Below are 116,886 nucleotides of genomic sequence, written 5' to 3'. Positions count from 1 at the left end.
GCTAATATCCTTTACTTTTGTATTCATTCTGGAAAGTAATTAACCGATTAATTGTCAAATTGCATTATTTTACCAAGGCGTTTTCAGCCATGTCCCATAAATTGGGAAGGAATTGCCCAATTCATTAACAAATGAGAATTGCTCACAAAGTGGAACAAGTTAAGATGGCTATTATTACTGCAAACTACATTAAAGAATGAAGGCCAATAAGAAAGGCAAAATAAGACGAACGAGCCTATTGTCATAAGTCTCTTTGTGAGTGTCTAGATCCGGATTTGTCCATGGCGGCTTGGGTCAAGCACGCATCACGCTGTCTAGGGGTTTTTTTAGATTTTTCCTATATTTCTTATTTTTCATAATTTCAAGATGATGGCAAATCTCAAGAGGGAAAATTGTCCAAAAAATCTTAAACCTATTGTATAGTGGTCAATTCAATCCTAAACATTTCAATTGTGTCACTTTAGTCTTGAAATTTTTGATAATTTTCTAATTAAACATTTTGACGATTTTCCAATGTAATCCTTCTGGCTAATTTTAGCAGGAAATCGCCAACGTAGATAATTTTTTAATTTTTTAAAATTTTTCCATATTTTTTATTGATTTTATTTTCTTTTCTTTTCTTTATTTCTTCGCATGGCCAGCGGAGTCACCTGCAGCCCCTAGGCGAGGGCCGCGAGCAAGGGCTCAATGAGGGCCCGGGGGAGGGCAATGACACCCTCGGCTTGCCAAATCTAGCGAGGGCATCGCGGCCCTCGCCCGCCTCACTATGGCCGGCAAGGGCTTAGCGGTTCTCGCCCATTGGCCGGTAGCCCCACTGGCCTTGTGAAGAAAAAAAAAATCAATAAAAAAAATTTAAAAAAAATCGGAAAATTTTTAAAAATATTAAAAAATATCCACGTCAGTTTCTGCCATACCACATATGATGGTTAGCGCTAACTAGATTGCCACATCAAAGATTTTTAGCCAAAATTAAATTCTTTTACTTCAAGAAAATTTGATCGTGCAACGTCTATGGCGAGAGACAGTGTATTACATACTCCTTCACGCATGGGGGACATATCATAACTTTTTTTGGTAGTTCGCTTTCAAAGCCTTAACTTTTTCTTTATACACGTTTGACCCGTTCACATTCTTCGTTCTTATAATACTTGTATTTTTCCCCTTCTCTCTTTGTTCAAAGTCAATCAACATATATGATCTGTTACTATCATCCAATCAAAAATGAAAAACCCAGTCTAACCTATTCGAAGTCATAGAAACACACCCGTCCTGGTAAACATATTCTAACTATATTAATTCAGTCCTAAACTTTTTAAGTATGTCAATTTAGTCCTAACCTTTTGCGTGAAATTCCAGTATAGTCTTTCCAGTAAATTTTTGTTGAAAATCGCCGACGTAGCGATGTGCCATGTGGAACGGCAGTCATCGATTTCTGGTGAAAATTGACTGGAATGACTATATTGAAATTTCGTGCAAAGATTTATGACTAAATTGACATAATTGAAAATTTTAATTCAGTCTTGACATCCGTACAATGAGTTCAAGACTAATTAAGTAATTTTCCCCTTCTATGTCAAAAGGACTAATTGCTTATAGATGAGGATAAATTGACATGAGCCGATCAGTTAATCTTTCATGTATGTAGAATGCCGTAGTTACAAGATATTGGGAAGATGAAGATGTGTGATAGTATCATTTAAGGGGGGAACATCGCCGTTCTACGTGGAACACCGCCACGACAGCAGTTTTCGATGAAAATTGGCCAGAGGACTACATTGAATTTTCCCGCAAATATTTAGAACCAAATTGATAAAATTGGAAAGTATATAACCAAACTGACATACATACGATAAGTTAAGAATTGATTGAACAATTTCTCATAAATAGTATGCTTTTATGATGTTGTTACTCGCAGATAACAAATAGATTAGGACATGTGGACGAAATTTTATTTTCTATATATATATTCAAGAAATGGATAGATTGTACAACAAATGAGTACCCCAGGCATGGTGGCACATGATGCCACATATCCATCCCTAAGTCTCTTACGAAAGTGATATAGCAATAAATGGCGTTCAATATTCTGTGATTCATGGCCGTACGAATACCAAAAACCAACCCATCAATTCATAACATATTTCTTAACTGGTTTATAAAAAGGGTTAATATCACGAAAAACCTCAAACTGATATATTTGTGATTAATTTCCTTTAAACTAAATTTTTTACGACGAAAAATCCCAAACTGGACACCTATAACAAATTTACCTTAAACTAATTTTTTGACCATCAAAAACCTCAAACTGGTACATTTGTAATAAATTTACCCTCTGTTAAATTGGATTAATACTTTTCGACCAAAAAAAAATTAGATTAATACCACAAAAAATCACAAACTGGTAAACCTATGACAAACGGAGGGTAAAACCCCAAACCGGTACATCCGTTAACTGCCACGTGTTATCAAACTTAGAAATTTGAAGATAAAATTTAATGGAAACTAACGGAGGGTAAAATTGTCACAGGTGTACCAGTTTGAGGTTTTTGGAGGTCAAAAAATTAATTTGGGGTAAATTTGTCAGGTATACCAGTTTGGAAATTTTCGTGATATTAACCCTTATAAAAATTACACACACACATATATATAGCGTCGCTTTAAATTCTTTTTGTCGAAGTGTATGTTGCTGGACACGATCTTAATGTTACAAATCTTGATGGGTCTGAGTATTTTCAAATCTTCGAATATCTTATGATCACTTAAGCCCGGATTAGTTGGGTTAGGTAAGGGTTGGATTCGAGTCAAATCGGATATGAGTCGCTCAAAATATATCACATAAAAATGAGTCAATATGGGCTGAACCTGTTTACATCCGAGCGACCAATTAGTAGGATTTACTTAGACGCCCCTTGAATGCAAAGCTTTTTTAGACCAAGCTACAATGGCGGCCAAAGCTGGGAATCTCGTTAGGAGTCAATACCGTAGTGAGGACGGGTGTTTTGCACTAAATGCTTGAGAGGGAAACACTTGGTTTTTCCAACTTCAGGATAGAAATTCTCCAAAACCGGTTCCTCGCATCCTATGAATCTGAGTATCAAGACCGTAGCCTACAATACAGGACTAAGCGATTTCGGTATAAATACAGGACTGTGAGTCACGCGTATCATGTAACACCTCCTCTCGTTGAACTACACACAAATTTTGCCCAACGAGAGAGAGAGAGAGAGGGAAAAGGAAAGGAGAGATGAAGAAGCAGCTGAGTCCATCGGTAGCTTTCGCCTTGGTTTTGCTTCTGTTGCTGGGAATGTGGTTACGGCCAAATGAAGCAGGAAGGATGCTCGTTCAAGGCGAAGATGGAGGAAGAGGAGGAGGAGGAGTGGCACGGGCTAATTATCAGCCGAGCGGTCGTTTAGCTTTCCAAATCCTGCAAAGGGGTCCGGTCCGCGATCCCGGAAATCCGTGCCACTACTATCGAAGGGGTGGGGGTGGATGCAAGCCACCCAAATGAAAGAACGGAACGGAAGAGGTGAAGGGAGTGTAGTAGGAGTCATCCTTATGGAAGAGGGATTGATTGTATGTTAAGTGGTTCCTTGTGTTTCTAAGATTTAGGTACGAAATAAGTTAAATTGTAGCAACAACACAACCTGAAAAACAAGATATGATATATATGCAAAAGTTCCATTCCGAAAAAAGAATGAAATCAAAGTAGTTCTTGTAGGGAAAATTACCAAAACAACTCATAAACCTATCAGCAATCAGTGTCAATTCAGTCATAAACATTTTGCATTTGTACTAATTTAGTCCATCCGCCAATTTTAGCCGACCGGTGCCGACGTGGTCACCTACCGCCAACACTAACGTGGCAATTTTTAATATTATTCTTATTTTTTGAATTTTTTTATTAATTTTTTTCTTTTTTTTTTCTTTTTCCTTTCCTTTTCTTTTTCCCTTTCTTTTTTTTTTTTCCTTCCTTCATCTTCATCTTCAACCTCTGGCCTGTCGCCAGTTCGATGACCGGCCAAAGGCAGGGCCGACAAGGTCTACCGCGCCGGCCGCTAGCGACCCTCACCCGCCCTTGGCAGGGCTCGACCTCGCGAGTGACAATGAGGTCGATGCCAGTGGCTAGGCGAGGCTCGCTCCGCCCGTCCACCGGCGAGACCGACACTAGTGGCTAGGCGAGGGCAAGCCTCGCCAACGATCGGTGGGGCCGGCCTTGCCCATCACAGGTTGAAGATGAAGATGGAAAAAAAAAAGGAAAAAGAAAAGAAAAAATATAATATAATATTAAAAATTGCCACATCTACGTTGTTTGGCCTAAGTGTCCATATCAGTGTCATCGCCAAAATCTGGCTGGATGGACTGAATCGACACAAACGCAAAGGTTTAGGACTGAATTGGCACAATTATAATAGGTTTTGAACTATTTTTGGTAATTTTCCCGGTTCTTGCAAGTATATTAGAGTATTTGCAAAGAACTTGTTTCCCGTACTTTCTCTTGTCCTGCGTTGTTTGGAAAACTCCCTTTTATTATCTTTATTTATGGGTTTATTTTACTAGATTGCTAAAAATAAGGACGGCTTTGTGGTTGTAAACTCTATTTAAGTGGCACTCTAGCAAGTGCTCTTGTCATTACTCTATAATGGAATTATGCTACATGTCGATCAATAAATAAATAATTTGTAAATTATATTTTACACCAGCAATGTATTTAATATAGAAAAATATTTATAAGGAAAAAATTGTCCAAAAAGCCATACATCTATCGTACGGCGACCAATTTAGTGATAAACATTTTAATCGTGTCAATTTAGTCATAAAAATTTTGATAATTTGCCAATTTAGTCGTAAACCTTTTAACGATTTGCCAATTTAGTCCTTCTAGCCAATTTCGGTTGAAAATCGCTAATGTGATGGTCTAGTCAGCGCCGGCCATCCTACATGGCACAATCGACGCTGAAATGATTACTCGTGCTAGAATAGATGGCGTCGGTAAAGCTCTTTAGGCGTTCAACTATCCAAACTCTCCGATCCCGATATTCACTTGATGTACATTGCTTATAACGTTGATTAGCACAACTAATTAGAAGTTTGTCTCACCACCCATTTTCATTGTTTCCTTCGTAGAAAAGATTCTACGAACTGTGTGTGCCCCTTAGCATTCGGGGGGTTGCGCCTTAGCATTTGAACTAGGACAATGATTCAAATCGTGACACCTATTGACCAAAAGATCAGTGACACCGTCAATGCACATCAATGAGTTAGATTCTTCTTTGCTGCCCATCCGGGTCCATAGGCCTATTTTAATACTCAAATGAATTTTAATTGCCAATTTTATATTAATCGAAAATCGTGACTGAAAAAAGATTTTATCACATCTTTACATGAAGGGCGGTGCTATTTTCACATCCCTTTCGACTAAAAACGTACCTTTCTTGTGGTAATTGGCTAATGTATCCTTATAACATCCGATATGGTCAAACATTTATTGATGAGACTTTTTTTCTCTCGTCCCTAAATCTAAATTCTTCTATATAGCTTTCGCGATTCAAAAGATGAGACGACGAATAAAAATTAACAACCTTCTCTGGGGAAATTGACAAGAGGATGAAGCATAAGACGAAATCTTGTTGACAAATACATAAGCCTATTTATAAGCTTTATTAGATGACTATCTAAGATGTTATTTAAGATAACATATCAATCAAAGGGAGATGTACACGCAATCTCGAGAGATACAAAGAATCAATAGAAAAATCCAGGATTTATCACATCCCGTACAAAGTTTGAGGCTTTCTATGGAATTTTCCAATGTCTTAAACAAAAGGGTTTAGCATGTTTAATTTGAATGCAAAGCATGCTCCAGCTATCTCAAAATTCAGTACTGATGATATCATAATGCTGTGTAATCAGAGAACTCTTCCAAGAATACAGAACTATACAAGCAATTTGTTCCATATTATACTACAGCGCAATGAGGACTTGTGTGTATAGAAAGAAAACTTAAAACTTATGGAGGTTTTAAAGAATATCAGATCAGTGTCACTCCATTATTTACCACCACACATGAAGCCACCACAAATGGACAGAACTATGATCAGAATCAGAGCGACGATGATGCCGAAAACTATCAGCTTTACTTTCATGCTCTGCAGCCACATCTTCCTTCTCATTTGGGTCGCCTGCTGCCTGAAATCTTGCGCCTGAAAGTAGAAAATCCACATCAGTCGGACACCGAGATCCTTAATTCTATCATATCGAAAGACTCTAGTCTTTGTTCTAGCTCCAAATTCATCACCGATTTCCGGAACATAGAATCAAAAGTAGATCAGCAGCAAGAAATCCACTGAATTGCAAGACAGGTGGAGGGTGAATAAATTGTCAAGTGATGTGAGACAATATTTCAACAATACGGCAAAAGTAGGCTGTACTAGTAGCTCGACCGGTTCAGGAGACTGGAAGAAGACTACCATTGTGATATACTCGTGTTTGCAATCTAATCGTTGCCTCTAAACCATCACTCATGATGCAAGAGTCATTCAGTTTCTGAACACCAGATCCTGCTTCTTACATACAATAATTAGTTTGTTTACTAAGATAAGCCAACATTGCTCACATGTAGTAGACTGCTCACCTGAGATCGAAGATTCTCTGCCTTGTCGACCAGAAGCTCAACTTTCTCACCACGATCCAGAACCTACATGACAGAGCGACATAAGTCCGACATTACACGCCAATCTATCGTACTTCTAACTTAGCGATAAAGCATAACACAAGGTATGCTGACTCGCCTTTTCTATATACTCCATCATAACTCCTTTCACGTCTGATACCTGAGCTTTCACTTTGGCGAGTTTGCTGATCTCTTCCGGATGATCCACGCAGTACTGCATTTGCTCCTTCAGTTTGGGCCTGTGTCAAAGCTCCGCTCAGCATATTACGTGTTGGAGAGTAAATAAGTTGCATTCATGAAGAGAAGGCGATTTTTACCCGAATTCCCTGTTCAAGCTAAGCACCACTGCGGTCGCGGCTTTTCCTCCGCCATATCTGTTAGTAAACTCGTCCTTGATTCTCTCGAGAAAGGCCATTGGAATCTGACGACCGATGGACTCGACTGCCACCACGCAGTATGCTGCGGAATTGAGATGGTGAAGTCAGTATGTCAAAGGAAAACTGGGAACGAGACCACAAGCAGCTTTCGCACGTAGCTCGGAGCTATCGCAGCTAGACAGACATCAAATATACGAAATGACCATAGAACCGAAGAGACAACCAGCGACGAGAGAGAGAGCATACTGAAGCCGTTGTCGACGAGGTAGTTGAATGTGTGGCCGTCGCAGGTGTAAGTGAACTTGTTGCTCGTGGGAGGGAGGTTCTGGAGGCACTGCGAGGCGATGCCGGTGAAGTTCCCACCGAACTCGGCATACTCTACCAACACCGCAGTGCCACGAGCCACGAAGCTGTAGATCAGCGATCGGCAACCCATGTCTTATCGTCTCTCTCGAATTCGACGGAAACGGAGCGAGAGCTCGATAGTGCAGCGACAAAACTCCAACCTCTGCAACGAGAAGAGTAAGTGAGCGGGCTGATCACGCTTAGCGGGAAAGCTTGGTAGCGTGTTGCTGGTTCGGAGAGCTCGATAGTGCAGCGACAAAACTCCAACCTCTGCAACGAGAAGAGTGAGTGAGTGTGCTGATCACGCTTAGCGGGAAAGCTTGGTAGCGTGTTGCTGGTTCGGAGAGCACGATAGTGCAGCGACAAAACTCCAACCTCTGCAACGAGAAGAGTGAGTGAGCGTGCTGATCACGCTTAGCGGGAAAGCTTGGTGGCGTGTTGCTGGTTCGGATTGCAAATCATGACGACGACGTTGAAAAGTATGAGTACGTGCCCTCCATTTTGCAGAGAAATCACTGCCACTGCCACTGCCACTGCATCCATGCACTCCTCTTCTTCTTTTTTCCCCTCTCGGAAGAAGAAGACATGCAGTCCCTCAAGTTACACGGTTTCTTCAATGTGGTCATCAACTTCTTATCCAGTCTAAGTCCTTCAATTCACACATTTCTCTCGATCATGTCCGTCCCCGTTCGCTTCCGGTCGGTTCAAACCGATGTGCCAACAGCAGCGGTAGGAAAGTCCGGCGTGGGATATGTTGGCGCCACCCCGAAAAATCATTCTGTGTGATTAAATTGTAGCTACAATGACCCGAAATAAGTCGAGTAAACTTTCAATGACTTGTCATTCCACGGTGGCAATGTTTACTTTAGCAATAGATATTTGGCTAGGCACCAATCGACATACAAGCCGTCGACTTCAATTTGTTGAAATTGGAGACGGGCGGGACTTGATTGGAAAAACTATGCTGGTTCGATTGACTTGATTAGCGTGAATCATAAGTTCTAAAAACTACATCGGAGCAACAATACAAGTGGGTCGCGCATTTCGAATCCAAACATTTTGTGATTAGTGCGAGAATCATAAGTTCTAAAACTACATCGGAGCAACAATACAAGTGGGTCGCGCATTTCGAATCCAAACATTTCGTGAATAGCGCGAGAATCTTATAATAATAGTTAGAAAAAGTAGTCGTGCCAGTCACGTTAAACCCATCTTTCCTTGACAATGCAGAAGTATAAAAAGCAGCATGAAGTTAGATCAGTACCCTCAAGTGAAACTTCTAGGAAGCAATCCATGGAAAGAGACGTTTATGCTGCCACTTAACCACCCATTTTTCCTTAACAAACATCCTAGTACTTGCATAATCGGTTGCGTCCAAAATCAATGTTTGGGCCCGAAAACTCAAAGCGGGCCCAAATATGGGCTCGGAAATGGGCCATATCGGTTTCGGCCCACTTCGATTGAAAGCTTGATCTTGTCCGAAAGCTTAATTACAGCTTTTGTTTTCTACTTTGAAAGAGAGAGTATACAGGTAGTAATGGAGACACAAGCCCGAATAGACCCGAAACAGTGGATTTCAAGACCGACGATTCTCGACGCGACGTGTAATTTAACACGTTTGGGTGTGGTATAAACGGGTTCGTGACTGAAAGGGGCAGCCCATTTATGATCGGCGAAAAATCGCGCCTTATACAGGGTCAACCACTTAACCGATTCAAACACGAATCAATGCGTTTAATTTATGATGTAAACGTGTCATTTGTTTTAACACAACCGGACATCAAATATGTTTTGCCACGTCTATTTCATGTTTGGAGATTATTTAAACCTTAATAATTTATAGGAATGGCACTCACGTAAAAAAGAAGCAAAATAAAAGCATATTTAGGGAGACAAAATTCATAAAATATATATATGAAAAAAATAAGTCTTTAACATATCTTGATCTAATGTAAAGTGGGATTACTCATATTGCTAAAAGCGTGTTTAAGCATGTATGTTGAGCGCATTAACACAAATTATCGTGTATAAAACGTATTTGAAAATAGGTTGACCCATCGTGTCAAGTCAACTCCTAACATGACAGGTTCAATAATCGTATTAATAACGTCATGTCGTGTCGTGTGATTCACTTTCTTAAACTCGTTATATTTATACCGGCGCAATTCAATACATTCATTAAACGCGACATTTTCGAGATAATCGTATTCATATCGTACTTCTATTTCCACACGACACGAATTGTCAGCCCCAATTTTAGGGTCGGATGTAGGCCCCAAATTTCAGGGCCTTGAAAAGGCCACTTTAGATTGGGAAAAAAACATGGTTCATTGAGTTAGGGTTAATGCGCTCAACATGCTTAAACACACTTCTAGCAACACATGTTTTGTACGTGTCAACATCTATTTGAAAATAGGTTGACCCATCGTGTCAGGTCGACTCCTAATGGGACAGGTTCAATAATCATATTAATAACGTCATGTCGTGTCATGTGATTCACTTTCTTAGACGTGTTATATTCATACTGACGCAGTTCAATACATTTATTAAACGCGACATTTTCAAGGTAGTCGTATTCATATCGTACTTCTATTTCCACACGACACGAATTGTCAGCCTCAGTTTTAGGGTCGGATGTAGGCCCCCAATTTCAGGGCCTTGAAAAGGCCCCTTTAGATTGGGGAAAAAAAAAAAAAAGAACACCGTTCATTGAAATTCGGGCCCAAAACTTTCATTGAACTTTTATAGTTACGATGTTGAAAAAAAAAAAACATATTAAACCTAGGGCATCACATTTCGATAAATTAATAAGCACAATGTAACCAAAAAAAAAAAAAGATTTCAAAACTAGGGCTTTGCTTGATTGACGCTGACATGATTGGATTATTTTCGAATCCGGGTCAATTCCACGCCCTCGGCGACAAGGCCCCGACCGTGAATGGCGCCCGGAACGAAGTCAATTTGTTTGAATCTTAGGGGCAATTACGGCATACCATCCCAGTCAAAATGGATCTGGATTTGTGGGCATTGGAGCACCGTACGATCTCGATGAATTGATCTCGGCCGTCTGATCAGATCATGCGAAGAAACGGGCGGCCCTCAACTCATTTGCTTGACAAATTTAGTGTTTTTGTGTTTCGAGAAATTATCGAATACTTTAAAGTGTCGGTGGTGACTGGTGATGTATATGTCTATACTTACTTTTCCAAAATTTTAAAAAGTTGCTAAGTAATACGAAAATAAACACTTTTCTTTGTAATTAGTGAAAAATCAAAACTTAATTTTGGTAGGAAAAGTCACTAACAACTGGGTTCAAACCAGGTTTTTATGGTGGGTCTTTATCCAAAACGTATGGAATGGGTAATTGGGACTCGGCTTAAGCACGATTCTGGATTTAATTGATCGATTTTAGACGATTCCATCTGATCTCGAAAATAACAGATGAAAACCAATGTCGAGACATCTTGAGACTAAAGTTGTTTTGACCAAACAGTATGTTAGTAAGTTATTTGCAAAAAAAAAAAATATCTTAAAATTAAAAGCCTCGATAATAGTCATTTTTTCTTACGACGGTGTCGACATTAAGCGTAATTTATCGTGAAAAATTCAATATGGCTCTGAAAAATCAAAACCTTGTTAGGTAACCAAAATGTTAAAAGTGCCCCTTTATGCAATGTCAAGGGTCACCATTAGTTCCACTTCGGGAATATGAAAACTTATATTCCAATGCCATTTTCCAATCCTCTGAGTTTCGATTCGTGGTTTTTGGACACGCGTTAACACGATCCTTAAAAAATAAAACTACCGGATAAAGATTACACGGAGCCCATAAACTAATTGTCCAATGAAAAACGGACATCATATAACAACGCTTAGAAAAACCAAACGATGCGCGTGCCCTCCACCGCGATATGGATGACACCCAAGAAAGAAAGAAATCATCATCATCCTCCCATTCCATCGGCCACCCACGATCCTCTACCTTCATTTGTCCACGTGGGAGCCCCGCATTGGTCAGCAGTCGACGCCGATCCTCCCGGAATGATAACGACCAAGCCCCCCCCCGATGGAGTTTGAATTCCGATTTTGTTTGGTGGTGGGTGGAAAGAACCAAGCGATTCCCGCTTTTTGTATAGTCCAATGATGCCCCCACTATCAATCACCACCACCACCACGCACTTTTTTGCTTTTCACCTTTGCTTGTCCTCAACGTTCGGTAGCAAAAAGGAGAGGGACGGGGTTGGGGGAGAGAAATAATATCGAAACCCGAGGGCAAAAAAAATTCGAATGGCGATGTGATTTGGAATGACTATTATCGACACGTTATTTAGAGATATTAGTAAGCCCCGTGACGGTTTGCATGGAGGTGGTGTATGGAAATTCACAGAGAGATGGTCGAGCTGCATCGAATCGGTACATGAAGTTTTGCTAGCGCATATGTAAAAGAGAAATAAATCCGAAATGTTTGTCGTGATTTTATTGACCCGACAAGGTGTTTTTTTTTTTTAAGGGTATGCTTCTAATTGCATTTAATTATGATCGGATGGATTCGAAATGGGTCTAGGTCCGGTTAGTGGACCAATATAATATGGTTTTCTTTTTATCCAAAAGAAAGAAAAGGAAAATTTAGCTCGAAACTCAAATTATATCATCAGATCCAGTTTTCAATCCAAATTTAATCACGCTTCTTACCGACTAATCAACAGTTAATTGGAATGGTTTAAGTTTTGTTTTTTGTCAACTAAATCAAAGGAAATCGATAAATAGACGAAACTATCGATATTTCTACATTAATTTTTTTTCCATGTGTGTAAGTCAGTACGAATAATTTCTATCCCTGTAGTTAGAATGGCATGTACATAAAACTCACTGGTAAATTTTTCCTTGTACTCTTGTGTTTTATTGTTTAGATATTGAAAATGTTACTGTTTTCTCTTCAGCGATTGTTTTTCTTATACTTCTTAATGATGCAAAATGCTTTTATAGATCGTAAATAGATTCCGAATTAAATTTTTTGTATACATTAAAACCAATAAAATGCTTTTATCCAGTGATTCTTCATGACTTTTTGTATTCGCCGACTTAATTTGAATCGACCTACATTTCAATCATGACCGAACTAATTAATTTGCAAAAAATCTTGAACCAAACCAATTATGGTCCTTCAAATTATCAGTTCAATCCCACGAAAACGAAAAAAAAAAAAAAAAGTAACATCCATACCATCACATCATCGGAAGAGAAAGGGTGGGCAAAGAGGTACCGGATCAAAAGCTCTTTATTCTTTTTGGATTGTTGTCACATGAATAGTTTGGATGAGCTCGTGATAAGGTTACACGCGATTCTTTTATTATAAGGGCTGCGCATAATTGATACGAAAATGGGATGAAGTAGAGAGTGCGCCCGAGAAAAGGTTCGGATAGTCTCTTAGGACTTGAATTCTTATTCTTGGGTTAACACTTTAAGAATGCCATAGAGATTTCTAGTGGTGGCTCTTTTGGTACGAATTCTTATTCTTGGCTTAACACTTTAAGGGTATTTATAGATTAAGAAATGGTTAGACGAACGATGTCTTGCCACGCGACAAACCATACAAATTAAAAATCAAATGGGGCTTGTTGGGCCACGTATCAAGAAAACACGACCAGATTGACACAGAGACTTGGATTGACATTAAGTCCACTAGAAAAAAAGGTAGGGCATGTATCGAGTCGGATCTTTCGATCTTATCTCCAGCCCGCTAAGCGGAAACTCATAAGTAATCCCAAATGAATAGAGATAAGTCCGGATCCTACCACTAATCCGTAGTTAAACCCTGTGGAAGCCATGCACGGCCCTAGTCGCACGAGATATACCCGTAATAAGTCTTTAGGTATTAGCCCTTGATAGTGAATTCAAAAAAATAAAGTTCAATGAGTGATGATATGTTTGCTATCACGACAAAAAAAAACACGTTCGACTAATAATGTAAATTCCACACAAAAAAACTCCATCTCCCTCCAATCCCGATCGAAAGAAACTCCCTTTAACCAAACTTGACGGAGGTTTGAAATTGGTCGAATAGAGAAAAAACACGACGATCCTCGGAATTTCATCATAATATTTTCGGAAAGAAATCCTCTTTCTAAATTTGATTTGGGCACGCCGATATCACATCAAAAAAAAGTCATTGCAGTCCTTCACAAGTATTTTCTCCAAATTTAAAAAAAAAACTAATCATTTTTGGGAAAAAGAAAAATCAAATTATTTTTTTCCTTGAAATTAATAAAGAAAAATAAAATAAAATAATTAGATAAATACAAGCATATTGTCCACATGAACGCTTTGTCTCTCTCATTCCCATCTTCCACCCATCATCGTCGGTGAGCTTCAGCCAGTGCGCCCCGAGGAGAGAGAAAAGCCCGCACTGAAAACTTCCTCTCCACTCCTAGAGAGAGAGAGAGAGAGAGAGCAGCGGAGCTCGGCGGTCGTCCTTGTCCGTGCGCGCCGGCGGCGAAGAGAGAGGGAGAGTCCCAGATGCCCTGCGAATGGGGAAAGCTGACCAGCAAAACCTGCAGCGGCGGCCACAGGGGGGCGAGCGCGAGGCCCCGCCGCCGCCGCCGTTCTTCTGCTGCGCGCGGTGCTCGGCGGGGCTCCGCCGGGTGGCCGGCGAGCTCAGCCTCCGGTGCGTCTTCTTCTTGCTCCTGGGTCTCGCCGTTTTCCTCTCCGGCGTCTTCTGGGTCGTTCCCCTGAGCCGTGCGCGATCTGGTTTCGATGCGAAGGAAGCGGTTAAGCTCGGCGGTACGATTCTCGGACCTCAGTCGCTGCTCTTACATTCAGTGGACTGTCACTATTTTGGTGTGATTGCGTTCTTTTCCGGTCCGATTTTAGGAGCTGATGCCGTGCGGTTCGCTCTCTGCTGATGATTTTGGTTTCTAGGGTTCCATTGCTTTGTTCATCTAGGAGCCGGGGGGGTTTTCGGTTTCATGGTGCCTGGGGACATAATTAGGGTTTCAGCGTTTGCACTCGATGGGCATATGCTTGGTTTTGGGGTTTAGTGCATGCTAGCGGACTAGCAGTAAAGGTGTCTGATTTACGGGTCGCGTGTTCACCGATATGTAATGTTCTTCCCGGAGGTTGGGCGTTGCTGCTGTCCGCGCGAATCCGCAGGCGGAATTTAATACTGCGGTTCATTGACCATGTCATTTTCCATGAGGAAATGGTCGATATTGTTGATGAGCTTTGTGGGTAGAGTTTCTTCTGTAGTTTCAACTGATATCTTGAGATGAGTTTGATTCACTGAGGACCCAGACAAAAACCCAGGATAGGAAATCTTCGATTGGAATAGTCAAGAGCTGTGTCCTAAGGCAAAAAATGGCCGGGGATGTCATTTTTTGTGTTTTTGTTTTTGACAATTGATGCCACCGAGATTAAAAAATTGATGCGTGGTGAGTTTGGGTGAGAATGTGGAATGTGTTTGATGGAAAGAAAGTACTTCATGTGTTTGTGAAAAAGATAACTTTGGGATAAAATAGTTCACTATTAAAGCATAAAGGAATGTTCCACTTGCCAAAAAAAAGAACTTTAAGGTTCACCACTGACTAATTAGATAAAGAACAGAAGGACTTTAAGGTTCACCATCAACAAATTAGATAAAGAACCGAAGGAATCACACACTTGAGAGAATTCTCATATATTATCAATTCATGAATTTGCATCCATATAACTGAGAATTCACTAAACTAGGACACTGAACTAGGAAGCATTATACTAGGAAATCTTAATTTAATAAATATTAAACTAGGAAACCTACTTAATTTAGAACCGACCCCCGGGCCTTTAATTCAGCTAAAAGAGCCTTTATTTTTAAATTTCTAGAATTCCACTTGGACGCTTTCTTCTCATTGGACCCATTGGATCATGTTGTGGCCAAATCTCCCTTTACTTGCATAAACATCAAGTGGTCTTTACTAGAAATAGTCCCTGCATTAATAATATTGATGGATCTATAGCCACTGAGAGTAGTGCCATTTCTTGAGTTATCTTCGAGGTAGAAGAAAGTACAATGAAATGCCATTCCTGATCAGGGTAGCTTTAAGAAAAGTGTCAATAGATATATGGTTTTTTACATCGAATCGAGCTGTGCATTCACTGCCCTAGTTTGCTTTGATTGAGCAATTTTGCTTCCAGCCACTTTCCGTTGACATTGATATTTATTCATCAATGCCAAACTCATATAAATTAATGCGCTTAAAACACATAGGTTGTGTGCGGATCCACTTGACTTCAGACGACAGTTGAGAGAACACAGGTTATGTACATACCAAAGAAACAAAAGGATATTCTAGAATGTTGTTTTCAAACTAGGCAGTGTTCTCTTAAATTGAGGGATGTTTTTCAAGGATGAATTGTTATAATATCTCAGACTGTTGAGATGTTTGATTTGATTAGCACAGATGGAGGGATTCATGCGTTTTCAATGTGCGACGGTCCTTTGGTGGGCTCACATTTTTTAGACCGACTTCTCATAATTATGCGAAAACAAATAGCCATGTGTTCTATAGAGTTTGTCAATTGAGTCACACAGTTGAGGATTTGTATGGCCAGTGTGATCGATGCATTTTAAGTTTATGATAGCGCTCTGGTTGGTTGACATTGTATTTATTGGCTTTTTCATCACTTTCTTGAATCAAATAGCTAGTATGTCTTTTGAGAGGCGGGGCATTTAAGTCATATAAGTTTTTTTTTTTTAAGTCATATAAGTCGAGGAGTTCGATATTTGATGATTCAAGCTCAATTCTGGTAGTTCAGTGTTGTCCTTTGAACTCCTTTATTTATATTGGACAATAATAAAAATGGATGGCAAGAATGTTCACGTGTGGGGAAAGAAGAATATTTGACATGTGTATTGATGATACAATGGTTTTTCTCTCAAATGATATTCTATCAAGTAGTTGGAGCTAGTTAAACCCAAAATCTAGCAAATCCAAATGACTTTATTGCAGTATGTCCGAGCTTGACAGCATTCGTGTTCATAATCCCTACTTTGTTTAAATGCTCTACAACAAGGTGAAAGAAGATGCATCAACAGCACCTTCCTTTGGTTCGCCAAAATTGCAATTTTTAGAGGGATGCATTTCATGAAAAGTCACTTTTCTGGAAGACAAGAAAGTTGTTTTATCTGTACATACTAGTGTTATACCGAATAATAATGTGCTGTAAGTCAGAGAAAAGTTTGATTACAGACTGGTTGAGTCGGATAAGAGTATGAAGTATGCTATGCACATGAGAAAATAGAGTAAAAAGAGGGGCCATCTAATAAAAGGCTGATCTGTTGACTCTTGGACATACTATCCAAAGGAGTTTTTTTTTCGAGTATTGCGCACGATTTTTAGCTTGATAGGCACTAATAATAAAGCTCTTAACTTCATAGACCTTTTGTACTCTCTTCAGTTTTGGCTTATTCAACATAGATTAATGCTTTGTTTGGGAAATTGGGAAAAATGGAGGGAAAGAAAATTTGGGTGGACATATTTTAACAATTTTAAATTTTTTGAGTATGTTAAGGAGGGAAAATTTAAAATAGTGGGCATTTTCTTTGGATTTTCCTCCCCCATCATGCTTCCAACCATAGCATAAGTATGGAATTGTGTTGCAAGCCGAAACCTGTAAATACTCATGTTTGAATCTTTTTCTCCTAACTAATAATCATTGGGTCAGTTCCATACTAGATTTATAGAATGTGAATAGTAAAGGATTTGCTTTTACCTTCACTAGTAGGCAAGCCTTCCATCACCCTTGTCTCTGTTTCTATTGTGTCTGATTAGCGTGTTCCAAGAATATTTTACCTGGTCATAAATAACGAATCCAGCTGGTAAGGTGTCCTCTACATCGCTATGTAACAAGACAATTTATTCCCCCCTTTCTAGAATATAGTTTTCATTTGATTGATATGAGATAATGGCATGTTCATTTTTGCCCCTCTGGTCACGAGTCCTTTACATATTTTTAGAAGGTGTATTGGTGAATGACTGCATGCTTATCAGACACGTTTTGTGATGAGGTATCGATTGCTGCATTCGTTGATGTTGCAGCTCTTACCTGTCAAAAAGGTCAAATAGATTTCCTCTCCTGGCCTCTTTGTCCTGCTCACCTTTTCCATCAGTTTGTGTGATAGAGACCCAAATGGGCATATGCCATCCAAGTCAAGCTTTTCTGGTTGTGGTTTAAAACAACTTTTTGTGACTGAAAATTGAGCAGTGAGAAATGACATTGAAGGAACTAGTTTTACACCCAAGCCTGTGAGTGCCTTTGAACTGGAAAAATCAACCTACCTTTAAGCTCTTACAAATAATACTATTGAGTGGCCCACGCTTTCTTTTTGTTATCTGTTCTTTTGTTAATGACTCTTTCCTTTCTGAATACTCACTCAACTTTTGATATGTCTGTTTAACAGCCACAGTTCAGGTATCTTTTAGGCTGGAAAAGTCAGTTTCGGAGATTGTTATGTTCATTGGAAGGTTAGAATATGACATCTACAGTGAAATTGGTGTTCCAGATACAAAGGTAATTGACTGTTACACTGCATATTTGGTTTAATTATATATCAGAGATGAAATTAACGCAGAAGTGTTTTGAGCAGGTGGCAGTATTATCGGCGCACCAATCAGACTCGACTAACTATACTGATGTGGTGTTTGGCGTTCTGTCTGACCAGATGAATGTTCCAATTAATCAAGTGTCACTAAGTGTTCTGAGATCATATTTGATTGATCTCTTCCTCCGGCAATCTAATCTAACTGTTACAGCATCCCTTTTTGGGCAACCATCTGAGCTTCAGATTTTGAAGTTTCCTGGGGGAATTACTGTAAACCCATCTACTTCAATTTGGCAGATGCCCCAGATCCTATTTAATTTTACTCTCTACCAGTCTATATATGATATACAGGAGAATTTTCTTGAGTTCAAGGGACAGCTGAAATACGGGTTGCGTCTAAGGTCTTATGAGGTAAGCCAGTTGTCCAGATGAATTTTAAGAATTTAATGGACGGATCTGCACCATCTTAGTGTTTAGGAATTCATCTGAACAACCATTTTGAGCTCTATTGTGACTGAAAAGTTAAAATTTCACAAATAGCATAATGTTGGAAGGCTGTCGTTTTGCAAAAAGTAGTTTGAAATTGGATAGTGGAAGAATCCCCTTTCATTTGTTTTCTAGGTAAAGTTGTTTGATGAGCTACTTATCATATACCTGCTTCTGTACACTTCCTTATGTACATGAAGCATGTTCGTTCTTTGTTCAAAAATGTTAATTTTCAAAACACAAGGTACATGGCATCGAGTTTAGTGTCAAGATCTTCTTGATCTTCCAAAGCTTACAACAAGAGCTGCTAAACGAGATTCAAGATCAGCATTACAATGCTTGTACTTGCATTTTATGTTCCACCACGAGTAAAGTATCTAATATGTTTATACGAATTACTCCATACATAAGCTGTTCTTTGTAACTGAATTTTTCTACTCTGATACTCTTTCCCTTTTCTACTTTGCCGATGTGTTTCTCCAACAGAATGTATATGTGCAAGTTACGAATACGGAGGGTTCAACAGTTGCTCCCTTTGTCACAATTGAGGCTTCCGTTACTTCTGATTCTGGGAATCTGCTACCGCAAAGATTAAAGCAATTAGCTCAAATAATCTCAGGATCTCCTGAAAATCTTGGTCTTGATCATTCGGTTTTTGGCAATGTTAAGGGTGTCAGCTTATCATCTTATTTGAATGGTACCCTTCATTCTGGCCCTCCTACCCCTTCTCCAGCTCCATCGCCTGGCTTTGTGCCATCAGCTTCCCCATATAGCTCGCCTTCTTCATATTCCCCAGCTCCCTCACCTAACCTGCGTCCAGTACCACGTTGTCCTAATTGTGAGATATCTTTATATTTTGGCTACCTTTTTATCTCAAGTCCTCGAAAGATGGGTCCTATTTCAGGTCTCAAAGCAGATTGTACGTGTGGTGGGACCACAATCGCTCCGGCCGCCTCACCTTTTCATTCTAGTCCAGCTCAAACTCCAACCTCTCTACCTCCTGCACCTGCTGTGCATTCACCTTATATGTCTCCAACATCACACCATTCTCCATCTTTCTCGCCAGCACCAACGGTGTCCATTGCCTCCCCTCCAGTTGAGGATAAAGGACTCGGAGAAGGCCCTGTATCCCCTTCTCTTGCGCCACTTCAATCATGTAAGCTTCTTAGTTTTGAGATGACATTCTCTTTTTACCTTACTTGATAATTTCGTTTTTAATACATTGATTGTGAGGGATGGATTGTGAAATAATTTAAGTGAAAGATCATGGTGAAGAATGCAGTTGTTAAGTGTTTATTCTTTCTTAAGATTAGTTATGCTATGGTATATGCTTTCTTAATAAGCCATGGTAGGTAAGATTTGTTGATGCGTCCGGATGGAACGGGATTTAAAATTGGCACTCTCCTTTTTAAAGCATCATGACTCAATGCCGTTGGAAATTGAAAATTGTGATTCGTGATCATGAGCTTGAAATATATGTAATAATAGCACAACATCAATCATGTACTTTTACCCAAAAAAAACATCAATTATGTTTAAGTAGAGTGGTATTTTAGGGCATTCACTGTCAGAGGAGTGATGGATCGCCATGTGGAAACATTGGAGCATTGAGTTGATTGATTAGGATTGCACTAGAGTGATAATTCACATCTTGCCTTCCAAATGATTCACAATTTGATTGATCCAGCTTGTGTTCATAGTTCAATTCCATCTTCCGGGTGCAATCATTTTGAAGTAGATAGTTCTTATTCATCGTTGCTACACTGACTGAGGTCAACCATCTCCTGATTTCTATCGGCGAAAAAGGGCGGTTTATCTCCTGAAAGGTCTAATACATTAGGTTAATTTAAGTTCAGAGTAATTATTTTGAGATTCTGCCATCTGTTAGTATTATTCAGTCTTGATAAATGAAGTGAGGGTGGACGCCAGTGGATAGCTATGCTATGTTGCATTAATGAGTGCACTTATTGGCTGCAATTTGTTGTTCTATCCTCTAATTATCTTGATCAAGTTATTCGACTAATTCATAGTGAGAGACTTTAATTTTCATTGAATGTTCTTCACCCAATCGTAGGGGTTTGACTTTTGGCTTTCATGGTAGTTGCTGGTACTTGGTGCAATTTATTTGTCATTCCCGATCCGGAAGTCACCTTTTTTTCTTTCTTTCGGTATTATCTCACAACAATATTGATTTCTGTGTCCAATTGTAATTTGATTTCTCTGCAAACTTTTCTTTATGTTGAGCGTACAGTTGGTAAATACAGTGACAAAATCTTTTACATCTCGATGGATCTTCATATTATAATATGTTGTCTAGAGGTGCAGGGGGAAGAATTTTCATTCATTTTTTCTTTTGTTGTTTCAATTTGGTTTTTCCTTATGTCTTCACCTTTTAAAATTCAAGAGTTTTCTATCTTTGTATTGTGGCATGGTTCTGTCATTTTGAAGTTGAACTTCTCCTTCAATTACCATGGATTGTATAATGATGACATCCGATTAAGTTATCATCAGATGAGAATCATGAGATGCCATGTTCCATTCTGAAAATTAGCTACATCTAGTTTTTTTCTGTATTTATCATTGGATGTCTAGATTCCAAATGTTTCTTCAACTGGCTATCTCTACTGTCGGCCTTTCCATTTGTATTTGACACCACATGTGCTTTTGCAGCTTTTGCAGTGCGTCTGTCTCACATAGATATGTGGTTGCTGGTACTGTCTACATTTCTGATTAATCTGCTGGGCTGGTTGAGTTCATAAATCTGTTAAACATGTGTTCAGAGGAAGAGAGATGAGGACAATGTCAACATGCTAACGTCCAGTTTTGTTCTTCTTCGAGAAGCTGAAGAAGTGTCTTCTTTTCTTGGCAATCCAATCAAGGTAAATCGGTCAAAGCCAAACAAAGGTGGCGGGCCGCTCATCTATTCTCTGCTACGATGTAAACTTTATTCCCGAAGGGAAACACGACTCGAGGGTAATTTTGTGAATAGATGAGAAACATAGGTTGCAGGTTCCAAAGGGAACTTTAATCGTGTCAATGCAATTGTAAAAAATAACCCAAGGCTCCTTTTGAGCATCTGCAATGCGGGGCAGAAGCTATTGCCATAAAAGAAAAGGAATGGAATACTAATAGTGTTATTTAACACGAAAATGATAGTGGAAAGAATGCCATTGTTAAACTTATGCATCCTCTTGAATCTTGTCTGATTGATGATGTATGCTTGATCTCAAGTAGAAACTACTCTTTGCCAGAGTAAACTACTGATCCCTAAGCCTGGTTTGCCCTTCACTTTCCCTCGTCTTTTGTGGGACAACTCTCTCTTATCTCTTTCTCCACTTCGGCTTACTGTTCTTCCCCTTCTTGTCGCTTCCGACACATTTAATTTTTCCATTGGTCTTATGCATGTGAATCCAAAATAATGCGAATTTTAGTTCAATGCCATGATTTAAGATTAGGTAGTAATTGTGTTGGCATTAAGTTGATTGTAGTCATCTCGCTTCGAATTCGGATCTTTATGCTTAAGTTCGTACAGAAAATTGACGAGTCAAGTGGATGACGGCTTGAAACATGACTTTGGATTGCTTGATCATGAGCTCAACATCTCTTGCATGTATTTTGCGTGAGATCATCCCTTCTTGCTGCAAAATGATGCATGTCTGGAGGAATTCCCAGAGTCTGTCAAGCGTTTTGGCCAGGTCAATCGTACGATATCTTGATTCATCATTTTTCAGTTTAACATTGTTCAGTCGGGAAAAAAGGAAGTTTATTCGGTTGATACGCCGCAAAGTTCGCCAAGATAGCTAATCAGGTACATGAGTAACCGGCAGGACATTGTTGGTGTACATTGTTGAAAGAGTTGTAACCTTGGCTTGACATCTTTGATACCAAGTCGTCGAGGACGTCATTCTGCGCATTTTAGTAAGGATGGCTGTGAACACATGAATCTCCATTGCGAACTTCGTACATCAATGTCTCATCCTGATACTTTGTAATAATGTTGCAAGAGCAAAGGATAGCAATTGCTCATGCACAAAGTGATTGAAATTCAACACGATCTTGCCAAATCATTCAGGTGAAAGAATTTAGGCGAAAACATTTACTATTTTTAGCATTTCAATATTTTTATTTTACTCGCCTCTCTCACTAAGGTTTACATCTAAATGTTGCTCTCAAAAGAAAATGACTCATTTCATGAAAATACTAAATATTTTTCCAAAATGAAAGGAATATTCATAGCCCTCCCTAACTTTTGTCGACATATTAATTACACCCCTCAATGTCAAGACTTTGAATTTGGACTTGAGCTTGTCTTTTTAACTTCAGATCGAATCAAAGTGCCACTTTCCTTAAGAAAATATATATACTTCCACTTTTTTCTCGATCCCTTTGAGTTTTTATACATTGAATGAATGGTAACTTGGTGTTTAAGATTAGCCCAACATGCGAAAAGAAGTAAAGTGGTAGGTGGACGAGAATAGAGGAAAATCAATTTTCTTTTGTTTTGACCGCTCGAAAATGCTTTACAAGTACTCTTTCTTGTCTTCGACCTAGAATTGGACAACCATTATGTCGTGATGGTAGGGGCCGACTGTCATATCTGGTGAGGACTAGTCAAATGCTCAAAGAGTTATGCACATCTAATCTATGGTCATTGTAACTCGATTTCGTGCATAACTAGTAATTTAACTTTACGGACGCTAATTTGACTAAGAGTAACATGAAAGCGTTAACAAATTGTAATTAACTCGTAATACATTAAAATACCATAAATGGTCGTAAGCTACGGTACCTATGCTTTGTAATTTTCCCCAATAATTACAATTTCCCTCTAAGCCCTTGTAAATAGCAAGTCAGTGATCATCCTTTTCAAACGTAGTAATTAACCTCAAAGCCCTATTCGTTACTTTCCATGAAATATCGTAAACAACTTGATTTTAATGGTAAAATTGTATTTTCCCCTATTTGTAGCAACTCGACTCAATTATCATAACATTCATTTACAGTTCATCATTTTGAAAGCTTTATTCGAAAGTACATATCTTTCTTAAAATGCACAATGTTCCTTAATCAATAGTAATAATCAACAATCTCATATTGAACAAAATTTTTCTTAAATATAATGGTTGAAAGTTTAGGTGTAAACGTGTATTATCTTGAAAGTTTCGAGTTTTTGGTAAAACTTCTGAAAAGAGAAAAATAGCAAAAAAAGACAGAATAGCTGAGTGTGCAGCTTCCCCGTGTCCAGCTCAGAACGAAAAAGGTCCACAAAGGTCGTGCCTTTTTCCTCACTTCTCCACTGATTCCATACTTCCGCAACCCGACGGCGCTCGATCTTCTTCCCCCTTCCTCTCTCCGAACTCCAACCAGCCCCTCCGCGAAGCCACGAGGAAGGAGGGGCCGCCCATCATCGGTCAGTGTCGGTTCCTCTGATGTCTGGTCGTGTTCATGGTCATGGCCGTGGTCATGGGTCGGTTTCCCCGACCCCTGACGCTCCCTTTTCGCAGCGTTCTCTCTAGATTTCTGGTTGTGGGTCGGTTTCTTGATCCCGCGAGGAATCGCCCAGATGGGGGTTGTGGTTTCTTGCCCTCTGAGTTCGTGGTTCCAAGTTCGGTTGACTTGTGTTTGAGTTTGGTGGGCTGCAGTTGATGAATTCTGTGTTTGAATTTGAGGGTGTCCTCTGGGTATTCTCTTTTGATCGTGGGCATCTGCCCAATTGCCTTTTCGTGGGTTTGTCATTTGTGCGTCCGTTGTGGTTGTGGGTGGGTGCTGGGTATACTGATACTAGTACACACAAGGGCGATATATTATGTGATGCAGCAGAATGCAAGTAGGGCCGGCCGGCAATTTCTGATACGAATTAAGCCGTATATGCACGATTGAATGTAAACGCGACATAAAAAATATAGTGTTTAGAAAGATACAGCTCGACACAATTTGAAAACCCGATTGTGACACATGAGCACGAATTGCTATGCTATTGAATTATGCCATGGCGCTCGCCCTTAGTATACCCGGCATTACTTGTGTGGGACTGATATATAATAATACTGTATGCTAAGTGATGAGGCAGACTGCGAGTAGGCGTTAGGACAATCAATTGACTTCTTGATCCCAATGTGGACGACACTGTTGTTGTGCGACCGGCGAAAAATCACATTCTTGTGCCTTGCTGTCTTGCAGATTGTGCACCTTAGCCGCTTTGACTTGACCCCAATGGTTGCTGAGAAAGATGCTGCAGTTACCCGACCGGGGAAAAGTGAGGCTCTTGCTCCACGCCTTAGGTGATTCTTGGTCCTGCTACATTTCTTCTGTGGAACTCGGTCACTCCTTTGGATGGATCATTAGTAAGTTTGCCCTTCTGACTGAGTCGATCCGATCACCTTCCTTTTGAATTTTTCTCATAGGAACAAGAAAAGGACAAGCAAGAAGACGACGGAGGTTCCCAATATCACCGCTCAAGAATTGGTATGGCTGGCCCATTTGAACTGAACATAATATGCAATAGGGGTACCATGACAACGTTGCTTCTTGTGTAGGATCTTGATGAAAGATTGGACCGGCTGGAATCAGGTGTACGCGAATTGCGCAGGGTCCTGTTAACGATGTTAGACGAAGTAAGAAGCTTGAAAGCAGAAATATTACAATTGAGAACCGGAAGGGAAGTCCCAGGAGCTATCCTAGCACCAGAGCCAAGCCTAAGTGAATCTGCATCATCTTGCATAACCGCAGATCTTAGCACCAGAAGCTGTGCAGATTCGACCTGCCTCTAGTGATCTTGTGAATGCAAAATGGAATTCCTTGTGCTAAGCTGTGTTTGATTGAGGGCTCCTTTTCATGTTACAGCATGCTTTGTGATCTCTCGTTAGTCGAATAGAAAACAGGGGAAGCAATAACTTGTTGACCTTTTTAGTCAACTGATGTGCAGATGAAACTCATTTTTTTGGTCTTTGGCACAATGGACGTGTGCCGTGAATATTAAAATTGACTTCAGACAGAGGTGCACCTCAGGCATAACCCATTTTCTGTTCTTGTCAAGTATGCTTTTCCATGTTGATCCCGTGATTAAATCGAATTCATATATATGTGAACTTTTGTACATACATCTTGAGTTCGAGCTCGACTAGAGAAGACCAGAAGTTTCTGCACATCGAATCGAGTCGAGTCAAGTCTGGTCAAGCTCGAGATTATTACTATATACGAGTAACTTTTTGAGGTTTGCATCCATATAATTCCAATGTCATTTCACTTTTAAAAACCGTAATTTGGATATTGAGTTTTGTAATTTTATATCAACTCGCATCCTTACAACCTCACTTATTTACAAAAGTGGTAATTTGCCTTATTTAAACTGCCCGTTAAACAAAAAAACACTCGCGGACCCTAACGGATATTTGGCTCTCTTCTCTACCATCTCGCTCTTACCAGGCACCAGCTCGGTCACTGCCTCTCTGCGCAGTGCCCCGCCAGCCTTAACCTTCGTGAGCCTCGGACTTGGGGCCGGCGATAGTCACCGTCTCAGATGAGCTCTGTGCTCACCGAGCTCGCGGCTCACGAAGGTTTGAGATGGTCGAGCTCGCGACAAGCTATGAGTTTGAGAGAGAGAGAGAGAGAGTTTGTCATGTGTGACTGAGTGAATAAGATAGGAATGTAGAGTTTGGGGAGTAAAACATGTCTCTTCAATTCAGAGAGGATACAAATTTAAGACTTTGAAAATCGAGGATAATTATTTATATATGAGTGCAAACTTAAAAACGTTTTTTTTTTCCAAATTATAACCTAACACTTACCCTCGATTTTATTTGAAGGAACACAGACGGAGCGATGTATGATACGAACAATAATGCTCGGTAAAATAAAGAACGGCTTTCAACATCCGCTCGTCGTGCGAGTATGACAAACTCTAGGTGAGTGTTCGATACGACCTCGTCGCGTCATTTTGTAGACCGATTTAGCGAATTAATTTTGAATTTTTAGCTTTAGCATTTCTTGATATGATATTTGTAATATCTAGTTATTATCTACAAGGAGTGATGGTGATCCAAATGGCCCCTTGTCTCCTTGGCATTTGACCTACGGGTGGGGGCCCAATAGCTGCGCCCACCCAAATACGACGTCGTTTAAGCCCATTTAGCTGTCTTCTTCTCCGCTTTTAAGGTTTGGCAAGCGCCAGAATTAGGGTTTTCGCACTACCCAGCAGAAGCGGCGAGGCGCACCTCCATCTCCAGCTCCCGTCGCCGCCGCCGCCGCCGCCGCCGCCATGGTCCTCAAGTACGCCTCTCTCTCTCTCTCTCTCTAATTTCTCTATCTTGCGTGGTTAATCTGGTCGGTCTGCTTGCTCTGCGATCGCTGAATCGGTCTAATTTGGTGTCATTTCGGTGGAACATTGGGTTAGATAGATGTAATTTGACGGAATCAGCGGATTCTTCCTGTGGGTTTGGGTTCTGTTGATGCCTGGCGATGGAGGGTTTGTTTGTTTGATTGATTGAATGCTGAGTGTTCGTGGGGAACGCTGTGTTTCGGGGTTGGGGTCGTGCGTGCGTGTGCATATTGTGAAAGATTTTGCTTGCGTTTCGCGATCGTAGGAAGATTTCTGGAGCTGCCGAATCTGCAGATTAAATGTTTGAGGGCTCGACTTGGCTCTGCTATTTACATGAACTTGTGGATAAAAAAGTGAACTTTTTGATCTTTTAGGATTAGGAGGAGACTAGACATGGGGTTGGATCCTTTTGAGCCATAGATGGCGTGAAAAATTGCGGGCGGCGGTGAATGTTAGATGAAAGATACTGTCTGTCTATCTGCTACTATGCCATTTGTTGTTGACTCTGTTAGTCTTCTTAGATAATTCTCGCATGTTTCCTTTGTAATTTTGCTGGTGCTGATATTAGCTTGTTCAAAAGCGTATGATGTTCCGTTCGCGCGATGTTGGGTACTGGATGCTTTGGTATTCTTTTGCGTTTGTTCTGATCGCGAGAATTGATTGGTTTTCAAACGGCTTTTTCTTTGAAATAATAGGACTGAGCTTTGCCGCTTCAGCGGTGCCAAGATTTACCCTGGCAAGGGAATCAGATTTATCCGCTCGGATTCCCAGGTAAGACTTGTTGCATGGTGTCTTTGTGATGGATGGCCTCGTCGGTCATATGTTGTATGAATACTACTCGGCTTTTTGCATTTGAAGGTTTTCCTCTTTGCCAATTCGAAATGCAAGAGGTACTTCCACAACCGCTTGAAGCCTTCAAAGCTCACGTGGACGGCCATGTACCGGAAGCAGCACAAGAAGGTGAAGCATCAGCCAGCAGGCTTATGGGGTTATGAGGAAACAGCAGAATTTTGATATCTTTTCCCTTTTAATGATACTTGTAGGACATTGCTGCTGAGGCTGTGAAGAAGAAGCGCCGGGCCACCAAGAAGCCGTATTCCAGGTCCATAGTCGGTGCCACCTTGGAAGTTATTCAGAAGAAAAGAACTGAGAAGCCAGAAGTTCGAGATGCTGCACGTGAGGCTGCTCTGAGGTATATGACTTATAAGCTCTTCTCTCATCACCATTGAGTGTTTTTGTACTCCCTACTGACCGGTCTTTTCATATCGTTTCTCGTTGCAGGGAAATTAAGGAAAGGATCAAGAAGACGAAGGATGAGAAGAAGGCGAAGAAAGCTGAGACGACAGCCAAGTCCCAGAAGTCACAATCCAAGGGAAATATGCCCAAGGGTGCTGCACCTAAGGGCCCCAAGCTTGGAGGTGGGGGTGGAAAACGTTGAATTCTAGTTTAAACATCCCCATTACCGACCGTTTGTTTCCATTTCTGTCTCGATTGAGCAATATATTTTGGCAATCCTTTGCGGTATCTTCTGTCAAATCCGCTTAGTTTTTGTTTAGATGCAAGTTTTGACAGTGCTGTAACCCGAATATCAGTTCAGAGTTTGTGCTTCTGATTTGCTTATGCTGGTCCACTAAATAACTGGTGTTAGGATCTTCAATTTGAATTACTTGCCAGTTTCTGAAATGGGGTTTTTCCCGTCTGACTAGAGGTGTCAAAATGGACCCATTTTTTTGTCTCATATTTTGAAAGGAAAACACCACCAAAAACCCCAAACTTTCTTTACTCATATTTTGAAAACTGGGTCATATATGAGTTGTTCAAACTTTTAAGGGCCAGGCCTAATTGGCTTCAAAGACTTTAACAGTTCAATAAGAGTGGATTTTAATGTGGCCCGAGGGCGCCCTCCCCGGGCGAGGGCCGCCCGCACGCGCGAGGGCCCCCTGCGACCCCGAGGGCAAAAAGAAAAGCAAAAAAGACGAAAATAACTCATTTGTGACCCATTTAAATCAAAGAAGGTAGAAAGTTCTGAAAGTTCTCTATACAATTTGTTCAAACTTTTAAGGGCGAGGCTTAAATGGGTTTAATGTGTTTATGTATAACCGACTCATTTAAATTAAAGAAGGTTAGCGCTTTCAGAAAAGTTCTTCGTCGTCCTCCACCTAGGTTCACACTACGATAGCCGATGCCGCCATTGCGTCTTGCCTACCATCACGTCTCGCCCACCCTTGAGTTTGGCCCTCCGTCGCCTAAATCGTCGAGCCACGGCCGTGCCTTCTGTCAATAAAGACAGATGGGCTCCAAGTGATCATGAGGCCACGACTATAGTGACTGGCAATGTCAGATCTGGGCTTGCGACCTCAAATCCGACATCACGAAAGGGAGAGAGAGTGGGGACGCTCGACGACAAGGTTTGGAGGCTCGACAATGGCGTTGTGGGCTCGGACGGAGGTGACTGTATTGGCTTGAGTTAGACACGCGATGAAGTCGAGTACTCATCTTCCGTCACTGAGCACAGCAACTGATCGATGGTCAGACCCCCAATCAATATGAGTAACACCACCTTGATTCTTTCCTGTCCTTGTGCTTCTAGATCTACTCAGCTTCTCTGCACACTTTGCATTTCTTGATCTTCCTTCACTTCTTAGTCTCTGTATTGTGTTAAGAGAAAGAGCCTTGAAGTTGAATTATTGAGCATTAAAGAGGTAGCACGTCATTTGAAGACCCAATTTGTCTAAAGCCCTAATTCTCAGCCAAAAATAAACCAGCCACAAGCTGTTGTATTTTACCGAAATGGCCAAAATTACCCAAAAAATAAATATGTGGCCAAAGCGAGTTGGGTTGGGTATATATTGGGTCTTGTGGAGGTCAAATATGGCCCATATTCAACCCGACCACTGTGGTCGGCTGATGCTTGGAAGCGCACTGGTTCATGAGAGCAAGGGCATTGCTTGTCATTGAGCAAGATCCGTCATTCTTTGCCTTGTAAAAGTATCGAAAAATATCGATACACATTAAAAATTAGCAAGAGTAAAGCAAATATAGGAAAAAAAAATAAGTAGCTGTACGTATAAGCATTTGATCGATTTGGGTCGGACTATGATTGAGTTGTTTTACCAAGGTCCTTTCGTCCCGCCTGAACCCTTCTTTCATCCTTAAAACACCTTTGGGAGTATAATTAAGTCGGGTTGTTCTGATTCGGTGGTTAGCTCAACTCAATTCAAATATTCAATCTTAGAAATTGGACTTGAAATCGATTGAGCATTAAAGCGCTTGTAGGAACTCGACTCTAACAAAAAATTTGGATTTTCGAGCTCGAATCGACTATTCTCAATTCCAATCGAGTTATGAATAAACTTGCGAATGAGCAAAATATGCTTGAATATTTTCCCTTTGTATTATGTGTGTATGCTATGGAATTAAAAGGATTATCTTGTCCATTTATTATCACTATCGGAATTTTTTAATAAAACAGTTATATGCTCGATGCCGCTCGATTAGGCTCCCAAGTTTGTCAAGCTGGTCAAGATCTTCGATTGGCTCCAGCATAATTTAGACAAGTCGTTCTTGCGTAACGATCGAGTATTTGCATTTTGAGTCATTTTTCTTATCTAAATACGATGTTTCGTAGAATAAATTTGGATCGAGTTATGCGATTGAGTGGCATCGATCTTATGATAATTTGTTTGGCACAAATGAAGTTTATTTTGTAAAGTGCTTAGATTATTTAAAGCTCGAAATATCTACGAAATTATACACTCGAGAAAATAGAATTGCTAAATTCAAGAGCACCTCAAATAAAAAGAAGGGATATGCTTACTAAAAGTCGTAAAACTTGTCACGAAAATGCATTTAAGTCCTAAAACTTGCAAAAAGTGCAATCAAGTCTTAAAACTTGTCAAATTGGTTCAATTGAGTCCTAAAGTTAACATCGTCTAACTTACTAACGGAAAATATTGACGTTGCTTATTTAAATATTTTCACTCTTCTACGTGACAATGATGTGGCTAAATTATGAAATACAAGACTAAAATAACGTTGTTTTGACCCAAATTTGATTTTTAATACTTATTTTATTTAAAATAAATTTTAAAAATAAGCTAAACATTATATATATATATATTTATAAAAGGAGGAGGACAGGTGGGGAGAGCTGCAAGCCCTCACTGCCGCCGCCGCCCCACCATCACCAGGATGGGCTGGCGAGGGTGGGGACGGCAGGCGAGGGCCCTCGCCCAAACTTAGCCAAGGGCCACCACTAGCAAGGTTGGCTGCCAGTGGCAATCCTCACTCAATTTGGGGGAGGGCCCTTGCCTGCCGTCAGCGAGGGTTGTAGGCCCTTGGCCAGGGCCCTGCCGTCCCCCACCCTCGCCGGGCTCTGCCGACAATGGTGGGGCAACAGTGGCAAGGGCTTGTAGCCCTTCCCGTCTATCCTCCTCTTCCTCCTTTTAAATTTAATTTAAATAAAATTAGCACTAAAATATGAAAAAAGGCCATGTCATTGCCACATATGATAGAAAAAAGAAGAAGTTATGTCAGTATTTTCTATTAGCTATATTGGACGATGTTAGCTGTAGGAATCGATTGAACTAATTTGATAAATTTTAGAACTTAATTGCACTTTTTGCAAGTTTTAACACTCAATTGTAATTTCTTGACAAGTTTTAGGACTTCTAGTGAACATATCCCTAAAAAGAACGAAAATAAAAGGAAATTCACCGTATTTCAACTTTTACCTTCAATTGAAATTCTCTTTTTCAATCCACATTTTAGGTATATGGTCAATTCCAGCACTAGTTAATTTTGTGGAAAGAGCATGGATACACCTCCAAGTCAAGTGAACTTTTTGGGATTTACCAAAAGAAAGGGATTGATGCCAAAAGGGGTAGATTTCATTTTGATTATCTGGAAAATCTCATCATGCCAAATTGAGTAGTTTACCCTAATAGCTCTAACCTCATCAAAAGCCTTCCATCCAAATGACTCAAAGATCTTTTTCCATAATAATCCTTTTATATCTCAGTAAATTGAATTAAAAAAATTACATAAGAGCGATATGCTAATAAATCATTCTTTATATATACATAAAAGAATTTACCGACATAATTTAAGGAAATTAGTCAATTGACCAACAGATGGCTGAAGATCCGACCGGATTACGGATGATCAGAGTCAATGTTAAAGGAAATTGCTGTCGGTTACAAAATGTCACAACGGAGCTATAAAAAATTGGTAAGTCGGGGCAATTTGCAGCAGCGAGTGTCGAGACCCGGGGTAGAACGTATTTCGCCATGAAAGCCGATCCTTCTAATTCTTCTCTGTCTAGACAAATTCAATTTGCCCTAAAAACGGGAGGATGCAATATTTGATAAAAACGATGAAGCTCTCCCAACAAGACTTCATCAACCTCTAATCTCTCTTGTCTAAGGACCGGCCGGTAGATGGGTTTTAGCTAAAATTGCAAAGTCCAACTCGTTGACCGCCGACTCAGCCCCCCACGCGACTCGCCAACTCGCGCGCCCGACTCACCGCGTCGACTCACCCTTCTCCTCTTCCTTCCTTCGTTATCCGCAGCAGCAAATCCTTCAAAACCCCTCGCGACCCACAGACCCCCTCTCTCTCTCTCTCTACGGACCCATCTCCCTAGAGAGAGAAAGTCGCCACCTTGCGGCGAAACCCACCTCGGAACCGCCATGAATTGTGCTTGAGTGAGGAAGGAACGGGCGGAAGAAGGAGGGATTGATCGTCTTCTCTCGTTCTCTCTCTTGCCTAGTTTTTCAGCAGGAGGATCGAAGTGAGGGGGGAGGGGGGCTGGCAGAATGTCGCACCCGGTGTTCAGGACGGCGCAGATCATGCCGCTGAGCTCGCAGGCTCAAGTGACCACCACCACCCAGAAGCAGCCCTTGCCTTGCCCGTTCGTGAGGCCCGTATCGCCGGTTCCGAAGCTGGGCCCGCTGCTGCCCCCGGTTTGCGGGAAGGCGGTTCGGAGGGGGGGCGGCGTCGTCGCGGTCAGGTGCTCCTCGGCTTCGGCTTACGAGCCTGCGGCGGTCGACGGGAGCCGCGGACGGGAGTCTAGGGCTCTCCTGGAGCGGTGCTTCCAAGCGCCGAGCTCGTCCGGCTCGGGCGATTTCGGGCCGGTCATGAAGGGGGGGCAGTTTGGGGCGTTTGGCGCGGTGACTCTCGAGAAGGGGAAGCTCGACATGACGCAGAAGCAGTCCCAGTCTAGCCCTGAGGTCGGTCTTTTTCTATCTCGGTTACAATTTGCAATTTATGAGTTTCCTGTGGTGTGTTTCTCGCGGAATTTGTGGTCTTGTTGTTGCCGTCGTTGTGCGTTAGGAGACACAAAGGAAAAGTAGGAAATGAAAATGTTATCAGACGGTTGTGGAGTTCGGAGAATTGGAATTCATGAACAAAACAGTAGAGTTTCGGTCTTTCTGCAGAGGAGATTAAGGTTGTAGTGTGGGCAGTGTCTGGTTTGGTGGATGGCCTACTGCCTTTGCATTTGGAAGGGAAAGAAGGAAGAAAGACTGAATGAGATAACATGTGAAAAAAGGTTGCTCGTTACTAGGTTTCTTGACCTGGAACTTCATAACCGTTGGAGTTGATGTTCTCACTTCCGTCGTTCAGTCCCAATTAGACATCATGATGCCAAAATCGAGGGATGACCGTAAAGAGTATTCTATTTTATAAGACTGGAATTCAACTGGACCATCTGAAGAGGCTGTTGGTGGATCTTTTCCAAAGATTTTAGTTAGTTGAAGTACTGTGCTTTATGTTGCATAAAATTGGACAATTTGATTTAAAAGGTGCGATATATTCTGCTTTAACTTCATCTCAAACTCTTCTGAAGCTTGAGCGATAAAGAAAAACCTTATAGTGTCGATTGCTGAAGCATAAACCCCTCATTTCTATCCATTTACATTAAGAAGACATGCTCATTTCTTCTTTGTTAACGATGGACACGGACAAATTACATGACATGATGCAAGCAGTCGTTGGATATGGGATTCCACGGATTCTCAGACTAGACTATTCATTTCTTGGTCAAGTCGATGTTAATTGTCGGGGTTTGCACTTAGTACTCTAGAATAGTTTTTTTGGGCACTTGGTAAGGGCAGGCGGTGCATTGTGTGATGTTACATCATTCCGCAATTCACAACTTCAACTTCTGACGGGTGAATTGTTTTATTCACATCGATACCATAGATCAATACAAACTCTGAGTGCCCTTCACCTGTACTGAAGAAATTAATGTTGCTTTATCAACGTCTTGCTCTTGTAATTTGTTATGGTTCAGATTAACCTTTGAGTGGTATTCATTTTGTGGTTTAGATTAAATTTCTTGGTGAGTCATTTTATGGTTTAGATAAATCTTCCAGGGATCATTTTAGTAATTTGCTTCTTTCCAACACATGATCTGAAAGTCTCTCACCAAGCCCAAAGTTCGTGTCGCACCGTGCCTCAGGTCACATAATTTACTCCTAAATTGTAAAACATGTAGTTTAAATGTTAATGGTCCAGCTTCAATGTAAAAGTAAGTGATTCGCACTTTCTTCAATCTTGCAAAAAAGAACCTATTAGCCAGTGTTTTTCCTCTCTTCTGAAGATTATCCAAAGTAAGAGTACATCCTCAAGCAGCTTACCAAGTGAAAAAAAAACCTTCAATGGAATATGTTTCTAGATCCTAAGTACAGGGGATTACTTGTGTCAAGATTTTCTCGCAATTATTGACGGTGTCTGGCTCTTGGATAATTAGAAGCAAGGGGGCTGTTGGTAGTCCTTATAACTCAAGATTTATAGCCTGTTAAGGATAATAAATTTCTCTTGACTTGGCGTATTTGGTTACTTGACATGCCTGGCAACAGTGTAACAATGATTCTTGTTCTCTCTCTCTCTCTCTCTCTCTCTCACACACACACACACACACACACAGATTTTCTAATAGTTAGGTAGAAATTCACGACGTGGCACCAAGACGGTGCCAACCCATCTACAATGGGAGCTTGAAACCAAAAGAGCTCAAAGCCGAAATAATAAGGGGCTCATTTATGAGACAGGGAATCTACAATGTCAATCAAAATATTTACATCTTAGAGTAAAATCCCAATATACCAAAGGTGAAAAATTGTAAACCAATTTTGAATAATCTTGAACAAAAAACTCTTTATCCTTCAAAAGCTTTGTTGTTCTGCTTTTTCCAAGCCAACCAACCAAAAAATGGAAAGAGGAACTGTGGATATACATCGACTTATGGCAAGGGATAAGAATGCCTTGCTGCGTCCATAGTTCTTGCTCAATGGATCTTGCTATAACCCAAGAATGCCCCATAGAGGCATAACAGGTAGCTCAAAAAGTTCTCGTCCAAGGACAATGAAGAAGTGTGACACGGTAACTAATTTCAGCATGGAAGTTTTGAAAAAACTCATTAGCAAAAAACCTGTTATATCCTTGATCATGAGAAACATAATTGTCAACTAAAAACTAAAACTGAAATTCCACCGTAAAGTTGCTCTTTTGCATTATATTCCATATACGTTACAAATCCGTTCATTTAATGTTATTTGGTGTCATTGACCTAAGAGATATCTTTTGTAGTCTGTATCTTCTAATTTTATGTATGGATAGTTAAAGGATTAATTATGTAACAATCCAGATTTGGAAATAGAAAAATGTGAGGCTCGTGATGATTTTGAAATCTTCTATAGGTAATCTAGTTCTAGCATCCTTATGCAATAAAAAAATTAAGTTGGATGTTTTGATCGGACTCTTTTATGGATTTTTATCCATTGTCATATTTTGTGCTAGTAACAGTCAGTTCTTGAGTTCTATAAGATGATTAGGAAATTCTTTACGTTTATCTAACGAACTGAGAAATTACTCTAGCAATTTTGCACGGATAAAATCCTTGAAGAAATACAACTTTCTGATTTTCTTTGGCTTTTTATTTTTTCCCAGGTGTAGGATTGTAAGTTTGTTTATAATTCACAATTTGAGATAAAGTGCTGAATTTTTTTTACAGCTTGCAACGGGGGGAGGTGGTGGTGATATTGGAAAGAGGATCAGTCATGGGGGAGGTGACGGAGGTGATGACGATGGCGATGATGATGATTATTTTGATGACTTCGATGATGGCGATGAAGGTGATGAGGGAGGGCTATTTAGGAGAAGGATGTTTCTTGAAGAGGTTGCATTTATGCTGATACGCATTCTTATACTTTAGAAATGTCAATATATCTTATGCACTGGCCTGATCATTGTTTTCTTTCTCCCAGCTATTCGACCGCAAATTCATTAATGCAGTATTAAATGAATGGCAGAAGACGATGATGGATTTGCCTGCTGGCTTCCGGCAAGCGTGTGAAATGGTGTGGATTCTTCCTCTCTATCTATTATTAACTGTTTACATGTCCAGGAGAATACTGAAAATGGCCTGCAGGGTTTGGTCAGCTCCGCTCAAATGGTTAAGTTTCTGGCAATCAATGCTAGACCAACAACTGCCAGGTTTATATCGCGATCGCTACCGGAAGCTATGTCTAGGGCATTTATTGGCAGGTAAGAACTTCCTCATAATGTAGCTTGGTCAGAAACAGTCCCAGCTTTAGTTTTTAAATCTTTGGATGTACTGCTATGTCTATGAGCAGACAGCAATTTTGGGGATTGTGCAATTATGAATCTTAGATCAAGTAACCTTGTTGCTTCCGGAGGAGAGCAGGATTAAAGGAGGAATTTGTTCAAAGTTCTGGTTATCTTCATAATAGTGAAGCAAATTTTTAGTCAACGTTCTGAGTACCAGGTGTTAGTAGATGTTCTTTTCCCCGATTTGACAGTAAGGGGTGATGGGAAGCTGCTTAAACCATGGTAGGTATGATGCCTTCCTTCAATGGATCTTGTTACCAAGGTTGAAGAGCCAGATTCCCATGTACACTTGATATCCGATGAGTCTAGATTCATAATTTGGGATGATTTCCACTTCTTACTGAATTTCTCCCCACCTCTCAATTTCCTTGGGAAACTGCGCCATTTAGCTATTTCAGAAACGAAAGAGTTCCTTAAACCATTGCTGTTGATTAGCAAAATTTCTCAAAGACCATCACAGCCAGTTGCTATCGATAAACTTTCTTTTCTGTTTAAAGAAGAAAGTGGAAGATGCGTAGTTCGATTTTTGCACGTGCACTTGCTTGTGATTGCCAACAAACTTACTCTCCTGTCTGTTACATTTTTTAATAGGATGATTGCAGATCCTGCATTTTTATATAAGCTTCTCCTAGAGCAAGCTGCCACCATTGGTTTTGCTGTTTCATGGGAACTGAAGAGTCGTAAAGAGAGGTTTGTGCCTCTCTCTTTTGTTACGGGATACGCAGGAGTAATTGATGTGCTTCTTGGATATGCACAAATGACTTCTTTGTACTTGTTACAGGATAAAGCAGGAGTGGGATTTGGCGCTTACAAATGTTCTCACAGCATCTCTGTGCAATGCTCTTGTTGTTTGGTCACTTGCCCCTTGTCGTTCATACGGGGACACATTCCGGTTTGATCTACAAAATACATTGCAGAAGCTCCCCAACAATATATTTGAGAAGAGTTACCCAATGAGAGAGTTTGACCTGCAAAAGAGGTTCCATTCTTTCTGTTTCAGAGCTGCAGAGCTGTGTATGATTGGGTTGACTGCCGGGACAGTGCAAGGTTCTTTGTCCAATTTCCTAGCAAGTAAAAAGAAGGAAAGGTACGCATTTTTCTGAGGCAACTTTTTCCTGGTATGGTAATGCTGCTTTGAAAAGAACATAAATAACGGGAATAAGGTTCCATCTTACAATGGAAGAAAGTCCTATGATTTATTTGCTGACCTGAAAATAATTGACAGGTTATCGGTGACAATACCCACAGTGAGCACAAATGCACTTGGTTACGGTGCTTTCCTGGGCATATATGCAAACTTGAGTTATCAGCTTTTATGTGGATCTGATAGATTGTTGACAAACCATTTTGATGTTATTGGAGTGGCCCTGTTCTTTGGAACTGCTCTGAGGTGCTCTCTCTCTCTCTCTCTCTCTCTCTCTCTCTCTCTCTCTCTCTGTGTGTGTGTGTGGAGTTGCATTGTATTTTTGCCATATGCAAAAAACTTATACTAACTTTAAGAACATGGATCATTCCTTTCTCCTGGGGAATCAAGTCACTTGTTGGATATTGTGCTGTGTGATGCAAATTTATACTACCCAATCAATGTGTGTAGTTCCTTTTCACCTAATCAGGCTACTAGGTCTCTCTTTCTCTCTCTCTCCGCAATTTTGTGAGGATCCTCATCGGGCACTTCCTCGGCTAGTTATCAGCTATTTTGTGGTTGTGAATATGAATTCATAGAAAGCTGAAAGTGCTGCATGATTGTTTGATTGACTTTGAAAATGCCTTGGATCGTAACGTGGCTTTTGTCCTAAATTCATCTTTTATTTCGTGTAGGATTATGAATGGCAATGTAGGGCAGACATTGAGGCATGCCTGGCTTGGCATGGAGCCTGATCCACTGGCTCATTCAGATAGCCTCCTGAAGGCTTATAATAGACTGGAAGAAGTTGTACCTAAGTCCTCTCCCAAATGGTTAATATCGAAAAATGCCATTGTTTCTGGTCTTGGACTTTTTGGTAGCAAGGAAGGTAATGCAGATACTGTCAATGGGGAAGCACCGCCTCCAAAGGCAAGGAGGAAGAGAATAGTCAGGAAGAAGGTGTCAGCAAGTTGAGCGTAGCTTTGTCGTACCTGTGTCGTGCCTCCAATTTTGCCTTCTAATGGAGATATATGACCTTACATTCTTTGCTCAATTAACCTTGAAGACCGTGAATTACTGGGGTTGGTTGCCAGGTTGTCCGGAGCTGAAGTCGGAAGACATGAGATATGGCTAGAGAGATGGGTTTTGTCTTTTTTTTTCCTTTTCCTTTTTAGGTACATGGGTTCGGGGAGGGTTGAATTTGTTAAGCATCCTCTTTCCCCTTATTGATTTGTTTTTGACAGTGGGACAACTTCCTATATTTTTACTTGAAATTCTCGTTGTAATTTCTTTAGAATAAGAGGTGATACTCTTGACACCTGCAGTGGGGGGAATCATGCAGGTTTCATCTCCCTTCCTAACTGCACATTGAATTAACATCTTCACATAAATCTGCTGTTTGGCTACATCTAGATGGAGCTGGCAACCTGTGTGACCTTGTCTTGTACATGTTTAAATCATTTGAATTTCCGGTCATATCGCCATGTGCTGTTTCTTTATTCTGCTCGTCTTGGATTGTATAAGCAAAGCTACACAAAGATGCTATCGGCTTTATCCGGGAGCATCTGGACTTTGTTGTGTTGTCACCATTGGTTCTGATTATTGGGAAAAGTTGATTGGAGGGGATGGTAAACCAGGGCAACAAACTTGAGAATCTCAAAACAAGATGCTATAATATTCTGTGCCTAGAGAGGCCTGGGTTTTTGCCTTTGCACAGATTGCGTTGCAGGCGTTTTGGTGAGAATAGGAAAGATCAGAGCTCGTGCTGCGAAGTCATATTACTGGTTCTTTTGCCCTACTGGCAATGTTGTTTACGAGTGGAACACTCACAGCATAGAGACACTCGGAGGAGGTTTGTCTCCCTCAATGACATTTTGTGCATCCCATGGTCGTCTTGAGATCAAACCATGTAAAGAATGATCCAAGGACTGCTGTTTTGTCTTTGTGCAATGTATATATTGTACAAAGATGTCACCACATGATATGCCTCGATGATGGCCGGCCTGATTATTGAATGTAGGCAAAGAAGTACGACATCTATATAAATATATATAACTATGTCTGCTCCGAAAATTGCCTCTAAACTTTGACATTTAAGACTCTTGGATATTTAGAAATGCATCCTTTCACTGCACGAAAGTGGATTTGTTGCATTTTCCAAAGAAAAAGACTATCGCCTGAGCCAATATTTTTTACGCTTCGAATTAATTGCCCGCCGTAAATTTTCATTTATTTTCGACTTCGCACCTTTAGCTTCAAAGTTTAAAGTTGCAACTACCATTCTCTTTATTTACATGTCCCCCTTTGACTATGAGGGTAATCACATTGAACATTTGATTTTTTATTTTGCTATAACAGAAGGATGATTTTTTTTTATTTTGCTATAACAGAAGGATGAGAATCATCAATATACGAAGAGATTTCTATTTTACCTATGATTTTCGCAATATTTCCGCTTTCAACTCCCCGTAAATCCTATAATAAAAAGTCCGGAGTTATAATTATGAAATCATGCCTTATTTTTTGGCATAAGATATCATTCATTGCTATGTAGATTGTGATTTAAAAAGTCGTATTCTTTTCTTCTTTTTTTTGGCTTCTTATTGTACAATTTTGTGTTATATATTGGGCACAAATTTGGATTCAATTGCCCTCTCATCCTTTTGTTCAAGGCGGATGTTTAGTTTGCTTCAGTACGATGTAAGGTAAAATGTCATATATGTTGCCGCTATCAGTCACACTTTCTCTCTCGACTTTTATGATAACATGTGTAGGATCAAGTGATTCATCAAAGACTTGACATATAAAGGACAGGACCACTGAAAAATAAGATTTGATACAAGTTGAGAAATTAGTTAAATTTAAGCATTGGCACACTGATTGATGATGTTTGAGAAGGAGTTCTTCATTTATGGAATAATTATCTAATTGTTTGACCATTTTTTTGTTGTTTTACTTTTGTTTAAGAGTAATTTAACTTGGACCATGCATCGCGCGGGTTAGCATCTAGTCTCGTGTATAGCCATTGCCAAAAGTCATACCGCTACATGGAGTTCTTAAGTAATGGAAACTACATACGGGGTTACGGATAATAATATCGAGTCTGATTTTGTTTGGCATGAACCAGAATCAACTCACTCTCTTCTCTTCATGGATTTACATGAAAAGTTGTGGGAAGTAGAACAGTTTTGAAGGACAATATCATTGATCTACAATCTGTCTCTTCTTTTTCCTTTCCTTGCCTTCTAAGTAAAAGGCACAACTAACAATATTACATGCATTAAATTATGACAAGCATATATACGACACAAGAAAAGAAATCCTAAATCCTTTATTCATATGTAAATACTGTTAGGATTTGACACACAATCACAAATAAATAGAGAGTAAAAGTGAGAAAAGAAAATTGAAACACAAAATTTTTATCCTAGTTCACCCTTAAACTAGGGTTATGTCCAGCAAAGAATTCCACTATAATTAGCACCTCGTATCTCTCTATTACATTCCTTAATTACAAGAGAAAGAGAATATATAGTAGCTATTCATGAGTCCAAGCCCAAACTTCCAATAAAATACATGCTCAAAATATAAAAATCATCTGGTTTCGCGGAGCGCTACCTCCTACGACCCACTCCCACTCACTGGGGAACGGGGCCCTCATGCCTTTCTCTCGGAGAGGAGTATGACCTACACCCCAACAGATACATATATCTGAATTATAACATGAAAATTTCCAATTCAAAAGATGAGAGGTGAGTTCTATTCCGGAGTTTGGACGACATAAGAGCACTTTTTGCAAAATGGGATGTCCCTTGGTTATACAAGAAACAACACAACACACACACTACACATATATTATATAGTTTCAAAAGTGAAAAGGTATAGCGGTGGAATATATGTGAAAATCTGCCGATGATGTGTTAAGGGCAAGGTATCTTGTTGACCATTGAACTAAGCAAGGAACCCACTTTTCTGTGCTGTCTTAGCTTCTGTTCGTACATTCACTCTCCTCCGCACGCATTCTTCTTCTTCTTTTCCAGCGTTGGCTGGTCATATAATTAAACACACACACACACATACCTCCCATGCACGTCGAAGTGTAGCCCATCGGCGACAGAGGAAGGACCAAAGAGAAATGGCTTTTCACGTCTGTCTACTTCTCAAAGTCTTGCTCGTACTCGGCGTAGCCGCAACAGGTAAGATGTGGCAGTATGAATCTCTCTTGCATAAAAAGCCGATTAAGAAGAGATAGTCGGACAAAGATCCTTTACCTCTCTATGTGCTCTCGTTCAGTGCCTCGGTTATTCTCAACAATTTGATCCGGCGATGAGCTTCAGAACTAACTTTTCTCACATGGGTCGACGGTTGAGATACGATCGAGGCACCGAAGAAGAGTACTAATGGGAGTATATCTTCGTCCAAACTAGACAATATAAATCAACGGTATTTGCTTAGTTAGGACAACATGCTTGCTTTGCATGGGTTTTGAACCAATCTGTTAAGTTTAATTTCTTGGTGTGTTTAGCTGATAGTTATCATTCTTTTTGGGAGGCCAAGGATAAACGACATTGTTCGTCACTTTATTTTGCCATTAATCGCATGATTCTAGCAGACGAATTCCAGTTTTAGTGCTTGCCGTAGTTGCGAGTTCTTCACTGTTGGATCCTTATGTTGGCTTAGTTTCTTAGTACGTGAAGCATTAAATATTTTCTTTTCCTTCTCTTTTGGTTTTTTGTAACCAGAAGTAGCCTCTCAAGGGACCAGAAAATTTACTATAGCAAACAACTGCAAAGAGACTGTATGGCCCGGGCTAACAAATAGTGAAAGTTTTAACATCAGTGGCTTTGCATTGAAACCGGGCCAATCTGCTGTCTACACTGCATCGGCCACTTGGTCCGGGCGGATTTGGGGCCGAACTGGCTGCGATTTTGATAAGAACGGCAATGGCAAGTGCCAAACTGGTGGATGTGGCACTTCCTTGAACTGCACCGGGCCCGGGACACCGCCCGTTTCGATTGCCGAGTTCACCCTCGGAGAGCCGGATTATTATGACGTTAGCCTCGTGGACGGCTTCAATTTGCCCATAGTGATAAAAGCTCTAAATGCTAAGGAAAATTGCAGCAACGCAGGGTGCGACGGAGATTTGAGATCGAATTGCCCCTCGGACCTCACTGTTAAGTCCGATGGGAAGGTGATTGCTTGCAATAGCGCATGCGATATGTTCAACACGGATGAGTTATGTTGCAGGGGCGCGTTCGCAACCGCGCAGACTTGCCAGCCAAGTAACTATTCAAAGGCTTTCAAGTCATTCTGCCCGGATGCTTATAGCTACGCAAAAGACGACCCCACGAGCCTCAAAACATGCACCAGCCCAGAATACGCCTTGAGCTTCTGCTCGTCGAGGTAAATCTCGACCATTTATTCTCTTTTCGTTGCTTTGGATTTTATCAATGATGCCCCATCATCATTTACTTGTGAATATTGATGTAGAAAGGTAGTCGAGGCATGAAGAAATGCTAAGAAGCTGTAAGACTGCCATTTTCAGAGGCCTAACCTCACATCATCTGAAATAATTCAAGTCTACACCATAAGTTAGCGTAAACCTTTCAGAAAAATGAAATGCTTAACTCATGCAGATTCGAGTTCATTGTGAAATTACGATACCGTTTATCGATAATTGCTTAGCTTATCATAAGGGGTTGCATGTTATTATACTAACTCATAAGACGCGGGCATGTTGAATCCAGGAATGCAACGGTCTGCTCTTTTCATGACGGTTCATCGAAATGCAATGGATCAACTGATTTGAGGGCATCCTTCTACGGATGGTGGTTTCTGGTGATCGTGCTGCCCATGATCGTCGGCACCCATCAGTTTTTGGGGTTCATCATGTAAATCGACTTCTTGATTTTGTACATTGACATGATCGCGATGAGTTGCGACTATAATTTGATGGTGTTTCTGGTTTCCAAACAACTCGTGTGATTTTAAACGGTCCCGAACTTGATAACAAAAGAACTTTTGATGTTCGCACCGGGATACATAGTGATAGCTATTTGCATGAGGAAGTATATGAACATGTAAATGCAAGGAAAGAAGTTCATGTATATACTGTGATCATTTATTATTGAGTTATGGGTGGCTTTTATCTAACGAATTTTTATTAGTTCCGCTTCCGGGATTAAAAACATAACTCACACATTCATCGCTAAATCACTGAAATGAACAGTGAATGTATAAGTATTTTTTTTCACGATAACGGTAAACCTGATAGTAATCCTTATTTAAGAACTTTGGAAATGCGCTTTTAGCCACGAACATCCATTGTTCTTCCAATGTGGTCATTGCATTTGTAGTTTTTGCAATCGAAGCTTTGCAATTTCTGCAACTCTGGCAAAGAATTCATCCATTTTCAATTGATGCCGAATGAAAAATCTTGAAGGGGGGGAAAATTACTGAAAATTTGCTTCATCTTATCTTGGACAAGCGCTTCGCGCAAAAATCGATTCTCTATGTCTTTTTTACTGAAAGCATCGAAGGAAATGCCACCTTACATAGTAAAAGAGAGGTAAGCGCAAAGTCTAGCAATTAGTCGCGGGCAAATAAAAGTTATCCGAGAAGCATATAAGAAAGAAACCCAGAAAAAAGAAAAAACGAGATGCGTCGGTCTGCCATCGACATTAGAGCTCCTACGATATACGAATATCGTCATGTGATATTCATGAAGGCTTAGATTGATCGTTCGTCCTCCAGAAGAATGTCTACATCGGTAATTCGTTCGGCGGACAAAGCAATAAGAGCGTATAGATCACATAAATGAATCGCGCTTAGTCCGGAACAAAAGTTTATCGTGAAGCTCGTTAACAAAAGTTTGAACACGCCATTGCTGCTATTGAAGATTGAAAGACTTAACAACCTATACAGTAGATGAGTTGACGAGCTCCCTTGAGACGCAACAACAAAAGGATGAGCAGATTCTCAGCTCGAAACTCAGAGCAAGCTTTCCGGTCGAAGATGGTCGCCACCGACCGCGAAAATTCGAAAGATACTTGAAAAATGACGCAACCAATTCTAGACCAAGATATAATCCTGGAAGAAGAGGCCGTGGCCAGAACCGAGACACCGAGCTTGTGGCAGATGCAGAACAAGCCGCTTATGTTCGGAGAAGCAACGAGAATGATTGGACTCTCTATGCCGCATATGCAGAAAATATGGCCGTGACACCAATCTATTGCAGCTATGCAGAAGATGTAGAAATCCAAATTACTCCCAAAAGAGATTGCTACTACTAGACCTGTCAAAATGGGTAATGGACCCATTTTTTAACCCGTATATGATTGTCTGAGTTGTTGTATTAGTCAATTATATTCATTAAATGGGTTTATAATGGTAAAACCCAATATGATATGGATGTTAAATAGGTTTACAACTTACATAGACCAAATTCACCTTTACGACTCTATCTTCATTCTCTCTCACCTTCACTCGATCTTATGCTTGCTCGCTCCGCACTAGAGATCTCAGTTTGAGTATGAGTTTTCATAGATTGGGTTTAATATGGAAGTGTTTAGCAATATGGGTCGAAATGAGTATGAGTTGGATATGGGTTACTAGATATGCATTGCATGAAAACGGGTTAAATGGGTCAATTTGGGCAAGACCATTGATCCAATCCGACCCACGACGGTTCTAGCTACTGCACAAAAGTGTACCGAGAGAGAGTTCTCATTCGTACCCGCCTATACACAAAGTTCTGGTCCATCCAAGCTACCAACAAATGCAAGCCTTATGTAAGGCCAAACAAGAAATTACGTGAATCTGGTTGGCAGTGGATTAAGCCAACATGGTCTTGCCACATTCAGGTGGTCAAAATGAATATCTGCAACTGATAAACTGGCGCAGATACCTTGCTCTCCACCTCGTACAAATCTCCAAATCACAGCTAAAGAAGGTTGAGGAGTAGTATTCTGTGATTTCATAAGCAAAGTGCTCTTCAAATTGTGAATCTCTTTGGGTTCAGGAAAATATTTGCAACTTTTCGAGTAAAAATGAGAAATCACAAAAATTTCTAATTTCAACTTGGTTGAAAAATTTGAAATAAATTTGAGCGTGTTCTTTTCTAAGTTAAGTTGCATGCTTTCACTCTAGCTTCTTCCAAATGAGAATTTCCAAGCAATACTATTCCTTTGTTTCCAGTTTACAGTCTCAAATTGAAAATGGATTACTTAGCATTCGCTTGAAATTGTTTTCACTATGCATTAAACCTTATGTTTAACGTTGTCTTCTTTTGAAAGAGAGAATTTCCAACTCGAGAACTGAATGTCGCTTTTTTAAATCTCACCAATTGCAAGTAAATTGTTTTTAATCGAGACCACCTAGGCTAAAAGGCACAGACTAAACCGATTTGTGAGACTAGTAGGTATTTTATGGATCTCCAAGTAATCAGATCTCTCCGCTTGTGCCCCCAGATCTCTGTTGCATGCTACTTCCACAAGTATATCAGCACTTGATTATAATCATGATGATCTTGGCACTGCTAATTTTTAGGATCTTCCGTAAGTCAATTTTGCATTTGTACATCTTAACCTTGCTCAATTTTTCTTATTTTTGTTTCTGGTTTTAGAACTTCTCAAGCGTTTCAGACAGCGCCAACAATGGTACAGAACTTCGAGGCTCATTCCAGTGTTTACATTGTCCAAGTGATATCTCAAAGTGGGCACAAAGTGTATTAGCAAGTATTGCAAGGAAAAAAAATACAAAAATGCACGTATACATGATGAACTGAAGAACGCCGAGCAATATCGCGTAGTTTCTTATTTTTTGTAGAAGAGAGAAGAAAAGGTCCTAATTACCAGATACGTTCGAAAAATATTTTATGTACACGAATGAGGAAAGAAGTAGTAGGGAAAGTTCACCGCTTATAGCTGATTGCCGCCCCTCAAATTGCCTTGCGATCTTTCTTGTTTGTCAATCACCATTCCTCCGTTGGGCGACCCGGACACTTCATTTTGATAAGGCAAGACTACGACGGGTGCGGCTGGTACCATATCCCAACGTTCCTTTAGGAGACTCATGAACCTCCGAACCATTTCTTTCCGGAAGTCTAGCTCCCGTGTGAAAAGGTCGAACAGAAGAAAACTAAAAATATATTTGAACGAGACAAGGAGCATGATCGTCGCCGAAGATAACAGGACCAGGCCAACCTCTGTTGTTATCTGTAAAGAGGACATAATTATATAAGGGCTTTCCAGACACATACTTCGGGAAATGGTTCATGCATGTACACTCATGAGAGAGAGAGAGAGAGAGAGAGAGAGAGAGGATCGGTCAAACATCAAATATAGATATATCGAGAGACCAATGCCATATAGAGACCCAGAAAGGTAATAAGCAAAACATTACACAAAGCATCGGCACTTCCCAAGATCTCGATATAATCTTTTATTTATTTATTTATTTATTTATTTATATAGCTCAGTATGGCACAGCCCCATATGTCAATTAGGTAGAAGGTCAGAGCATTAGATAAGTCATTAGCTACACCTATACTATACTACTGCTACTGAAGAGTTGAAGACTAAATTATAACCAAGAAACCAGCACAATATCAAGCCGCAGAAAGAATGCGATCATACAAGACTTGAAAGTAATGACAACAGCATAGTTGTCAACTCATTGTGGCTTGAGACACAACCTTTATATAACAGCAAATGGGATAAAATCAGGCCGGTCAAGTGTTACCTTTGGGGACAGCACCAGTCATCTAAGTTGTGAATAGGATTGTATTAAGTCCTAACATTACTATCTTAGAATTAGATAACTAGTGATGGAAACCTGCGGGCATGCTGCAGATGGAAAAGCATAATTAAAAATTCAAGAAATAGTAATTTACAAGAATACATGTTGATAACAGATTTAGAATTATAAAATTCATATCTGCCATACAGGATTGAGCATATATATTAATGGGAGTTTAGTAGAAGTAATGTATGGTCATACTCAACTGTGGACTATCCGAGAGTTCATACATATGTGAATTTGGTGAAGATAAGAATTAAGCGAGCCATAAAGCTAGAGCTTCTCAAGTTAATTGCTCCAGGACTTTACAAAAAATATGACCTGGAAATTAGAAGTTGCGATAACTTTAGCATAATTTAGTTTGACACATCCCGAGTATTGGCTAAATTATAGTCACAACCCTGTGTTTATAGAAACTAGACCAACACCTCTTATCAGTGCGTAATTTGAAATAATAGAATTTTCTTTACTTTTCGTGTATGCCTTAATCCAATTAAGTGATGACATGAATGCAATGAGTCCTTGAACAAAAACCATAGCAACTCAGAGCATCATGCCCATAGGATAGAATGCTTGCCTGAAAGGAAATAGAACCTGACATGTGTCCTAGGCAAAAACCAAAGCAAAGCACCTGATAGTGGGTCGATTCTATTTCATTTTCGGCAAGCTTTCAAGCCTATTACATGATGCCACATGCTATTATGAGCTGTATGAGAGAATAGATTACATCACAATTTCAGTTTACTTGGATGAAAGACGAAACCAAAGTTAAGGAATATTCATTATTTTATTTTTTTGGTCTAATAAGAGGTTTCAGCTTAATTATAAAAATGCAAGGGTTTCGATCTAATTAAAACAAACTCAGACTGTGCCACAATAACTTTAATTTGAAATATGTAATTTGTACTAAATGATCAAGTAGACAATATGTCAATGGTACTAAATCCACAAACTTGAATAGATAAAACAAGATTCCATTTGTTTCATGGAAAATGAATGATTTTAAAAATATTTTTCTAAAAATGATCACTCGTTTCGATTGAAATAACTAATCAATGAAAAATATTTTCATTATTGACAACAATTTATGTCTAAATATTTTCGGGGACGATGAAAATATTTTTTGTTCATTCATTTTTGTAAGCAATACGAGAAATCATTTTTTGGAAAACGTTTTCCAAATCATTCATTTTCCGCGAAACAAACACACCCGAAGTTTAACTTTTCCCAAATAAATGCGTTGACAAGGACTTACTCTCTTCCAGCTTTAGAACTTCACTCCCCCTCTAGTAAGGTAGAAACTATAATACTAAATTGACCTAATAAATGATAGGAACTAATTGTTTTCATGTTTTCACTTTTTTTCAAGAAGGTGGAACTATGTACAGTAATATGCACTATAATGTGATAGGGAAATAATGGATCACATCACGTACTATATCAGAAGAAAAGTCACTAAATGGAATCACAAAAATTACCTGGCACAAGCGAGATTTACTTAAATGGCACAGACATGTACTATTACGATGAAGATGCAAGTGAGAAGGGCAAATGAAATGAGCAGAGTTCTTTGAATTTGAGGAAAGATCTTAAGTACCGTTAGAGAGGACATTGTACATGATAGAGTGCAAAGGAACAAAATGATCCATGTATCCAACTATCCTTGGAGATAAAAGGCTATTGGTAGCTGTTGTTGTTGGTTATCTTAGGAGCCGAAAAAAGGATGTTCAGGAATATGACGAAATGCTTCAAAGAAAGAACATCTATTAGTCAGTCATGTCAACGTACCTGAGGTTGACCAGCAAGCACAATTGTTCGTAATTTTAGAAGTAAAATATTGAGATTCTGCAGATAGTTCTCAACATCACGCATAGCATCTTTCACAGCTATGATTTTTTGAATGGTATTCGAAGGTGGCTGATCACGAATCGTAACTGATCCAAAAGATCTTCCAAGGCGGCCCTGCTCCTTTAGTCCTTTTAATGTCAGCATACCAGCTGCAAGAATAATTAGTGCCGATGGAAATACATATGACCATAAATTCCTGCAAAGCATCACATCATGTCGCTGATGAGTGCTAGAAGTTAAAGACTACTTGAAAAATCATCAAAGACAATGGCGTGCTAAAAGTAAAAGACTACTTGAAATATCATAAAACCAAGTGTCATCTTCTAATCTCCAAGGTACAGAAGGCAAATTTTAAACTTTCTGATTTTTTAGCATCACAATCTGCATGTCCTAGGTCATATAGGAAAAGTGCTCACAACAATTTTTTTGCCTTGCGAGTTGAAAGTGGGCACAAATGATTTAAGAATCAGTTCAAAGTACTAAATTCAGAGAAAGAACAATCTGTGAACATGAAATATATGAATCCCAACTTGTCAAATTATAGATTCAAACCATCTCATTGCATTGCATGTTTTGTTCTCTAAATCAAGTATCAACTTCCTAATAGTTGAAAGAAAACTTTGAAGGTTTCTCTCCACGACTAAGATTACAGGATGATGACAATGACAGCATGTCAAAAGCCTACCTGAATATCAAGGTATATGCACATGCAAGAAATGAGATGGTGACGTGAGGCTCCTCCCAGCGTCTGAGCCTTTCAAAATTTCTGATAGCGATTGTCAAAGGAAATATAATTTCCTGCAAAATGAAAAGTTTTTAAACCGAAATACAATAGTTTGACGATCTTCAAATACCACAATAAGAAGCATCAAGTTAACTTTTGTTGATCAAAAAAAGGAAATCTCACAATGACGGCACCAAGGGAGCAACAACCCCCAACACAAACCCCCCCCCCCCCCCCCCAAAAAAAAAACCACAACCAGCTTCACTAGATGCAAAAAAAAAGTACGAATTAACTAATTATAGTTGACCAAGAGACATGAGAAAGGAAAGGACAAAAGAAAATCCTACCTTGAAAAGGTCTATGTTATTAGGGATTCCCTTCAGCATTGCAGCATCTATTGTCGCTTGTGTTTTTTCAACCATCTTGCCTTTCTTTCTGCATGTAGTTGCTGCTTTTTCTACCACGCTTGCATCAGCCACAACAAGATTTTTACTTAATACAAGACCTTGTTTTATTAATGCATTCCTCCAAAAAGTGACGGAAGAGCTGGAAACCCAAGATGGAGATCTCATCCATTTTCTCAAGTATATGCTTCCATCTATGTCATAAATATGACCAGTATTTTCTGATATTACATCAGAAGGCGACGATTCTTGATCTGATGGAGAACCTGCTTCTGTATACCTTGTGACTAGCTGTCCACCCCAAATATTCAAAGCTAGAGCTTGGCAAACAACACTACCATAGGGTGAATTCTGTAAGTATGAAAACTGAACAAGTTTGAGGGGATTATCCAACAACCTACGCATAAATTGAAGAGCTTGAAGTCTAGCTATGCTATTAATGGCACTCATGATTGCTCGTTCCTTTCCTTTATGGGCTCCATACACATGAAAGATAGATTGATCACTTTCTTCAGGTCCATACTCACGGATGAACTTGTGCAAAGCTATTACTTCACATAGAAAGGCATGCCAGACATCTCTTCTCATCTCACCTCCCAAATCAACAAATTCCAAAACCCATGTCTTTGACCTGCATGCAGTTGCATAGAAATTTAGTACTACGTATACATCACTGTTTTGAGCTGAAAATACAGACACAGCAAAAGAACAATCTACGAGGATCAATGCAGATAAACCAATAGAACACATTCAAGCGTTGCAATGAAACCACTCCTGCTTTGACAATTTTTAGTGGCATTACACCGGCAATTCCTACACATAACATAAATGTACTCTCCATGTGCTGATGAAGTTATTTCCTACAATAGCTCCCACTTGCATGTGGATATCTTGTATAAGAAAAAAACACCATACCCTCATAATGTCAGTCAAGTTCTACTTGCCAACCTGTGTGCTTCAAAACTCACAGTTAACTTATCAGTGGTCGCGAGTCATTGTTGACTATCAGGGCTTATTTTAGAATCTACAGAAGCGAGGAACCATGAATTGTAAATTTCAGCTCTTAAAGGAGGCTTATAAGCTCCCTTTCCCGTTGCTTCTTGAAGATTTGACAGTCAAGACCTTTCAGATTTCATCCCTTATCATTTAGGGTTCAGCTATATGTTACGATTTAGGCAATCACCTATTATTTTTTAACACATAAAACATGAAAGTAATCAGTTACCGTATTCACATTGTGACCAAATTGGACAAAACAATACCTCTCCATGCCATTATGTGGTTGGTATTTCGCATAGCAACAATTCTGATTGAAAAAAAATAGAACAACAACATACAGTTTAGCTTTGAAATTTTTTTTAAAAGCAAAGATACTTCTGAAAACTATTCAGATTTTTAGAAGATTTTTGAGAGAGGTTCGAGGGTTTGTTTAGCTTTGACAATCTTGTTAAGAGAGTAGTTTAAAAATAGAGGTGGGTGATATGCAATGGTGGAAACAACACAGTTGACAAGTAGAATGTAGACTATACCACTAGTCAGTTGAGATTAATTTTCTCACTATTACAATGGAAGCTTTCACTATTTTGCAATAGATCTACAGTGGCAACATGATCAACAAGGGCTTGTGAGATGACCTCGCAACTTATCGCATCCTTAAATGCTCGACAGCAAGTCCAGAGGAGACATAAATCCCAGAGCAAAATGACCACTCGTGTGTAATTAATACTAATTCATTAATCTACACCATAAACTTGCCTTCTGTCTCATTAAAACAGCTTTCATTAATCTACACCCTGAGAGTGGTAGTTCTAGATTTACCTCAATTGGTCAAACTCAGGAAGCAAAACAAATGAGTATACTATAATAAATGCAATACATCATTCCAGAACAATCATCAGATAAACGCATGGGAAAATTTGTCTGAATATGATCAATAGCACCAAAAGTATGCATCAACAAGCATCCAATACTCAAAGATATAGTTCTATAACTACCCCCAAACCTTCTTTCCTAAGTGTACAGATAATTGGATCGAATATGTGCACTATTTTTGTACTTAACAATCGCGTTCTGCTAAACCAGACATGCTGATTCCTTCATTTCTCCGTCATAGTGAACTGTACTAGCAGATGTTAGCAGGTATAAGAAAAAATGCAACAGACTGCCTTTTCTGTCAACTTGGTCCATCTTCATCCATATACGTGAATTTCTCTGAACAGTCGATCTTCAACGACTATCCCATAAACAACTAAAGAACAGGTAAAATAGAAAAAATGCCGCTGAGACTGACAACAGAAGCTTACTCACTGAGGACCGCAAGAAATAGAGATAGCAGAGTCAAAAAGAAGAGATCCCAAAGGCCCAACTTTTGCTTTTTCCACACATGCTCCAGGTTTTGTAAGATCTAACCTTGCTGAATCTTTGCGTCCCATTACACCAACTGCCTACAGTACAGGGCCAATGAAGTGAAATGTTATAAGCAAGAATTTCTCGCACAAAATAAACATCAGAATTTGTGAAGCTATCGTACAATTCCCACTCTGTGGGACCAACAGCTTTGGCAAATATAATTGGGATAATTCATCATGTACTCCTTAGGGTCCTTTCTATGAGTCAAAAAGGTCCATGAACATTTAGAAGATCTGCTATTAGGTGGAAAGGACTTCTGACCCAGTTTCAAGCTGAAGTCCAGAGGAACAACAATTTGGCAAGGGAAATTACAAACTTCAAATCAATCTTTATATTCACTATCTTAAATTCTATTTCTGATGCCTTTATCATTTTTTTGATACATTATCACAACTTTTTTTAAATTGCCGACAATGCTTTCGCACATGCACATGGTGTATACAGCCCCTCTGTGATTCTCAACGTCTTTGTTGTATGTAAACTTTATGGGGTTTCCTTTCATTTCTCTGATTTTCCCCATTAATGAAAGTGGGCTAATTTTCAAAACTGTGAAAGCTGACTTTCATTACTTCATCTGCTTTAGTACCTTTAATATGCAAGTGAATCATAATACTTTGGGACATTAAGTGTAGGCCACCCGATTCACAATGTTCTTCGAAGGAAGGACAATAGTAAACCAAACAAACCAGAAACATTGCGTGACATTATGAACCATCACGAATACATGACACCCTATTATATTATTACCTCGAAATAGATTGCTTTATCTGTCAAGATAACACTTCCCGGCCATCCCATATTATTCTCCCATTTAAGCACAGGCCTTTTCCTGCTAGAGCCAATACATAAGACCTGCTCCAGAGAGATCTTTGTACATTCTCGAGCCTGATACAATTTTCGTCCTTCATGTACCCTACATGGCAACAGTACAAATTCCAATTATCATCTGCTAAGAGATAGTTGGGGCCATTGAAAAAACTAGCAACATGCATTTGCACACATGGGAGTCAATTTAACTGGAGGGAAAATGTCTCAAAATACAACTATATGTAATAAGTAGTAACATTCTTGTAAGAGAGTCAGAATAGCTCAACACCACCGAAGTTCTAAAATTTAGCAAGGTTTCTAAAACATTTTTTTCTTATTCAATATATTTCTTCACTCGTAAAAGAAATTATCACAGTTAGCTGCAAGCCTTTAACCTTAATGGGAAGGGCATCGCATGATGGAAGGTTAAAGATGCAAAACTAAATACCATGAGACAAATATATAAAAACCAAATAATTCATTACTTAATTTGAAAGAAACATTTACAACATCACAGCAAAACAGTACAATTTCCCGGTAACTTTAATCCTCATGATAGAAAATCTACAAAGCTGATCATATTCCTTTCTACAAGCATAATCTAAGATTAAATTCTAAGCAATGCTTACTTGAGAAGCTCGTCTACGTAAGTTAACCATGAGCTCAAGGAGATGCCATTATCATCAGCAAGTGCCTTATATAGATTATGCACTGTTGATGAATCAGCCACTCCATGGACAGCAGGAGCAATTCGGGTAAAAGCCTCTTCACCTACAAGCTTACCCTAAAAAAACAAGGCAAAGCAAGTTTTAGCTTTAAGCGAATCTTTAGTCTGAATTATTTGACCACCAATTCACACATCAGCAAAAGCAACTCCACTATTTCATGCCTTTAACAGTACGAAGAAGCATTATCAATAGAGTAGAATTCCACATACAATAAATGATTAAAAAGCAACACAACAACAGAAGAGGAAGCAAATTGTAGGATCTAATAAGACATTTGGGCTATGGTTATATGAGCAGATCTAAAGGTAGATCTAAAATGTCAACTTCCAATTAGCATTGCCTTCTTAACATGGATAAATAGAATTAAATATAATTTAAAAATTCATTGGGGATCTGGACTGGAGTTGTCTGTGCAAGGGCAGCTGTGAATTGTACACTTCATATGTCGGACATAACAATGTTTGAAATTAAGTTTTAAATACATGCATGAGCCTCATGAATTGAAAGCATCACCAAGGACATTTAAACTTCCATTTATTTGCCCATTACTAAGTTGTGAGGCCAAGTACCCCTCAAAGCACATAGGTCTTACTCCAGTTAGCAATTTAGGTTTTATTGGACCAACATTAAGGAAATAATCAAGTTCGTGCGATATAATGTGGTAGAGATGACACAATCTAGAGCCTCTGCACGGATTGACCTGCTTCATTGCAATTTGATTTAGTTTTTTTAAAAAGCCATTTCACAGAAGCTGCAATGCAAATTTGGTGAGTTTAGCCTAGAAACAACCAACCAAATTGAGATTATTACTCTTGACAACTTAATGTTACTCGTCCATGAAACCCTTTCGTCAGTAATTAGAGACAAAAATATAACTGCCCTCAAATAGAGTGAAGAAAACACTAAGTATTATGATGATTTAAAGGCGGAAGAACACTAAATGTCTTTTACAAAATTGTCAATAAGGTAGTAGGCAGGCCCCCAATTAATCAGACTTTTGAGCTTTAACATCATTTAACAAGAGAAACGTTTCCTCCTTCGAAGCCCTAAGTTTACATATCTTCGACATTTGCAAGTCGGGATGAAATAACGAGACTAAAGCCACATTAAATTACACTTTTTCAGGATTATGCTGAAAAGAACCTGAAAGGAAGCTCTCTCCACAGCATCCTGGTTGGTATCTCCACAGTAGGGATTCCCCCAGGCTAGCATCGTTATGAAAATTAGCTTCTGGAATGCAGGTTCCTGGAAACAAGTTATAAAAGCATCCAGATATCACATCATGCCAAAAGATAAGCTATCCATTTAGAGAAACACACTTTAAGGATCATTTCCCAGCCTAACAAATAACCTCGACGATGGAAATGAGAACAAGAATACACTAAGAGAGAGGTTCAGAAAATATATCTTTCCTATCTATGTCCCTGGAGAACATAAAACAGGTCCGTAGTAATTCCTATAGATATTACTCCAGCACCATAACCATCAAAAGCAGCATCTAAAACTATATCAACAGCCGGGTCAAAACCTTGCCCATGACCATGAAAGGGGAGGCTGATGTGAGAGATTTCAGATATATTAGCCTCGTGGATAGCCTACAATTGAAAAGGACGACCATGATATAACTAGCACAACAGAACTACAAGACCAACGAGTAGTGGCCCCATGCACTGTTCCGGACAGATTGGGGATTTGAAGATATACTTCTTGCCTTCTTTAGCGATGATGGTGGTCTTGGTGTTGCACATCATTGCATCAAACCCGTCTTGTAGAGTTGCTTAAAATAAGAAAAGCTTATGCTTTCACTTGATTTTAAAGAGGACACTTCAGAAATCATCAAACTTTGCAGTAGGAGGATGTCAATGAAATCTAAAAGTCCAATGGCCCATTAGCGACCCTTTAGAACCTTGACATTCTTCATGTTATTCTAAACTACAAATCTTATTAGAAGTGCAAAATATATCAGGCATCCTTGTAATTAATATCAAGCACAGAGCATTCCATGGTTATGGATAAAGAAAAAAATATAGTTTCCATAAACCCATGCTAAGCTTACAAACCTTAAGGCAAGGATGAAAATGGGAACCATCCCTTGACAAGAATCTGAAGCAGCAGTACTCCACCAAGTTCCTTGCATCATTATATACGGATTCAGGAACCAGGGCTTTGAATATCTTCTGCATTTTCAGACCAGTCAATCCATTCATCCTGCATATCTTAAATTCACAATGTCAAACACATTTCCTTCATTAGTCTGACAGATACAAAAGAAAAACAAAAATTCAAACAGATACAAAAAGGCAATTCAGTGAATCCCTTCACCCTGCATTAAAAGGCTATGTACATGCACCATGGATTAGTTAACACGCAAATGGAAAATGAAGCACGCCATGGATGATTAGAAAAGAGAAATAAGAAGCGAACAGCTTTTATTAACTATGGCGCCAAGCGCCTCACCCTAGCTTCCTCGAAGAACGACTAAACTCCGACCATCATCGATCGACGTGCTCACCTGCTGAATTGCTCTATGGCCAAAACAGCTTCCCAGGAGAGAACCCCACCCGGCATCCCACGGTCCACCGTCCGCTCGCCTTCGAAAATCTCCCCCATGTCGCGAGCGTCGGAGACATTTTCCGAATCGGGTTTCCTACTTTGACCGCTCTTCACCAGCGGCGAAGCCGCTTCCCTCAGAAAGTTCTGCGTCTTAGACAGCCACGACGTCACTTGCTCCTGCACCGCACCTGCCACAAGAGCAACAACACCAGATTCCACGGAACCTCACTAAGTCCACGCCGCAAACATAACCATCAGGTTATCGAACTATCGACAATCCGGCATTCGTAAAGTAGAGCTCGCTCATCAACCTCACCGAGAACAACTACGGACTTGAATCACAATGAACGAACGACCAGCCACAGGGAGAGAGCTCTCACCGGCGTCGATATCGCTCAGCTTCCACTTGTCGCCGAGAGACCGGCACACGAGCTTCAGCCGCTGGGCCCGCCGGGAGGAGGCGGCCGGAGAGCCGCCGCGGGAGAAGCGAGAGCCGCCGCGGTACGGCGGCGAGGGAGGAGGTCGCGGCGGAGGCGGCGTCGGTCTCGGCCGGGCGGCGAGGGAGAGCTTCGACTGCATCATCTTCTTCGGCGAATCGCGATTCGCTTTTTCATCGTCGGACGGCGCGTGAAGTGAGAGAGAGAGAGGAGAGAGAGACGTGCGGGAGACTTACCTTTTCTGGATTGTCGCCGAACGTGGGTGGCGTGCCTGTCCGGCGGAGGGGCAAAAAGGTCAAAGGCTAGTTATTGTGCTCGTGCTTTGCAAGGCCGAGGGCTCGGGCCCGGGCCCGGGCCCGGGCCGAGCATGATTCCAGGGTAGAATCGGGAACCAGGTTCCTGAGTGAAGCGGTTCGGTTTCAAGGTACGTAGAAAATTGGGGAAATTAGTTCCGGCGGGCAGGTGTTCCAACATGGAACAAGTCCATGTGTGTTTTTCTTGCTTTCATGTTTTCACGCAATTCTGTGATATTTCAAGGCATCTAATAATAAATGTGGAACGGCTTGACTTTTCATTGCCGATGACATCCATGACTGTGACTTTTACTTTGTTAACGTTTCACGTTCTCCGTGTGCCTAAATATGAATTGCGGTACGTGGGTTGTAACAATAGATGGTGGTCATTGGAGGTGATGGTTCATTACAATTGTTCGATTAAGAATGCGCATAGGACCTTGATAGACCTTGGAACGTGTGGATAGGTTTCATGTTTCAGATTATGCAGGGTAGGTTCCAAATACAAAAAATTTGAGATCCAGGCGACACTTAGATCGACTTTGGAATCTCTTACAATATAAAATATACATTTAAAAAGAAAAATTCCATCAAGAAGCTTAAACTTTGTCTAATGTCAATGTGACACTGATACTTACAAATTTCTTTTTCATGCCACCAATATTCCAAAATCGCCTTCCTTCGCAATTTTGTCTCGGATGACCATTAAAAATTAGATGTGGCCGCGTGGACAATAAAAGGCAAACAAAGCTACATGGATTGGGAAGATTCCATCAAGAAAATCTAAAAATTTTGTCCATCACGATTTCGATATTCAAAGTTTTCTTTTGGTGTCGCCGGTATCCCCGAACTTGTACCGGTGACTTCGAAAATACATTCTGTCACAGCTCCTTCCAAGATGGTCGTCGATAATCCGACGCGACGCGACAATGACAAGCGGACAAAGCTGGCGTGACTCCGACGTGGCTTTAGTTAAGTCAAAGCCGCCGTTGTCCTGTGGATTACGTCACTTCCAAGACTCTAAAAATTACTGATGATTGTTGAGTCAACATTGATTAATCTCTTGGCAAATTCAGCAGAACCGCTCTCCAAAGTCAAGGATTTCTGATAGGATGTTGTCAATCCTAAATTTTTTCAAGAGCAGATTCATAGACCCCCAGCGCTTCCTTATCAGCGATGACGATGTCATCATCGACTACACTGTATTTAGTAATGCGAACGCCTGGATACAACTGCACTTGGCCTGCGCAAATACCAAATCAATAAACCGTACCTTGTAAACAACCGTCGTTTTTTTTTTCATTTCTCTCTCGTCATTGATCGAGGGGTAAAATCGACATTCGAATAACTTAGCGAGGGCAAGGTTGGAAGAAGCAAGAATTTGTTAACCCGCTCAAGTCGCTTTTCTAAAATGCTCAGAAAGCCAAAACCTGTGGGTAGACATGGCCACGGGCCGATTTCGGCCCGGGACCGGCCCATTGACAGGGCCTGCGGTTCGGAACCGGAACCGGCGCGTGGCCTACAGGCCTGATTCCAAAAAAAAAACTGCAGATAAGTGGAGAAACTCTTTTTTTCCTCAAATTTGATTACAATGTACATTTTGATTACATTTTATATTGCATAATTCATTATTTCATAATTTGATAATTCATTATTTTTTTATTTCATAATTTATTTTTTGAAATTTTTACCGGCCGGTTCCGGTTCATACATGGCCACGAACCGGAACCGACCGGTTCTGAACCGTGGCCATGTCTATGTGGGGGGACTAGCCGAGCTTTGGGCTTTAAAAAGGCAGTTGTGGGTCCAAGGCGTTTCAAAAATGCTAAGCACAAACTATTCCGCGGAAAAGAACTTTGGAAAGCCAAATTTCTTTACAAAGTACTTCCATAACCAACCTAATCAGTGTCATTGGATTTTTTCTTTTCTTTCTATTTCGGCAAACGCCAGAGGAATCCAGTGCTACTCATTTTCGAGCGAGCAAAATATCGAGTATATTGTGAAATAAATCTTTCTTTCTCTCTCTCTTTTATTACTTTCAAAAAAGCAACGATGATCATCATTAACCCGTCCGGACCGCACGGACCCAAGGGCGAGCATGGAGTGAGGCGGGGGACAGGGATCCGGTGCCGTGCGAAGATTTGCCACGCCGTCGCCTTTGGTGGCTCGGCCAGTTACCCGATATTCCCGATTGAGTTCACCCCACTCGGCATTGCTAAAAAAAAGGCTAATAAAAGTTGATAATACAGAAAAATCGATGAATTTAAAAAAAAAAATTAAACTTAGGCAATTAAATAAAATGAGGATTGACAACCCATTACTGTTTGATAATTCAATCTAACAAAAGTTGATCAATCACTCTAATTTAAGTTTATGCAAATAAAAATTGGTAAGTTGCCACAAGAAATGCTAATTTACAAACAATAAAAAATAATTGGTAATTTCATAAACTCTTGATAAGTTACCAATAAGTTACCCGAAACAAAATTATTCGTTATTTGTTTTACCAACAGTTTTTTGACACTTTCAAACTCTTACTAAGATTTACCAACATGGAAAAAAAATATCCAAATTTTGTACACGGAAGAACCGCGTATTAGGGATATTTTAATATTTTATGATATTATCAAAATATGTTATCGAAAAAGCCCCCCTCTTTTTTTCCCTCTCACTCGACTAATAACAAAAATATATTAGTAAAACATAATTATTGAATTATAAATAATATTCTTGTACGGTGTATTATTATAATTAATCAACGACTAATTATATGATTTAGATGAATGGGAAACAAAACCAGAGATTCAAGTCCACCTCCTATGCAGAAAACAAACAGGGCCTGAAAGTTTCCTGTCACTCACCTTGCTGTGGTTATCAAGTTTCTCTCCTTTTGCTTTAATCAACAGGTAAGAAATTTCCTCTCTCCTACAGATAATTCCTCTCTCTGGAACAGAAGCCTTCCTCGCCGAGTTCGGACCAAGAGAGAGGCTGAATAGACCCGCCTGACAGTTCGAGATGAATCACCTCGCAATATACACAGTACACAATTCGAAATACTCGCAAGCAGATCGAAAATGTTCAAGAGGGAGACTCCGGAACGGAATGTCTCCATTTACTAAACCATGAATGTCACAAGCAACCAAGGAAACTCTCAAAATGGGCAACTTCCATATCGTACACCGGCCTTTGTAAGTGCTCTGCATGCGAGTCCCGATGTGCTATTCATCTGCACATGAAAGATTGTGAGAAGCTTCGGCACGCGCTTCTTCCAGTTTCATCATGAGGTCTCTCACAAACTCTGCATTTGTCCCGTGAGTCACCCGAAGTATGTCAACTGCTTTGGTCAGTGATTTGATAGCATTTATCGTGTCGCCAAGTAACCTGCCGCATGTTAAATAGCAAAGCTTGAAACTGAGGGAAAAGCTGGGTTCATTCCATAGAGGGTGGGGGGGGGCGAATTCTAAGGCCATTTTCATGCATGAAGCAACGTTAAAATGGCTGAGCAAGTCCTTTAAGAAGACTATGTATCATTACTTCCAAAAGAAACAACAGACTGATGAACAGTTACAAAATTCAAACGAGACAATTCCAATGAAGTCACGTTTTCAACTTCAGAAAAGAGCAGGAGAGGGCTTACAAAGAAGAAAATCTGATAAACCTTGTTATAGCTATTACAATTCTTGTGGTTGCAAGAACACAATGATTGTGTTAAGAGTGCCTAATTTATGGACAAAACAAGCTATGGTTATACGGTCATCCTGTAAAGCTGCTTTCCATGTCCTAAAAATCCTCTCTATTCCAGGTGATGCCTTGCTAGTATTGCTCTTTGAAATAACATCACTAAAACAAATAACAAATTCTTGACTGAGCACATCAATAGTTCTGCAACAGATCGCGCATTGCTTGGTCTCAAATCTATCATAAGTGCATGTAGCGTTATTTTATGACAGCAACTTGTCCAACAAAGTGAAGGTACTGCATGTACCTCATTGAAAAATCAATGGTTACATGAATCCAACAGCCTAGCGTTAAAAGACTAAATGTGGGGAAGGAAAAGGAAGGAGCATGGAAGACGGACAATCAAAATCCAGAAAAACATACAGACCATTCAAGTTTTCCGCTGGTATAGTATTGTAACCCAAGCAAAGGATGGCACCCTGGATAGACTCCTGCAGCCCAAAGTCAAAGAGAGGAGTTCAGAGGGAAAATACCAACGGAAAAGCAGATTGTTCAGCAGAACTTGTTTTAGCAAGGCTCATTAGTTATCATAGCACTCCACTCAATAAACTCAAAGATGAATGGTTTCGCTATTTCACATGCACTTATTTCTACCTTATATGTGAGCATCAATAGAGTATGACATGCAAACTTGATAAGATCCGTATCGTGTATGTATAATTTGTGTACCCTGAATTGCTCAAACAATTCTGCAAATTCCCATAAAATATCCATAAAAAAAAATGGCATACTTTCATAAACTGGAATTGTTAGCTTGCAGTACACCAGAGCTTCCTTCCAACCTTGCAGATCCATCAACATCTGCAGTTCACAAAAGCTTTAAACGTTAAGCAACTAACACAAGGACAAGTCAGATCACAATTTGGAACCACAAGAAGTTTGCAGACACATTCATTCCTCATTTAAAGGATAAGATAACGCCTAGCTACAATTCACAGAAGCGAGCACTCTACAGAGAAAACATAATAATAATGAGGAAAATCAACACAGTCTATCTGATGCATTATTCGTTGGCAGACAAATCTTGAGAAAAATGGAAAGTGGAATCATTCAAACGATGCCGTAGAAAAGACATTTCCCACTTCACGCAAATTAATTACCTCAAAATTTGACAAATCATGTGTTACTTCGTTTGCTGAAACTAGTTCTCCACTACACACTTCTATATATTGGCATATCTCATACTTTTAGGATCAAGAGAATTCATTTCTGGTAGCCGGACAACACTAAAACAAACTACCTTTCAAAAGTGAAAATGTGCAAGACAACAGAGTCGCAGATGCTTATAAAATTCTCTTAATGAGAGATAGAAGCTATAATAGGACTAAGGAGAAAAACAGACTACCTTCAATATCTTTTCTCGGGTTTGCAACAAGATGATTGAAAAAGGATGATATAGTTTCCCTTGAAGATTCTCAATCATCTTATAGACGGAAACAGCTTCTTCATGCATTATAAGAAGTCAAGTTTAAACCTTTCTATGACTTGTTCTGAAATGGGAAAATTGAGAAAAAATAAGTCGTCCTAAGTGAAATTTTACACCATTAAAATGCAGTGAGAGAAATTCAGGTAATACAGACATTACATAAACATGCTGCCAAAATTAGTTACAGCAATGGCTGTGACAAAAGGATACGGCTAGGGGACATAGACGATGACGTCCTCTCTGACATCAATTTAATTTCACTAGCAATGCCTCTTATCTCTTCTTTGTTCCTTACACGTCCACACAGTTGGCACACAAATCCTTGTTTCTCTGCATATGCAAGGAAAACCATGTGAAAAACTTCAGCTATTCAATGAAAGAGCTGAAGCTTGATCCACATACCAGAGTCACAGAGCAGCAAACCAGAGCATCTGTCATCTTCACATCTGTAGCCTTCCAAAATTGCACTTTCTTTGATATCATCAGGTTGCCCCTTAATGATGAATTTACCTTTGTTAACCCAAACAGTGAAAAAACTGCACATTCTCAAATGTCGAGAAAAGATACAACATGAGCAATAATAATGAAACTCTTAATGTAGAAAGTTACCAATTTGGCACAGCGAGGACATGCACAAGCAAAGTGGTATTGTTCTCTAAGAGACTTCAGTCTAGTCGTAGTGCTTCCAGCAGTTTCTATGTAGCTTATCAAGACCTTGCAGAAAAATTATTTCTGGTCAACATGACAGAATGCAGTATGTGCACGACACTGCTTGATGCACCAAAGTATTTCATACAGAGGTATAATCATCAAAACTTTTTTCTACACCATGAGATGTTGGAGTAATGGGAAAGGAAATACACAATAAAACAAACAGCCTCAAAATTCTGATTTGTTATAATCCTACAACAACCAGGTTGTGCACAGGCAATTTGACCACATTTATGTGAATTAGTGCTACATAACCCACGAGCAATAAAATGCTTATACCAATACACTCACCAGAACATTGTGGCTGGTTTTGCGTATAGGTTTAGGTTCAGGGTCTTAAAGTTACTATCGCTTAAAGTTCAGTGGTTGAAAGTTTCAGCACTCGTTTTTCAGCCTCATCCAGCAACCTTTAGTTAGGCAATGAAAATGAAAAGAAGGTAAGAGATATCACCGTTAATTAGCGTCAAATGTCTGGAAGGGTGGCTTCTTACTTATTAGATTGCTTATAATCTCTATCCAACCATTAGAGAAGCATGATCCATTAATAAGGATCTGCTGATCAAACTCAATAGTGAAATTCACACTGAAAATCTTTTGATCTGAGAAAACATTTGGAATTTGTTTTTTCCAACCTTAATTCTTCTTGAAGCTTATGATGGCGTCTAGCATTTGTTTCAGTTCCACTACATATTCCATATAATTCTGCTGGATTGTACTATCAAATCTTAGACTCATAAAATGTCCAAAGCAGAAAATTTTCTTTCATAGAAGGTCCAAGTCAAAATTCCACATTGACGTGCATTTGCATCTACAATACCATAAACCGTTAGAAACAGACGCGGAAAAACAAATACAGAACACAGGGATTTACGTGGTTCGATCACAAGGTGATCTACGTCCACGGGCGAGGCAAGACAAGTTTCCACTATAATCAAAGAGAGTACAGTTTTCAGAAGTCGAAAAACGACTTAACAAGACCTCACGGCTCACAAATCTCTCCGAAAACAAAATTCTCTCATATTCAATGAAAAACCCTAGCCGCGGTATAAATAGTGCTCCCAAAAAAATTTTCTTGCTCCAAGTTGGGCCTATCGGCCAAACCTTCCGCGTCACGAACTAAATCTCAATTTTTTCTCCACTTTCGGGTAGCACAAAAAATATGTCAGGTCGGGTGATAAACTACATAAAATTCAAGACATATTTAACATAAACCTTATTTCATGACTGATCAGAAGCAGTGATTTTTCCTGAATCAGATTTTTAATATATTCCTAAATTAGATAAGATATAGCTGAGTGCTAAGAATTCCCGATTAATCTATAAAAGATCACAGAATTCTGCAGCCTGACGGCTAAAATTCATGCAGCATAATATAGTTAAACATTTAATAATCAAGAGTTTGACAGACTGGAAGACGCATTAGCAACGGTAATCACCATATCGGAATACTGGAAACGAGTTTATCCGTGATTATTCCCGGATGTCATGTTAAAGTTCCGCTGAAAAACCACCAATTACCCTATCGTTAAGTAGGAATTTCAGCAGTGAACTGAAAAATGATAAGTCAGTCTACAGTTCAAGAGGGAAGCAGGTGAACCAAGAAAAGGAGCACTGACTACCTCAGAACCTTGCACTATTTGTTGTACAGCACGAACCACAGCCATCCTTCCCTCGAATAGCAATACTGCATTTGGCAAGCAGCTATACGAGCAAGTCAGCAGCAAAATATTGCAATGGCGGGCATAGAAGATGTCAGACAAATAGGGCAGCTACCTGTGATTGATTATAGAGATGACAGGATAAAGTCCAGTTCCTAGTGGTCTGAGCTCACTATCACAGATTGTATGTGCATTACATGAAAGCTGCATATTAGCTGGGTTTTTAGCACATCAGCAGGTAAACCAACTTCAAAACACTCGACCAAAAAAAAATTCAAAACTAAAAAGATATTTCCAGACGTCACTGGTTACAATTGCTTTGATGCACATTGCATGTATAGGCAGCATATAATCTTCATAAAGTAAAAGTTCCCGTCTGCTTCCAAATGTTATGACATATTGTCAAATGTACCAACACTACACCAGTTAATCTACATGCTATGTTACACATCAAGACACGAATCTTTATGTTTCCAAATTCCATGGTTTGCCCACCGCTTTAAGGGACAAAAATATAAGATACAGAAAGCTCTCTAGAAAGCAGCACTCCATGCAAAACTGGAGTACACTCTAGGCACTTGGGAGAGGGACAACTACTGTTTGAAAGAAATTTATATTTGCACTCGTAACAAATATCTATGCCTATGCAGCAAAGACAGCAGGCATGAAGTTTTTCAGAATGGACCTTGGAAAAGTTCTCTGCAACTTCTCTCATGTTGATCTCGGGCCACTGGAGTATTCTGTTTACAAGGTTAGCCATTTGTGCATAGAGCACCAGCTGCTTCTCATCAATTTCCGACATGTCTTATCAGAGAGGTTCAGGGAAAACAGTAAACTGGATAATCAATAACACGTCGTAATACCGAACTATGACCAATGACTACACCAAAGAAGCCTAAAAAGGATACGGGCCACCAAAGCATCCACCAGACTATAAATGTCCATTGCAGTAGTCGATATGATCTGCACAGGAGCAAACAAATTACTGATTAACGATGTGCTCGCCTGTATGGATGCCAGAAGTTATTCTGCATAATAACCAAATAAATTTGCAAGCATTCTCTCTCCATAGAAGAACGTCATAAGAACTGGAAACTCAAACAGTTTATACAAGAAAATACAGTTGATTTTGTTATGCTAGTCACAGTACTGCAAAGACTCCAATCTTACCAGGTCCAAAAAGTAAGAATCCATATTTTCTGTTTCTGTAAAGCAAGACAAACATCCATTGGAAGTAGAGATACATATGATAACTCACCTCTTTCCCACTAAATATATTACTGTCATCAATGGCAGTAACATCGACAGCAAACTATTGATGCTTGTCAAAGTACTGGAAAATTTCAAAATAACAGACAAACATGTGCATCTATGCTGACTATGTCAGCAAAAAAGGAAATCAAAATTATTTGAGTTCTAACTATCTAAAGATAAATGTTCAACTTAAGAAACTTCAAAATATCACATCTCACTCTAACCGTGAATAAATAATCTGCTCAGTAACAAATTGATAAAGTAAAGCGCAAAGGGTGATTATATTGCTCATATCCTCCTGATAATACCGTTCATTCTCTCCATAAAAAATACATGAGATCTGATTTGTTCTTTGCCAATAGTTGACTTCTCTAATTTTTCTAGTTAAAGTTTATAGCAAAGAAACTTGACTGGACTTCTGCCTAAGAGATGCATAAACTAGCCAAGGGCTAGTACAACAGAATACAAACAATCATTTTATTTACAAGGACAACCCAAAAAACTTCTTCCAGAAGCGATCTTCAAATGAAGGTCAAGATTGAGAATACAACTCAACAGCAAGACAGAAGTATAGCAAGTCAATAGCCAAGTCAATAGCCAAGTCAAAAGCTCGAGAAAATTAACAAATTCAATGGATGAAAAATAAAGTCTAATGAAATTTGAAACTACTGGGGAAGAACATAGGGGAAGAAAAACCTTCTCATCTTGCAGCTTTCTTCGTATGTAGAGCTTAATCATCAAACGTATGGACGGGGTAACAGATTTCCTCTTTTCCTTATCGAGCCTCACTAGAGCCATGCATTCGAGACGATGCACCTTCCACTCTGATTTCTGCACACATTAGTGAATAGTAACTCAACACAATCACCCACTACTCTTAACTCAAAATGAGGACTTGCAAAGCGATCACTGTCCACTTCACAGAAACTTCTCTCCGCGATTCTTTCTAGCTTCATAGATCAAACCATTCCTCACGAGCGAAGTACCGAATAGATTAATTTCACTATACTATCAGGTGATTGCCCGCCAAAAATTTCTATTTGAGCATAATGCTAATGAGAGACAATGTCAAGACAAGGCAACTTCACTGAAATTGCCAGCTCTGTGCTGCATACCTGACAAGAGCTCCCACAGTACCAAACCGCCTGACAAGCCGAACACCTCCTCAGGTCAGTCGAGGCGAAACAGCGATCACACCTCGGCTCCGCCGAGTTCGGCACGAAAACATACGGGTCTTGGCTGATAATCACTTCCCCTGCATCAAAACAACGATATTAACGTCGACAATACCAACGTTTGCTTGGTGAGCGAGAGATAGAGAGAGAGAGATAGAGGGAAAGAGGGACCTGGGCGGAAGTCTCTGGTGGCGAGGAGACAACGGCCCTTCTCCGGAAGAGAAGCGACCGCCAGGCACCGCTTGTGAAGGGCAGTCTTCAAATCCTCCATGGACCCGAGCTCGAGGATGGTCGGCGGAATTTGGCGGTAAATCAGCCAAAACCCAAAACGAACTGTCGGAAGCAACGTCACCCACTGGAGCTCAAAGCATCAGCCATTCCACGGAAACGTGAGAGAGCGAGAGAGAGAGACAGACGTTTCATGGGTTGCCTCGAAACTTCGACGAGCCTAGAAGGGGACCGTCGGAGAGAGGCGTGTCGCAGGGTGCCGGCCGTCTGAGGTTCTGGTGGGAATCGACCACTTCTCGAGTGATCTCCCCAGGCCTGGCCATTGGGCCAATGGGCCATGAAATGCTAAACAGTTCAAACGAAGCATCAAGTCCTTTCCACGCTCGACCGGGAAGAGCAGTAAGCAAAGCATAGTCCGACGACGTCTTTCACCTTCCCCTGGTCGAATCTCTCTGTCCTGCGCTCCTCCATGTCGAATCCGGGCGAATCCGAGAAGCAGGAGAAGAAGAAGAGGACGAACCCCATCGCTCTGTTCATGGCCTTCGGCACGAAAGGCGACGTCTTTCCCATCGCCGTAATGGCCTCGCCTCACCGTCGCGGCTCCATTGGTCTTTCTATTCGTTCTTGTAATTCTTGCGAAGTACTGAACCGTTTTTGATTTTTCTGTTTTTGGTCCATTGCAATCTCCAGGCGATCGCCGCTGCATTTGGTGGAGAAATGAAGGACTACGGAGTGTTTTTCGTCACCCATTCGGCGCACCAGGTACTTCTCATCGACACTGAAGATGAAGATGTGTAACCTGATCAAGAAGTTAATTCTTTTCTTCTTTTTTTAACTTTTGATATGTTATGGATGACTAATGGCCTATTATTTGGTGACGAGTTGTGATCATTTAGTTTTCTTTGTTAGGGATATGCTTATCAATTAGTTCTAGGCATGAATTTGTCAGACAGTTCAAGTTTCTTGCTGTTTCTTGCAGAGTTTGAGTGGCCATTTGGCCAAAAAGTGTGTGACGTATGTGCCAATTTCATCACCACCTGTTCTTGCTGTTCAGGAAGATAGTGGCCGTGCAGGTTTTGGTCACTTCACTTCATTTGGTTCCTATAGGGGACATTGTTTATGGTATTTTTTTTTTTAAAAAAGATACATATTTATACGCAGAGAGAAGATTCTATCCTTGATCACTTATCTGAAGTTCTACCATTCATTTATATAGGATCATCAGCGCCATCGTTTTCTTTACAGAAGAGGAACATTACCGACGCGCACAGACAAGAATGCTTATCCGCAGTTGAGAGTATCTTTGGACTCGAAGAAGTCATGGCCGGTGACTTTATTTTGATCAACTTCTTTGCTCTGGTACTTTTATTTCACATTGGAAGATGCATTTTTGCCTGCCCAAAAGCTGAACTGTTGCTGTTAATATGAACATGCTTTCATAAGTTTCAAACCAGCACTATACCATTAAAAAATACAACTTTATATCGAGTTGTGAAGATAACATCTCTTTATTGCAGCATAACATGATCCAATTGGAAAAGCAAAAAAAAAAGGAAGAAGGCTTGTCTCTTTCCTTGCTTTAAGCTTTTTGGTTATTAAAAAGAAATTACTGTAGTTAACTGGTGTTCTAGTCATTTATCATTGGTAAATTACAACATGAAAAGGATGTAGACCATCGGAAGTGCTTATGTACCTAAAACTGAAAGAATCACTTTCCCTGACAATATAGGAGGGATGGAACCTTGCAGAGCTTTTTCAGGTCCGTTGCATGGTTGCTGCTCCATATGTTGTTCCTTATAGGTAATAGTGAAAAATACAGTGATTATCCTCTATTTCTAACTTTTAGTCTCACTTTTATAGCTCATTGTTGGTTGTCTTTGCTGATGTTGCCATTTCCATATGATTTGTTCGAGTCAACCTCATGCTTAATCCTTTCCCACGTTAGAATTTCAAATCTCAACATAGCTACTTAAGCTATAAGGCTACGTTTGGTCGCCTGGATTTCTAGCAAGGATAGGATTGGATAGGATATGATATGAAATCCAAGGGATTTTTTATACCTATTTACTGTTTGGTTAATCGCGAAATAAAGCCAGATATTTTCACATATTACCATATCCATTATTTGCTATGAACGCCATATCGTTGTAAATGAATCTAAAAATTGCACAAAAGGAGATGATAAAAATCTCTCACGACACTATTACCTACTTCATTTTTATTTGCTTATTTTTTAATTATTTTTCCCTCTCTTTTTAATTATTTTGTTTTTCTTTTTTTTATAAATATAAATAAATTAGTAGTGATTTATATATATGAAATTTATATCACAAGATATAAAGAAATTTTGAATATATAAATAAAAATAAGAATAAATAAAAACGAAATTATTGTTATATTATTTTAATTTTATTAATTTAACAAGTTTGGAAAATTAATTTTATATTATGGATATCAAAATGTAATTGTGTAAAATTTATCATTCAACTTTGTGTAATAGTGTCATTTAACTTTTTATAATGCAGTTAATTGTGTGGAACTTTTTTGTTTTCCTTGAGATATTGCCTTTCCATTTCCATTCAAGGAAAATTTATTTTGCATCCTGGTCATCACTGTGAAGGGTTCATAAATTTATAGCTGTATCTTTCTTTCTTCATGTTGTCTCGCTTCACAGTACATATTACATCAACTTAGCTGGTATTGTCGTGCCGCACTTTTGCATCAAACAAATTGCGTATTTTCTGGATGTCTGCTCAGTGTTTGATATTGCAAATACGTGTTCAACTTTATTTGTTCTTCCCTGCATTTTGCTGTCCTTGATGAAAGGTGAGTAAACATCTGAATTTGACCATAGAGGCAGCTAAGGTTCAACTCAAAGTTATGGATCTACTCTTGAATGTTGCTGCTACCTGAACTTATGGCTAAATGATCAGTTCACTAGACCTGAAAAAAGTGGATGCTTTTCTTTGTGAGACATGAGTGTATAACTTGGATTTCCTCCATAAATACGATTGGTTTCAGCATACTGGGATTGTGGGAGATTTTATTGTAGGACAGGGACCTCTAATAGCATTTTCCATTGTTCTATAAGAATCAGCATGAGACTTTGAGCAATATAAATGTAATTGCTTCTGTTTTTCTCTTTATTTTTCACATCCCTTTTCAGAAGTATTTTGAAGTAGTTTTAATTCCTTATTTTACTGGTATCTATGCTAGGATGATCACGAAATATTCATTTGCTGATATATCATCTGTTGCATAGTGCTCCTGCATCATTTGAGCGTCACTTCAGGAAGGAAGTTCCATTGCTGTATAATTATCTCCAAGAAGCTCCTAGTAGCAAGGTATTTATTATCATGATAACTTATAAATTGATGTTACAAAATCTTAGTTCGAAAGTTTTTCTTTATATAAAATTTGATATTGGTTGTTACTGATGTGAGCGAAGGTTTTACAATATTTACCTACTTCCTATATTGATTTATCGCCCCTTACAAATTCATAGGTCTGCTGGAAAGATGTGATGCATTGGATGTGGCCACTTTTTGCTGAAAGTTGGGGCTATTGGAGAAGTGATGTCTTACATTTAAGTTCCATTCCTTTTACGGTCAGTGCTCTCAACACTTGTAAACTCTTTCACGCTTTTATTATTGGCTTATACATCTTTTATAGGTGAATAAACAATGCGTTTTGGCTGGGATGCTGTGTGAACCTCTTGGCAATATGATTTCTGTTCAACAGTGCAGGATCCAGTGACAAGTCTTCCGACGTGGCACGAGAGGGATCCATCTCCTCTACTCTTGTAAGTTTTCAGGCTTTTTTCATTTGAAAGCTATCTTATAGGTCCTTTAGTAATTAAACAGGAATGGATGTCTGGATCTGAATAAATATCTCTGTTTTGGCTGATTTTTTTTTTTTGGGGGGAAACTGCTTCTATACTTCATAGTCGTATACTTATCACAAGTTTTATGCTATCAAGATCATTGTATGCATCCAGGAATAGCGAGAGATCTACAGGTTTGAAACTGATTCTTGCCGATTGAGAGATTTTGAGAGTGAAACAACCTTTGTGCTGCATTATTATATTCGACAAGTGTGAAATATTATTAGCATGGCCACACATGTGCGCCCACACCCTCATGCGTATACGACCACATCTTTACCCAAACAACACCAGAGAGAGGGAGGGAGTTAGGCATCTACACTGTGAGTGACCTGTTGGTATAAAAAGAACCAGTAGTCTGAAAACTCCTTTTGTTGTGTAATTTCAGAAACTCTTCTGTGTGTTTTTATGTTTCTAATGATAATAGTGTATTCTTAATAATTCAGTCCGTCCTTTGATGGTACTTGGAAAGTTGAATACAGATCTTCTTTCAATCGCCAACTTCCCGTAAAACAATTTTTGTTGCTGCAGAGAAGGAATTATGGGACTGATTACATGGTCTGTCATCTGGATTTGCAGAACCATATAAACTTTGATGAATTGTTTCCCAATGAATTTCCCATAACGCGTAGGAGCTTCTCATTTAATTAGCCGCAAACAAGTTGTCCATTGTATAAGTTATTATGACATGGAGCTTAACTATATTATCGTCGATTTTTCTAATTCACAGCTTCTGGCCAATTTATCAAGTGCTATTGATGCAGTACTGTTTCTCTAATTGGACAATGTTTAAAACCCATTTATTATATTGTTTGACAGGTATGGGTTTAGCGAGGATATTGTTGAACGCCCTGGTATGATATATTCTGGGAGTCGCTCCTTACATGCTTCTAGTTCACACAAAAAAGATCAACTTTTATTCTTGGGCTGCCATTTGCCTGAAGGAATGCTTAGACATGCATGCCTTTAACCCTTCGTACAAATTCTCTGCTTAGAACTAGTTCTCAAGCGTTGGCTTTTCAATGATTAAGTGTATCTTTGGTTTTCATTGACTAAGGCTAATAGAAAACTCTGGTTCTTGGTTAAAAAATGATGAATCAACAATGCCATGCTCGGAAAGCTTTTACATGACCCTTCTTTCTGTGGTAGTCTGCATGAAAGTTATCCTTTGTTATTCAACTTGCACCTCATGGTTTGATTTCTCATCGGTACAAGTATATTTAACAGATTATTGGCCATCAAATGTTCAAGTTTGTGGATTCTGGTTTATCCCAATCGAGTGGCAGTTTTCCTGTCAACAGTGTCTTGAAGTTGCAGCACTTGATTTAGAAGTGCATTCAAGGACAGATTACTCAACATGTTCTGTTCATGTTCAATTGCATTCTTTCCTAAAGACCGATACTTCAATGCCACTTGTTTTTGTCGGCCTGAGTTCAATTGGGAGGCAAGTTCTTTTCAGCTTACTTTTGCCTCTTTCTGTGTACAAACGGCAAAAAATGAGCTGGCGCATTTAATAAAAAATGTAAAAGAAAGATGGGAGTAGTAACTGAATAAGCAAAGTGTATGCGGTGGTATTAGAAAATTCCTTGGCCAAGGAACTCTCTACTCTTGACGTCATACCAGCATTTGGTACAGTCTCACTTGCAATCATTGATTTTGTATGATATCTAAACCACTTTCAATAAATATCTGTTTCTTTCCAATAATTCGGTGTTGGTGCCAACTGACTGTTTTTACACACTCTGTTTTTCTGTCATTGTCAGTCTATGTCTCTAAATCTCTCTCTACCATGTGTGATTGTCTGCAGCATGGGCTTTATGCAGAACCCTCAAGCTTTTCTTGCTGTCCTGCAAATTGTTATCAGAATTACAAATTACAGGTTCATTCTTTTTACTGCTGGTCATGAACCCTTACAAGCAGCAGTGCTTACTGCTGCTGCAGAGGAATCATCAAGCTTTAGTAAAAGACAGTTCAATGAAGATGGAATAAGCCTATTCAATGGACGACTCTTCTGCTTTAGTGGGTCAGTAAATTTTTCCCTATTTTACTTGAGCGTCAGTGAGTGAGAATTTAGAAGAACTAAGAAGGAAAGAATTACGTAAAAACTTGATAAGGTGATATGAGTGTCTGATTAGAAAACTTCAGAGTCTGGCAATTGAAACGAAGCTATGAATTAGAGTGAAATTGTGAGTTTATCCTTATTATCCGGTTTTTTTTTGAAGTTTTGAAATTAAAATGTAATATCTGCTCAGTATCAATATAATTCACCTTCAGCTTTGCCTGGGTTGCCTGTTGAGCTGGTATTCTGTGCTATGTTGAATTGCTGGAGGCCATCTTAATTTAGTCTTCCCTTTTGATGAGTAAAAATTCATTAACTGGCAGCTGGGCACATACCGGGTGCCAATCCTTGCACAAACAGAGGGAAGGGGGAATCTAGGACATTGTATTAACAAAATTTCTTACATTTGGAGATCCATCTAGGGGGGAAATATGATTTTGGGACACTTCTAACTCTTTTATTTGTCATGCCTTTGATGCAACGGTCTTTCAGGCTAGGTCATTTCTATTCTGTACGAGTAGCAACAGAATGATGATCCACTTTTTAAGAGCTAAGGAACTTATATCTGATAAATAAATTACAACATTTTAGAGATACCAGAATCCCTATATACCATTTGTTTTTGGCAATTTAGCCTGAAGCTCTGAAAGAAAAATGAGAAGATAAAAAAGAATTGATTGGTTTCCTTGGCAATCATACCTGTTGTTCTGCATCTTATTCTTCCATGCATATTTGTGATGAGGGATAGAACCAGCTACCTTAATTGGTATATAATTATCATCTTTCCATGCATGTGTATAAATTTCCAATCTGAAAATTTGTTGGGCTTCTTGTTGTGTATCCTAGAAGCATTCCATACCTCTGGCTGTTCCCAAAATGTGTAGTTGCAGTTCACCATGGGGGAAGGTGAGGTGTTTCATCATTATCCACTAGTTCTGTAGTTACAATATCAACATTGCCACTCCCTTCACTCACTTGTGCTGCATTATTTTCTCTTAATGAATGGTAGTGGGTCAACCGCGGCAGCACTTAAAACTGGTATTCCCCAGGTTAGTTGCGTATTTAATGTCTTTCTAACTCATATTTGTTGTCTCGGAATCGCTTCATTGCATGATTGATTTATTTGTGGACCATACCTTTGAAATCACTTGAGGATCTCAAGAAATTAAGCATGTGCCCGTTTTATACGGTGGATCGTGTAAAAAGACATCGTTAAGACATCGTGGTAATTATAGGAGAAAGTGCCAACTGGAATTTTTTCTTTGATTTTATCTGCAATTAGGGGCAAAAATGGCTGCAAATATTCAGCTTAATACATAAAATGATGACATGGCCAGTTGTCAATTATTCTGTTTTGTTTGGGAAACACATTGGAGTTAATAACTTGCTTTCTATCATCACGAATGCAATTATGGTATTATCAACATGTAAAGGATGGGAGATTATCTTAATTTTTGCCTGCCCTATTTAAGTGCTGAATTAGCCCAATCTTGTCAGATCATGTGAAAAAATTGTAAGATGACCTGGACGAGGGTCAAGGACAAAAACCTCACAAGAAGTAAAAATTTGGGGATTACAACCTCAATTTGCTTAATTGGGAATCATGGATGTAATTTTCCACGATGTGAACATCAAATATACAAAGATCTACCACCCCCCCCCCCCCCCCCCCCCCCCCCCCCCCCCCCCCGGGGCCCCCCCCCCCCCCCCCCCCCCCCCCCCCCCCCCCCCCCCCGCGGGGGGGGGGCCCCCCCGGCCAAAAAAAAAAAATATACAAAGATCTATTGCACCATTGCTTGCCTGCAATAAAATTTGTCACCTTCTGTTCATTTTCTGGTATGTTGATTTGGATGTATGAAGAGCAATGCTTGTTTCCTTACCCTGGCTTCATGCACCTGTTTCATTCTGAGTGATTGTGCTCTCTCTTTCTCTTTCTCACAATATTAAGGTAATTTGTCCATTTCTCCTGGATCAATTCTACTGGGCTGAGAGGATGTTCTGGCTTGGGGTGGCTCCGGAACCACTTAAAAGGTGCCATTTGCTCCCGGAAAGTACTGATGGCATTTGCATTATGGAGGCCGTAGATGTGTTTACAGGCTCCATACACACTGCACTTTCTGCTACAGTCCAAGCACGTGCTTCAGAAATATCTTCACAAATTGCTCACCAGGTAATTGACTTTCATGCTTGGTTATCCTAGATGCATATATTTATCTACTAGTAGAATGTTCAGGATTCGCACACTGGCTGCTGATAATTTCACTGGCCTAGGTCCTGTCTTGGGTCAAATGGCCCTTTTGGGTGGCCGGCTGGTGGTGTTTAAAGTGGGATGTTAAGTTTTGCCACTTCAGCCTCATTTGATGTTGTATCAAAACTCGGTTACACAAATTGAGCAAATGAGAAGATTCGATTGCATAAAACAAAAATTCTGTGATGAAATTAAAAAACTGCAAGTTAGAGGACCAACATTCTTCCTGAGCCTTATTATATGTTCCTTTACCACACGGTTCAATAAAATATGATTTATAAAGTTTAATTGTCGTCAATTCTTAGGATGGAGTCTCGGAGGCTGTGAAGATTCTGGAAAGGGAGATATGTTGTTAAGGTGGAAGGCTCCTTAAACTGTACTTCATGTTGTTATAGGGGTTTTGGATATGCAGTGCACAGCGTATACACTGCAATGAAATGGATTGTATTCAAGACAGTAGATGCAGGGATGGAAACAACTGTGTTTGGATGTCTAGAATACTTTTACATGAGAAACATCGTTGCGGTGCAATTAAGAATTGCCTGCAGACAGAAGAAGACTCGAGCAAGAAATTCATTTAATGGCACTTCAACTGACCACAAGAATCAACCACACAAGTTTCCTTTTTGGCCAACAACCACACAATTGACCCAGAAGGGACAATGCAACCCTCCAAGCTCTACACGACAATGTTAGTTCTACAGCATGGAGAGGAAAGTGATGTTATGATGGAGCAATAAACCAAAATAACGCCATGAGAAATGATGAAACCAAGAAAGTATTCAAAAAGGAACGGCAAAGGAATCAAATTGGGGCCTGAAAACTCTATTATATCCATTGGCTGAGATAATAGTGGAATTATCGAATTTGCCTGGATAATCACGTAAGGCCTACAATGATAACTCGTTTGGCTGAAGTGCCATATTGTTTATTTACAAGCCGAATGCTCGTTTGATGCCTAGTTCAGGAAAAATGACACAAATTATACATAAATTTTGTCTTAATGTGCAATATCATTCCTAAATTTTTAATTTGTACAATGTGGTGCTGAACTATTGGTAAATAGTCAATTTAGTCACTATACTTTATGAAAAAATGTTCAATGCCGTCCTTCCATTAATTCAAGTGAACAAAATTTGCTAATGTTGATTCCAATCCATTAAGTTTGAATGGTGGACCAAAAAAAATTACACATGGATTGTTTACTAAAGATATTCATCTCAAATCAAGAAAATAAATTTTGTGTGGAATATAATCACAGAAGTACTAAAAATGAAATCTCCAACCACAAATCAAATAAAAATAAAAGGCTGATATCTTTTCTTCCTTCTCTCAGACGATGCTCTCAATGTATAATAATCAACGTCATCAAATAATGTTTGATTGGTTGTTTCAACAAACGAAAAGACTATATTGAACATTTACCTATAGTTCATGAATCATATTGAACATGTTAGAAGTTTAAGCACAACATTACACATTTGCCTAAATTTTAGAGATCGTATGTGTCATTTTCCCTCTAGATTAAAATGCTTGAACAAAGATTTGAGATACAGCAGTGAAGAATCGTCACACCGGCACTAGAAGATCGTGAAAGCACTATCATAGCATTAATTCAAGAGTTGCATGTTTGTGTCATCTGATCTAATCCAACAGTGGACATTCTTCCATTTAACTCTAGACGGTCCAAGGCTCTCGCGAATAGATTTCTGTTGCCACTGAAGTGTAGAAAGGCAGTAAATCACACATCAACAAAGTGGGGAAAAATCTCAAAGTCCATTACTAGTAAAAATTCAAGAAAAGAGCTCAACCTTCTCTTGCAGATGATAGATCAATTTGGCTTACACATTAAAAAAGAAAATGAAGATGGAAAGCAGATAAAAAAAATGCAGAGGACAATTAAATTCCAACTCAAAAAAATTGAGCTTTCCCTGAAAAATAAACCTACATTGTCTGATATTCTCGTGTTCTTCTTATCCCTCTTACTAGCTTCTATATATATACGGGTGGATAACTCAATGTTACCACTACTGTACAAGGCTTATGTGCTATTTGGTTTTACCCCCTCAATTTGCTTCTGGTATTACTCCACAAGAAAGAAGAATGATCTCGTCCACTAGTCAGGCATGATGCAACTGGATTCACAGGGGTGAGCCATAATGCACGATTCTTAGCATCTTCCATGAGGATCTTAGTCCAAGCATCTTATCGATCAGCTGTGCTCTGCAGAACCATTTTCAAGCAAAGAAAAATCATCTTCAACTACTTCTGCAACTGGGTTGTCTTCAGCCCAGACTGCAGCATCAAGGTACCCGAGCTCAAACAGCCGGTCAAGGATATCATCTTCTGCAGGTTCGAGCGCCCAGTTGAAAAGCTGATAAAATCCTATTGTCAGTTATCTTCGCCATGGATAATCAAAACTTACTGCAGGAACTAAGATTACCTCTCTAGGGCTCGCCCTATTTTCTGGATTGCAATCTGGGCTGATCCCAATCCCTTGCAAACCTAGTTGAGTGACCGGAAAGGCACACACTCTGACCTGTGGGGGGAAAAACAATGATGAGAACGACTCGTTCATGAGTCACTTCATAATCAATTTGAATGGTCTAGCTTGGAAAATCACGGAACATCTCATCCAACGGAAATAAACATCATATCCAAATACAGGCAAATGGTGCTCTGCCAAAGTACTGTGGAGAATATTGACTTTGCCACTTTCCTATACTGGCGAATGCAATTTGCAATACTAGTACTATGGCCAAAAACGCAATGATATCTGCCTTAAAAGATGCTTGAATGCGCTGCACAGGAAGTAATGATACTTTACCAGTAACCAAGTTCATGAAAACAAGAAGATATATCTACCGAACAGGTATACAGCATGCCTGAGAATTCATGTCAATCACATTTACCAGTCACCAATTAGGGAAATGGGCCAGGGTAGAAAAACACAAAATAGAATACTACACAGAAGAGGGTAAACAAGTCAAGGTAAACTCACCAACAGGGGGAAACTGCTAGAAGAAAGCATGAGAAAAATTAGGGAACTGCTGAAGCCATTCACAAAATTTCACGCTATAGCGCTATTGCTACTATTATATCCTCCTTTTCATACTACCAAACAACGAAAAGTTGTTCATCTCCTTAAGGATAAACATATAAATAGTCATCTTGACGGAAGTTAAGAGAAAAACTCAAGGCAAGCATCGACACTAAGCTAAAGGTTCCCAAAACTAATCATGACATTTCCACTCCCAAATGGCAGATATTAGAATCGACCTAAATGATCATAACCAAGTAATTAGTCCACCCTTCTCCCTAATAGGTCTCCATCACCTGACCATGTTTCATATGTGAGATGCTACGTTGTAGAAACATGTTACTTTGGATGCCAGGTAAACAGAGAAATGTTTACATGATTTTTCGGGAACAAATCAGCTCTTGCTCTTTTAGATGCTAAAGAATTATAATATCATAAGCACGTACAGTTCGAGCAGCAGATGTAGGTGGCATGAACAGCGTCAGACCCCCGTCAATGCACAGTCGATTACGAAATAATGTAGCTGGCCGCGGCGCGAGATATCTACACCAGAGTATATCTCTCCATAAGATGCATTGGAAAAGGCAATTTACCACAAAGAAAAGAAATTTAGCAACTATTCACCCTGGGATGAAGGAAGAAGTGACTACTGCATTGATAAGATCTTCTCTGGAGTCAAACTGATCCACCAGTAAACCCCTAGGCCTCCAAAGGATCTGGGTAACAGCAACTGCAACACCAAAATCTTACGAAGAAGCTCCAAATAGTACTTAAGTAAAAATTTAATGACTCAATTAAGATTCATTTTAAGTGGCGACTTTCATGAACTATCGTAGACATAGGCCACTAGTTAAGTTCCTCTAATGGCATACAGATGCTTAATGTTGACAAGAGTCCTTCCAATCTAGTCCTGTAACCTCTAACAGTACGATACAAACTTCTATCCATAGTAGTCTCAGCTACCAGAGAAAAGCATAACTGCTGCAACATACAACACATCTTCCAGTCACGAATACCACTTCACTAGCTTATAACAATAAGCTTCAGTTCAAGACTTCTCCTATGAAGAAGCAAAATATGCAACTGTTTCCTGCTATGAATTGCCAGTGATTACTAGAAATTTAATGCCCATCGAGACAAATCCTAATCTCAACCCAGACCCATAACTCCAAGTACCACAAGCCAAGAAGATTTGCCCATTGAGACATATCCTAATCTCAACCCGAAGCAGGATGGACAAAAAAGGGGAGAAAAGAGAGCAGTTTAAAACAAGACTACCTGCTTATAAAAGTTTGAAAACAAATAAGAGGAAATAGGGGACGGCCCATAACTCCAAGGATCATTTAGAGTTGGAATTAAGTTAGGATAGGCTCCGGCATAGTCATTTGTCAATTAAAGTATACTAATGCCGTAATGTCTTTGTCCACTACACAACAACATAAAAGTGCTAGATAGAGCATACAGGACAGCAGGCAGAGAGAGAAGAGACAATGAAAAATGGAATTCGCACTTACTGCGGACCCTTCCATTGGACCTGGTATGAGCATCTTCAGGAAGGAACTTATCAAGCACATCACGAAGAACAGCCTAAGCGCAAGGAGCACAAGAAATGCCAATGTTTAAGGCAAAAAGAGTCTTAAATTTCATATTAATGCAAATGAATGCCATTTCTGCAGGGCTAAAATGTCTTTGACGACAAAACAGAATCCTGCGGAAACAGTGGATAAACAAACACAGTATTTTTTAAGTCTGCACAAACTTTTTGACTACTCATTTAACAAGATAACTGAGTAAAAGTTATGCCTACAATTCTTGGGAAAGATGATATGGAGATTAATAATATAAAAGAAGTATCATGTGAACAAATACGGTCCATACCCCGAGCCGAAAAGCCGTTCCTCTTCTCCGACAATCCTCAGCTAGAACCTTAGTAGCCATCAAAGCTTCTTCCATGCTGGCTCCAGAAGCAATCACTGCACATACTATGGCACCAGCTGATGAACCAGCCAATGGTGTGGTTTCCTGAGACAGAATAGAAAATCTTTAACCTCATTTAAGACTAAGTTACTAAGCGGACAAGTCACATCACATATACATAGAGACCCGTGCAACGCATAGGGAAGCTACTAATTACAAACAATATATGAAATAAAGCCAGAGAAAGAAGTTAAACTTTAGCTGATTGAAATTTATAATCTTTTAACAATCCTCAATATTAGCAAACTACATGCTCCTCCTCGGTAATATAGAGTAAGGAACACACAATAAAGGACTTAAAAGTTAACAGTTGTCAACTCTACTAGTGCATACCAAAGATGTTACAACGAGATATGGAACGCAAAAGGATGATTTAACACGAATCACAAAACAAGATTCCCTAAAGTACCTCATTTTTCCATGAGGTGACATTAACAAAACCCTCGTACTTAATTAAGCAGTTTGGAGGCCAATGACAAAAGAATAATGTCTTTCACATATATGTCCTGAATCCCTATTGATCAGATATTCAAAAACACATGATATGTTTCAAATAAAAATTGGACTTTAACAGTAATAGAAGGTTGTCAACCAGTGTATATTTTAGTAAATTGGAAATTGTCATATATACAATAGATGATAAGTTTATGTAAGTAACTTACCATGAAACTGTCACAATACCATAAGTTTATGCTAGTAGCTTACCATGAAACTATTACAATACCATACATGAACAATCGTGATAGAAACTATAAGATTTAATGAGTGACATATGATCTGGATAGACTAGTGGGGAAATGAACGATTCCCATATGACTTGGTAATTAATAGATTCACCTAATAGCTCCGTGGCATTTGGGCCGTGGACTGAATTCAACTGCAATATAGGAATTGAAAAATATATCTGCTATACACCTTAACTTGGACCCGACATGGTATTGCAATCTAAATGCCCACATGTGGTTAAATAAAAGCAGGCGATAGCATAGTGTCAGAAATTACCAACAGGGCTACAGATTGAAACATTTGACATCGCCAATCCCAAGTATACTCTCCTCATTCTCCTCATTGTCCTGACTAGTTACAGGCACATCAAACCCAACAAGAGGATCATCTTGCAAATGATTGGCAAGTACACTCTCCTCATCGTCCTGATTAGTTACAGGTACACCAAACCCATGAAGAGGGTCATCTTATGAATTCGGTCAAACCAGACCAAGACATGAGCCACAAACAAACTTCAGACCTAACTCAACTTCCAATAGGCACGCTTCGATATCATTTTTATCCCCAATCAGCCAAGAAAAATCTACCAAAGGACCAAAGTATCCCAGAGTCTAGAAAACTAAAAATTGAACCTTGATATAGCCCTTCTGGATGAGGAAATGGGCGACACCGAGATGGTACGGGAACAAGAGCCCGGCGGCCGAGAAGCTGAACCCGGGACTCGTCACCACTCTCCTCTTCTGCTCTGCCTCCACATCCTTAACCCTCTGCTCCCATATCACGCCGGGCTCTATCTCGTCCTCGATCACGATACCGATCCTCTCCTTTCTGTCGTACCCCGCGCCCCTCCCGCCGCCATTGACGGCCGCTCCGTTCGGACCGTCCCTGAGGAGGCCGGTCCCCGACCCGGCACCCGCTTCCTTCTTCTTGTTGCGGCTCTTGATCAGCCGCGAAGCGATGCCGAGGAAGAGCTCGCCGGTGGCGATGGCGAACGACTTCTTGTCCGGCTGAGAGGAATTGGGCTTCTGGGTCCGGCTCTGGTCCTGGTCCTGGTGCTGGGTCTGGTCCTGGGGGTCGTTCTTGGTCTGGTTGTGGTTGTGGGTGGAGGAGGGTTTGGAGGAGAAGGCGAGGGTCCGGGGACGACGAAGAGGAGGGAGGCGAGCGAAGGTGGGTCTGGGGGTCAGACAAGGGAAAGGGATGGGATGGTGGTGGTGGTGGGGAGAGAGATAGATGGAGGAGAGGGAGGACGGAGCCATGGGAAACCAGAGGTTGCAGAGGTTTTGGCTCCCACCCTGAACTGTTCTTTGTTGTTGTGGTGGGAGAAATATAGTTCTTGAAATGTTTTCAGACATTTTTTTTCCCTTTTTCTGAGTTAATATCATGAAAAATTCCCAATTAATAAACAAATTTATCCTAATTATATAATTTACCTTCCGTTAGTTTTTATTAAATTTTATCGTCAAATTGTTAAGTTAGGTGACGTGTGACAGCTGACGGGTGTACTGATTTTGGGTTTAACCCCTTCGTTATTCACATATTTACCAATTCGTAATTTTTCGTAATAATAATCTAATTTAACATATGGTAAATTTATCGTAAATATATCGGTTTGGGATTTTTGGTAGTTAAAAAATTACAAGAATTCCCTCAATTTTACGTCGTGAGCGGCTTTCGAGACGCTCGTTTCATAAAATCCACGCGAAAGATTACACGATTTCCGGCTCGGTCGGCATCCCCTACGAAGATGTTAACCGCCGGTGGCGCCTACGATGATAAAAAAGAACAAGGTATTCTTTTGAAAACGATGGGTTTCTGTCGTTTGTTTCGGTTGGAGTTTTGTGAATGTTTCGCGTGTGTCCGTGTGATCCACGTTTGTGTTTCGCCGGGAGGAGAGAGAGAGAGAAAGAGGGCGGCGGATTCCGCCAACCGAAATAACGGCCACAACCCGTCAAATTTCAGTATTGAGGTTTCATTATTGTTTTGACATCAATCGTGTCTACATGACATCTTTAGAATCAAATGGACGGATGTCTCGACGTTTTAAGAGCATTTCAGGTCCGAATGCCGATATCGAGATTCGATATACGTGAAGCGAAGCGACATGGGACGCGGACTTGCATCCCGAACGATCAGTAATTGAAATACTGGCCAATAAAAACGTCGACGCATTGACCCGTTTTTCAAAACAATCTGAAAATTACGTCTCCTAATTTTCGATATATTTTTTTTCCTTTTGAAGGAACTAAAAATTTGCCCTGACCCATTAATTGGAGTATTAGAGTTCATCTTCATGTTGCTAGTTATCGGCCAAAAATTTGCCCTAACCCTTTTTCCCCAGAAAGGGGCAAAAGAAGAGACAAAAGAAAAGTTGGTCCTGGGAATGCGTTGAACAGCCAGTGTATACAGAGCTCTAGTTCATTTGGGGGATTGAGCAAGGCTAGTTATACAAGTCTCTAATGCTCAGCAGCTCCGGTTCCTCAAAGATTAGTAATGAGCAAAGGACGATAGACTTATCGAGATGGATCCGATAGTCACATGTGATGTAATTTTTTCCCAGTAACGATGAGTCGATCATCAAGATACATTGAAAAATTCAGTTCGAGTAATCTGCCTCTGAAAGAAAATTAACATTACAGAAAACTAGTCGAAATCCAATATACCCGGAATAGAAGCAGGGTTATTGAATATGAAGACCCTTTCACATTATGCACAAACAACTTGATCCGGTTTAGAAGAACTTCTGTACCTTGTTATCTCGATGCCCAAATAATCAAGAGGACCAGGAACTGCAACGTGAGGCTTCCCAACTTTCACTCGAACAGCCGTTATCCGGGGGAATTTCGCCAAGGTAGTGGACGCGATGTGTTCTGCCACCGCCTCTAAAAGATTCTTGGGCAGTCCTTCCACAACTTCCTTAACTAAGCTGTAAATTATACAGAAAGTTAAACTGGGAATAGTTCAGACAATCAATCAACTCAAGATAAGTATAATGCTGCTAAAGGAGGAGTGCACTCTTGCTATATAATCATTTCTCGCGATCAACCAAAATCATGGCCCACTTTAACAAGTTCAATCAAAAAATAACATGTAAGTACATTTGATGGCAAGAACTTGGCAAGCAAATCAACTTTCACATGGATGACATTCTCCAAGGCATTTCGACTATCGCTACTAAATAAGCATGAACTGACTCACCGATAGATGTCCGTGTAACTGACAGTATCAGATAACTCGTCTGATTTTCCAGCTGCCTGCAGATCCATCCAAGCATCTACATCAATCAAAAATTTCTGACCCAGTTTCCTTTCTTCTGGCTTCACCCCATGGAAACCATGGAACAACAAGCCTCTCAATATGAGCTTGTCACCCCTCAAAACCTCAAGATTTTCCATCGACGTTCCTGACAAAAATGACATCGTTAGATTTATCAGAGAAAAATGTAATAGAGTAAGGTCATTTCTACTTGAGCAATAGACAAGAAAAAAGATTATAAAAAAATGGTAATTTGCTTGAACTTCCAAATATTGATGATCACGATATTGACTAGTTATCAGTAATTGCTACAATTTTCAGCTTCAAAGGTTGCCCTAGAGATCTGATGAGGAGGATAATCGTGCGAATGTATCAGGGAGAAAAAGAAACCATGTAACATCTCTAATTTCCTAAATCACTGATAGAAGTTCCATATGAGTAAATTTAGCCACATTTTCCCTCACAGACACAAACTCATTATTTACTTCAACAAAAGAACTGAGCTTTGACTCTGTCAACCAAAATTGATCACCCTTTATTTTGTATCCACAGCCCATATATTTGGCTTTCGCCAATTCAGTTGCCGTAAAATTCCAACAAAATCACAAGCTGTTTTTGGCACCATGAAGCCCATGACCCCCCTTCCAAATTCTGACCTAGCTCAGTGAATCAAGACAGTATGACGTTCAAATCTAATGCCCACCAATACCTAGGAATGCTTTTTCTCAAAAAACGTTACTTTGAGACATTTGCACGAGAAAGAGGAACATTTTCTAATGCCAAACGGGTCCAGCTCTGAGACAAGCTACAAGCGACCCCTTGACCCATACACGTCTCTTCTATACAAGGAACAAGCGCAAACTATTCATGTGACATTTTCACAAACACATGGTGAGCAAGAGAAGGCTACAAACAGAAGAAACAAAACAACACGTGAGGCATCGGAGCAATATGGAACGAATTATGTCATACAAAATTAGAAAGAGAGAGGCAAGACCCATTACCCAAGACCGCTGCGGATGAAAGAAAACCGGCAACCGTGAATCAAAGAACAGCAAATCAAAAGGGGAGAAAGCTGACCCACGGGAGCTTTTTCTGAAAGAATGTCACTTTAAGAAATTTGCACAAGAAAGAGCATTTTCAATGCAAGGGGCCTTTGCCCCACGCACGTCCCATCTATACAGGAAACAAGTGTCAATTCTTCATCTGACATTTTCACAAACACATGGCGAGCAAGAGTAGGCTCCAAACAGAAGAAAACAAAACAACACGCGAGGCACCGGCGCAACACGCAACAAATCACGTCACGCTTTAACGTTCGGAAAACACAAAATTAGAAAGAGAGAGAGGCAAGACCCCATCGTTACCGAAGAGCGCAGCGAACGCGAGAAAACAAGCAGCCCCAATATCAAAGAAACCGCAAATCCAAAGGAGGAAAGCAGACACGCTACACGCGCCCACCGTGTCGGACAACGACAGTGTTACAAAGGGGAGGACAGAGCTACTTACTGATGTCGAAGTCGACAGATGACCCTTCAGATCAACGACGATGTCGCCAACCCAACATCCACCGAATCGTGAGACTCCCGTGCACGGTGAAACGGTGGAGAACTACCGTGCGTGGTTCCCGAGCTTTGGAAAGCGAAGAAGATGGAGAGGCCGATCAGATGGGCTGGTGGGCCGGGCCTGAGATGATCCATGGGCATGGTTGTGACGAGTTTGGATAATTTCCAGAAGACCCCTCCAATTTGTCGCCATTTTTTTCAAAGAGGCCCCTCCAATCGGTCGCCCTTTTTTGCAAAAAGACCCCTCACATGCCCCCTATTGTGAATCAATGTTGTTGCAATTGACCCCTCCCCGACCTCGTCGCGCCGATAAAAAAAATCACCGCGGGGCAAGCACAGGCCCATTTCTAGCCAATGGGCGGAGCATCTGTAACGACCTGGAATCCCGAGATAAATATATATTTGCACATCTTAAAGAAAAGTACTTAAGATTATGGTTGGTTCTGACAAAAAAAAAAGAAGAAGAAGTTATGGTTGGTTTTCATAACCTCTCCATCTTCCATTGGAGGAATGCTACATCATGATCATCCTCCGAATGCAACTGACTTCGCCATAAGTTTCCATTCGCGCCCGATATCAGTCTATCTTTATTTGCAAAGGGGTGGGGTGGAATGATTGGCACTAGAAATCCAGTGTTATCATGAGAGTCTCACACTCACTACAGAATATTCGATCTGAGCAATAGCTAGCTACTACACGGTAGCTTAGGCTCAAAGCTCCGACATTGGCAAGCCTATCATCGCAGTCCACCAATATGTTAGCACTTAAGAAATCTATCCACACGAGATATATCAAAGTAAGGTATGCAACATGAGTCGTTCAGAAGTTCACTCATAATGTGAATCGAATTTGTGAACATGTAAAAGATAAGTAACATTTTTACCGCTAGGGCACTCACCTTGGTTGGTCTCACTAACGACCATTGGCTTTCTCGCCTTATCTGTCGTTTCTTGGTTGAGTATAAGTATGAAAATCCACAAACATAACTCAGACAAAAACCCTCGCTGTCAAGGAGAATAATGTTAAACGTTGATAAACCCGATATATTCGTTTGTTCCTTCAATATCATCGAGAGTATCGGTCGATGTCGGGATCACTCAATTTGCTTCAAATGAAGAATTATCTACTATATGTTTACTCTTGAATTGTGCACACCGTCGAACAAAAATATAATCGCAATGAAGCATGAAATATTTTAGCATATATAACATTATTTTAACGTATCGTTAGTTACAAAAAGGACGCACAGATTACAAAAGAAACCAATTAGTATAAAATTAAGAAATTCACCAACATAATATTTTATGTACCGTAATTGTTATACTATCTCTGCAACGCATGTAAACAACGGGAAAAACTTTCGTTTGCTAACTAATACAAGAAACTATTTGAATTATTTTATGATGCTAAAACAAAATGTATTTCTTAAATACAAGAGTTGCAATTGAAGGGTAAAACATTGAGGGAGAGAGGAGAATAAGGGGCCATGAATTAGTACATATATGTTTTGCTGCTTCTGTGAAGAAAGTATCAAAACCTTTTCCCACAACGAAGAGAGCCCGATTTTATTGATTCAGGTAGCACATTTAGAGAAAACTTTATTATAACACAATTTTATAGATTTGTCGTCTTAATTTTCCGACGTTGGACTTTGAGCATAATTTTTTAAAGAAAATTAACCACAAAAAATTTCAGACTATGCCTATTGTGACATATTTTCCATAATTTATTCTCGTAATACAAAAACTTTCAAGCTTTTACCAGTGTGACACATTAAGCACCATAAAAAATCTGCATACATAAACATCGAAGAGCAAGCAAACGGTGTTGACATGCCCAAGTGTTGACAAATGACATTGTTTTGGCTGGAAAATGATCCGATGAAACCTTGATGAAAGGTAAATGTTTTGCATAAGTATAAATTTAGGATTTTTTATGTCACAAAAAAAAATTTTGAGTAGATGTGCTACAGCGCGCATAATTTGGGATTTTTGTAAATGTGTCACATGAGACATAGTTTGAGATTCTTAACCGCTTTTTTTTCCTTTATTAAAAAAGTTTATTGGACATATAAAAAGATAAAAGTTGGCGAGAGGGCAAATATTGATGAATATACATGCTATACGCTATGTCAAACTGATAACCACGATTTTTACTACATAATCGAAGTAACAACCTAAAATGACAATGACATATCTGGCTGCACAATGCACAAAAGCTCCTCTTTACAATATGAACTTCCTGAGCTCCTGAAATAACTACCTCCCCAAAGTAAATGTAAATTAGTAGTATCATGTTTCTCTGGCCACTTCGTCTTGTCTCCATCATCTGCACACACTATTCTCTTGTCTCAGAGAATCATCTGAGTCCTTTTGGTGGCATGTCAAGTAAATCAATCACCTCTCCGTTAGTGGTCAGGCATCGGAAAGCACGTCTACCAATTCATGGAGTTGATCCTCCGGAGAGGGCGTCGTGGTCGGCGACTTTCGACCACTGGAACAAGATTCTTCACCAGCTGCATGAAACAAGAGTGAGGTTTATCTCTGCAACATCACCCAGACTGGAGAAGAAAACCAATTGAGAGCGGGATGATAGAGAGTAACAGAATGTATTTGACTTTGGACTTGCGCAAGAGAACCAAACCGGAAAAGATCATGTCCATTTACAAAAAGTTGAGTAAAGAGATACAACTTTGTGCTAGGATATATTTCAAGATCAGGGAGACAAACAAGACAACCAAAAGTCGCAAGATAATCAAGTATATCCTGCACCTTCTTTTCTTAGGACAGAATCCCAAAAATTGGAAAAAAAAAAATTCAGAGGATGTGAGAACTTGCCATACAGTGAACGCAAGGAGAAATTAATTTTCCTCCCTGTAAATAATATAGTTTCTATATATTCTTCGTCAATGCATTAGTGTAACGCCTTGACCACTGAATATTAGCAATTCTCAACACATGCCCCAATCATGTAAATACTAGAAATTCCATGAATGCAAGGGAGAAAACAAACTTAATATTACAGTGGCACATCATTATAGGTTTTTCTTATAGAGCACAAAATAGTCTTTTCAAATATCAAAAGAGGGTATCGCTTCTTTATGACACATAATAGATTGCTCAAAGGGTCTTTAAATCAATTACCATGAATCAAGGAGACAGGGACCAACAGATTGTCTTTTCTTTTCTCAGGAAAGACACCACAGCATCAATAAGAGAGCATAGACTGTTGATTTTCATGTATAAAAACCCTCTGAGCACATTATCCATCGCCCTATACTTCCCTATTTGAATAATTGTCTTAACTACGATGCAATTATTTTCGTTTTACAAGGTCCACCAAAATAAAGTTAGCTGCACCTTTTACCAGGGAAAACTATCCAACATTTTGTAAAAGAAAGTCAAGCAGAAGAAGACATAGACAACCCCGGAGTCTTAAAAAACTCCAGCTTAAAATAATGAGCATAGATTGCCATGGTATTTACCTGTTGAAGCCGCTCTTTGCTCTGCTCAGCCTGCATATAGTGCATAGACTTCTTAGAACTCTCTCAATGAAGAATACTCGTACTTATCTACATGCAAGGTCTTTTTGAGAAAAAAGTTCCATCTGATTCATCATCACTAACCGATGATGAGTACGTTATGGATGCAGACAACCTAACCTAGAGTATATTTATTGGAGGCAGATTCCTGCAAAGCTAAAACAGTCCCTTATTCTATTTTTATTAGGGAAGAAGGTTGATAATCAGAACTCCACCCCAACCAAACCGCACAGTCCCCAACAGGGGACAGGCCAAAGACATTGCTCCTCCAACGCTAGATGACTCGAAACTAAGGCTGTCCCGAGTTTCTCCAAGTGCCATAGTCATTAATTGCTACTACCTCATAAGATGGTTCTGTATTTCCCAGATAAATTGTCGTCCATTTCAAGATTTTCTTTTTCATACATTACGGAAACAAAATCCGCACGTCCCTTCCCCATTTACAACAAATTAATCATCATGGCGTTACCGTCTGTTTCTGCTGAGGCTGCTAAAAAAATGGTTTCTATTGACTGAAGTTCTGATGGAATAAGAAACCGATGACGGATCATAATCCCATTAGCCCATTAGGTGCTACCCTTTACAGTACGTTTGTGAAAAGAGCTGCCGTCAGTTAAACGAAAAGAGCCGCCCAATGAACTTTGTATAAAATATTTGTACTCAATTTGATCAGATGGCCAGAATCAAGGGGAGACCTGATTTAGACAAAGCATACCTCTTCCCTCAAAAGGCGTGCCTTTTCCTCCTCCAATTGGGTCACCAAAGATTCTAATTCAGCTGTGTATGCCTGCAAAAGCAGAGAGAAACATGTCGGGATTCTTTTTGCTAAAATGAAAACAACCGCAGAGTTAAGCAACCATTCGCCTTAGACAAGGGAACAAATTTTAACAGTCCCAATGTCTGTGGCAATGCAGGCCATTACTATGTGCGTGACAGATGGAAGAAAGACAAACAGAGATGGTGAAGACAATGACATCAACCAACAAACAACTTGTCATCAATTGTACATAGAGTTAATAGCAGAAAAAATAGGAAACAAAACAACGCGAGTCGGACCAGTTATCATAAATGTCACTGGATTGCTCTGAGCCACTGTTTCACAACGAAAGCCACGCTAACCAGACTAAGGAAACTCGTTTTTCACCAACACTGGATCATGTGAAATTGGAGGAAACAAGAAATGCATAGAAGAGTAGGGGGAAGACCAAATGAAATTTACCTGCTTGCGTTCTCGGGACCTTGCCGCCGATTCTCGGTTCTTGATCATCCTCCTCTGCTTCTGCTGCGTGGCCTTATCCACCGGCTCCTCCACGGCCCTCCTCTTCCCTCTCCCGACCACCACTCTCCCCACAATTCCACCATTGTTGTTACTAACGCCAACGCCGCCGCCCACACCCACGCCCACCGTCCCCCCCACCTGAATCAAATGCCCGTTCAAATCCCCCGCCGCGTCCCCGCAGTAACCCCCTGCTCCCCCACCCCCACCACCATCACCACCAATCCTCACGTCCTCTTCCCTCACAGCCCCGTTCTTCGTCAGGAAATCCTCCAGAGTCATCTCCTCCTCTCCCCTGCCGCTCGCCCCGTCGCTCCCCGCCACGATCTCCTTCCACACCTCGTCCACCGTCTTCCCGACTCCGGCGTCGCCCCCGCCGCCCGGCAGCGACGCGCCACCGTCGCCGACGACACCGCCGCCGCCGTCGCCGCCGACGTGGTGGTACAGCGAGGGCTCGGGAGTGGCGGGACTGTCGTCGGAGTAGATGTTCTTGAGGAGGTCGTCCATGTTGACCGCGCCGGAGCTATCGTCGGCGGCGGCGGCGTGGCTGCCGTTGTGGTGGTCCTGGAGATCGGAGATCAGAGCGGAGAGGGAGGATGATATAGTGGACTGGAGCGGCAGATCCCGATTCGCCCTCGACGACGTCGTTGAGGTCATCACCTTCGACGACGCCATGACCACCCCCACCCCACCTCACCCCACCCCCAACCCCCGCCCGCAAAAGGCTCCGGGTCTCTCGGCCGGCGGTTTCCCGATTCCCGCTTCTCCCGGCTCGGCGCGAAACCGCCCTCCTCCCCGACGACCTCGTCCCCCCAACGACCGCTAACCCGGCGGCGGCGATCCGGGCTCCGGCGGCGGTTCCGGCCGATCGTCGCGGCCGCTGCTGCGGCGGAGGTTCTTAGAGAGAGAAAGAGTCGCGGGGGCAGTTGGAACAGGAAGGAGAGAGAAGAGAGAGAGAGAGAGGGAGGAAGTGTTTTTTCTGGTTTTACTGAAAATGATATATAAAATGAACACGAGAAGAGAACGGCACTGTTACTCTTTGCCGATTTTATCGCCCCCTGTTTTTTCTTTTTTTTTTGGGGTCTTTTATTCATATTTTTTTCGAAAAATAAGAAATATTATTGAATTTTGAAAAATATTCAAGAAAATCAATTTTTTTTTTTTGGGTCGGACTTAAGGGAATCGTTTAGGCCTCAGACATTCCGAGGGTTTCGATGATTTTCGAGCGCTTTAAAATTAGTAAGATTCAAAGCGCGAGATTAGAGTAAAAGTCGCTCCAAGATAGGTAAGCTAGATAGTATTGAGGAGAAGATCGGTATTGGGTATCGGATTTGAGCGATGCAAATGATCATTTATAACTTTTGACGTCCCTTTTTGTTGGTGCCCGTAGCCTTGAGATGTACTCACGGAGCGTCGGAGACATTTGGTAAGCATCCCGTAACCGCCCCGAGTTTCCCTCCGTTTGTTCGGATCCGATTCAGCATACATCATGAAGCCACTTCCAGCGGAGCAATGCCGTCGAAATTATGTCGCTTGAATCATCGATGGAACGTCACTCGCCTCGTTAAAATGGGAAGGGCCTTTCATGACCCGTGAGATTTCGACGAGCGTCTCGGGCATATTCCGACCGTCGATACAGATCTCGATTCTCGTGCATCGGCGGCTGAGAATAGGCGGCGGCGCCAACGGGGGAGCGCCACGTGGCGCGCCGGCAGAGGGCCCCCGATCGACGGGAGGGCGTGACGGTAATTTCGCTGGGGCGGCAGGGGGCCCCCCACGATCTTTGGTGGTACTCGTCAAAGTTGGTTTTACACCAGGTCGGCAGATTTGGTGATAGGACACCAAGCCGGTGATGTCCGTCTCTTTACGGTGCAACACATTAAAGGCAAAAGCGCGTTTCATCTTTTAAATTTCCTTTTTCTTTTACTTTTTTTTTAATTAATTCATTTCTTCTTTTCTTTCAAATTGAGCGTAAGTAAAAAATCAGATCTTTATATTACCCATTTTGGAAAAGCCGGAAAATAATGCGCTATGGGAGAACTTTTTTCTTTGGGTAATATGACAATTTGTTGCTTAGCAAAAAGAAAGGAAGGAGATTTCATGACTTTACCATCGTTTTTAACCTTTTGAAATTTGTGAAGCCGAAGGGTTTTGTAGGATTCCCGATGCCTTGCGAAGTATGAATCCTCTGCTTCGTAGCTGTAGATATCGGGAACTCCGGCGCGGATGCTCTTCATACGCACGCGGCTTTCCTTCATCCATCAGATTAAACATTTGGGCCGACGTATCCGTCCCATTTATCGGCTCAATCTATTGGCTGGACATACAAATAATCAAACAGAACTTATGCCCTGTTATTTTCCTAAAAGTAATCGCTTGAAATAATTAGTCGGCGAATATCATTTATATCTTAACATTTTCTTGGACGGCGAAAATATTTTTCGCCCAATCATTTTTGCAAGCGATGTAAGTAATTTTTTTCAAGATAATATTTTTTAAATTATTTATTTTTACGCGAAACAGACGGCCCCTTAATCAAAGAACGAAAGGCGGCGTACAGGAAAGTGGGATTAGGAGATGGAAATTACAGGGAGGACAGAACGGTCATTCGACCCTTTCTATTATGGCGGCAGCGTGAAATAAGGACAAGGGAGACGAGACAAAGTAGGAACAGAGTAGAAAGTGTGTGTTGACTTTTTGGAGGTTTGACTTTTCGCGGACATTGTTGTTAACGCAAGCCCCATCACCGTTCATTTCGTGCGAAAATAAACCAAAATGAAAGTGACATCGGACGTGGTCGGGCGGACGGCGGCGATTGGACGGAACTTTTGCCGAAAGGCATATTCCCTCCCGCCCGCCCGCGTGGCGCGTTCCTTCCGCCCGAAGCGACGACCATTTCCCAGCGGCACGCGCCCCTTCACGCACCGAGGAGCCGGTGTTCGCAGGCCCCCCCGCGAGGGGTCGGGAGGGATAGGGATAGGGGCGAGCGCCGGGTCCGGCTCAATCCGAGAAGTCGGACCTGGAATCGGCCCTGGATCGACTGGTTCGTGGCTGGTTCTCGAAAGAATTAGGTCGACGTTCTGTTCGGCGAATTTAGAACCGGCGCGGGATCAGTTCGGTTCTCGAGTTGAAAGGCTTTAAACCGGTTTTGAAAGAGAAGAAAAAAACTTGGCACCTATCAAGAATTGAATCATGATCTACAACATGGTTAGATAATACAAATACTTAACTAACAAATATTCTTGTGGAGGAAAGGTGTAACTTTTTTATCCTAATGTTTTGGTTTCTATCCAAACCATCAAATGAGCCGGTTCCCAAGTAAAACCGAGAATCGTCAATTCCAGAACTGTCCAATTCGGTTCGTAATTCTAATCTTTTGAAATCAGGGGTCACAAAGCCGATTTTTGGTTCTAGATCGATAATTGATCCCTTTTGGAATCAATCGCTCCCGTGATAAGAAAACTAGCCAAATACTTTTTGAGGGACACCATAAGAGTCATATTAATCTTTACATAACATTCGAATCTAGACTGAAGAGAAGTTGTCTCTCGACAGTCGGGATCACTTGCGATTTATCGATTCGAGGTAGATGAGCCCCGTCACTCTAGTTTCACAAAGGTGCCAAGGATAAACGGATCCCCATCCATTCCAGCACATGACCTTGTATTTGGGAATATGGACACTAGGCCGACGCTGTCGATCCGCAATATTCGTCTGATGCGATGACGAATTGGGGGCCAATAGGGGCTACGACCATTCTCCAACTACGCGACGCATAGCATATTACAAAAATAATTTATGAGAATTTCATAGCCACTTAGTTAATAGCTATCCCAACCTAGAAAAAAGAATAAATTCTTAGAAACTATTAGTGATTTTTACAATTAGTTGCATCCAATTTTTTATAATCATGCATCGAATACGCCAATTGATTAGTGCCGATAGTTTATCGACTCGACCTCCTTCAGCTTCGGCCCTGCAAACCATTTCTTTTGGTCCTGGCCCAGATCCCAGCTCTGTTTAATGGGGCTAATTAATTGGTGATTAGCCCACTAATCCCCGGAAGCATTTCATATGTCGGTCATATCGAGGATTTGGACCGACCGATCGATCGATCATATTACTCGCGTAATCGCATCTCCCACCTTAAAAAATCCGGCTACTCTCCCGGAATTCAAGCTCATACCCTCAAAAAAGACGGGCGATCGAAATATATATATGAAAATCTCGATAATAAATCATTATAAACAAAAATTAAAAAAAAATTCCATTTCCCGCCAGACATATGCAAAGAAGCTCCGGATCCACTAAAAAAACCGAACGAACCGACCCAACAACGGCCAACACAACTGAATCAAGTCGGGTCGAACCGAATCCAAGCCAATCAAATCGAATCGCCTTCCTTCCATCTTCGATTCGAACTCTCCCCAAGAAAAAGAGCTTCGAGAAAAACATGGCGGCGCCGCCCGCCACCGCCGCCCTCGCCCTCCTCCTCGTCGGAACGCTCGCCCTCGCGCTCCTCGGCCTCCCCGACGGCGCCGCCTCCGTCCCCGTCGAGGAGCTCGACGCCGCGCTCGCCGCCCTCCGCTCCCGCGGCTACCGCCTCGCCGCCAACGCCGCCGCCGCCTCCGACCTCCGCTTCGACCTCCTCTCCGCCGCCTCCGCCACCATCTTCGCCCCGGTCGACTCCGCCCTCTTCGCCCTCGGCATGGCCCTCCCCGCCCCGGCCTATCTCTCCGTCCTCCGCTCCCACGCCGTCCCCCGCCGCCTCTCCGCCGCCGACCTCCGCCGCGTCCGCTCCTCCGCCGCCGCCATGGTGGTCCCGACCCTCCTCCCCTCGCGGTCTCTCCGCGTGACCGTGGGCCAGCATTCCGACGCGATCGCCGTGGATGGCGTCGAGCTGGCGGTGCTCGGGGTTTTCTATGGCCGCGACGTGGCGGTGCACGGGCTCCGCGGCGCTCTTAGCATCCAATCTCAGTTTGGAGCCATGGACGGCGGTGCTCCTCAGCCGGTGCTTCGCCGGATCCCCAGTTCGATCTTTTTCCGCGTCCCCGAGGTTGCTTCGCCGGCCAGCCACGTGAATGATCGTTCCAGTCAGCGCCCTGCCAACCTCACTGATTCCTCGCCTCCGGAATCGCAAGATCGCTATTCGCCCTCGCCGGAGTTTCCGCCATACGCAGCGCCGGAGATTCAACCCTTGTCGGCACCTTTGCCCGCCCCGGCGGAGATTAGTTCCGTTGCTCTAATGGGTGAGGGCGGCGACGACGGTGACAGGAGAGGAAGATATGGGCTTCCAGGCGATCCGGCGCCGACAATGACGCCACTGTTCAACGGCGGGGGCAAACGAGAGGGTTCACTCGAGATATCCGAGCCTTTCGACAAGGAAACCATGTCCATTGAGGAAGTCTTTGACGACGACGATGACGAGTTTTGGGACGACGATACCCTTTTGGCTTGACGGCTCGCCGGATAATGGGGGGTGCATCACGCCGCCGGCGACGGTACCACTTGTTATTGTCAATTTTTGGCCGAGTTCTACTTAGATTTGATCTTTCTTTGGGCCCTTTTCACAATTTCCCTGTTTTTCTGGTGACGGAGGACCAATTGTGCATAGCAATTTCTGATTACAATAGAGGGCAAATTTCATTAGAAAGCTTGCGATTCGCGGCTTCAAATCGCTTTCGTCGCCCCTCGATTCGTTTCGTGTCTAATATCGCGTACGACGCGAGTCAAAATTCACGAGCCGTGTTTTCGTAATTACGTTTTCTAAAATTCCATGTTTGATTTTGCATGTAAAACCATTCAGGGGAGAGATGAGGGTGTCTCTCAGATCTTCTCCTGTGATGATATTCATAACGACGGCCAGAGTCCTCTGGGTACATTTGATTAATTCGCTTCAGCCGATCTAATAAAAGGAAGTTGTGGCGCTGATCCGCGAGCGCCGGGCAGAGACATTTTGGTTTCGAATCGAAAATGTATGCGCGATTGGCAAAGCTACTTCCCAGCCAACATAGGAAATATCAAACGTCCAAGCAAAATGCGAAATGCAAAGCCACTCCAACGCCGTATCGATCGACCGGAAGATTGTACGACTAAACAAGCTCGTGTTGCAACCGAAAAACAAATGGCAGAGGATTCGAAACCCGTCAATCAGATCCCTGCACGAGGAATGGGGAAAGAAGGGGCGAAGGTCCGAAAGATGTCGGCGTTGCTGGTAAGGGAATGGCGGGCTGTCAGCTCAATAAAAGATGGAAGAGAGGAGGCAATTGAACGCTCAGTACTGTGAGAAAGCAGGAATGGCAACATAAGAGGCTTGCCAGTGAATTCACATTAGGTTCATATACCGCCTGCACTTAAAAAACTAGCACTTTTCTTGTCAACTATCAAGACAGACCCAGAAATTGCGACGGGGTTGCATCGTCCGAGAGAGTTTGTTCTTCATGTAAAGCTTCATCGTTGAGAGAGAATGCTCGCAAAAAGGATAACTTTGATATCAAAAGTACGATGCCCATTCACATCGAGATGCAACTGATGGCTCCGGAAAATAACTCCGATCTCACACCGATGAAAGTATCGGTTTGATCTAAATCTCACATAAGATACACCAGGCATATTTCATATCCAGGGGGAACTTAGACAAAATAAAGCAGCAATACAAACACTATGAAAAAAGTACCTAGCAAATCAACAGAAGGCACAATGAAAGGGAATTACTTGGAGGGAAACGGCACGGAAAGATGCTGGCTTCATTAGCTAGTGATTAGTATTATCGGGTTGTGGACTGGTATTACCTGCTTCAGCCTTGGATATTTCATCACCTCTGCGGTGGTTCTCGTCGACATCCAGCACATCGTCCATCAGGTCATCCTCTCCAACGTTAATGTCTTCAACGTCCTCATCCTCGTTACTACCTGCGCCAGGGATTTTTCTGGTCTTGGGTCCATGCTCCAGCCTGTGGGTTTCCAGCTCTTTATCCATCGTTTCCTGTAAGTTCAGATCGTCATTTGCTTTTCTCGCTTTCCTTGCATTTTGCCACCTCTCCAACTGCTTCTCAACATTTGCAATATACTGATCCCCAATCTGTTTCTGATATTCAGATAGTTCCTGTCGCCTAACGGTCTTCCACTCCAGGAAATCCTGTTTCACAGATAGCACAGATTAATGATGTACGCCAAAAGGACTGAATGGAGAAAAAGGGCATGCAGACATAATTTTGCCTTGTACAACTTGTTGACATGTAATGGGAGAGGAAAACATTAGGTTTTTCTCCTGTTCTTGTAAACACCGACAAAATGATGAACCCATTTCCTCTGCACTATGTATTAGTGCACATATTCAGATCAAAATACCTATGTATCTCTATAGATGCACATGTGCCTCAACTTTCCTTGAGAATAAGAGCAGAAAGAAACCAACCTGCTCCTTTTGCTGCTCGATCAAGGTTGCATCTTTCTCCAATGGTTTTGCAGGTAGATAATAAATGGACGGCTTTGTTTTAGTCCTGCAACATACGCAGAGCACCACCCATTAAGCACATAAAAAACAACAAGCAAATAAGAGTTATTCTACCTATGGCAATGAAAGCAGAAATTCAGCATCCAGTTGCTTTATCACGGCCATCATATGAACAGAAACTTATCTTCGTCTCAATAAAATTGTGAATAGGGACACTTTTGGACCAAAAGGAAAAATAACCTGCAGCAGGGGAAATAATTAGAAACCATGAATACAATACTTAGTGAGAGATATGGAAGGACGATTGAAGTACCTGCCCAGGATGACTTAGATGAAATCAATCATAATGAAAGAACATTATAATGGTATTCCAGGAATGTGAGCAACCAACCTTATAAAATTGCTAAGTTTTCTCTGGTGCTCAGTCCAGTGCAAAAACAGCAACTCCAACTTCTTTTCTTCTGCCTTGGCAGCAATTCGTGCCCTAAGAGTCTGATGCGAATAGAGGTAGTAAACAAAAGAGAGTAAATGTCAAATGCTTCATTAACTAGCAAGACAAGAACCAAGCACTTTTCTTCTCTTTATTTCTGATGTAAAATAACTTCATAAAAAGAAAAGACAAACCAAATCTTGCTTTCTCTTTTCTGCAATTTGCTCACGCTCTTGCTGCCTCAGCTTTTCACTTTCTTCACGCGCTCTTTGCTCAGCCTACAAAGAAATATGTTGTTTAAGACTAGATGACAAGAAAAAGCCAACTTGCTTGCACCAAGTTGGTTCTCTGAAACTTAACTAAAGATAAATCAAGCAGATTCTGTAGTTTCACGCCAGATCAGAACTGCAATGGTCCGTACAGAAGAGCCATGATCTACTCAGATGTCTAAAATATGAACAACTTACAGTAGCGAAAAAGCACATCTTAAAGCTACTATGGTCCAAGTCAAAAGCATTGATAAAGCACTTTCACCAACGATACATTGGCAATCATATTCTTACTTTATATCCAAATTAGAAAGGGGATTCTTTTGAGGCAACCACAACCCATTGCAAAGATTATTACATAATGCAGACATACTAGTCTAACCACAGAACAAAAGGAAATAACAGCCATTTACTTCATAGTAGCACACTGTACAGTCAATCAGATTCTTGTAATTGAATGTTCTCACATGCGGTTCCTGAAGAATACCAGCCTACTATACAAGAAATCATCATAGGTAGTTTACAAAATGCAGATGCTTTGGGCTAGTTCAAAGACCAGAAACCGGCAAGACTAACAAGTACTTACTCTTTGTAAAGAATTTGACCTCCGCATAAATGCATCTGATCCCGACAGTTGCATGTCCTCCTTTCTGAATCTCTGGAAGAATTCAACACAGCAGAGAATAATGAAGGGATTAATCACTTTTAGAATTCCTTATGGCACTAAAAGATCGAAAAAAAATCTCATGAAGATGCAAATTTACATTGCCAAGCGGCTCAAATGAACAAATGGGATTTCTTTCAGAATGTAGGACTCAATTGACAAACAAAATTTCTTTAACTATCATGTTTTGTTCATTTCTTGCCACAATACAATGTCCATAAAACATAACTACACCAAGCAAAGAAAAGAACATACAAAAGACATGATGCACAGGGTTATTGCCATGAGGATTTTCAAAGAGGGCAGAAAAGATAAGCACAGACGTTTTTCAGAATATAAAGCAATATAAACCAGAGTAATGACCTCCCACCATTTTCAGATCCTTAAAACTGCAGAAAACGATCGATGCAAATTACCTATTAAAGATGCCAAACAATGCTTTGTCATGGCACACTTAAACTAGCAAAGAATTCTCTTCAGCAGAAAATACTAGCTTAGAATAAAACTTAACAACATGGTTCTAAAGATCTAGATAGAGGACACAATATTAAAAAAAAATAGATTTGCAAAATCACCTTGTCCGGTGATTCAAATGCACTAATCTGAAAGGAATTAGATGGATTTTTCTTTTTCTTGTAATATGTGAGGCACAGGCCAATGAGAATGTCTCATGCTTAAGATGAGACAGACACCTTTATTTACTAAACATAAAGTAACAGTCCACCAACTAAAACACATAAAAGTCTCTAGATGAACATTGAGAACATTGATTCTGGCATTCTAAAATGGGACCAAAAAAACGTGTATTCCAAATTGCAAGTTGGTAATGGAACCATGCATCCCCATGACAAATTCTCTCTGATGAATCTTCAGTAGCACATACTTATAATTTGAGGTACTAGAATGAAAAGCCATTTCTTTTTTTTTAAGAGACTGAATTTTATAATTCTCGATGACCTAATTCCTGATCTCACATAACACTAAGTAACTAAGCACCATCTTTCGACTAAGACCTTTCTTAACTGCATCTGTTACACAAGGATCCCACAAGTTGCACTTGCAGTACATTATCAAGTAGAAGTTTTACCATCATTAACGAGTTTCACAACCAAGACCCTTGACCCAAATAGGTATTGAGTTACATTCAGATTACTTCTTAACACAAGTTCTTTCCACTACACGCAACATACTTTACAGCTCACCAAACTGCTCTCGTGATGATTCGGTTAAGATAAATTCTAGCACAAACTAAGAAATTGTCTGCAATCTCCATCATTTGGTAACAATAAAAAGATCATTTGTCTCGATCAGTGCTTAGTAACCACAAGAGAAAAATATACTCGACGACATAAAGTAAATTTGTCATACCTCCAGAGTTCCTAGAAGCTGACCCAGCATTCTTTTATTCCGATTGACCAAGCTAGGGTCCTCATTCTTCGGTAAAACCCTTGGAAGAGGTTCCACTAGTGGAGCCTCAAATTCCTATGTCATAAGGTGAACAAAACATATTTAGTTCGCAGCAGCACCCTACAAGAAGTGATGGAATAATCATGAACATGTCTTACCGTCTTTCCTGCTTGCTTAGTGAAATCTCTCCTTGACCTACCACTCTGCTGCCAATCAGATGGTTTCTTATCAATTTGATTTGCAACGACGTCTCCCTCCACCAACGAATCCCTCGTCTTCACATCCTTTGCTGCTTCAGCATCCTCTATTATCTCTCCGTCTTCCACCTTCAATTCCAAGCAGGCGCATACATTTGCTTATCAGGAAACGGGCAATAACACAAACTAAGATTCACGCAAAGCAAGCAAATTGACTACACAACACCATCTCTCTCACCTAACCAGCAAGTACATCTACTTAAAGCCAAAAAACTGTTAAACACCCTCTTCACTTTCCTTGATAATTTGATGACCGAACCCAACAAAAAGGAGAAAAACACGAACCTTGACGACAGCAGACAAGAGGCGGCGCTTGGCAGGAGGCTGATCTTCGTTCTCAGTCCTATCGGCCTGAAGACCAAAACCCAGAGCCAGAATCTAAGCAACCCAAGTAACGATCCAAAACCACTAGCTCAAAAACACAAACCGAAGCCGAAAAGGGCAGATGAAAGATATTCTAATTCGTCTTACAGGGCGAACAAAACCACGTTGCCGAGCTCCATTGGCGGCCACGTTACGAGGGCCGGCACCAGGAAATCCCCCTCTGCGAAGGCCCCTCGGGTCTCGAAGCCTCTCTGTTATCTGCTCCCACACAACCCCACAAACACAGAAGACCCAAGAAGCCAATCAACGAGACGAACCCGTCTGCCCCCCACAAACTTTGAAACCAGAGAGAGAGAGAAAAAGGGTACCTCGCGTTGCTGGCGATGAAGCTCGTCGATCTCTTTGCGGAGCTCCTCCTCGGTCTTCTCCGCCGCCGTGCTCCCCATTTCCGGCTTGTTTGTGGATCCAAAAGGGTCGTGCCGTCGGCGGGCAGCTTGTGAAGCACTCCAGGAAGAGACCCAGATCGAGATGAAGATGATGACGATGACGGAAGAAGAAGAAGAAGGTTGCGACGATGGAGGTACTCGAGGAGGAGGGCCGAGGCCGGCGAGCGTGCGTAGCGGGTGAAGGCAAACCCTTCTTTAGGTTTATGGCTTTTGCGTAGCGATGGAAGATAATACAAATTAGTGCGTGATCGAGTGGCGTCGAGTCGATGCTATTTAGAGCTTTTTTGAGTTTGATTTTGATTGGAATATTCAAGAACTCGACAATCGATTGAGCTTTTTTTTATTCTTCTAGCTCGATCTTGGGCTGGATTATGACAAGTTCTAAATGAGGTCGAGGTTGGGGTTGGGATCAGGGTTAGGGCCGACTCGAATTGATTACTCGGTAAATGTTAGTCAAAACTCAAATTAAACTCATGCAGAGCTCGTGCACAGAAGCTTGAATTAGTAATTTTATGTATTAATTTAAGTTTATAAATATGTATAGTTTATATATATAAGTTGTAATTCCGTGATACAACTCCAGAACTGTTTGAGTATAACATTTTCGGATTTGACCGTACCCTAAATTCGTGCTACTTTAACTCTGTTCAATCTTGCGGCATTATTTGGTATCAAGGCAAAGGGGGAAGAGATGGTGATATGCGGCATCACAAATTGTTTCGATTGTTTTAATTCGTTGATCATCCAGAGTTGTCCTAGGAAAATCCTCGTGGTAGATCCTAGAGAGACGGCTAGCCTTAGTTATAGGCCAATGAAAACTAATTAAAATTAATTAAAACAATGAGTACGTTTTATATAATTGTTTCAACCTCCATCTTGATATCAAATATGTCCATAGTTGACCAGACAGTAAATATCGAAGAAATTATCGTTGAAGATTTCAATAATTCATTCAATGATTTAAGAAATCCCACGTGACCAATCATTTTAATTTCACAAGATTTTGATAAATCACTTAACAATAAAGAAAAAGAGGGTAAGTGATAAAAATGATTTATTCATACTTTTTAAAAAAAAATATCATGGCACTAATCAAAAGAAAATAATCCAAAGGCTTAAAAAGGTACCAATTATTTGTGCTCGAGATTGAAGACAAGTGTGGAGCCTGGTCTTACTATTATAGTTAAATAAGATTAAAGATAAGAAGTGGATTTATTAGAGAGGATTACTGAACCACACAAGTAGTTTTTAACCAGTGAATGGGGTCTCTCTTTCTACAATGATTATTTTTAGATGTAGCCCAACTAAATATAAGTGGGCCTTTTTCCCACCAATTGACTCCAACTTTTTTTTTTATCATAAATGAAGAGGCCTTTTTTGAATTTAATAAGGCACATATGCTTTTTGGGCCATTTCTATAAATGTGGGCTAATATTAATCGCATAACGTTTCAAGTTTTTGAAAAAAACAGGCTATTATTAAGTAGATAAGACACGAGACAATGCGTGTTTGCCCAAGTACAGCTAATTAATCGGACCGTATTGGGCTTTGCGTGCCTCATCCGTTAATGACGTGGTTAGACAGCCCGTGTGGGCCGATAGACAACGGTAGTCGACGATGGATGGGCCTGTAAGGATACGCTACACAAATACTTTTTTAATATTTTTTTGAATTTTTATTTTTTTTGCTTTTTTTTTTCTTTTTTTTTTTCCACTTTTTTTTTGTTGGTCTCTCCCTCCTCCCTCTGGCCGGTCGCCGGTAAAGTTGTCCACGTCGGCGCCACGTCGTCGCCGGTGACCGGCCGGCAGGCGTCCACGTCGGCAAATTCCGGTCAAAATTGGCCGGAAGGACTAAATTGGCACAAAAACAAAAGGTTTAGGACACACCAATTTAAAGGCAGGATGATGCATTTAAAAGTTTTAGTAAATTACCAGCAAAAGGTTTAGGAAATTGGCACCAAAAAAGGTTTAGGACTAAATTGGCACTAATGCAAAAGGTTTAGGACTTTTTTGGCACTTTTCCCCCTCATTCAAGATGGCATTGCAGTTTGTCCATCGATACCGGCTAAGGAAGCAAACGAGAGGGAGGACGATCGAGCCCGCGGTTTTCACACGGCTTCGTTTGTGCTGACCGTTTCGACTAACTAACACGAAAATGACCCTTTCGAAATTAACAGGGCTCTTTGGGAGGAGCCCATCAGCCCAGCCTCTTGAAGTTAATGTTCGAATTTGCTTTTGAGGGTTATAGGATGTTGAAAGGACTCTATTATCCACAGCTGGATTTGCTTCTGGCAGAGAAAGGAGGCAGGTCATCCAGGGTTTGGCACCTACGCTAATCACGTTTACGGAAAATAGGTACCCGATCAAATCATACTGGGCTCTGCGCATCTCGTTCGTTAACAATAATTAGGCCAATTGTCAACGGTTAATCGGTGATTGATGTGCTTGTGGGGACACCGTCTCCTCTCCGCTCCTCGTTCTTCGACAAACATCACGGTATATCCATCAAAACCTTACGACGGAGGAAACGAGAGGTAGATCAAGCCGCAGTTTCCATAGGGCTCCGTTCGTACAGATCGTTTCGAAAACAGTGACTCGATATTCAACACGGCTCAATCGGGGTACGTACCTTGAACTTTAGGTTTTCCGAATCAATATAAGAATCTTAGATTGTCCTACTTCTTACGGTCACTCCTGTTTTCCCTTCTAGTTCGGCTGAATGCTGATTCAAGAAACGTTAGGCCTCCATGACCCATTAGTAGGGTGTAGTTGATAAGATGAGCTCACTCAGCCGAGATTGTGACTAGATTTCACGTGTCAAACAAGAGAGGGAAAGAGACTATGTCTGTGGAAACCAATATGATTAATTATTGAGCCTTGAAATTAAGCAATTCTTGCATCTTCATACCAGAAATTGGATTCTTGCTCGAGGAATTGGACTTTGGGTGTCGCAAATGATAACTCTTAACACGAAAAGCTTGTCCCATTAACCAAGAAGCAAAGAATTTCCAGCAATAATTGCAAGGCACAAGCATCCAAAGCATGCTCCACGATTTGGGTATCAAGGAAAGTTGAAAATTTTCTGCATCGATTAGATTATTGACAATGATGGGGGTAGGCTTTAATTGTTAACTAGAAAATGTGCACACGGATTGCATGTGTGCGCCAAGAATTGATATTTGCAAGATTGGCAAAATCGCTTTATTACGAAATATTTGAATAATTAATCGGAAAAAAATTAGTGGTAAAAAAATACACCGTCGAAAGAAATTGTATACGCAGAAAGGAAAATATCTCAAGATTTGATTTTCCTCAGGAAGGTTGGTATAATTAAGAGAGAAAAAAATCAAATTTTAATATTATAACAGGTAAGACATGAATTGACTTACGAACAATATTCGGAAAGTAAATATTTGAGGAAGGAAGAAAAAGATCTAAAATCTCTAAAAAAGTAGGAGGTCCTTTTTTCAGGTTCAAAATGCACCTCCAACATATCTGTTTGTTTTTTTTAAAACAAAGTTTAAATAAGGCTGAAAAGTCGGTTTTAATATCATGAACCATACTCGCATTGATTAAGGCTAGTCCCTTAACTTTTTTACCTAGGACCTATCTATTCCCCGTGCGAACATACTTGGCACCGATTAGGTAAGCCAAGTTCAGTTTGATTCTCGAGGGTCACATCTAATTTAATACCCAAAACAAAACGAGTGATTGGGACTCTCACTATATATAGTGGGCTTTTTCCACTAACTAACATGAACTCATTTATCCTGCCCAGCCTCTTGAAATTCATTTTGAAATTGCTTTTTGGGTTATAGGATGTTGGAAGGACTCCACCATCCACATCTGTATATTCTTCTCTGCCTAGGAAAGGCGGCAGGTCATCTAGGGTTTGGTAGAACATGCATAACAGGTAATCTCACCGTTACAAATTTCTATAAACGTGAGTTCATATTAATCACAGAATATTTCAAGTTTGCGAAAAACGGGTTATTATTATGTAATGTGGCGAAACAATGGGTATAAATTGATAGTTAGTTGTAGTCAGTGTCTCAGTGATGAATAAGAAGCCCGTTAGGATGTATTACATAAATACGCGACAGTCTCCTCCTTGCTTCTCTTTCTGAGATAATGTGGTGGTATATTCATCAAAACCGTCCAAGGGAGCAAGACCGAGTTGCGATTTCCATATAACTTCGTTCGTATAGATCGTTTCAAAGGCAGCAACTCAATTCAGCACGTCTCAATCTGGGCATGCGCTCTCGATTCAATCTCTAGGCTTTCTAAATCCATATAAGAATCTTAGATTGTTGCATTTCTTACTCTAAACCCTATTTTCCCTCCTAGTTTGGCTTAGTGCTGATTCTAGAAACGCTATGCCTCCATGACTTATTGTTGGTGTAGCTGATAAGGTGCAATTAATGTGCGGCTAATAGGTTTTCATTAATTAGAGGTTTCATTAGGCTTGCCATGATTATCTTCATAGCCAATTACGAATCTCTCTTTAACAAGCTCTTTTTTTTTTAACTACATAGTGGACATGTAAATTGTGATCGTGGAGACCAATATAATTAATAATTAGCCTTAAAATTAAGGAACTGTTTAATTGTTATGCTAGAAGGTACATTTGAAATTAAATTCTCATGGCTAGCCAAAAACAAAAAAACAACAACAAAGAAAGAAAGAAATTGCATTCTTGCTTGAGGAATTGGACTTTGAGTGTCGCAAATGATGACTCTTAACACGAAAAACTTGTCGGATTTAGAAAGAGGCAAGGAATCTCTAACAATGTTTGCAACATACAAACATCCAAAACACGCTTCATAATTTGGGTTGCAAGAAAAGTTGAAGATTTTCAGCATCAATTAGATTATCGACAATGACGGGTTTGGCTAAATTGTTAACTAACAAATGTGCACACGCAAACGCACAAAAAATTGCTTCTTAGGAAGGCTGTTGTAGGATAGAAAAGATTGAAATTCTAATACCGAAACATATAATAGATAAAATTGAATTATTAACTTACGCATATGTCCATAGTTACAATACTCACAAAATAGATGTTTGAGGGTATTTTCAGAAAAAAGAAAAAGGTTCGAAATTATTAAAAAGTATGAGGTCTTTTTTTTTACTTTCTATAGCAATATAAATAAGGGATAGCCGTGTACGTGTGGATTAGGTGCGAACCATCGATTTGATCCCTAATCACATCACTAATGCGAAAACAATTTCACACATCGGTCATCTAACCGAATTTTGTCTCATGTCTTACCTAGCTTATTGGGCTAATTAATATGGTATTTCATGCTTCGAGAGTTTACCTAACTAAAATGTGAGTTTCCTCTTTGTAAAAAGAATCATAGAAAAGTAATTGCAAAATGCTCTAATACCATGTAGGAACATAGTCCATATACAATACTCAACCTAATTGCGAAAAAGCAGTAAAATTTACAGGTTTTTTGGGGGCGACTCATAGAAAGTTCTTAATACTTTTCCCTCAAAAAATTTTACTCTCCTACCAAAATAAAAAAATTTACAGGTTTTTTTGGGGTGACTCGTAGAAAGTTCTTGATACTTTTCCCTCGAATTATTTTACTCTCCCACCAAAATCAAAAATTTATATTCTACCATTGGAAAATTACAAAAAAAAATTGCTAACTGAGTCTAAAATCACTAGTTCTATATTTGCCCTAGTTCTACCAAAAGAAGCAATAGCAAAAAGTAAAAATAAAATAAAACAAAATCATCTCAAACACGCAATACGATTTTCTGCTGTCTATGAAGCTCTATTTTATCTAATTTAAATAAATAATAACAGCACTTCCTATACTTAAATGTTGGTGGTGGGCAATTTTTTCTGTTTTTACATAAGAACCGTTGGCATTGACCTCTGGAAACATGCAGCAAAATTTAATGAAGGGTCGCTCCATATTTATGCGTGAACAGTGTGCCTCAGCGAAAAAGATTCTTCTGCATCAGTAGACCTAATAATATCTTAAAGACCCTCTTTAGTGTTATCACGCCAGTGAACACGTGAGGGTGGTCTTCCTCTTCAAGCACAACCTCATTCTCTACCAGTAGAGAGAGAGAGAGAGAGAGAGAGAGAGAGAGTGGTACTATTAAAACGCTTCTGAAGATCCTAAGATCCTGGGAGCTCTGCCTTGAGATTGGAGTTGGAATATATAAATACACATGAAAAAAGAGATATCTGGAACTCAAGAACAGGAAAGAAAACCAGACTGAACAAGTCCACCGCTGATTGTAGTAAACCTAGAATTGACCAGACTGAAAAGAGCTCCAAAAGACAAGGTGCATAGGATCTGAAAGTATACGCTTCGACTTGTTTGTGAATTTAAATTACAGCACTTATTAATTTTTCTTTTTCTTTTTTCTTTTTTGGGTGCAAGATAACTCTATGGCAAGAGTTGAATTGGCTTACCATTAGGAGAGAAAGACTCAAGAACCAGGTTGTTACTTCCACCATTTGATGAGCCACCATTCTCACCATCCCTATTTGATGAAGAGGGCTCCATAGGATGACGACTCTCGCTCATTATTGTCCCGCCCTTCTCTTTGTTATTAATGAGAGACGTCAAAGCAGCCGCCACAGCAACCCTAAACTGGGGATCGCAAGCGATGGAACTCGCACTCGCGTTCTCGGCTGATCCTGGTGGCTTATCCGAGCCTCTCGAATTGCCTGGGAAAGCGTCATAGCTCGGCCTTCTGCTCATCCAAGAGGGACCCAGATGAGGCAACGGGTAATTCGTGGCAGAATTGATCCTCATCGGCAAGTTGTGCAGCGGCTCGTAGTGGTTCATGTGGGTGAGATCGAGAACGATGCCCTTCGAGGGGTCGTTGCTAGGGTTTAAGCTTCGAGAGCTTGGAAATTGAGAGGGAACGCTGGGGTTTGTGATGTGGTAGGGAAGCAATGACGGTTGCTTGTTGACGAAATTTGAAGACATAGATCCGTCCGACGAGAGAGGATTCATGCTTGAATCGAGTAATACAAAAGAGGCTGCATTGGAGGCTGTTGAGGCCATGGCTGTTGCACCCACTGGAAGTGGATGGTTGTGTGTACCTTCATAGGTTGTTATCAAGATGGACATGTCCTCCAAGCATCTTTGCACCTAATAAAAAGTAACATCATCACAATAAAAGTGAAACCTTATCAGTCCAATTATGACAGAGTAAACATATATTGAAACTTTGAAAACAATTCATGCACCATTCATACTTGTTTCCTCACTGGACATCCTGGTGCCACGGTGCACCGGTAATATGCTCTAGGACATGGATTCCCTTTTGCAATTTTTTGACCGTACTTTCGCCATTGACAACCATCGCTCAACTGCGCAAGTAGACCCCTAATCAGTACTACTAATTTGATTTTTTCCACGAGTCATATTCTTGGCAATTACCAACTTAATTTCGATTGAAATTGGACATACTGTGGCTGCTTCGCATCTTGCTCGAACTGTGACTCGAGATTTCCTGTTGGGCATGGAGGCGACATGACTTGTTATGCCTGCAAACTGATCGGTCCTTTGGATCTTGTCATGTATCATCGGGAAATTTGTGTGATTTTGGACCTTGGTGATGCCATCTTCTTTATGCACTTGTATTCCTTGTGGGTCGGTGCCAATTTGTAATCCCAGCGACAACCCTAGATCGCTCTCCCCAAGGGTGTCATTTTTCGGGGACGGCGACGGAGAGCTCTCATTCGGGCCGGATAGAGATTTCGGTTCTTGATCGGGTTTTCCTTTCGTGTAGAGCGAGAGAAAGGTTGAAGGATCCTAAATCAGTAAGACCATAAATAGAAAGGGAACTTTTGATAAAACTGCAGCAATTAAACCTCAGTATAATTTCATGTAAGAATTCACTTATACACACGATACACAAAGAGACCACTTTGCCTTTGATTGGTTGGATTGATGAACATGGTCTAGTTTGAGCTGGAGATCATTGTACTCCTTCATTGTTTGCTCCACCACCTTCCTCAAAGCCTTGTTTTCTTCTTTCATCCGATCCATCTCCTTTTTCAAAACACATAACTACACAGAACAAAGACATGTATATTTATCTTCGCAAGTTAATACACGACAAAAACATTAGTTGACAAATGAGAGAGACTAGTATTAATTCGAAGGCAATTTACCTCTTCCGTCTTCATACTATCTCGAGACGATAAATCAACCGACCCATTTTCTTCGCCGTCGCCGTCTTCTTCTTCTTCTTCTTCTTCTTCTTGTCGTTCTTGTTCTTCGCCTGAAGCGGTCGTTAATGCAGCCTCAGCTTCTTCTGGACCTCCTGAGCGTTCCTGATCATCCTGATGATCACCTGCTTGCACTCCACTATGATCTTCGGTCGATCGTTCGCCTTCTTCTTCAGCGTCTAGCTTCAAAGATAGATCGATGTCCATGACCTCAAAAGATCGATAAAGACAGAGAGAGAAAGATGCAGGTTCTTGAAATATTATCCCTCTCTCTCTCTCTCTCTCTCTCTCTCTCTCTCTCTCTCTCTCTCTCTCTCTCTCTCTCTCTCTCTCTCTCTCTCTCTCAATATACAGCTTTTGATGCACCGAAGTCAATTCCCTCGTCTAAAGACTTGAGTATCAGACAAAAAACCAAGGAGGCATCTACGGGTTTTGACTTTGATTTGTGTCATTAATAAAAGCTTTCAATAAAATACGTACAAATTACAGAGCCATAAGCAACTAGCGATGGTATAGTTATATACATAGACTCCTGTGTTGGGACGCCTAAAAGTTTTCAATTTGTGGGCCCATCCTCAATGTGAAAAAAATTTATTAAATCCCTATTTTATATATATGTATGTGTAATGTATAAGATATGTATGACGACCTACACACACCATCGCTCGTGCACCACACACACTAGCGAAGACTAGCCACTAGGGTTTCTATATGGTGACCTTTGCTTTGTAGACAAATGACATCTCATCTATAGTTTATATCAATTCAATCTATTGTTATCGAGACATGTAATAGAAATGCTTGAATTTATTTGTCTAAATATGACTACAACTACAAACGGCATTTAGTCATGAATAATTAGGAGCGAAATCAAGGATTAGCTCGGGCCGCAATGTCGACGTTGACTGATGCAAGGCGATAGATTTGACTCGGTTCGAAAGCTAATGCAACTGTGTTTAGGGTTAATAATCCTCTTGAGGTCGCACACAACCAATGCTAAGTTGTGCCACAAATTCCAGCCAACCCTTTTTGGGACAAGGCGGCTACACAAATATGAGACTAATCGAGCTCACTCACATTTATGGAAAATAATATATTGGAGGATTTTCTAAACACAAAGTGTAATTTGTAATTTAACCACAAATCCAATGAAATTCACTCCCCTATCCCTTTACAACATTCACAAACCATGCCCCCAACATTTCGAATAATTATCGCGTAAATCAACCTACCGGTCAATATTTAACAAAGTTTATTAAATTCCATGAGAATTTGTATAAGAAGAGCATAAATATCCTTATATATAGACTTTTGATCTGTTCACTAGACTTTTCAAAACTGTTTGTTTACTTACAGATAGAGAGTTATATATTCTCACTCAAATTGGAAATAACAAAAGACAAAGGGGTACGCTGCAACTTCAAATTCTTTTTCAACACAAAAGAAAACAAAACCAGGTTCGTTTTGTGGTTCCCCAGAAAGTAATTTGATAATGAGATTAGATTAGATGCATGAATATAATTTAAAAGGGAATTGTTGTGACGTCATCATCGCGATGGGAATATGAGCCCCGTACGAAATCCCATGAGAAAAGAGAGAGGGGAGGGCCCCTGGGGATCAGATCTTTAGAAATTGTCAACTACGGAGACCTTGGACCCTCTATCTCTCTTTCTCTCTATCTCTCTATCTCTCTCTTCCTTTCAAACCCTTATTTTATGTCTTTTACCTTCTTCTATTGAATCATCACCCACGTTAGCATGGAGGAAAACTTAATGTGGCACAAGTCAATAGTTGTGCTCCTTCTCTACTCGAAGCTAAACTCGTGAATTGTATACATGGTTAGATGGGTGATACCTTCTATTTGACTGTGTTTAAGAAGAAGAAGATGATAAACCATGCTCTTAAATTATAGAGAGTTGATATACATGTTAAAGTTAATTTCTTTGAAAGAGGACGCGTCATCATATTTAAATATTCAATTACTCGGACGGATTCTTCTCGTCTTCCTTTCATCTTTATCCTTTTTTTTTTGTTCTTACTTTTCATTTCCTCTTTTTTCTCTTTCTTATTCTTCACCGCAGCAACTCCATGCGATCACGACTCCACCTACTGCCGTCGACACCACCACCACAACCCCCCTTCTCTCTCTCTCTCTCTCTCTCTCTCTCTCTCTCTCTCTCTCTCTCTCTCTCTCTCTCTCTCTCTCTCTCTCTCTCTCTCTCTCTCTCTCTCTCTCTCTCTCTCGATTAAGTCGACCATGGAGGTTGTGACCTCTGGGGGCTCGTGTGACATGTGAGTGCATTGGTAGAGATCACGACGATCGCGGATATGGGAGTGAAACTCTAAGGCAACTTGTTTGCCTTTTCTGATCACATATCTCTGTTCATGCGAGACTGGCAACCTACCTCTGTTCATGCGAGCCTGGCAACCTACATGTGAATAACATGAATCGACAGAGATCCCAACTTGAGGATTTGAAACGTTACTCATCTCTTTTTGGTTACCAATTTCGTTTGTTGGGTACCTAAAAAATGTAAATGGAAGAAAAAAGAAAAGGAGGGTCGTTTGTAGTGTATTACTCGGATTGCTAGGGCTAGGGCTAAGCAAATGTTGGTCCAAGTTTGACCCCACTGCCGAACCCTAACGCAACCACGCCGGCCACCCAATTAGCTTCATAGGCCATCGCCGGGTTAAGTCCTGGCCAACCCTCTACATTTGCAGCTTGTTTACTGTTTTGGTCCAAGTTTACTGTTTTTGCACCCAAGTAGCAATCTTCCTTTTCGGCTAATTCGCACCATGACAACATTAATAGGATATTTCGTGGACCTAGTCAGGATCTGTACATCTCTGTTAAGTCGATTATTTTCACCTTATATTACAAGTTCAGTTCACACAACATGAAAGATGTTTTTTCCAACTTTTCTCCTCGTGCTTTTCATAGAATACTGGTGATTTTGTCAAAACAAAGCTCCTTATTTTGAGGAAAAAGACAGACAATTCATAGTCTTCTATTGTCTATTAATTATATTAATGAAAATTGCTCGAATCGCATATGTCACATTGTAATCTTTTAAAACTTTTATATATGACAAATACGTGTAGATGGTATTTCTCGTAGTCATGTTTGTTAATGTTTTTAACACTATCGATCCGTAAAGATGATATCCCATTAAAAGGCATGTTAACACAATCATAACATATATTATATATACACACACTGAAATAGCCAAAGTAAGTCATTTTGCGCAAGTATTTCATAAGAGTACTAAATGTTTGGGCATCTGAACTTGGGGTTGATTATTAAAATTTGATGAGTGCATTGCTGAGACGATACCCTATTGAATTTTATCCGATGTAACATGTGCATACAGAGAGAGAAGATGGTTATAATTTTTTGAGAATCATTATGTTAATGCAATGTAGTAAGCCCGAGTTCATGCAAGGATCATTATAGTATATGGTGATAATCAATGTACATACAATAACAAATATATAAAAAATGAAACGAATCATGTGCTTGTTTTTTTTTTTTGATCGAACATGTGCTTGTTGATCCGGTTTGATGCAATGCATGAGCGCTTTGCCTTTTCGCAATGCAGGCTTGATTAACGCGCGGTCACATGTCGTTCGCGACTCCGATCCCCATGCAAAAAGGTCAATCCTTTCTCTTCTCTCTCTCTCTCTCTCTCTCTCTCTTTCTTTCTGTTTGCCTCGTGCATTGACTCCCCATGATCATTTTGCCCAAGTCGAGAAAAAAGGTGGAGCCCCTTAAATTATTCATTCTAGGAATCATCATGATATTCTTTTCACTAACTTTTCGAATCCCCTTCTTGAGTCTCCCCAACTTTCTAAAAATGACTTGATGATAGAAGATATTTTTACTTTTGGGATTTGCTTAGTAAGTGTTAAAAGATCTGACTAGTGCATCAGAACAGCAGCTGGTTGTGTGTGTGTTGGTTGCACGGCACAAGTTTGATTTCGCATGCCACGATTGCAAATCATTCCACATTTGAGTCTCTCACCCGGATTTAGACGGAGTTGTACCTGATCCATGTGATTAAGTAGGGTATTTCGTGGATCCGAGATGCACTCAGTTGAAGTGGGCTTCCTTGTCATAAAGAATAGACAATGAAGATAGCTCTGGAGCATTTATTTCTTTAGATAACTTTGTGTATGTCAAATTCAATTATTATATATTTACTTACTAATCATCAAATGTAATCACCTCATGAGCATGGCGGGAGAGGAAGGAATGAGAAAAGGATGTTAGTGTAAGTAATTTATTACATTAGGCTGTAGTAGACACGTAACAACACAAAGGGAAAATTACATTCTATTTTGTCAACTATTTAGTGTAACTAGTATTGTGCTTAGTATTTATAATAAGTAATACGTGTATGGATTCTCTAAATTTAGGGGGTACATTATAGTAAGGGCAAAAGCCACCAAAAATCATATACTATACCTACTGCGACACATCTACCTTAAACTTTTTTTTTGTCACACCAAATATGTTAAACTTCTACTTGTGTGACACATTTACTTTCCGTCAAAGTTCTATTAATGAGAGTCGTTAAAAATCTGCTTACATAAATGCCAGAAAGCAAACAATGTTGAGACGATATTCATGTGGCTTAAGTGAAATAAAAACAACATTATTTTGGCTGAAAAATCAATTGATGGAACCTTGACGGAGGGTAAATACGTCGCATAGGTACAAGCTTGTGATTTTTTTTATGTCACAAGAAGAAGTTTAGGATAAATGTGACACAATGGGCATAGTTAGGGGTTTTTTATATCATAAAAAAAGTTTAGGATAAATATGTCATAATGGGCATAGTTTAAGGTTTTTGTAGCTTTCTCCCTTATATTAAAGATAGCTAGGAATCCTCTAATTTAGGGAATGGTAAATTTACCTCTTTTGTATGATTGGCTCGACAGTCTAGACTAAGATATACTTGGGAGCACCAATAACTCATCATCTACGGCCATAGTTAGGTCGCCACCTTCAACCACCACCAACGTCGCCGCCTCCTCATTGCAGCTTCTCTGTCTCTCGACCCTCATCTTTGGCACAGAGAGAGAGAGAGAGAGAGAGAGAGAGAGAGAGAGAGAGAGAGAGAGAGAGAGAGAGAGAGAGAGAGAGAGAGAGAGAGAGAGAGAGAGAGTACCACTTTTATATGATCAGCTCAACCGTTTATACAAAGATATACTTGGGAGCACCGATAAATCATCACATCCAGCCATAGCTAGGCCGCCACCTTTAGCCACCACCAGCGTCGCCGCCTCGTCATTGCACCTTTTCTTTGTCTCTCAACCCTAATCTTTGGCACGAAGAGAGAGAGAGAGAGAGATATGCCGGGAGAGTTGCAATTTTAGCGATGTTGCTTATTGTAGATCCTCGACCATCAAGAAAGTAAGTTTAAGATGTAAATTTATCCTCTCGAATTTCGAGGATCTCAACCTTTACAATAAAATAAAATAATATTAAAAGCCTTTTCACCCTTCAAGTTCAATTTCGTGGGGCTAGATGAGTCGTCTATACCTAATTGCCTAATGCCCTAAAAAAACTAGTCAATAGGGCGAGAGACTTAAAGCTTCATATGTGGTACCTTAATTTCCACTTGATACCTTCCCCATGTTTGACAATTCCACACGAATGGATTAAAGTCTGAAATAATGATTCTCCCTATGCTCAAAAGTTGATTAACTATTGTGATTAGACTTGAACAACAACAACAACAACCACCACCTCTATGAGCTTTTACATGCAAAGATGTCAAGATTTCAACAGTCCATTATAACTCTAGGAGATATTTTGTTCATTTCGTAAACGAATGGGTTACTGATTCCACTTATCCTTAATTTTTTGCTCCGTATTCAATGTCATCCATGAACTCTCTTTTTGTTAAATGTCATCTCTCAATTTTTATAAAGTGATTCAATAAGGTCCTTTTGTTAAAATCATTGACAAAATTCACTGACGCAGACGGAATATTCCAATTAGTTCGTGACTTATCATTGGTTTTTTTTTTTTTACATTTTCATCCTTATACTTTGTTTATTTGTTTAATATAGTTTATGAACTGTTTTCTTATTTTTTTTTCTCTGCTTATTATGTCATGTCAAATTTATATT

General features: G+C 40.3%; 15 protein-coding genes across 32 annotated transcripts; 7 read left to right on the top strand and 8 right to left on the bottom strand.

Moving 5' to 3' along the window:
• Window positions 1-5,908: 5,908 nt before the first annotated feature.
• On the bottom strand, window positions 5,909-8,110 carry LOC115664788 (vesicle-associated membrane protein 722-like). 2 transcript variants are annotated; one of them, XM_030586678.2, is made up of 6 exons: window positions 7,768-8,110; window positions 7,294-7,553; window positions 6,988-7,129; window positions 6,789-6,909; window positions 6,632-6,694; window positions 5,909-6,200 (listed from the first exon to the last, which is right to left on the bottom strand). In XM_030586678.2, exons 2-6 carry the CDS (start codon window positions 7,481-7,483, stop codon window positions 6,048-6,050), a joined length of 669 nt encoding a protein of 222 aa, XP_030442538.2. In that variant the 5' UTR covers window positions 7,484-7,553; window positions 7,768-8,110; the 3' UTR covers window positions 5,909-6,047. The 2 variants fall into 2 exon arrangements, with proteins under 2 accessions (XP_030442538.2, XP_056159301.1); XM_056303326.1 differs by lacking the exon at window positions 7,768-8,110 and having other exon boundaries at window positions 6,153-6,276; window positions 7,294-7,680.
• A 5,679-nt stretch (window positions 8,111-13,789) lies between these two features.
• Window positions 13,790-21,640, top strand: LOC115692883 (uncharacterized). The gene is made up of 5 exons (XM_030619853.2): window positions 13,790-14,172; window positions 17,828-17,937; window positions 18,014-18,379; window positions 18,941-19,610; window positions 21,125-21,640. The coding sequence occupies exons 1-5, from the start codon at window positions 13,920-13,922 to the stop codon at window positions 21,211-21,213; spliced, it is 1,488 nt and encodes a 495-aa protein (XP_030475713.2). The 5' UTR covers window positions 13,790-13,919; the 3' UTR covers window positions 21,214-21,640.
• A 1,933-nt stretch (window positions 21,641-23,573) lies between these two features.
• LOC115692890 (uncharacterized) lies at window positions 23,574-25,448 on the top strand. The gene is made up of 5 exons (XM_056303318.1): window positions 23,574-23,627; window positions 23,673-23,864; window positions 24,635-24,735; window positions 24,859-24,919; window positions 24,991-25,448. Exons 1-5 carry the CDS (start codon window positions 23,574-23,576, stop codon window positions 25,222-25,224), a joined length of 642 nt encoding a protein of 213 aa, XP_056159293.1. The 3' UTR covers window positions 25,225-25,448.
• Window positions 25,449-26,618: 1,170 nt separating this feature from the next.
• On the top strand, window positions 26,619-28,454 carry LOC115692882 (60S ribosomal protein L24). 2 transcript variants are annotated; one of them, XM_030619852.2, is made up of 5 exons: window positions 26,619-26,722; window positions 27,467-27,542; window positions 27,630-27,731; window positions 27,815-27,963; window positions 28,053-28,454. In XM_030619852.2, the coding sequence occupies exons 1-5, from the start codon at window positions 26,712-26,714 to the stop codon at window positions 28,207-28,209; spliced, it is 495 nt and encodes a 164-aa protein (XP_030475712.1). In that variant the 5' UTR covers window positions 26,619-26,711; the 3' UTR covers window positions 28,210-28,454. The 2 variants fall into 2 exon arrangements, with proteins under 2 accessions (XP_030475712.1, XP_056159249.1); XM_056303274.1 differs by having other exon boundaries at window positions 26,660-26,714; window positions 27,474-27,542.
• A 3,907-nt stretch (window positions 28,455-32,361) lies between these two features.
• LOC115692880 (protein RETICULATA-RELATED 1, chloroplastic) lies at window positions 32,362-39,003 on the top strand. Its single transcript, XM_030619848.2, has 8 exons — window positions 32,362-33,001; window positions 35,788-35,952; window positions 36,041-36,133; window positions 36,205-36,320; window positions 36,996-37,094; window positions 37,186-37,491; window positions 37,630-37,794; window positions 38,223-39,003. Exons 1-8 carry the CDS (start codon window positions 32,588-32,590, stop codon window positions 38,500-38,502), a joined length of 1,638 nt encoding a protein of 545 aa, XP_030475708.2. The 5' UTR covers window positions 32,362-32,587; the 3' UTR covers window positions 38,503-39,003.
• Window positions 39,004-41,567: 2,564 nt separating this feature from the next.
• Window positions 41,568-43,680, top strand: LOC115692881 (pathogenesis-related thaumatin-like protein 3.5). 2 transcript variants are annotated; one of them, XM_030619851.2, is made up of 3 exons: window positions 41,568-41,723; window positions 42,270-42,930; window positions 43,275-43,680. In XM_030619851.2, the coding sequence occupies exons 1-3, from the start codon at window positions 41,663-41,665 to the stop codon at window positions 43,420-43,422; spliced, it is 870 nt and encodes a 289-aa protein (XP_030475711.1). In that variant the 5' UTR covers window positions 41,568-41,662; the 3' UTR covers window positions 43,423-43,680. The 2 variants fall into 2 exon arrangements, with proteins under 2 accessions (XP_030475711.1, XP_030475709.1); XM_030619849.2 differs by having other exon boundaries at window positions 43,254-43,680.
• Window positions 43,681-46,336: 2,656 nt separating this feature from the next.
• On the bottom strand, window positions 46,337-57,455 carry LOC115692867 (uncharacterized). 6 transcript variants are annotated; one of them, XR_008814571.1, is made up of 12 exons: window positions 57,179-57,455; window positions 56,758-56,986; window positions 56,306-56,453; window positions 55,389-55,490; window positions 54,147-54,301; window positions 53,458-53,623; window positions 52,609-52,745; window positions 50,245-50,932; window positions 49,859-49,971; window positions 49,114-49,369; window positions 47,903-48,031; window positions 46,534-46,742 (listed from the first exon to the last, which is right to left on the bottom strand). XR_008814571.1 is itself a non-coding variant. In XM_030619828.2 (11 exons), the coding sequence occupies exons 1-11, from the start codon at window positions 57,378-57,380 to the stop codon at window positions 46,446-46,448; spliced, it is 2,493 nt and encodes an 830-aa protein (XP_030475688.1). In that variant the 5' UTR covers window positions 57,381-57,454; the 3' UTR covers window positions 46,337-46,445. The 6 variants fall into 6 exon arrangements, 4 of the variants coding, with proteins under 4 accessions (XP_030475688.1, XP_056159394.1, XP_056159393.1 ...); XR_008814570.1 differs by lacking the exon at window positions 47,903-48,031 and adding an exon at window positions 47,532-47,646; XM_030619828.2 differs by lacking the exon at window positions 47,903-48,031 and having other exon boundaries at window positions 46,337-46,742; window positions 57,179-57,454.
• Window positions 57,456-60,596: 3,141 nt separating this feature from the next.
• Window positions 60,597-67,966, bottom strand: LOC115692869 (histone-lysine N-methyltransferase ASHR1). Its single transcript, XM_030619833.2, has 14 exons — window positions 67,662-67,966; window positions 67,431-67,570; window positions 67,012-67,146; window positions 65,970-66,024; window positions 65,747-65,865; window positions 65,177-65,265; window positions 65,023-65,104; window positions 63,302-63,406; window positions 63,095-63,185; window positions 62,903-63,022; window positions 62,612-62,709; window positions 61,998-62,067; window positions 61,634-61,697; window positions 60,597-60,909 (listed from the first exon to the last, which is right to left on the bottom strand). The coding sequence occupies exons 1-14, from the start codon at window positions 67,759-67,761 to the stop codon at window positions 60,747-60,749; spliced, it is 1,431 nt and encodes a 476-aa protein (XP_030475693.2). The 5' UTR covers window positions 67,762-67,966; the 3' UTR covers window positions 60,597-60,746.
• Window positions 67,967-68,048: 82 nt separating this feature from the next.
• LOC115692868 (sterol 3-beta-glucosyltransferase) lies at window positions 68,049-76,494 on the top strand. 5 transcript variants are annotated; one of them, XM_056303451.1, is made up of 15 exons: window positions 68,049-68,292; window positions 68,409-68,480; window positions 68,698-68,791; window positions 68,935-69,077; window positions 69,448-69,518; window positions 70,981-71,062; window positions 71,224-71,325; window positions 71,465-71,520; window positions 72,421-72,455; window positions 72,829-73,045; window positions 73,409-73,624; window positions 74,507-74,566; window positions 74,670-74,709; window positions 75,609-75,830; window positions 76,214-76,494. In XM_056303451.1, the coding sequence occupies exons 1-15, from the start codon at window positions 68,188-68,190 to the stop codon at window positions 76,262-76,264; spliced, it is 1,566 nt and encodes a 521-aa protein (XP_056159426.1). In that variant the 5' UTR covers window positions 68,049-68,187; the 3' UTR covers window positions 76,265-76,494. The 5 variants fall into 5 exon arrangements, with proteins under 5 accessions (XP_056159426.1, XP_056159425.1, XP_056159424.1 ...); XM_056303450.1 differs by having other exon boundaries at window positions 71,224-71,344; window positions 71,460-71,520; XM_056303449.1 differs by lacking the exon at window positions 76,214-76,494 and adding an exon at window positions 75,932-76,190.
• A 1,206-nt stretch (window positions 76,495-77,700) lies between these two features.
• LOC115692889 (uncharacterized) lies at window positions 77,701-82,922 on the bottom strand. The gene is made up of 7 exons (XM_030619859.2): window positions 82,284-82,922; window positions 80,827-80,970; window positions 80,463-80,535; window positions 79,573-79,678; window positions 79,395-79,491; window positions 78,352-78,447; window positions 77,701-78,282 (listed from the first exon to the last, which is right to left on the bottom strand). The coding sequence occupies exons 1-7, from the start codon at window positions 82,905-82,907 to the stop codon at window positions 78,121-78,123; spliced, it is 1,302 nt and encodes a 433-aa protein (XP_030475719.2). The 5' UTR covers window positions 82,908-82,922; the 3' UTR covers window positions 77,701-78,120.
• A 1,309-nt stretch (window positions 82,923-84,231) lies between these two features.
• On the bottom strand, window positions 84,232-86,537 carry LOC115692870 (dihydroneopterin aldolase 2-like). 5 transcript variants are annotated; one of them, XM_030619835.2, is made up of 3 exons: window positions 86,413-86,537; window positions 84,847-85,051; window positions 84,232-84,574 (listed from the first exon to the last, which is right to left on the bottom strand). In XM_030619835.2, the coding sequence occupies exons 2-3, from the start codon at window positions 85,041-85,043 to the stop codon at window positions 84,355-84,357; spliced, it is 417 nt and encodes a 138-aa protein (XP_030475695.1). In that variant the 5' UTR covers window positions 85,044-85,051; window positions 86,413-86,537; the 3' UTR covers window positions 84,232-84,354. The 5 variants fall into 5 exon arrangements, with proteins under 5 accessions (XP_030475695.1, XP_056159296.1, XP_030475697.1 ...); XM_056303321.1 differs by having other exon boundaries at window positions 86,389-86,462; XM_030619837.2 differs by lacking the exon at window positions 86,413-86,537 and adding an exon at window positions 86,271-86,392.
• Window positions 86,538-88,571: 2,034 nt separating this feature from the next.
• On the bottom strand, window positions 88,572-91,992 carry LOC115692891 (bZIP transcription factor 12-like). 2 transcript variants are annotated; one of them, XM_056303520.1, is made up of 4 exons: window positions 91,229-91,988; window positions 90,725-90,796; window positions 89,953-89,982; window positions 88,572-88,983 (listed from the first exon to the last, which is right to left on the bottom strand). In XM_056303520.1, the coding sequence occupies exons 1-4, from the start codon at window positions 91,958-91,960 to the stop codon at window positions 88,903-88,905; spliced, it is 915 nt and encodes a 304-aa protein (XP_056159495.1). In that variant the 5' UTR covers window positions 91,961-91,988; the 3' UTR covers window positions 88,572-88,902. The 2 variants fall into 2 exon arrangements, with proteins under 2 accessions (XP_056159495.1, XP_056159496.1); XM_056303521.1 differs by lacking the exon at window positions 89,953-89,982 and having other exon boundaries at window positions 91,229-91,992.
• Window positions 91,993-95,558: 3,566 nt separating this feature from the next.
• Window positions 95,559-97,957, top strand: LOC130135101 (fasciclin-like arabinogalactan protein 19). Its single transcript, XM_056303457.1, has 2 exons — window positions 95,559-96,786; window positions 97,092-97,957. Exon 1 carries the CDS (start codon window positions 95,571-95,573, stop codon window positions 96,741-96,743), a length of 1,173 nt encoding a protein of 390 aa, XP_056159432.1. The 5' UTR covers window positions 95,559-95,570; the 3' UTR covers window positions 96,744-96,786; window positions 97,092-97,957.
• LOC115692885 (uncharacterized) lies at window positions 97,772-102,839 on the bottom strand. The gene is made up of 10 exons (XM_030619855.2): window positions 102,460-102,839; window positions 102,239-102,349; window positions 102,053-102,118; window positions 101,669-101,836; window positions 101,472-101,585; window positions 100,026-100,097; window positions 99,365-99,448; window positions 99,132-99,232; window positions 98,702-98,786; window positions 97,772-98,422 (listed from the first exon to the last, which is right to left on the bottom strand). The coding sequence occupies exons 1-10, from the start codon at window positions 102,535-102,537 to the stop codon at window positions 98,039-98,041; spliced, it is 1,263 nt and encodes a 420-aa protein (XP_030475715.2). The 5' UTR covers window positions 102,538-102,839; the 3' UTR covers window positions 97,772-98,038.
• A 5,808-nt stretch (window positions 102,840-108,647) lies between these two features.
• Window positions 108,648-111,076, bottom strand: LOC115692875 (probable WRKY transcription factor 9). The gene is made up of 5 exons (XM_030619845.2): window positions 110,692-111,076; window positions 110,450-110,587; window positions 109,985-110,329; window positions 109,771-109,884; window positions 108,648-109,663 (listed from the first exon to the last, which is right to left on the bottom strand). Exons 1-5 carry the CDS (start codon window positions 110,953-110,955, stop codon window positions 108,950-108,952), a joined length of 1,575 nt encoding a protein of 524 aa, XP_030475705.1. The 5' UTR covers window positions 110,956-111,076; the 3' UTR covers window positions 108,648-108,949.
• Between the last annotated feature and the right edge of the window lie 5,810 nt (window positions 111,077-116,886).

The sequence above is a fragment of the Syzygium oleosum genome, unplaced genomic scaffold (assembly GCF_021117445.2).
Source record: "Syzygium oleosum isolate NSW1041296 unplaced genomic scaffold, Sole_v2.1 Sole_v2.27, whole genome shotgun sequence".
In the NCBI taxonomy this organism is placed as follows: domain Eukaryota; kingdom Viridiplantae; phylum Streptophyta; class Magnoliopsida; order Myrtales; family Myrtaceae; genus Syzygium; species Syzygium oleosum.
Note: the sequence above shows the minus strand (reverse complement) of the source record. Positions and strands in the feature narration are given on the sequence as shown.

Excerpts from the sequence above, each read along its gene's own strand:
- LOC115664788 (XM_030586678.2), bottom strand. The coding sequence starts at position 7,483 with ATGGGTTGCCGATCGCTGATCTACAGCTTCGTGGCTCGTGGCACTGCG. Across the intron at positions 6,910-6,987 it reads AGCTTGAACAGGGAATTCGG|GCCCAAACTGAAGGAGCAAA; the intron begins GTAAAAATCGCC and ends GCTTTGACACAG. Across the intron at positions 6,695-6,788 it reads TGATGGAGTATATAGAAAAG|GTTCTGGATCGTGGTGAGAA; the intron begins GCGAGTCAGCAT and ends TCTGTCATGTAG.
- LOC115692883 (XM_030619853.2), top strand. The coding sequence starts at position 13,920 with ATGGGGAAAGCTGACCAGCAAAACCTGCAGCGGCGGCCACAGGGGGGC. Across the intron at positions 14,173-17,827 it reads GGAAGCGGTTAAGCTCGGCG|CCACAGTTCAGGTATCTTTT; the intron begins GTACGATTCTCG and ends TCTGTTTAACAG. Across the intron at positions 17,938-18,013 it reads TTGGTGTTCCAGATACAAAG|GTGGCAGTATTATCGGCGCA; the intron begins GTAATTGACTGT and ends TGTTTTGAGCAG.
- LOC115692890 (XM_056303318.1), top strand. The coding sequence starts at position 23,574 with ATGGTTGAAAGTTTAGGTGTAAACGTGTATTATCTTGAAAGTTTCGAG. Across the intron at positions 23,865-24,634 it reads GGAGGGGCCGCCCATCATCG|ATTGTGCACCTTAGCCGCTT; the intron begins GTCAGTGTCGGT and ends GCTGTCTTGCAG. Across the intron at positions 24,920-24,990 it reads ATATCACCGCTCAAGAATTG|GATCTTGATGAAAGATTGGA; the intron begins GTATGGCTGGCC and ends CTTCTTGTGTAG.
- LOC115692882 (XM_030619852.2), top strand. Across the intron at positions 27,543-27,629 it reads TTATCCGCTCGGATTCCCAG|GTTTTCCTCTTTGCCAATTC; the intron begins GTAAGACTTGTT and ends TTGCATTTGAAG. Across the intron at positions 27,732-27,814 it reads ACCGGAAGCAGCACAAGAAG|GACATTGCTGCTGAGGCTGT; the intron begins GTGAAGCATCAG and ends TGATACTTGTAG.
- LOC115692880 (XM_030619848.2), top strand. The coding sequence starts at position 32,588 with ATGTCGCACCCGGTGTTCAGGACGGCGCAGATCATGCCGCTGAGCTCG. Across the intron at positions 36,134-36,204 it reads TCCGGCAAGCGTGTGAAATG|GGTTTGGTCAGCTCCGCTCA; the intron begins GTGTGGATTCTT and ends AATGGCCTGCAG. Across the intron at positions 37,795-38,222 it reads TTCTTTGGAACTGCTCTGAG|GATTATGAATGGCAATGTAG; the intron begins GTGCTCTCTCTC and ends TATTTCGTGTAG.
- LOC115692881 (XM_030619849.2), top strand. The coding sequence starts at position 41,663 with ATGGCTTTTCACGTCTGTCTACTTCTCAAAGTCTTGCTCGTACTCGGC. Across the intron at positions 41,724-42,269 it reads ACTCGGCGTAGCCGCAACAG|AAGTAGCCTCTCAAGGGACC; the intron begins GTAAGATGTGGC and ends TTTTGTAACCAG. Across the intron at positions 42,931-43,253 it reads TTGAGCTTCTGCTCGTCGAG|ACGCGGGCATGTTGAATCCA; the intron begins GTAAATCTCGAC and ends CTAACTCATAAG.
- LOC115692867 (XM_030619828.2), bottom strand. The coding sequence starts at position 57,380 with ATGATGCAGTCGAAGCTCTCCCTCGCCGCCCGGCCGAGACCGACGCCG. Across the intron at positions 56,987-57,178 it reads GCTGAGCGATATCGACGCCG|GTGCGGTGCAGGAGCAAGTG; the intron begins GTGAGAGCTCTC and ends CTCTTGTGGCAG. Across the intron at positions 49,370-49,858 it reads GCATATACCTTGATATTCAG|GAATTTATGGTCATATGTAT; the intron begins GTAGGCTTTTGA and ends GATGCTTTGCAG.
- LOC115692869 (XM_030619833.2), bottom strand. The coding sequence starts at position 67,761 with ATGGAGGATTTGAAGACTGCCCTTCACAAGCGGTGCCTGGCGGTCGCT. Across the intron at positions 65,266-65,746 it reads TTGCAGAGAACTTTTCCAAG|CTTTCATGTAATGCACATAC; the intron begins GTCCATTCTGAA and ends GCTAATATGCAG. Across the intron at positions 63,186-63,301 it reads GTCCTCGCTGTGCCAAATTG|GGGCAACCTGATGATATCAA; the intron begins GTAACTTTCTAC and ends TTCATCATTAAG.
- LOC115692868 (XM_056303447.1), top strand. The coding sequence starts at position 68,188 with ATGTCGAATCCGGGCGAATCCGAGAAGCAGGAGAAGAAGAAGAGGACG. Across the intron at positions 68,293-68,408 it reads GCGACGTCTTTCCCATCGCC|GCGATCGCCGCTGCATTTGG; the intron begins GTAATGGCCTCG and ends TGCAATCTCCAG. Across the intron at positions 73,625-74,506 it reads CGACTCTTCTGCTTTAGTGG|AAGCATTCCATACCTCTGGC; the intron begins GTCAGTAAATTT and ends TGTGTATCCTAG.
- LOC115692889 (XM_030619859.2), bottom strand. The coding sequence starts at position 82,907 with ATGGCTCCGTCCTCCCTCTCCTCCATCTATCTCTCTCCCCACCACCAC. Across the intron at positions 80,536-80,826 it reads GAACGGCTTTTCGGCTCGGG|GCTGTTCTTCGTGATGTGCT; the intron begins GTATGGACCGTA and ends CCTTGCGCTTAG. Across the intron at positions 78,448-79,394 it reads CTACATCTGCTGCTCGAACT|GTCAGAGTGTGTGCCTTTCC; the intron begins GTACGTGCTTAT and ends TTCCCCCCACAG.
- LOC115692870 (XM_056303320.1), bottom strand. Across the intron at positions 84,575-84,846 it reads AGTTACACGGACATCTATCG|CTTAGTTAAGGAAGTTGTGG; the intron begins GTGAGTCAGTTC and ends TATAATTTACAG.
- LOC115692891 (XM_056303520.1), bottom strand. The coding sequence starts at position 91,960 with ATGGCGTCGTCGAAGGTGATGACCTCAACGACGTCGTCGAGGGCGAAT. Across the intron at positions 89,983-90,724 it reads CACGCCTTTTGAGGGAAGAG|GCTGAGCAGAGCAAAGAGCG; the intron begins GTATGCTTTGTC and ends CACTATATGCAG. Across the intron at positions 88,984-89,952 it reads GCAAAGAGCGGCTTCAACAG|CTGGTGAAGAATCTTGTTCC; the intron begins GTAAATACCATG and ends TGTTTCATGCAG.
- LOC130135101 (XM_056303457.1), top strand. The coding sequence starts at position 95,571 with ATGCAAAGAAGCTCCGGATCCACTAAAAAAACCGAACGAACCGACCCA.
- LOC115692885 (XM_030619855.2), bottom strand. The coding sequence starts at position 102,537 with ATGGGGAGCACGGCGGCGGAGAAGACCGAGGAGGAGCTCCGCAAAGAG. Across the intron at positions 101,837-102,052 it reads TCTTGTCTGCTGTCGTCAAG|GTGGAAGACGGAGAGATAAT; the intron begins GTTCGTGTTTTT and ends TTGGAATTGAAG. Across the intron at positions 99,449-100,025 it reads GGTCAAATTCTTTACAAAGA|GCTGAGCAAAGAGCGCGTGA; the intron begins GTAAGTACTTGT and ends ATTTCTTTGTAG.
- LOC115692875 (XM_030619845.2), bottom strand. The coding sequence starts at position 110,955 with ATGGACATCGATCTATCTTTGAAGCTAGACGCTGAAGAAGAAGGCGAA. Across the intron at positions 110,330-110,449 it reads ATCAATCCAACCAATCAAAG|GATCCTTCAACCTTTCTCTC; the intron begins GCAAAGTGGTCT and ends TTACTGATTTAG. Across the intron at positions 109,885-109,984 it reads CAAGATGCGAAGCAGCCACA|TTGAGCGATGGTTGTCAATG; the intron begins GTATGTCCAATT and ends CTACTTGCGCAG.